Source organism: Sturnus vulgaris, chromosome 1, assembly GCF_052056855.1.
Source record: "Sturnus vulgaris isolate bStuVul1 chromosome 1, bStuVul1.hap1, whole genome shotgun sequence".
Classification (NCBI taxonomy): domain Eukaryota; kingdom Metazoa; phylum Chordata; class Aves; order Passeriformes; family Sturnidae; genus Sturnus; species Sturnus vulgaris.
The window spans coordinates 108010659-108136487 of record NC_142243.1 but is presented as its reverse complement, the minus strand read 5'-3'; the positions used below and the strand labels follow the sequence as shown (position 1 = coordinate 108136487).

Below are 125829 nucleotides of genomic sequence, written 5' to 3'. Positions count from 1 at the left end.
TTCACTGCAGCATCAAGGATGCAGAAAGATGGGCAAGGATGTGTGAAAGATGGACAGTGAGCAAACTGTGGTGTGAGGAACAAGTGCAGTGTGTCAGCAGAGTCATGGGGGAAACCTGGCAGGAACACAGGAGGTGATAAAATGCCAGCAGTAACACCAGTGACACCACAGAAGGACCAAACGGCACAGCATCACTGACCTTTTCTTGCAGATCCATCATAATGTGATTGAACAGTCAGGTTTTCTATGTAGGCTGCTAGGTGGTTACATTTACCAAGAGCAGGAGACCAGGAAAACCAATTTCTCCTGAAATCTTGAGGCCCCTTTTCCAAGCTGGCCTCACAATATTTGTTTCAAATCATGTAACAACTGCTGTGGAAGATGATACTCTTTGCCTTTAAAGGAAGTTAATTTTGATGGAAATAGGATAAAACTCCAAATTAGGGCAGATTTACAAGAGCTCAAACAGCAGTTACACCATTTTCTTCAAGGCAGCTTGTACATTTCCAAGTCATGCCTCTGTTACCTGATATTTTATATTACCAAGTCCATGTTTGCTTTTCATTATAAGTTGTAACCCAGTATTGGTACTGGCACAGAAGTTAAGCTTGATGACAGCAATTTTTTATCAGCTGTGTAAATACTTTGAAAAAAAGTAAATCAAGCATGAAAGAAAGCAAATGTAATATAGTCCTGAAAAGACCAACAAGAATTCTATGTTAAACATAAATACAATTTTAATAGCCCCTGGTTTACTCATTCAGCAGTACAATAAAGGAATTACCAAACACAAAGCAAAGAGAGATTTCACTTTAAGTCTGTTTTTATTGTGATAACATTGTTCTGAACACCAATAAACATTGCACTGAAGTGTGGGTTGCTGTACCCAAGACAGTCTTAACAAAAACCACTGTATTGGTATGATCACAGATTTGACATTTTAAACACTACCTTATTAGTGATTGTGTTGCTTAACAATCAAGTATTCCACATCTTCAAGAAAAAAATGAAACAAATTACTGAAGAGAGTTTTCCCACCCTCAAATTAAACCAACATTTTAACTTTCATCTGGAAGTAATTAACACTGTAAAAAAGTCCCAAACAATTCCTTTTCATTTAGCAAATTTTAACTCTGGAAACTACAGTTTCTTCAGGCAAAAGTGACACTCTAAAGGCATCTCAAATTCTCTATCTATCTGTGATGTTTCATTAGGAATTTGCATTACAGTCATTTAAACAACTCATTCATATGACAACATTTTCTAGAAGACTTGCATGAAATATTAACATGAAATCTCATCTCTTTTGTGTTTACCATAAACGGATTCAGAGTTTGCTTCAGAAGTTCCATAATGGAGTTGACACAAGTGTTAAAATTTTCCAGTTGAAAAGAAAAAAAAAGGGTTTTGGGAGGTGTATACTGATGACAGAAAGTTAAGAAGACATGAGCCAGGATTGCACATGCACTTGTATAGTGTTGGGAACGAAAGCCCAATACTTTGAAGTACAAACATGCTTGGTAAATAAAAAAATTAAATCCAGAAATGCACACCCTTTAAACTGCTGATCTTTAAATCATTATAGAAATGGGTAATGTCCAAGTCACTAACAAGTTTTGAATTGCAATGTTCCTTATTTACTCCAGACAGGTGTCATTGACTCAGCCTTTGAGGGGTTCCAACACTAAGAGTATCTGCATCTTCAACAACACAGTCTTAACAGGGGTGTGCGTGTGCCCAGAGCCAGGCACACTTAAAAGTTCCTCTTTCACAGAAAGAATGATGTAGCTTGCGCTAATTTGACATCAGTATAGCACAACTTGCTCTCAAACATCAGTTTCAGGCCACTTCTCTCCACTAAGGTAATAAAGGACAGGCTAATGCATAATTCTCATTTACCCCCCCTCCATATTAATATTGCAGCACAAGCCCACAGTTTGATAGCAACGAGATGTCTGCTCTAGAGTCAGTAAAGTGCCCAGCAGCCCCAAGAACACAGGTATGCAACGACAGGCCCCATATTCTGTCCCTAAACAGGGTTAACAAACAATCTGAAAAGCTTCAAATACAAGCCAGAGTTAGAAAAACCAAACCCCTGCCCTACTCATATCAGAAAGACTCAACAACACTTACATTTTATCAAAAAAACAAATATCAAATTGTAGCTGTCACAGAGGGGAAAAAAAAACCTTAGATTATTTAAATTAAGCAACCTTTTGGACACTCCTACAATGCAAAGTGACATGTTAACAGAATGAGGAGCTCTCAAAACGACTCACACAACCCCCATTTTCATACCAGCTGAAAGTACATGTATTTGGAGATATACCTGATACTATTTTTCCACGCTTCTCATTTACTCAAGTTCCCACCTTGAAATCCACAGCTTATCTTTATGACAGTCTGAAAAGTTGAAGGGACTTGAAGGAAGAAAACCAACCAAACAAGTGAAAAAAGAATACTAACTAAAAAAGACACAGCCAAACCATGGCAACAATCTGTCCCATTTGGGAACTCATCATGGTTTCATGAAGTGCTTTTATTTTTAGGAAAGCTGTGTAATACCAGGGCTACCGAGAGTAGACTTAAGCATGGTAAAGCAAATTTTGACATCCACAAAAAGACTGTTTCAGGAAAGGCTGCTTCACTCCCTTTATGCAAAATAGAATCTTTAGATAGAATATTTAATCTTGTAATTAAAATACTTTATTATGTTGGATTCTTATTTATTAAAGTATTTAAGTGACTTAAAAGCTCAAATCACATTGATATTCAAAGCACTTGGTGATCATGAAAATTTTAGTTTCTAATGAAATCTATGGGCTAAAAGGTAAGAAAAGGGAAAAAAATACATGGAATGATGTTTGCAAGCTTTTAACGCTGAAAAAAAATACAAGAAAAAAGCGGTAAAATATCCTTTGAGTTGAATTCTGTGAAATCCACTTAAACACTGAGTAGATTGGTGACCAAAAATCACAGAAATTATTCTTCTCACAGTACAAAAAATGAGAATGCCTTTCAATTCACTGACATGCACAACCGTGACAGGTAAGTATCTTTTTTTATCCCACTCTCCTTCTGCTCTGAAAGAGATTCCAGGTTGATTTTGCTTGCCTCAACTCTTTATCCAGTGTTTTATAAATACAGGAATATGCTAGAATTTTATAATGGGGGAAAAAAGTAATTTTAAATTACTTTAAAATTTAAAAATGCTCCCCTTCAAGCAGTTCACCAATTGTCCAGAGTTAGCTGGTGTTACATCAGAACTGTGGGTAAAGACAGCCTGACAATGGAGAAAAAAATACTCCTGGAGGGGTGTAAAATCCTCTAAATGTATGGTTTTGCAGGTAGTAAAACCGAGTGATCTGGTGTTTAAATGATGTTTAAATGACTGTAGTCCTTAAGTGTTTGGGCTGGTAGAATGATACAGTCTCACCACAGTTTTGTCCAAAAGAAGTTAAATGCACTAATTCAACTTAAAAAGCAGCCACCTTTGCCGTCAAGTACTTTTGGAGAAAGAGCAATTAGCTGCTTTTATAGCTGATAAACACCAGAACTGGAATGTAATTTGTTCAGGCTCTGACTGGAACCTGAGGAATGACCAGCATGATGTTTGTGAATAACCCAAAACTTTAAAAGGATAAAAGGAAAAAAAAAAAAAGGAAAAAGAAAATAAGGTTTTATTCTGCTCTGCAGCATTTAACCATTCTCACAGCTGGAACCTCACTACTGAGTTGCATTTTCTTCCAGCTACTGAAAACCTGCAATACAGAACTCCAGAAAGACCTGCAGTAGACAATTAAAAAATTAAATACATAATTTGTTTTAGTATTACAATTCCCTGAATATAATCTATACATATATTTTACTGGCCTACACAGCATACACACACATACACATTATCTCTGTGCTGAAAAAGGAAATAGAAATGCCAGTTCCTCAACTCTTACAGAAATGTCCCAAAATTTTTCTTGATGAAAATTTACCATGACACAGCACAGCCTGAAAACAACAAAAGCCATACAAGTGTCTGAAGACAACTTTCATTTTAACAAGCTCATGAAATCGTTTAAACATTGTGTGTAAAAAAAAAAAAAAGTAATAAGCAAAATTAGTTTGAGCGTGATTTGTACAAGCCCAGTCTTGTATATGTAACAAAAGGCATATTTACATTTAAAGAACAACTTTATGTCTTCAGAATCCGTCAGGCTAGTAAGGTCTGTACATTTGCTGTATTCTAGCTTAGAAAGAGCACAGTGGTCTTACACTCTGGCTCCTTTCAAAAATGGCCTAAATGCCCTTCTGAACATTAAACCACGTTCTTCATTGATAGGTCTGACATTCTATTTGGCAGTTTCCATACACTTTTTGGCTTCATTTTAGAAAATATCCTTAAGACAACTTAAGAAGAATAATCGATGTTTACAATAAGGTCTGTATTGATGAAAATGCAAAGTCATATTTTACCTCAGCATTTAGTTGCCCTGAAGCACTTGGGTACCATGACCATCAATGATAGGCCAATCTCAAGTGCCTTAGAACGGGTATATAATAACAAGCAATAAACAAACAAACACAAAAATCCACACACCCTCCCACAAAAAAACAGACAGTAGCTTTGCATTTTCTTTGTTTTGAACCAATGAAATTAAAGTGATTTCCTTTAGTAAGACTTACGGTACCAATATATAAATTAGCATCCTCATTAAGAAAGTTCTTCACATTTAAACTGAAGTTGAGTAGCTCAATATGAAATTCCATCTCCTGGTGAGAAGTACTTTTCAGGCCAGGTCATCCATGTTAAGGTCAGGAAGAGGCTCTCTCCAGTAGCAAAAAGAACTGAATTCTGGGCACGGAAATGCAGAATTCTGTTCTTTATTAATCAATGGGAACACATATTCCACAAGCTCACTTAGTCTGTAATACCTGTATTAGAGAAGAAAAACGAATTATTTAACAGTCTAGTTACTGTTCAGCTGTAGCCAAAAGCAGCTATAGAAGTCTAGACCAGAAAGTTCTAGTCAAACAAAAAAGGCCCCACCACTGCAGAAGCAATTTTCAACTTTATTTTGCCAATTTTCATTTTGAAAAGTTTCAATCAAGTATCGAAAGCTGTAAGTATCCAGCAAATAAGATTTTGCACAAGTCTTATATAAAAGGAGATCACAGTCATAAATACAATTATTTTATAATTCCATTTCTAAACATCTTCTTTAGCTGAAATAACAAAAATGGTCTTACGAAGATTTGTTTCCTTTAGTCTGTTCTTGGATCAGTTCACCCTTAGGATTCACAGTAAATATTCTGCAGTCTGGAACTCCCACTTGCATGTAGGCATATACATCCTGCAAAAGCACCAACACAAGTACATGCTTCAGTACTTCCTTATTGAATGTGATAACAAGCAATTTATCAAAGTAATGAGAAAAGCTGATCCAAAAGGCCACAGTAAAAATGTTCCTTAAGAAAAAAAGTCCTCAAACAACAGTAAAATGTCCCCACCCCCAAAACATACACATGCACACTATAATAAAATATTCCCCCTGCCCCCAAATGCCTGTGCCCAAGCCTAGGAACACAAACATGCACAAAGTCTACACCACACAGCACCACCCCCTGTGACAATATTCTTCTTACAATACTTTCTCTTACTCAATTACAGAAGCACTGAGCTGTAGAGAAAATACAGGAACCACACACCCAGAAAAGGGATTCAAGACTGTAAAGCACTCAATTAATGCCCTTAAGTCACAAAGCACTCAAAAATACTTTAAAAGAATTTGGAAAGATGGCTTATATTTAATAAAATTCTGAGAATAATAATGCATCTTTGCAACCTTTCTCATATAAGCAGCTATAGCAACTTTTATTTAAGGTATCTGTATGTGTCTTTTCCTGATCAAACCCATAACAACAGCATGTCCCATTTCCATATTCAAATTTTCATAAACACAAAAAGAAAAGTCTGTCTTGCTTCTCAAGTACATGCATTTTAACCCTTCAATTAGAAAGGGACACTTACATTGGGCCTGTTTCCAAAAGCAGCATAGAAAGGCTGTTTACTGGGAGCAAACAAATTCTTGATATCATTCAAACATTCGATTTTGAACTTCTCAGGCTTCTTTTCTATGACTTCCCTAAAATAAAATTTGAACAGTCAAATTCTAAATCATGATTTGATAGAAGGTATTCTCCTTTCTTCATGTATCTGGTATTTATAGTCTCATTGCTTCCTGTTGCTAGCACTGGTAATTATACAGACAGTGCTAAGTAGCTCTCCAAGAAAAATACAAGAAACAATCAAACATTCCCTCTTTTCCAACATCTACAGTAAAAAAAAAAAAAACAAAAAAACAAAAAACCAAGTGAATACTGTGCATAGGCTAAGTATAAATGGGAATGGAATTCTCAGCTGTGAATGCAGCAGTGAGCTGCTTTTTTGTAGCTATCTGAATCAGAAAATCTAATCAAGTACACTTAAGTGAACTTGTTACAATTCCTGTCTCTGACGAAAGTGCCTGAGGCCCATGACATGAATGGAAGTTGCTGTCATTGCTATCTGTGACAAAATTAAGAAAAAAATAAAAAAAACCCAACAAAAATAAAAAAAACCCCACCACTCCACAACCTCAAACACTTTTTCAATATTAGCTCCTCCCATCAAGAACAGGTAGACTATGGCTGATCCAAAAGATCAACTGAGTTGAACCATACCTTAAATCCATCCTATTTTTAAGTAGATATGGAGCAATCCCAACACCACAAGATCATTTCACATGACAGTCTATACTCCCCAGAATTTTTTTCTCTCTACCTTGTGCAGTATTACTGCACTGCAAACCTTGAAGATATGCTTAAAAAAGACAAAAATGTACTGATATAAACAGAAAATAAGAGTCATCTGTCATGGACTAGATGAATAAAGAGAATGAAAAGTGAGTTCCACTTGGACTGATATGTTTTGTAGTCACTTCTAAGATGCCCACAGGAACAGAAGTATACAAGTGAAATTCAGACAAAACAGAGTTTTTAAATGCTCACTAAAGGGACATCAAGTCTCCCTATCGAATATAGTCCAGAGCTGTAATGCCAAGTATTTTTAACCTACTTTTTCTCTGAAATGGGGAGGGAACTGATACAAGAAATCCCACATGCTTACCTATGAAAGGCAGAAAACAAACTGCTAGGGGACAACATGAGAGGGCCCCTGGGGAGAATTGTTCCTTTGTCATTCACCCAGTGCAGATATCCTCTGGTGATATCTGCCATTCCAATGGCACGGGCAGAACAGTACAGGAACTTGTAGCCATTTCTAGAAAATAAATTACCAATTTAATTCATATTCCTGCCGAAGTTTCTTTGCAAAGATAAGTACACAGTTACAGCAATGTCCAGAGGCACCAGTTTAGTACTGAATTGTGGCAGAACTCTGCACACACACAAGGAAAAGACTTTTCTATTGCTAAAAGAAACTGCAAGACACATAGTTTAAATACATGACAATCAAAACTGAGAAACAGGAAGTGCAAACAGAATAGGGATGGTAAAATTCAGAGGACACAATTAGATGGACTAGACTGTGTTTAAATAAGTGCTACAGTGGTTTTATTCAGCTTCTTTCAGCCCAGCTGTAGGATGACAGCAATTATTTAAATTATCTGCATCACAAAATAATGGGTGCCAGATCTCCTGTGTTTTTCAGGTTGTTGGCAGAATTTGCAGTGCAGAGTGAAGATGGATAACAACAAGCATTCATTAAGCCCCTAAATTCTTCCTTCAGACTTTGTATGCTCATCTGTTACACAGATTTGTATACAGTTACTGCATGCACAAAAGGCTTGAGTGTTTATGTGCATTTTCAAAGACTTGATTCAATTTGGCAAATAACTCCAAAACTGCTCTTCTGTTATGCACTGAATAAACAAAAAAACCCACCCGAGCCACCCAAACAAAACCAGTAACATTATCGCCTATGAATCACAAGGGGCCACATGAAGGCCAACAACAGATTCTAAGACACCAAGTATTTTTGTGGAAAGAAAGACTACTAAAACACAAAAATAAAAGTTGATTATTTTAATTTAATTCTGAAGTTTCTAACAGTTGATCGTCCTCCATTAGCAAGTATTATTTCTGGCATCATTTTATTTTTGGAAAAAGTTGCTCCAGAACTTAAAATCTAACCTATGGAGCATTCACCTGGCTTTGGAAGCAAACCCATTAAACCAGAAAACACTTGTGCATTGGAAGGGCACTATTTAGTTTTAAATTTATGCCACATGATATTTCTGAAAGGCTTAGTGACCAACCTGAGTCAGTGGAAAACAGACATGCATGTTTGAGAAATGATTTCTATTATGGTTCTCTTTTTTATTAATGAAAATACAACACACAGTTTTTGAAAGCGAAAATGCAGAACAAAATGTTTGGGACGGGAGCTAGTAAAAGTGGTGTCTTGAATTCCTCTAAAAGTATACATCTGTGGAAAGCACCTAGTTTCATTTGTGTATGACAAAAGTTGCTAACTTCCCAGCATTTTGATCAGTACATTTTAATAAACTGCACAATTTTTAACAACTATCCAATTATCTACACATTAATTCCCTTATTCCAGAAAATCCTAATTGTTTCATAGATTGCCTACTCACTCGTTTATGGAATGATAGAGTTTTGCAATGCCCTGATGAGTCCAGTCCTTGCCAAACTGAGGGAGGATATGTCCCAAAGCATCAGACCTAAAAGGAGAATCAAAGGTATGTGACACGTGGTATATGAGTTTTGTTAAATACAACCACTAATTAACATACAATTTAGAAAGAATATTTACACAAACATTTCTGCAGAAGGTCCTAACTATTTAAAAGGAGAATTAATAAGTAGTCCAGACAGAGCAATTAGTGAGGTCATACAGTACGAGTCAATTTCCAAGTTAACTTGTGGCTGCTAAATCTGCAGAAATCAAATAGAGGCAACAATCACATGGTGAATGTTATAATTTTGGCATTTTTCTGTTAAAATAAATTTTCTACTTCGCTTTAAAGTGAATTAAATTTAATTAAAACCAAAGCAACATTATTAATAAACACTCTGTAATAGTTGTCTTAAATAAAGTTTCTTTACCTTGTTTTGAAAAGCAGGATAGGATCAATAAAACAAGATGAAAAAAAAAAAAATAGAAAGAAAAACCCCAAGATACTTACTTGGTTATTGTTCCATCAATGTCTGATATTATGATCTTATCATTCCAGTTCCAGAGGTATATTGTTCCTGCACAACGGCAAGTCCCTTGATACTGGGTTGTAATACTAAACACAACATCATTAGGGCCATCTCTGAGCTTCAACTTTGCCTATAGAATACAAATAATTGAAAATATAAGTTGCCTTCCCTCTAAAATTTTCATGATTTTAGAATCATAAATGACCTGCACAAAACGGCTCATACACTCTTCCTTGTCTATTTTGATTAACCCATCAAAACCATGGTTTAACACAGGCACAATGGTTTTGCTGTGCAAGTCTGTTGCAGCTTCAGTACATGTGTATGTCCACAGTTCTTGTACTGCCTACAGCAGCAGGTATTTCACTTTTGCCACTTTAATTCTTGCTACCACAGCAGACTTGCAGCACTAGCAAAATGAACTCCCAGTTTGCCATAGGATAACACAGTATTTTCTACTTAGGGGAGGCTTTCCTCAAAATTCTTCCCTGATGAAAATCATACACTTAAAACTAACTTGTAAATTGGATCCAGTGAATAAACTGCACACCAATTTAAATGTATGCTATTACACAGATGTGAAGATCCCAGGATATCCAAACTGCAGAAGCAAACAATGCCACTTTTCTAGCAACATCTTAATACAGAAGTCTGATTAGGGAACTTCATAGAAAATTACTGTTCCTCAAGCCAAACAGATTTTTAAAAAAAACACAACAGAGAAAAAAATTATCAGAAATTCCCTGCAGCTGCCTACCCTTGCACAGGAATACACATTAAATTTCCTTTTAAAGATTTTGTTTTTAGGATTATGAAGCATCCTATGCACAAGAGAGCCACGTCACTTACTATTTGGTCTGATGACAGTCTAAGTGACTTCTTGTAAGATGTAACATTCCCATGAGGTGGATGCTCTGCTGGGGCAGAATCCATTTTCAGGGATTCCTTCACCTCCTGGGATGCTTCATCACTAGAAGAATCATCCTCTGGAGGCCTAACGTGACATTAACCAGAATAAATGTAAGCTACATAAAATCCTTCTTTAACAGAGTAAGATGCTTATGCCACAGTAATTTCTGCTTATGCTGAGGATTTGCTGCTACCTGATAGTACAGATTAAGGAATTCCACCATCTAGTGAGTGCCCAGATAAAGCCAGGACATGCCAGTAAGCAAGTAAGACTTGGAATGCCAGTACTGGTGGAGCTCTAAACATGACTACTCCCATCTGGCTCCACACACAATGGGTTTAGTAAAGACACAGTGTCAGGTGGTCACTAAGACTGTGTTGATGAATTAGGTAAACTGCAGATGAAAACGGACACTGAATGACACACAAAGCTGTGCTTTGTTCTTAAAAGAAGCTGCCTTAGTTACTATGGCATTTAAACTGTGGGTGTTAGTGGAGTAGCTCACCTTGTAAGGTTATTCACAGACTTATTTTCCTGCTCATTAGAGATTTCAAGATTAAAAGCAGCATTTAGTTTCTCTGAAGTATTAAATCAAAATATATTTAGTTCTTTAAATCTTGAGGACACCAACATTTACAAGTACCTTTGCAAAATCATGCAAGAATATGCATATGCATAATAAATACCCTACAATGGGGGAGTTTTGTGCTAAGCACTGATAGCTGTCTACCACAACTTGGGCAACATGTGATTGATACTATTTTATTATTTCAATTATTTAATGTTACAAAAAATTCCACATGGTTTAAATTATTAATACAATATTAGGCCTTCACAAAAGAAAAAAAGTATTACAAAGTATATCAGAAACAGTATCACTGTATTTACAGAGCATAGGCCTATTGATAAAGGTTACCATGTATGTGTTTGTTCTGTCAGTTCTGTTATGATTTAGGGAATAAACACAATAGCACTTAGGAAATAACTGTAGTGTATTTGTAGTTCCTACAATGTTTGCTGTCACATTATTTTGCTGAATTGTTTGCTATACACATCTGGATCCTCTTCAGTATTTTACAGGAAAATATTTCTTCCCACAGTACAGTACTACTGAATTCTTCATTCAAAAAAGAAAAAGGAAAAAAAAAAAGGAAAAAGGGCACTATTCAGTCCACAGATAAGTCTTCAGACAGGAACACACCTACTATTAACTTGCTCTTTTATAGTTGCTGGCAGTTCATTTGCTCTTTGCGTCTCAGTTTTCCCCTCTTTTGCCTCTGGTATCTAAAGCAACATAATAAAGAACATATTGATATTTTAAGCATTTTAAACAAATCCAAGTTAAAAACAGCTACCAATATATTACACAAACTATATAAAGACTCAGAATCACATTCTACATAATAATTTCTAAAAATTATTTAACAAAAAGGCACTTACGAAGAAATTCTCTATTAAAGCTTTTTCTTATTTCAGGAAACAAAACTCTGTGCCAGAAATTGGGAACTGCTAGTTTAACATGATGAATTTAGCATTAAAAGGAGCTATCAACCTTTAAGCTTATAAATGACTTTTTTTGTGGGGAAATAAGTTTAGGGTCCATACTCAAAAGTTTAGAAAATTTAGTCTAAAATGGGGTGTCTCAGCTTAACTACTACGCAGTGCAGCACCTACTTATTTATTTGTGTGTACATTCCTAAAACATACTGCAGTGACTGAAGAGTAGCTCTGCTACTGGCTCAGAAGAAAGAATTTTAAGGTGGATACAACAAATTTTGTTGATGTAACTAATAGCACCAGGCAATGATACAGTATTTGATGCTAAATAAACAGATGTTACTGCAACATCAGCTGGCCATCAGTGACACTGAGATAAATGAGCAGTGTTTTGAGGCACTTCTGACAAAAACCAATTTTTTAGTCTTTTAAACCTAGCAGGAAAAAAAAAAAATCACAAAAGTTCTCAGTCACCTGCTTAGTCATGCTTTCTTTCTTGCGCCAGAACCACCACCTTCCAGACTTCTTTGGCATCTTTTCTTTGACCCAAGACTCAACAGTAGCCTGAAAAATCAGACGTGTTTTTAATCAGTATAGAAAAACAGAGATAATCGGGTGTTACTAAATGCAACATTTTCAAAGAAAGTATGCATTTATCTATTTACCTTAGGCAAACTCTTCTGAAACACCTGCAAACTCAGAATCATAGGAGCAGCCAATGCCCAGTTATAATACCTGTTAAAACATGTTATTGGTAAGATATTATATAATTTGTGTACAGATCAATAAATATCAGAATAGAAAACTTGCCCTTGTGTTGATGAAAGTATGTATTTGCTGCCAACAACTAACACTAACATCTTCCGTCAGCAGAATCATTTTAATATATACAATTCAACATCAGTGAAAATTACAGAAAAAAAAACTCACTTAAGCTAAAGCTAAATTTAATGTAAATCTTTGTTTCAAACAGATTCACACACAAACTGCAATGGAAGCTGAGAAACATGCTCACTTTAGAGACAAGATCTGAAATGAGATTTTCTATTAGGTAATTACATAACACAAAGAATTTACCTGTTATAAATCCGTATTACCAAATTAGGATTGTCTATGAGTCCAGGGTTTTCAGCAAATTCATGATAAGTAATAATATGTTCCATGAATTTTTCTGCAATAGAAAGAGATTTTAATTAGAAAGTAATAGAATAAAATCCCAAGATACCTGATTATTTTACATCTAGGAAAACCCCTTCTGTCACTTCAGAGTCTCTGCTGATCTTGCAGCATCACTGAAGATGTGCTAATTGAGATCTACCTGTCAAGGGTCCTGTGACAGCCTCCTCTCTACAGAAAACGCCTTGGACCACTTCAACAGTCACACTAAAGAGCATTAAGAAATTAGAAGAGGAGGGATAGGGAGGAACTAATTCAGTTCAAAGGCTGGAAATAAGAAAGCCATGATTGTCTAGCCAAGTTTTCTTCAAAAATAATGATGGTGGGTTATTATACTACACTAGAAGAGGTGGGGAAGGGTGGTGTCAGCTTTTCAGGTTTGAAAAACTACTACTATCACTAACTAGCATTTTCACAACTAGTTTCTACATATGTTAGCAGAAATGCATAATTTAGTGTAAGACATCCTGCAATCAAGACATCCTTTTTTCCAATCAAATCCAGTACTACTACCATGTTACCACGAGAACAGTCCCAAGTCTTTATTAATAAACACCTAAATTTCATTTAATGTATTTGAGACTGGATGACCATTTAACAAAATATTAAAACACTGCAGTACATGTCCATGAAGATTTTATGCTCCTAAAAGCTCCCTCAAAAATACATACAACTTCAACAGTAAACAGACTAAAGCATTAAGAGGGAAAAATCAGCCAGTAAAAATCTACAAGTTAACAATCCTTTAGAATAGAAGTAGAAGTAGAAAACACAGTCCAACACAAAGGGTTTTTTTTATCACTTGTAAATAACTGATAAAGAAGAAAAATTATCAGGCAATTGGAAAGAAGACAACTTGTTAGTATTTACACAGGATTAAGCAAGGACTAGCAACAAAAAAATCGATGTAGTTGGTCAGATAAATAATATATAGTACAAAAAAGGAGACAAAAAGCTTCTCCAGATATCAAGCGTTCTTGATTAATATGAGGTTCAATTCTGCTATCTCTGCTTGGCCAATGCTTGAGAATTTTAGAAAAAATGAAAGACTTTCTATCCCCTTTTCTTAATGTAAGCATAGAAATATGCCAAAGTTTTGTAAGGAGGAAATCAGAGCATTCAAGCCACTTCATTTGTTTAGCTGCCTGAGCTCTATTCCTCTTTATGCCTTCGTCTTTCACATACCTTTAGAAATCTCTCCATTTTCATTGAGACCTCCACAAAGCGAAAGTGTAACATCAGGCAAGTCCATAGCAGAATCAGACATGCACTCTGTACCACTATCAGCAGCAGCACTTCCCACTGACTGGGGTGACTGGGAACCAGAAAGGGTATCTGACTCTGTCCACTGCCTGAATCCGGGATCAGAATCACTAAAGGAAAGTGAAAAGTATTTTACTTGGAAAAAAAAAAAAAAAGTACAGATCTTAGGTTACACTATATGACTAGTCCCCCCAAAAAATCTTGCTTTTGCATTTTTACATTATTTCACAACATAAATTTGAAACGAACCTAACAAAAACTCAGACATACACACCCACACCAATCCTTCATAATATTGGCAGACTGTTTTCAGTTCTCCTAACATTCCCCTAAATTGGGCAATAATTACATTTCTTGCCTAAACTGGATTTAAATGAAGAAAACATCCTCTACATTCTACTTCTGCAGAATAATACTGTGCTCCTCAATCTTTACCAGCAAGTTGCAAAGAAAAAGGAAAAAAGGGCACCGCTTTTAGTGCTTTTAGAACACAATCTGTTGCAAAAAGTACAAGAGAAAAGAAAAATGACATTGTCATTTGAGGTTGGAGTCACTAGTTTGATCCACTGAAAAGTTTACAATACGGCTGAACAAGAGTACTGGTACAAAAGCAGTTTAACGTATTCCCCTCTATGTCTGCAGAACATACAGGTTCCACAAAGAGGAAAACTCTCAATAGTCACTGCCCATGTGTTCTTTCAATGTGTTTCTAGTCAAATTAGAATTTTCACAATGAGATAAGTGTCAAATACTTCATAAAAGCCTAAAAACCTGAAGTCCAATTCTTTTTATCAGAACTGGCCCACAAATAATACATTTAATGACTCAAGTAATGTAACTGCAGAATTACCCCAGATTTACAGCATTTTACTTCAAAATTACCTTTTGGGAAAGTAAAGTGCTGCAACTTCAGGTTCCAAAGCCTTTAGGTCATCCAAGTAAATATCATCAGGGCCTTGATGATGACTTCGTTTGTGCACACCTGTTAATTTTAACAATTAAGATTACTAAGATGAAGTTACCCAGACATGTTAAATACAAACATAATCATGGAAGATTCAGACTTATTTGTATGATTTTTAAGTTCCAGAGTTTCATTATAATTTTAAGCCAGATAAAATTTTAAATAGGAAGAACTGAAAAGGCACATTTATATTTTTTCCAATATGACCTCAAATTTGGTAGACCACTCTGAGGGCAAGAATCAAGAGCTTTATTCCACACCTTTCTTTTTTGAAGGAGAGTCAGCTTTTGCTGTTGGTTTTGTTTCTGGTAAAGGATCCATCAATATTCTGGAATGATGATCACCATCCAATGGCAACGGAACTTGAGGTTCTACGACTGCAGAAGCAACAGAGTCTTTAGCATCCATCTGCTTAAGGAGAGGATGAGTTCTTGGCTCAGGTTTCAGTACTGTACAGACAGAATCTTTCACATCATCTTCGTCTTCAACTTCATCAGAGCTGAGGATGACCCTAAAATGAGTCTTCTCTGATGGAGTAATGGTAGCTGTTCTGCAATGTTCCAGTTTTTCTTTCTTACTTATCTGAAAAACAGAAGTCTAGTCAATCCTTTCACTTCACCTGTTCGTTTTATTCTGTTCTAAATATTAAATTTGTACTCATGGTACAAGTTCTCATCACACAAGGAAAACAGAAAATAAAAAAGAATTGTAGCAATATAGAACAGTCTCACCATATTAGCTTAATTCCCTGCAAAAGTATATTCATAGGAGTTTATTTACAAGTTCAGTAAAGAAACTTGCATAGAGGAACCGCTGACTTGACCAAACCACAGCAAGGAAAAAACATATATGGATTTATCAGCTTCTCCGTTAGATACCAAATTTATCAAGGCTACACTTCCTCTGGAATGAAATAGAACTTACTCTACAACACAGAAAATTAGTTTCTTAAGTTGTTTCCTTCAGGTTCTAACTAAAAGTTCAAAAATTTCAGACTTTCACTGCTAGGTTTTCTGGGATTACTTTGCTGAGCAGCTTTTGGACTCAACAAAGCTGACTCTCTCTGCCTGCCACAAGGGGCTGCTACTTCTCCATTTCAGCTGTATCTGAACAACAGCAGCAGATTTCCAATCCTCTCCTAGGACAGTCTTAAATATGCCAAAACTCAGACATGAAGTTAGAGACAATAAAGACATTTACCTTGGTTGACTCTGGGAATCCTCCCCATGTCCATTCCATGTGAGATTCAGATCTGAGCAAGCTCTCAGCAGGCTTAACTTCTAGTTCTGAATCACTTTTAGGGCAGACTTGCTCAGAGAAAGGGCTACCAAATCAATATGAAAAGAAAAAAAGAAAAAAAAAAAAAAGCCAGTGTTTAAAATGCATTAATGCATTTGTTGTGCAGCAACTGTTGGTAGAGTTTTCAACAGCTTAACAGAGCTTCAATTATTTGGCAACATGGCAAGAAGCCCAGCAGGGTTTTCAAACGGTGAGAAATTAGGTTAAAACCAAAATCACATTAAAGGACTTACATAGTGATCACACTGAACAGATTCCTTCACTGCATCTGCAGCACAGGAATAGCTCTCCCCTCAGCCCATGTTCCATTTTCCAAACAAAACAAGAACAAACTAAAAAGTTTATTGAAAAGTAAGACAGAAAATAGTTCTAACACCCTTACCTCTGTAAAAATGTAGCATTTCATTGCATTGCTATGCAGAGACTTGAGAAATAAAAGTCTTTCAAATATAACTCACAAGTGCAAAAAACAACCCCAATTCCCAATGCAGGAGAGAAAAAAAACATTCAGGAGATAACTTAGGAAAAGGAGATTACTTGAAAACTTCCTTCAGATGTGTTTGGACTACATGACCTTTAAAATCCATCCTATTTTTCCTACGGTGGTTATTATCCATAAATCAGAAACTGACTTCTGAAATTCACTTCAGTCAAGATTACTTTTAAGCCAGAAGAACACCCTACAAAATGCTAGAAAGAAGTGATTTCAAAATCATTTCGCATTTAGGATCTTAGAGATTAAAGGAAACACAAGGTTTTGTCTACCCTTCCTTGAATAGGGCAATTATATTACATACAATAGAAATGCTACTCTTTTTACACTTTGACATTCATAACATCTTATGGTTTCAGTTTATATAAACAAACCTCGTATTTGAATTTAAACTACAGGGACCAGAAAAGGACACAGCCCTCCATGTGTGGCCTCACCAGCACTAAGAGGAGAGGGATAATCAAATCTCTGTCTCTGCCACTAATGCCCCGTGGATGCAGCCCAGGATCCAGTCTGCCTTTGTTGCTGCAGCCGTGCTCTGCTGACTCATGCTCAGCTTGCTGTTCCCCCAGGTCACCGAGGCTGCTCCCAGCCACACAGATCCCAGTTTGTGCTGAGCTTTTTGGTTGTGTCTTCCCAGTACAGGATTGCACACTTGTTGCTGCACTTGTTGCACTTGCAATTTGTGACTGGTCCAGGTGCTAGATAAACTCTTTGAGGCTCCCTCTCCCATCAAAGGTTGAGCCAGATGAACTTTTGAGGTGGCTTCCAATTTGGACTGTTCAATGATTGAATACTGAAAATTTTAACTAACTCCCGACAGGTATTTAATTTATGGATTTTTTTTTCCATACAAAATTCCTGCAAAGATTAGTTACCTAATTCAGTACCATATATAAAACTTTCTGAATTTGGAGGATCTCAAGTTATGTAGTATCATATAGGACTAAACAATTCAGACCACAAAAACAGATATTACACAGATCAAAATCCAGTTGGTAAGAATCCCTCATACTGCTGTGAGAGGACACCTCAAAAATCTAAGATATGAGTACATTTAAACATCTCTACAATGGTGAGTTGGGTGAGTTATCATCTCAGCTGGCTTCCAGCCTTCATCATCCATGGACAAAAAAAGAAAACTGATATTTTCCCCCTCAGTTCTCCATTAACAATGTCATACAGAAATCACATTTTCTGTACTGTTAGAAGGGCTTGTTTAAAGTGACACACTAATGAAAATAAATGTACACCTTTGTTTTCAGGAAGAATATGAACTAACTTTCCCTACATGTCTAATAATTTATTCCACCTAGACCACAAGCCAACTGGAAGCCATGCACAATATTAACCTATTTCTAAGTCTAATTGTTAATTCAGCAGTTCCTGCAAAAGATTGAATATTTCAGGGCTTTGGGAGCCTAAGTCTATTCTACTTCCCTCAACATATGTTTTTCACTGTCACTCTCAGGCAGAAGTGTTTAGCCAAAAGGCCCATGCTTGTAATAGTGATCTAATTGTGCCAACATTGCCTGTTAAAACAGGAAGAATACTGATGGCATCAAGTATCAAATAGTTAATGGTTAGGCTTTCCATCTTAGTATACTGAGTAGGACAAACAGAAGTGACCTCATGGAAAGGACTTGTGCTATTTTCTTCCTTGAGCTCCCTGCAAGGGTTCTGAAGAGCAAGACAACCAACTGAACTACAAGTTAGTTAGCTTGTTCAGATCTCCAAAAAGGAGGTTATTAAAACCTCCCATTTCTCTTCCTCAGTACGATAGCTACATGATAAAATCTTTCTTTGATAGCTTAGGAGAAGTAATTTAAAGCAAAATTTCTCTTCTACATGTCAGAGAATCTCTGACCCAATGTCCTCCCCAAAGACAAAAAGGAAAATTGCCAATTTCTCTGTTGAAATGCAATCTGGACTGGGTAGCTTTTTGTTAAAAAAAAAAACCCCAGAACTGTGAAAAGCCTAGGTACCTCACATGAGGCATGAACAAGTTATTACAGCAGACTGGCCCCATAATATATAAATGAGAAGAGATGCATGAATTATCCCTCCCAGATATAACCTGCTAGTCTATGTTAGCTCAGGGTTTTATAAACTGAAAATGAGTATCAGCCTCCATGCTACAGTCACCTAGGTGATACAATCCATACAGCAGCATGTCAGTCCTTAGGGTCACAAACCACAAACCTTTGGGGAACATTTGAAGACTACACTTCATTAAGTGTAATTGAGGATGTGGTTGTGAGCCCAAAACATAAAAAGGAATGATAATGGGATTTCCTGTCCAGCTGCTTCTGTTCATTAACAAGCTATGCACTGAGGGAATTAGCAGGCACCAAGCACGATGTGGTATGTTCTGACTGCAGTGGGGCCTCAGCCCTGCAAACACCTGAAGCAGAGAGATCACACACACTTCAAAAAATATTGGCTGAAGGTTGAACTCTTCTATTCTGCACCACCTATTGAAGCAGAAGAACAAGTATCTGTGCACTGAGCAGGTAACAAGCAACAATGGCCATTATGGAAGGCTGACCCATAATCCTCACTGACCTTGTGAATGTACCTGCTATGAAGCAGATTCCTCCATCAAACTGAAAAGCAGTAGACACTTCAAAGTTCATATGAATCAAGATACTACTTAGTATGCTATGTGAGACATATGCTGTCTCCTGTATGTCCAACGTTCAAGGAAAGTACAAAATTTATCTCAAATACTACCACATATGCGCAAAATGCTTTCTTATGCATACAGAAATTGATGCTGAAGTGGTGAAATCCCAAGTGTGAGCCTTGAAAAATCTACCAAGTGAATGCAAGAGGAATAGCATGAACATCAGAAACTGAAGAATGTACTTGAATGTACATACAGAAATCCCCTGGTCACTGAAAACTGACTGGCAAGTTGTATCATGCCGTTTTGAAGAATCCAGAGTCAACTGATGATTATTTCATTATCTCTGGACAAAGAAAGATACCAGAACTCCAGCAAATCCCCTGTTCTGAAGTGGAATAGGATTCAACTTGAGGATCTAGCTTTACCTTGAGCAATTAGGATTACTTCACACGGTAAAATGTACCTTAACATACTCATCACTTTTGCGTTCTGGCAGATCAAGTATTGCTTATGGTAGGGTGAATCATAGGGAACATACTAGTTTTCCACACCCTTCTCAGCTTGAGGGAATCTTATTAACTGTATTTCCTCTTTTTAACAGTGAAATAATACGTTTTGTAAAACCCCCAAAGTTTCAAATTAATATCAAGTGTTGCATTTGATATCATTTGATATTAGCTAAGTTTCACAGTTTTACAGATCGGGGAAAAACGAATAAAAAGGTATAATTTTTTTTATTATTATTACTCATCATTACACAAATGATGACATTATAAAGTGACTTACTTCTCCAGAGGGGACCAGTCTCCATCAGATAAGGGGTAATGGTCCTTCGAATGATAAATCAAAGATTCTTTTTGTTCTTCACCCTTTGGTGATGAATTTGAGGATCCTCTGTGGAGACACATAAGACATTAAGTAAGCTATAAGATACCTGTATTACTAATTCAGTAAAAGAAATTACATAGATGCTATTAAAAAAATCTAAGAGCAAAAGTAAGGAGTGTACAGCTTAAAGGATTTGTTGTTTGCAAAACACCTTCATGTAACTTTAGAAGTATTTAAAAGCTATTATTAATACTTGAAAATAATGCAAATTTGAAAGTCTACTACTCCTGGAAGTTAACACTGAATATATCACAACAGCACAAATGATATTACTGTACATGAATAACAGTGATTTTACTCTACACAGGCAAATAATATCAACAAAACACAAAGATGAACATGAATTTTTACACGGTAAACTTTACGTGGATTTTACCATCACTGGAAAAGGTGAACTAGAAAGGTTAGTTTTGACAATGTACATTTGACAAATTAAAATAGTAAGAAACCAGGGGTAGGTACTAGCATCACATTTTACCCAAGAGCTTACAGATTAACATCAACTACAACAAGGAGATAAAATAATGCACTTTACTGGACAGTGGGGTTTGTTTTGCACTGGGAGTTCCACTCAATATCTTGATCAGCCAACAGTAAGATCCACTGAACAGGCGGCATACACTCTATTTTACACAGAAGTCCCCGTGAAATATCATAAAGTACTTCAGATCTTTTCACAGCTTTCTGAATTTAACTGAATAAACACCTATTCTCAGGACACAAGTAACTTGTTTGAGGTTAGATCAATGGCATCATGCCTATATAGTAGAAAAGAATACACAGAAGACATGCCTGGAATAATTTCAGTGCAAAATGCAATAGAAATTATTTTAAGCAATTAGGAAAGAAAAAACTATTTTTATTCCAGTGCACAGTTGCACTGGATTTGTTTTGGAATGCTAATGCTCATTTCTCTTATGAAGGAAAGAAAATATTTTGCTATTATCAAATGTGTAAATATTTAGAATTTGCATGCCTACTCAATTAGACACTAAGCAGTTACAGTCATCAACTTCATTTGCACAAACCTTTCATTCAGAAGACAGTCTAGGTTATGGTAAATACTGAACTCTAAAAATGTCTTTTTAGCTCCGCTTCTTATTCCACGGCAGTATTCTTATGAAACCTGATGATGCTGCCTGACTTAGATGAGAACTGCAGAGACTGTACATCCTTTTTATTCAAACTAGGCTAAGTGTGACTGAAATATGTTTCATACTATCATTGTTGGCAGTACTAAAAAAAAAATAAAAAAAATCAATTTTAACTGATAAGTGGATGAACACAAGTTAAAAATCCAAACACAGTCAAAGATTATTGAAAATACAAGGGGAAAATCAGTATGCATCAACTTGTATGCATTATCAACTCTAAGCTATTTATTTTGCTACGTTTATAAACAGCACTGTCACTTCTTGTCATTGCTGCCCACTTTACATATAGTCTAAATATTAAATATATAAGATTTCAGAGACAGATAGCCACTTTAACCCTTTAACACCCTTAGAACTGGAGAAATAATGCTCTCTATTTCTAAGTTGTACATACTGTAATCTCAGTCTTCCTGGGTATTATTTTATGTAAGTCTAGCACTACTAACATATCTAAATCATAGCTGGAAAAGACAAAGGACATATTTTGAAAAAAGCTGATAAACACTTGGTAATAGATTTTCCCAAGAAACAGGAAACATCTTGTTTTCTGCTTTATAAAAAACCAAAGAGATAAGACATTATACACTGGCACCTATGACTGAATTTTTGACCTTCCCGTTAAAACATCAGCCTCCCTTTTCCTTTCCTAGTTTCACTTTGAAACTATGCCTAAGAACAGTTAAGTTTCTAATTTCTTATCTTTCTTCGTTTTCAGAGCCACACATTTATAACTAAATAAAAAAACAACCCAGAAAGCAACAAACCAGAACACCACAATCTCAAACAAATCTACTGCTTCCACCTTATATCCCCACAGGTTTTGAAAAGAAAACTTATGAATGCTTTTTCACAACTCTTAACTTTAGCTGGTAAGAAAACAATGCCTACTGCATGCCTATTGCAAGGCATTTTATTTCCTACCCTGGTAGCCCACTGAAATGAGTGTATATAAACTGACACAGAGCCACAAACTTGATGTATTTGGGCCTTCACCATTACAATGTTTTTTTGTTTCAGTCCTGCATTTACTTGCTCTTCACAAGAAAACACCATCCTTTTACAAAATCATCTTTTTCACTTTATAACACCATGTCTGATAATGTATTTCTACTGCTGTTTCTGATTACACACGTTTAAAAAAAAAGTTTAAAATAAAAAGCCTTGCCAAAATTTCATTCTAAAGGGGAGAAAAAATAAAACCAGAATAAACTTGATGAAAACACCATGGTCTGTTCAGCTATGACTAAACATTCAACATTCAGATAAAACACACCAACTTTTATTCACCTCTAGTCAAAGTAAGATAATTGCTAGAATATAAATTTGAATCCTAAACACTGGATGAAAGCAGCAATTAACATGACATTCCTAAATACTTCATATACTTGTAATGACATGTTAAATAAAGAATAAACAATTACTGGGTTATATTTCCTCTCTTCCTTTACTTGACAGTTTATTTTTGATGGTTTTACTATGACAAATTTAACGTCTTAATAGCTACATGTTAAAGACCGAGGAAAGGTCTTTTGTCAAATTGAAAAAAAGGATAAAAATTTCAACCCAAACAAAATGCCAAGACCTAAACAGAGCAGTGAAACGACGATTCAGTGACATAAATATGACACTAATAAAATAAGGCAAATTAGCTAAAAAAGCCATAGACACTCTTAAAAAACACTTTAAAATTCAGATTTTGTTTGTTGTGTTTTACTGGTGACAGGTGCGATAACGGATTCCTGTTTTTCTGTTGCACTAACCTTTTTGTCTGGTATTTGCTGTATTAAAGACTCCTTTGAAAATGCATACTGAAGGAGTTTTTTCAGTTATATTTTATTCTCTTACACCAAAACATTCTTGCAATTCCCAGACCTGACCTTGAATTTATTCAGCCATTATTACATTTAACAACAACACTGTCCAGTGAAAAACACCTAGCTTTCTTTAAAAGCCAAGTCCTGATGAGTAGGCTTTTCCTGGATTTGAAGCATTTATATGCTTGATAGCTTTCACCTATAACCTTAATCTTTCCTGTTACCCTATAGATCTCTTCAGCTTATAAGTTTGTGCTACCACTTTAGCACAAGCTCCACTTTACTAAGAGTTTATCCAATTCAAAACACAGGATTGATTTTTTTCCCTCCTTTTTTCTCACCCTTCTCTTCACACATATATAAAGAATTCTCTTTTCTAACATGAAGGGACATTCATTTATATACTTTTCAGTTGCCAAAGTAAACTACAGGTACAGAGAAGCCAAATTCAGATGCGGTGTGCTACAGGCATTCCATACTGCAGTCTATCTAGAGGTTACCAAACATACCAGAAGATCCCTTTGCCTCATCAGAGAAATTACACTGACACTCTCATCAGTCACACAATAGAACATAACACTTCTTCACCAGAATGGGCTTAACTGCATTTCATGTTCATTAAAAAATGGCCCAATTTTAAGGTGAATCAGTGAAGATTTGGAAGACAACTGCTTGGAGTTTTGTTTGTTTGCTTGAGGAAAGGCCTAGGCAGAGCCTACCAAAACTTGTGCAATACTTGCATGGAGGAAATGAACAAGCCACCTTTTAAATGTTCAGTAACAACAATGGAAACAGCAACTATCTAAGAGCTTACCTTAGGGGCTGTACACTTTTCTCATCATCTGAGCTTATTTCCATTTCAAAAATGTCTTCAGTCCCAGCAGAAGAGATCTGATCTTCTTTCCTGCTATCTTGTTTGTATTTCTTCCTTCTTCTTTTTTTCTTTTTCACAGAACCGGGAGTGAATACAGTCTCTGTTTCTCCAGAGTGTGGAATTTCTGAGTTTGCACATGTCCTCTCATTTTCACCTGATTTCAAATGATTGTCAGTGTCTTTAAAAAACTGATCTTCAGTGGGTATTGGAGATGTTGCCAAATAAGCAGGAACTTTTTCCTAGGGAAAAAAAAAAAAAAAAAAAAAGCTATTTTTTTTCCACTTTCTTTTGTCCAGACAGGGTAGTTGTTAGCTACGGATTAATCCTTGTACCTATATTTAGACACAAAGCCATACAGATGCCCAATGGTATGAAGCTGATATCTAGAAAGGAACAAAGTTCACTAAGAGTGATTACAAGAAGTTCAGAAAAATGCATGTTAGTATTCTTACAGTTTTCAGACACAAACTGATTTTGCCAGCAAAGCAAATACCCAGTCAGCGGAATGTTTTTGAAGTTGTCTTCCCTGAGCAGGCCAGTTCCATGCTTATTAAATGTGTTAATAAAAGAAGGCTAATTAAATCCACTCTTGTTTATTCTGAAACAGATTCATGGGAAGGTATAGGTTGAAAGGGACATCTGGACACCATCTGGTCCAATCTTCTGTCACAAGCAGGGCCTCGGGTTAGGTCATCCAGGGCCTTGTCAAGCCAAAGGTTGACTATTTCCAGTGATAGAGGGAGTCTATCACTTTTCTAAGCAACCTATTCCTGTGCTATATTGCTTTTGTACAGAAGGATTTTCCTTTTATCTAGCCAGTATTTTCCCTGTGCCCTTGGCCCCACCTTACAACTAGGCAGCCTTGTGAAGAGAGTGTCTCTGTCTGTTCTGTAACTATCTCGTAGGTACTGCAAGACTGTGATTAGATTTCTCTGAATCCTCTCTAGGCTCAGTAGATCAAGTTCCAGCAACTTTGTTTTTCTATTTCAATTTCTCCAGCTCTCTACCGGTCTCTCTCCAATTTTCCATGCCTGTCCTGAACTGGGAATGCCAGAACTGTGTTCCAGATTTGATCTAACATACACCAAGCTGAGCAGGACAACCCCACATCCCTTCACCTGCTGCTGTGCTATTGCTGATGGAAACTGGGACATATTTGCCTTCACTGCAGCCAGGGCACGCTGCTGGCCAGGTGATGCAGAGCTGCACTTCACCCAGTCAGATCCCAGCCTGCACTGCTGTGCATGCCAGCCCATACTTCCAGCCCTTGTGTGAGACTGCACACATATCTTGGTTAAACCTTGGTGTGAATCTTGTTGGTCCAGTCTCCCAGCCTGCCAAACTGGCTCTCTGTGGTGGCTCTTTTCCTGACCTGTCTACCTCTTCTCTCAGTTCAGTGTTACCCACAAAATTGGGGAAGGTGCCTTCAGTCATGTCATACATGTCAGACTTTATTTAAGTAAAGTATCTTTCAAAAAGAAAAAGTCAACTATAATTTACTCACCTTAACACCAACATACAAACAACCAACCCTCCAGTAATGACAATCCACTGCTCTTTGAAAGAAAAGCTTTAGCTACAGACTGCCTGAGGTTTATTTACATTGTAACAAGAAACTGAAAAGACATTGACACCTAGTCTGAAAGAAACACACTGTGAAGGGACAAAGACAAGGTGGAAGAAAAGCAGAAGAGAGAAAGTTACCGAACTCAATTTCATGGTAGCAAATAGAACTAATTACAAGATTTCTGTTATTTTACTGGACTCTTGCAGAAGGTTAGTCAGGAACACTGACGAGGTACAGGCAGAGCACTGATACAACTTTTGTTGTGCTCTAAGTCTTATCTGCTATTTAATACTAAATTCAAATTTTCATTGAATTAAGAATTACAGAACAAACTTTGTTCCACTGGCTGTAAAGTAGAGTGAAGTAGAGAAAGGAGAACAAAATATAGCCTTGAACAACACTGATAACACACAGATTTTGCATTGTGAAAAGCCTTGAAATAAAATGCTAGCACCTAAACTAAATATTCTACACAGTGATTAATCAATCAAGAATAACAAAATAAGTAAATAAAGTGCTCCGGAAAATCTAAAAGAAAACTGGCTGGAAAATTGTCCTGATTTATGTGGATTGAGGTGAATGGTATTACTTCTGAATGTCAAAATGTGGAGAATGCAAAGACTGAGTCCCTAAAGTACCTTTCCGAATCCTGTCCAAAGGGGAAAAAAAAATAATAAAAAAAATCAAGAGAGGTTTATGATTTACCCCTTAAGCATAGCTTTAAGAGGCCAACTAAGATGCTGACCAGTTGGAGGGAAAAAAATGCCTAAAAGCAGTAAAAATAACTCAGTTTTGCTTTGTAGCAAACTTGATCAATATACTCATTATGAACTACCAGCTTTCATGAGCACATTATATACAGATAAGGCACTCCTGTTATAAATCAAAATGTACTATGCAAGTGCAATAGCTCCTTTAAAACACTGTACTGGGGACAAAGACAGTGGTTATCACCCTTGGTTTCCGAAAGTCATAAGACTGATCAGTTCCCATCAACGTCTGACACAGCCTAGATCTGTAAACAACTGCTTTCAGTTTTTATTTTAATCATGGTGTATCAAAACACAGAACCCAACTTTCCTTTTGCTGAGGTGTTACAAAATCCCAAGCTGTCCTTTGGGGTCTTAATGCTTATTTTTTCCTTCCACTTTAAACTGTATTTAACTCCTTTCCACATGACAGCTTCCTCTGATCCCTCACAGTAAACAAGCAGCACCCTAAACTAAAAACTGGATCAGTCTCATTTCCTTGAAAGACTGATTTGTAATAACAAGAGGAAATTAACACTTTGTATTTTACTTCTCTGACACAAATATTTTTTCTTTCTTCTGACTATTTTTCATTAAATCTTTTGGACCCTTGTATTTAGAACTTTCCTTCAGACTTGCTGAAAAATGCCAACAGACTCAAAAGCAATCAAAAGCAATGCTCAGGACTGACCAATACCGTGATCACTTAGCTCCCATACCCTTAGAAAATCAGAGTAAAAATGAACCATTATTCCTGTTCTTCAGAGGCTCATTAGCTTCCAGTTGCAAAAGATTCTTGGGAAATAAATTCTCAAGTCAAAGCAGTTACTGTTACCTGGTAAAAATTTCATAAATAAAATTGTGAAAAACTAAAATCTGTAAGGCAAATTAAAAATATGCCCAAAAAATAGATTACCTTTATTAGTAGAAGCACTAGCTGTAATAACTTGAAGCAAAAACTATTTTAAGACACTGCAATCAGTATAACTGCAGTCAACAAAAATGAATTAACTAAAGCAAACAAAAAGTACTTCAGCACATCTTCCAAATAATGATCTAATTAATGAAAATAATTAGTTGGTTTATTATTACTGGCAGCAAAATTGCACAAAGCACAAAGCATCTTGGCAGCATATGAAAGAGATGTTAAGATTCAGTTACAGAAAATCTAGCTTTCACAGAAGTGAGGATATTGACAACACTGCATGAAGGACTTTTAACCCACTACTATGTTATTACTACATTGTAGTCATCAAGAAGCACAAAGTCCTTACATTTTCCTCCTCTGTTTCTTGCACAAAGAAAGCTTCTCCATTGTCACCCAATTTCATATGAAGATCAACAGCATCGCCATTAATTTCTATATCAATCTGTGGAAAGAGACAATTGATTGTAAATAATTCATCATGGGGAAAGTGCTGACCTCATGGCCCACTTAGCTCTGAGAGTAAACTTTGTTTCAATGTATAATGGTGTCCCTTTCTCCTCTGTATGACACAAGTCTGTCAAAATGGTCTTTAGTGTGTTCACCTGCAAAATACATCACACTCTTGGCAAAGAGCCTAACATCCACAAGAAAAATAAGAAAAAAAATAAACTTTATATAAAGACTGGATCTTGTTCAAACAATTATTGATATAGTCTTTATTTCATGGAAGAATGACTGAGACTGTTCAGATGTTTAAATCTCAATCTGAATTGAGGCCTGGTATGAATCTGAATCCTGAACACCAGAAATTCCACCTGGAATCCTCCTGGAGGCAGGCTTTGTCTGAAAGTGATAAGAGACCTGCTACAATTATTTCTACAACTCCAGTTAGTGTTTCAGATTTTCTGGCTCATGAGTTCATGGGGGTATGACAAAGGACCACAACCCTTCTGCAACTACAGTGTTTTTGTCAGAGAATAATGTTTTTATTCTGCTAAAAAGATACTTTTTAGCCAAGAAAATCCAGCCATAGGAGATGATAAATTAGGTAAATAACCAAACATGCATGGGGACTATACCCAAATCCTTAAGAGAACTACTTTTCTTCTTCATTCACCACAATAACAGACTGATTTTGATATGAAAATCATATATATTTCACTACTGTTCATTTTTAAAATATTTTCAGCAACATGAGTTTAAAAAAAACCTCACCTTTTCTTTATTGCTGGTTTAGACATACAAACGTCTCTAATTTTAGTACCTACACCTCACACTGGTATCTGGAGACCACCTTATATACCTGAGCTGAAGCACAGATAAGCATACTTTGTGTTCCCACACATCTTGGGACTACAAATTGATCTTGGCCTCATAACATGCCAGAGAAAAATGCATTCACAATGCAGTAACAAACACCCAACTGACTATTGAGAGAACTATGTGAATAGTAATTCCCAGGATGGAGGAAACAAGGAGCAACAGTCATCTACACAAGCAAAAGCTGAGAATTACACCGACAGTCTAGTACAACAGGTACCAAGAGTACATGCTTCTACTATTCAACAGCCTTTTAGAGATACCCAGAAGCTGAAAACCTCTCAAATTTGGTTCAGCTACTCAGAAGTGTACAAAGACATTTAACAAATTCGAATTTCAGACCACTCCCGTTGTAAGCATATCTCGCTTGCCTAGACGTCAGAAAAAGTACTGCTATATCTCCTCTTTTGCACCCTGTTGGAAACTGTAATGTAATCTGTTACAAAATTGTTAAGGTAAATAAATTCTTTGTCATCAGCAAGCTTGTTGAAATAAACACTAACAAGTGAGAAATCAAGAAATAAAAAAAACCTGCTACTCATCTGTGTTACTATGACAAACATACAACTTTAATGCATGTAACTCTAGCAATTGACAAGTAAGAAAAAATGCCCTAACTACTCTTTCAGTTTCACTTTATTCTCTTTTTACAACCAAAATATAAAGATAGGGGTAGCTTCCTGCAATAACCATTTACTCCTTAAAAAAGCAGAATATAATCCTGAGCGTTTATGTCCTGTTTAATCAATTTGTCTTTTGGTAGCAGACTCCCATGTCATACACACATTCTTTACTGACAGTAAAGTACCCCTACAAGAGCTCCATTTTCCAGCCAACCCAATCCAACTCACTCTCTTGGCATGATTAACAAAGCCTATGAAAGAGGCTGGAAGGACAATCTGCTTGGGGAGCACCACCTTCTCAGAATGGCTGGACTGGAAATTGTACCAAGCTCTCTTTCAAACACGCCCACACAGGAATGAAGCTTCAGTCTCAGTTTTCACTTGCTTGTGGATGTTAATAACTGCATTTTCTACTGCAAATCAGCCTTGAACACAGCTAACAAGAAGCAATATTTATAATAGGTCACCAACACTTAACATATGCTCTGTTTGTCCTTCAGACATTCCAAAAAGAGTTGCTTACATCAGGGATCAGTTAAATAGCATTAAGCATTTCTTTTCCAGCATACTTGGATAAGTAAATAAATAGCTCCACGTCAACATTTTTAAACTGTGAAGTCTATATATTAATATTTGTCTTTTTGCATAGGCCCAGAGCTGTCACTGTTTTTCTTTCACAGCATTTTTGCAGAGTTCTTAGATTACCACAAGAAGTTGTGTTTTGCATTCCACAACTACCACCTTGTACAGCATTTATGAGCAACTGTTCTGGATTAAACCAGTCTGCTAATTGGGAATGTGGGGAGCTGAGGAAGGGAAGGAAAAAGGAAAAAAGGAATGCACTGGTACTCAAATCTTTGTTTTGACCCACTTTCTGAACTTACCACTTTCTCTTTAGAGCGCAGTACACCAAGCTTCCCAAATCGGACATGGAAAGGAGAACACTGGTACGTCCCATCCTGCTGCCGGACCACGATGACATCGATGCACCCCGAAAGGGTTGCCTGATTAATGCCTTTGTACAGCTCCTTCACAGTAACCAAGACTTGTCCTGCAAGTTGCCCCACGTAGTTCATTGTCTGAAACTAAGGGAGAGAAAGAAAGACCAAAAAAAAGTAAGTAAATTTAAAACACAATAGGTTTTTGAAATGAATTTTTAAAAAACATTTAAATAGATGTGATACGCCATTTATCAATTACTTTATTGTAACAAGCTTTACACAAAGGTTTTCAAGAATCTACAGAACTTTGAGGCAATTCTTGTATTACTAAAAGTACCCAGAGTTATAAAACCTATTTCTAATGCTTTATCATCTTGAATCTATGACTAATTAAATACTTCAAAGAAAATCTTGAAGCATGTCATTTTTAGACCTCAAAGCCTAAATTTAAGTGATGCATAATAACTCAGATAAGCTAAAAAGAAAAATTCATTCTCCTGAGGACTGCCTATTTAATACAACCGATCCTATATTGTAAAAGGAGATAATTGTACATAAGGATGCAAAGACATAATTTCAAGTTGGGAAAAAGTATGTAGAACATATTGCATGTAACTCTTCCTTTACAGCTCTGTACTTCAAAAATGGCTGAGTCATTTTAGAGAAATTATAAAAGTATGTAACGGGAGAAAAGAGACACATATTAAGATTATGCTATAGTCAAACAGGATAAAGAGCACAGAATCACTTTTTGAAAATTCTGCCTAATCCATTAAAAATACTTAGGTAAGTGAATGAGTTCTGAATGACTGCAGGTCTTTCAGACTAAGAACTATTTGAACTATGACTCCCAATAAGAAATGAAAGTCCAAGGATTTCTCAGAACATCTGAGCCTTAACAGAAAGAGGAGGGAAAACTGTGAAAATGTTCTGATAGAAGCCTAAGTGCAATTCTTCCTCATTTCTACCATCTCCTGCCTCCCACCCCGAAGTCTGCTACAAGCTCATTTCAAAAACATTCAAGCAACTGCAGCCACTGAAGTTAAGGACATTTAGAAGAACAAAGAACCACTGCCAACAAGCAAAACCCACAACACTGAAAACACAAAAGAGGCTAAATTATTTTTTTAAAAATCCATTTGGGGATATTATTTCTAGATAAAATCTGCGATTATTTTTTTCTATTTGCATTTCTATTTTTATTAGTCATTGAACAAAGTTTAAGATTTTTCTTAATATCTCTAAACAAAACTACGGTGTTACAACAGATTTTCCTACTGATACTGCTTTATTGTCTATATAACCAATGAGTTATTTCTCTTTTGAGCCTCCAAAGTCTTTCTTACACTAACACAGGGTATCTTACACCCACCCAGAAGTGACCACTTTTGTGGCATCTATATACTGATATAATTGTAAACAGGCAAGAAATCTAAAACTACTTTCACACTTACAGCAGCTATGGAAACATTTTTCTCATCTCAGGCTTCTTATACTTTACCAAATCATACTAACATTTAAAAAAAAAAAATTCTTTCTCTTCACAAGACTTACAACGGAAGGTGTAGGGTTTCCTGTATAGATTTAAAACTGTCTTGAAATTATCCACAGAATTACTATGCTAGGTAACATGCTAAAGAATTTTTTTTCCTGTAGACTGTCGATGAAGACAAAAAGAACAGACTGTCATTGAGTGAGTAATGAGATTAAGAGGATGGACTCTATCAACATTAGTCATTAATTCAATTTCATCTATAAGTAGTTCCACATACAACTATAAAACTGATTGCTTAATAGTGAATAGCTCATCCCTGCTAAAGAGGGAAGGTCTCACTTCAACCTTTCCTCGTCTGACCCTCTTAATGAGCTAATTTAGCTCTGACACAGCTGGCAAAAGTCTACATTTTTTTGTTGTTGTTTGTTTCAGTGGGTTGTTAGTAAGTTAGATTAACTCATTAAGCAGAACATGACAAACACCTGAGTCAAGAGGTGCTGAACAGCACCAGAGAGCTAGGGGAAAAAAACCAGAAAAAGAGGCAGGGAACTGAACATCTCTGCGATAAGTGAGGTACTTGCTTCATCTCAGGAACTGTAACTCAAGACAGAGGATACAGTATCTCTGCTTTCCTGTTGAATAAATTAGTCTTCACCTAATATGACAGCCATGTTTAAACTCAATCCCATGGAAGAAAAAAAAATCTTTAACGCATAATCATTATCATTCATGGCTCTACCTTGGCCACTTCCAAGAGCTGTCCACAGTATCAGCTTAGAAAGAAAAGTTGATTTTGTGTCACCAAGGAGACCCCGTTTGTTAAAAGAAATATCTGACACAATCAGGAGATTAAAAACTTTTATTAATAGGGTCTCCATTCCGTATACTTCATTTCAGTGACCAGGACCTGAGAAGCGGGCATTAGCAATCTACGATTTAAAGCACTGACTTCTTAAAAGATAAAAATTTCACACCTTCTGCTAAGTACTGAGTTCAGATGATAAATAATTTAGTTTTTCTCACAGATATGCTAACTTGACCATAGACATTCACCACACAACCCACACAAGACCAAGCTTTTCTGTAGCAAGAAGATCCTGTAGCAATGTTATCTCTTCTCCAGGTATCGGTTTCATTTTTCTGGCTCACAGCACAGCCACTTTTATGAACATACACTGAACAACCTCTTGAACATTTTAAAGTTCATAGCTGGTTCATTCTTACACATGAAAAAGCTATGAACTTTTGTACCTACTGAGTATTAAAAACATTGCTTATAAGGAAAGTAGCTTTTTATGACCCATGTCTGAACGTAAATGTTGTTTTTTACATTGCAAGTAAACCAAACTAGATAAAGGTAATAAACTAATGCACATTATTGCTTACCAGACTGCAGTTCAGCTTTTAACATAATGGTGCACTTTGCAAGATAAACACGTTATATAAGAAGGTTCAAACTGAAGCAAGAAAATGATCAAATAGAAATGCAGTGTCACTGCACACCTGAGAAACAGGTCATTTTATCTCAAATGTCAGTAGAAGCCTAGCTGAGAGATTTTAAAATTTGGGGGTTAGGATTTGGTTTGAGCTTTGTTTAGGTTTGTTTGTTTTCCTTAAATTGGGGGAAAACTTGTGAACAGTACAGAGTCAGACTACAGTGAGAAAGGAACAGTATAAAATGTTACTGTGTTAATTTTTGCAAATGCAATAGAAATATCCTGATCATGGCATAACCAGTAAGACAAAGTACTTCCTCGATAATACTCTTTACTTCATGCTTAGTAAACATTTCTTAAATGTCACTGCCTTGAAATTAGAGAGCAATATGCCTTCCTAACCTCCTATAAGAACCTAAAGAGCATGCTGATTGCCAGTTTGGAAATTCAGGAAAAAAGCCTGATGGAAAAGACCAACTAAGAAAGGCAAGGCAGTAATACTTCACAGTACTGTTTAGCTTTTAAGTTGTATTTCTTTTGATATCCAGAATCTATACATTGCCTGATGCAGTGGATTCCAGAACTCTGCCTAAAAACTGAGGTTAGTGCAGCTCACTACTACTTACTCTTCTCAGACAGCAAATTAAGAGGCCATGAATACCTGAGGTTTCAAAGCAGAAACATTCTTTGCGACTTCTGAGGCTCCAGAGAGACTGATTTTTTAATATTTATGCAATACTACCTAGTTTGCAAAAATTCTTACAGCTGAATAATATTAATACCACTAAGCTAAGTGCAACCAAAACTGGAATGGGGGAAATAATCTCTATGTCATATCACGAAAATAATTTTTTTTTTCTGGCAAGAAGCCATTACACTGCCAAAAGCAGAAACTGAAAATGCTTTGGTTTTTTAACTTTCTTTTTCTGAGAGAGCACAAAAGTAAATACAAAATAAGAAAAAATATCTACTTCAGAAGTTCAATAACTAAAATGCTGCGCCTCCACTTATAAAATACTCAAATCAGTGCAACTAAAGTTAACACTGAATATGTTGTTTGACTTCCTCATGTTACAGCAATGGCTTTCAGAAATAAATACCGCAGAGTATCTGATATGCTTGATACGACAGACAAGACAAATTTTCAAAACTCATTACCAAGAAACGCTTACATTAGCATAACCTGAGAAAGAGATTTTGTGGGTAGGAATTGTATCTCTGTACCATTAACAAAGATGTTATTTTAGCTGCCACTAGACCGATATGTTTTCTTTAGCTTTTTTTTTTTGTGTGTGTTATGCAGTAATATCCATATAGAGGTGCAAGATGTAATCAAAAGTCTGTCCACAATAGGTGTTTTCTGTGCATATGGAGAACGGCTTTACTAATGGTAAACTGCACTTTTTTGGTTCTTAAAGCCATCACCTTTTATACAAGTACACCCATATGAACAAGTGCCTAGTTCAACAAGAGAAAAAGAAGAGCGCAAGTTGCTCAAAGGCAAGATATCAGCTTGCTCTAGAGAGCTACAACTTTAGATGGCATGAATATTAAGTTTCACTGAAAAAAAAAAGTTACTTAGAAGCAGATCTTAGCTTCCAGGAGAGCAGATATTCATACATTCCACTTATTTTGAGATACATTTAGAGGGTTAAAATACATCTAATGCCACATGATGTAAACAGCAAAGATGTTGTATTTGTTTCAAGAGATTAGGTAGAACAAAATAAACATGCAGAGCAGTGGTTTACCTCAGTTTATCTCATTTTGTCTATATTTGCATACATATAAATTTATGAAGCAGAAGCTTTCCTTAAGCAGAGAAAATCTTTAGCAAGTATTTTACTAGTTTCTATTTTGTACCCTAGAAAAACTGGGGGGGAAATGACCCTGTCAAACAGGACCACTGCAGCAACATATCTACTCAACAAAAACATCTTTGTTCCCAAATAAAGATTTCAGTTGGGGGTTTAGGATTGCTCCTAGTAGTGTACAGAGTAGTTATGGAACAAAAACGGGAAACAAAGTAAGTCTGTTGAATGCCTAATTAAAGTCCTCAACATACTAATAAATATAGGCAAATAAAATAAAAAATAAATATTTTAACTGTGTTATAGGAAATTATATACCCATATTTAGCAATAAATCTGTCAAACTCACCAAGATTCCAGAAGGAACCTTTTCATGAGCAGCAACATCACTTCTATTTGAGTCATCTTCAAGAACATCCTTTTCTGAGTTATGCATCTCAGAAAACAGAAAACTAACTTTCCACAATACAGGTAAATGAAAAAACTACAGCCATAAGAAGATGTTGTAGCAGCATTTCTTCTCTTCTCATAGAAGCAGAAGAACTATGTAAACCTTCTGGTCTCTTAGAGGAAACTGCTTGGTATACATTCCCACGCAGAATTACGAGTAAAAAGGAAGTGCTTCTTTAAGAAAGCTCACACAGAAACTCCCTCACCAATAGGCTTTGCTCGACACGTCCCAGCCCCCTCGCACTCTCCCAGATAAGTAACAACATGGGCTGACTTTGCCATATGTTTGCACTGATAGGTGATGATCTTGGTTTGCATCACGTCACATGACCACAGCTGAAGCTCCCACGAAAACAGGGATTTAGTTAATGATTCTTAAGCAAAGTCTACATTAGCTCACTTGGAGACTTTTCACCCACTGTTGCAACTCCAGCAGTGGCAGCAGCACTCAAAGTCCTGGCTCGGCCCAAGTCAAGACTGCCTGCTGACACTCCATGTGCTGCTCCCTCTGCTGATGGCGTCACTGGGGCAGCCAGGCATGTTTGATACAGCAAATTTCACAACATTTCAGGGTCTGCTATTTGCAAACTTTTCTCCCTCTTTCTTGAAATTTAAATTACATAATAATAGTAAAGAGACAACTGACCTGGTGTCAAGTTTACACCAAACCATACAAAATCAATGCACAACAAGATGAACATTTGTTTTCCTGTGGAAATTTTCTTGCTTTCGTCAAACAGAATTGTAAAGCAGTATAATGTGAGTGCATGGACAAAACATACAAGCTTTTCAAATAACTAGCTCCATGACTCAGATTAAGAATTAGTTTTTCATCTGAGGAATTCTGAAATGTCATTACTTATGTAAATAAAATAATGGATAGGTGAAATAACTTGAAGAAGAGAAGCAGTATAAGGAACCAAAATTCTGTCCCAAAATGCGAGAAACATTGTCTGAGGACCCTCCACACAGACAAGTTCTCGCCACCCTAAACCCACGCACCTCCTTCCCACCCTCACGGGGTTACTGTGTGTCTGCTCAGAAGACTCTGGAGGATTGCTTCTTGAACTACAACCTTAAAAAAAAAATTATCCAGGACCCTACTACTATTCCTCCTCTACGTTTTGTAAATTCATGTAAAAGACTTCAACTCAAGGACAGTGAACCACATTATACAATGCAGCCAAATAGCTTGTAGGTTTCCAAAACAATTAATGAACTCAAGTCCAAAACCATATCAATGTCCATGACAAAATCCTAAATTGAATGTTGAGATTGCTATGTCTGCAGTAAGGTTGCAATAAACTGCTACTATCTCTGAGCCCTTTTCTATACATTGAATAAATTCATATTTCATCTGGCTCTTACGGGAAAAACTAATGGGTTTTTTAGCAAACACGACAAGTATTTTCACAGAATATTAAGAATTACTAGACACACTTCTTCCCTCTCATCATTCCTTTATCCTGCATCTTCCATTAAAATACAGAATAAAACATATCATTATGAGCAAAATGGAAGCAAAATTCATAAGCCAGTGCTTCTTTTCAGACACTATTGACTGCATTTTATGGTGGGTTTTTTTTTTCTGTGATATCTGTACTATTTCAGTATCTTTCAGTATTTCATAGGGACATTATTTTCTTCAAAGCTTATAGAAGTGTTTTAGACACCAGTGTTTCTAGAATACAGATAAAATTGTGTCACTGCAGTAAGGTAACATTTAGGCAGGTAATAAGTTTTGTACATTTTGTTATTCCTCTTGTCTTTAATTTCTCAATATTAATAAGTTAAGTAAAACATAATTCCTGCTCAGTAAGTTGAAGCACTATGTTATGTGCTTACAAGTTGCACAGGAAAATTAGCTTTTGTTTAGAAAAGCAAATACCTCGAATTTGGAAGTCTTAGAAGTTATGTTTTCCATACAACCTTAATGAAGCTCTTTGGTGTAGGTAGGTTTTCCTGTAGTGTAGTCTCAGAAAACACTTATGAGGTTTTTCACTAGACTCACACAAGGTAATAATGCTGACAAAGATCATTCATCATCCTATGTTCTTTCTCTGACCTGCTCTTTGTCGGTCTACACATTTTATACTGTTGCCCGTGAGCCAAAATCCCTGATGGGAAGTGTGATTCTATTTTTAAATCACAGTTTTCTGCAGCAATCATCATAATATATTTGATTGCATTTCATTTAGTTTTACAGCATCTCAGAGATGCACTATTTTTTTCACCTATGCAATGAAAAATTCAGGATAGATTAGAAATTTAACATGCAGGGGATTTCATCACATTTAGAACTTGATTTTTCAGGCATTCCCTCTTTTTTTTACCTCTTTGCACATTGCCTCAATAAGCTACATTTGCAGTTGCAAATCAGATTTCTTTTTAATGACCATCTGGGATATGTAAAAGTCTGACTGCCTGTGAAAATGACATTTAAGTGATTACTGGATTGTATTGTATAGGAACTGTAGAACAACCACCACCAGAAAACAGCTACAGGACATTTCCCCAACTTTCATCAGTGCATACCATTCTGAGTTCTGGAAGGAAGGAGGCACAAATCCTACAGTTTCTATCAGCTCAGAATCCCAATTCACTCAGAAATCAGAATAAATATGCCAAGACAAATGAATGGACCAAATCCTTCTCCAATGAACATACCCTAATAGATAGGGCAAGAGCAGGACAACCTTTGTTCATGTTCCAATTGTCTCCTTCACCCCGCCTTGTCACACGTAATTTTACTTACTATCAACCAAAAATGAAACACCAAAGTTCTCAACGTCAAGATGGGGTGTGACAATTCTTAGTCTCACACCCCATCCTGACACTGGAAAAGGTCCTTTCTCCACAAGGTTCAACTCCAGTTCCAAAATTCCAACACATCTCGATTTTCACACACTTTTACACTTTGCTTATTAGGCGTAACAAAAAAAGTAGAGGAGTTGCCATTCTCCTACACAGATCACAGAAATCAGCCTGGGGATGAAAGCACTCTTTTGTGCCCAAGTTTTAGTCCCAGGCCTGGTCTGAAACATCTGCTTACTGAGACTGGAAATAAAGCTCTGTTCATTCCAGATTGTGCTGAAACACATCCAGCACATCTCTGACACTTTTAAGTACAAAATTCTATCCATTCTCTATATGGATGCTTAAACCTAATTCAAAGATTATTAACTTTGCTAAAATAAAATAAACTTTGACATGACTAACAGAAAACACACTGAATAAAGATTATCTGCCTCAGATGCATCCTGAAAGGGACATATGAATTTTCTAAAAGAAATTAGCTAGAGTTTTTCCTCTAGCAGAGTGGAAAAATACCATCAAGTGCCTCTTCTTATTAAAAAAAAATATATACTTGCTAGGATTTTTCATACAAAAGCTGAAGGCACCTAAAATATAGCATGGAATTAAAATTTTCCATTTTAGCTAATTACATGCAACTAGAAAAGAAATTCTGTTCAACAATGTTGAAAAACACTACTAGGAAATACTACCTGTTTTTACCTACAATTCTCAGCTGTCCAGAAACAAAAAGAAAAAAAAAGTTCTATTAGAAGTAATAACAGCAAGTACAAGAATTCAAGCAGTTAACAGAAGTTAGAGAAACACTAGTGATACAAAAGTAATGTATTGCCCACAAAACTGGTGGTTAAAAAATAAAATCAAATTAGTTTTGTACCTATGATGCAACATGGTAAATTCCATGCCTTCAAGATCTCCTGTCAGGTGGAATCAAGAGCCATTCAAATCAAAACATTTTGCAGTGCAACTTAACTACTTTTTACCACTGGGGAAAAAATAGTAAGAAAGGAAATCCACAGTTTATTTGGAATCAGTGCTTTCGTAATTGTGTCAACAGTTTTATCTGTATGATCTGCTATGAATCACCTGATTTCAGTGTTACAGTAGCTGTCCTTGTATTAATTTGAGCATTTTCTCTTTTTTTAAAATTATCCTTTTTTTCTGTTTACAAAGGAACACCAGTGAGGACAAAGAATACTTTAAGAATTCATAAATTGAGTTTTAGTGGCAAAATGATCAGTTCAATCAAAAACTTAAGTTACACATACACAAAATGTTCTTATGCACAGAGACTTTAACTTCTTTCAAGGTACTGGAAAAAGTAACTGGCTAATCCAAGAGTGCAGCCCTTTGGAATCTGCATGGGCATATCCCACACCACGCTCTGCCACACTCAACATATTTCCAGCAACATCGACTCCTGTGAGGCCACATCATCCTTGGCTGGACTTATTTCCAGACATCTAACACAGAAACCAATGTTTCTGAATAGAAATTCTATCCATCACATTTTTGGATGATATGAGAGAAAGCAAATGAAGCTTTTCCTGTATGTTTCTAGAAAGCACTAAGCATTTCCTTAATAAGCAATCCAGCAATCCCTTATCTTTGTTTCCTCCTTTTAACAACGTTTCTTCCCAGGTGCTTATCTGCCCCAGGGGTTTTTAAATTTTCTTGCAACCTCCCAAGAAGTCAAAGCAAAAAAACACAGTCATGTGTGCACCCATGAAATCTATCTTCATCTAATCTATCTGTGGTAAATAATTTGGATACATTTAGAATGGATACACAAACATAAGATTTGAGACAAGAACAGATATAATACTTATTCCGAGAAATACATATATGGAATACTCAAAGAGCCTTAAATACTGCATATATAAACACGACATCTTTTTTCCCACTTGATAAGATTCTCCATATTGTTGAAATGAACATATACCAAATAAAGCAATATCCCTAAATATAATCTGCATATAAGACTTGGCTGTATTACTAACAAGTGGCATAAAAGTGCTAGTCTTACAGAATTCCCACACAGAGGTATTTACATGAGATGTTGGGAAGAGAAAAATTAGATACAGCTGAGCAAAGTGGCATATGCTTACTCTTTCAGCAAAGCCAATCCACTGCATTATTGAGTTGTAATGACCCACAGGGATCACATCTGGCTGAGGGATCTGCTCACCCCTAGCACACAGCAGCGTGTCTGCACTGTCTATACAGGACACACAACACACCTGTGAAGTGGCCTCACAGATTTCTTGTTTCTGTTAACAGGCATACTTTTCCCTTCAGGGAATGAATGGCTTTAAGTCACCCCCAAGTACTTTTCTTCTTTAAATCACTGTATTTCAGTTCACAACATAAACTAAATTCTAGTTATCCAAGAAAGAGTCAATTACTTCCATTTCTAATGGAATTGCAGCTACAATTCATTATCCGAAGCACTTATTTGAAAGAATTTTGAAAAGAATCCTGAAAAGAATCCTTTACACATTTCCTTTAAAAGGCTTTTCATACCCATCAATTCAGAAGAAGTGTATTTCCTGAGGAGACAGTTATGCAGTCTAAAAATAAGACAGGTAAACCTAGAGACACAGCCTAAGACCAGCTTAGCTGGCTTCAGCCACATACACTAACAAAAATATGTCACCTAGTACACTGCAGACTGTTCTATTATTACTTTGCATATTTGCATTTCTGGTATTCAACTTCAGCACTTTGGATAAAGAAATGGGCCGATTCATCAGCTAAGAATCTCATCTGTTCACTCAGTGCATACAGAAGCAATGAGGAAGTGTCCCTTTGTCTGGGGAAAATGACTCAGGGCAGCTTCTGACAACTAATGTCAAATTACGTTAGTGCAAACCTGAAATAAACTGATTTAGCTAGGAAGGGGAAGCTAGCATCCTTTCTTTGAGAATTCCCTTGAAATATAAATACAAGGAAAAAAAAACCTCCAAAAAGTGTGCTTAAGCTTTGTCCTCAAGCAGAAAGACAATCTGACTTGACTGAGCACGACAGTTTCATATTAAATCTGTCTGCCTGCCCAAACTGAAATGCAAGCACTAATGTAACAATCAAGATGAGAGAATAGCTAGGCAGATTAAATTAATTTTAAGCATCACATTCTTTGCAAAAGCAGCAACATTTTTTATTATGCTTGACGAGGATAATTATATTTATAATTTAAAAAAAACCCTCTGCTTACCTATGTAACAGTGAGATATGTCCAGAGACGGTATCTTTGTATTACTGTAGATCCTTAAACTGTAACTTCAACAAGATCATAAAGAACATTCTCCAGATACAAAAATCACTGGGATATGGTTTGCTACTATGCGATTTTCTCAGATGTGCCCAGCAGGGGATGAAGACATCTAATATACACACTTTAGACTTGTATTTGATTACAAACGCATCACACCCTGTTGTGTATAAGCCTGAAAACTTCTTCACTCCGGCTATCTGTAACATACAGCACTTAATCTCAAACCAGAAAGTGTCCTTTCATCCCTTTTCAGAAGTTATGTGGAACGTATTGCTAAATCATTATATAATCAATGATTCAAAGTTATTTAATATATAATCCAAAGTTATTTTTTAAAAAATCCAGTTTGTTAGAAATTCTAACTTAAGCACAGATTCTGTGTTCACACAAAGACTATGAGAAACTGTTTTCCTGTATGCTGTGATCCTGCTCTAAATATGCATAGAGAAAATAAGAAAATTGTGATCTAGACTAGTAACCGTGTGACCATTTCCCAGGAAGAGAAGCAACAACTGCAACTAATTTAACCTCTGGCTTTGACAAAGGTTCCCAAAGTGGCTTTGAACAAAATCCTTTCACCTCTATCTGATCTAGGTTGCAAATTCTCTGAGGCAGAGACCAAGTCATAAAGCATGCAATGCAAAAAAGGGCTGCTCGGGGCCTCAAGGTACATAAGGAGGTGTCAAGTGCCCTAAGTGCAGTCTGGATCTCCCCTTAACTGATCAAGATTTTACACCAATGGTAGGAAACGCTAGACACAGAGAGAAAGGGTATAAAATTCACTGCACTGAAGCATTTTATGTAGAGGTCTTCCAAGTAAACAATAGCAAAGAATTACACTTACTTTTGCAACAACCCAAAATATTAAGTTCCAAGAAGAAGTATTAAGTACCAAGAATAAGTTCAAACACCATCTCTGTTACAGACCACTAAAAAAAAAAAAAAAAAAAATCAAACTTTCTGATATGCTTAACTGAAAAATTATGATACAAGCTTAAAAATCAGTATTGCTGACGAGAGCCATTCAGCACTGTCCTAGTTATTCCTACTGCAACTAAGAATAACACCAGATAATAACTGCATTTCAGTCAAAGTTCCTGGCATCCTGGGATCATTTAGAAACCTTTTAACTTTACCATATCAGTTTAATAGTCCATTATATAACAGTAATATATTTTTAGAGAGCACCTCACTTTACAACACTCAAGTAAAGAGATCTTCCTTGATTTTTGTAAGGGATGGCAAAACTCTTCACATTCCTGTATGTTCTTGGGATGCAAAGGAACTAGAGAAGGGGCTAGGAGAGAAGGCACAACTTTTGGCCCCGGCTGGAACTAGTTGCCTAGTATGTATACAAAAAAAAACTGGTTATGTATCCACAAAGTGATAGATCTTCCCACACTTAAAAAAAAAAAAAAAAAAAAAAAAAAAGAGAGAGAGAGAGAGAGAAGGCATTTCGTGACTTATGGCTTTTTATTACAACTAATGAATATCTGTACATTCTTAAAATGTACGTAATGCTATGGTCTTTTCTATTTTGCAATCATTAAGTGCTCAATATGCAAAATCGTCCCAAGAAATGCTTGTGAAGTACAAAAAATCCCAACTGAAACCAAAGAAAACCAGAATAGACCCCAAAGAGTTTACTTCAGTGATGTTTGTGGATTCCTTACAACCTAGGTTATCCTATGACTCTAAGGTCTAAATTTTTGAAGACTGTCATCTTCTCTGACAGTGTACTGAATAATACCACATACCAATATGGTATACGGCTAACAAATACTTTCTTGTAACAACAGTGGAATTTCGTTTGGGGAGGGGAAAAAAGGTAACCAGACGGTAGGCACGTACAAGGTGCAGCCACAACACAGGTATATTTATGACATCATTTTTCTGAACGGAACTGCACACGTTTACACAGCATGGTGCCCTGTTCTATCAAAAACCATTGATGCCTCCTACACGTACTCAGTAACCACTTCAGGAGAAGAAGAACGCAGTTCACACAAATTAAACCAGACGCACACTCGCCAAGACCCCAAAGAGAAGCACACAAAAAACCGCGGGCAGTGTAGCTCCACCTCAGACTCCCCACACACCTCAGAGGGACAAACGCGGCAGGCAGAGGCGGAGCGCCCCGCCGGAGCCACAGTTCAGTGCCGAGTTGGAGGGCAAGGCGCTGGGCAGCAGTGCGAGCCGAGCCGAACCGAGCCGAGCCGCGCCGCGTACCCCGGAGTGCCAGAGCGGCACCGCCGAGCGCGCCGGCAGCACCGCCGCTCTCGCCACCCCCGTGTCGCGGCGGGGCGGCAGCGCCGGCCGCCACCCCCACCCCCGGTCTGCCCAGCCGCACACCGAGAAGCCGGGGCACGGCAGGGCACGCTTCCCCTTCGCTCCGCCGGCCTGGGCTGCGGGGAATCGCGGGCAGCGTCCGGAGCGCCGGCAGCGCCGGCCGGGCGGCCCCGCTCCGCAGCGACGGTTCCGGGGAGGCTCTCATGGCTCTCCGCGGGGAGCGAGCCCGGGCTGGCAGCCGGGGCACGGCCTGCGCCGCCCTCCCTTCCTCCCGCTCGCCCTCCTTCCCTCCCTGCCCGGTGGCCGCCCGGGCTCGTCCCCCGCACGCAGACAGGGACACCTCGCGCCGAGCCGAGCCGAGCCGGCGACAGCGGCCCCTTCTCGCTTACCTCGAGCGAGGCCCGGCGGGAGCCGGCGCCAGCCGAGGCGGGACGGACGGTGTCTGTGGGGAGGGATGGAGGGACGGGAGCGGGGAGCCGGGGGAGCCGCGCCCGGGCGGGTGCGAACTGCGCCAAGCGGCGGCCGTTGCTGCAGCGCGTGCACGCCCGCGCGCGCTCCCGCTGGCGGCGGGCGGCGGGGGCGCGCCTGGCCCGGGGCGCCACGTGACCCTGGAGCGGCGCCGGGTAGGAGGGGGAAGGAGGGGAGGGTGCGCGCGTGCGCGCGGCCGCGGCGGCGCGGGAGCGGCGGGCGCGGCCCCGGCAGCACGTACGGCACCGCAGCCCGGAGCCCCCAGCCCTCCCGGGAGCAGCTGTTCCGAGCCGTGGTCTGAGCCGGGGCTCGGGATTAGCACCTCGGGACAGCTGCCTTCGCCGTGTTTGCCACTTGGTACGTGTGGCACTGCATCCTGCTGAAAGTTACCGGCCCACCCACAGGCGGAGGGGAAATACCTTTTATTGATACACGTCTGTATACACACATAGATCTATATGTTATATAAGTATTGTGCACTAGTCTTTCTGTATCTATATACCACAGTCCCAAACTGCGCCAGGGGAGGTGTCAGATGGACATTAGAGGGATTTTTTCACAAAAAGGGTGATTAGACATTGGAATGGGACGCCCGGGGAGGTGGCGGAGTCACCATCCCTGGAGGTGTTTAAGGAAAGACTGGATGGTGGCACTCGGTGCCATCCATGGTCTGGTTGACACGACGATGTTTGGCCATAGGCTGTACTCAATGATCTTGGAGGTCTTTTCCAACATAATTAATTAAATGATTCTGTTATTTATTTATTTATTTATTGTCATGAAAGTGTAGAATTGCAAAATCAGTACATGTCCGGCAGGCTATGTGTGCATTTCAGGACAGCAGCCTCATTTGCCCATTTATGGTTCACACCACTGCTTGCTGAAGGTGGTTTGGTGATGTGTTATTATTTACCTGAATCATGCAATTGCCCAGAGGCCCCAGATGATACTGTGACATAATATGTACTAAACCACGGTAATATTCTCCCTTCAAACAATTTCCACCATAAAAAAGGGAAAAGAAAAGGAGAAGCAGCATAATTGGAAATACAATTTCGATTTCATAAATATGAATTAAGTGTTTTATCACTACCCATGTTGCTTCTTTATTTTATTGTACTTCCGTTTGTCTACCAACTACTTTTTCATCCACCTGCTGTTGACAAAAGTTGTGTTAAAAGCTGGCTTTGCTCCACTTGGTATTAGAGCCATTTCAGGTTTTCACATAGTTTTCATATAGTTCTCACATAATGGGAAATCAGGCTGGTCAGCAGAGTATTCAGGGCAACTGACAAAAAGACATGTTAGCATGCAAAGTAATATATAGTAAAATTTATTGTGATAGTCCATGTATCTCTTAAAAGACACTTGACAGTCTTTTCTTACCAGTCCTACAAAGAGATATGATCTGTTTATTCATCTATACCTCCTGGGACAAGCTGCCTAAAAGATTATTGCCAGTGAGTTTGCTTATTTGCAGATAATATCTTTAAATCCCTTTGAGCATGGAACTAAAACAAATCTATCCCTGCATAACATGCCGACTGGATTTTTGAGGAAAGTGGCTCATGGAAGAAGGCACAAACACAGATTTACATGGATAGGGTGACTATATTATGGATTTGTAAAAAGGAAGGTCAGATTTCACGCCTGCCCATTTTGATGATGTTATTGTCATGTCAGGAATTCTAAGTCAATCTTGGAACACTTTCCAGGAATCAGGATACATGGAAGCAACAAAGAGTAATGGAGCAATTTGCCACCCTTCAGTGCAACCATTTTTCAGCTGCAGCAGTTTTCTGAAGAGGCCTCCTGGTTGAGTATAATGTTGCAATAATAATTACCTAGCCACATTAGCATAACATCTGTCACAAACACCCAGTCTGCAGATCATTTCCCTCCTTTGCCGAGTTCCTTATTTGGCATCTTAGTCTCACAGTTTGTGAGGGTAACCTATTCAGCAATTGCTTTAACAGAGTATTTTCATTTGTGTTTCTGTGATCTTATCCTTGTTGGTCAAAACAAGAAGTTATTTTTTTAGTGGAGGCGATTCTCGTTTTCAACACCAGCCAGCCCTGTTCATAGGGAGATAAGAGGTAGGGGCTAAATCTGTCATGTGTCCTCAAATATTGACATTAAGCTAAATCTTATTATAAAAATAAGCCAGAAAAATCCTTACTTGAAAAGGGGTAACAAATGGGTAGATCATACTTTTTTGTTTTGAACCTGGAATAGGTGCTTCTGAGTAAAGAGCATTTATTTGAAAACACAGTGTCTTCCCTTTAGGTAACATTTACCATTCCAAGATTACCACCTCTACACAATCAGGACTACTGGAGTAGACATCCCTCAGTATTCTCCTTTTATATTCTTTTCTCTTTTGCACTTACTCATAGAAGATTACAATCAAGCTGTAAAATGGCTTGCATTTTCCACAGCTGTATCTATCCAGTGGGATTGGTTTCTGTTGTGTGTGGAGTGGTGTAGACAAGAGATCTCTATATCATTTGTGGTCCTTGTTGAACCTTGTTGGTTAATCCAGGGCCTCCAGGGCACAGGTAACCTGCTACCTTAGTTATGTTCATTTTGCCTTTTCACCACAAATGTCACTATTGTTTCCCCCATGAGGGTGAGAGGAGGGTGTGATGAGAGCAGCTGCTTACTAGTGTGGTTATTTTGGTGGAGAGGAAGCAATTTGAAAGTATGTTACCCAGTGCCATATGTAAATCAGTGGCTCTTCAATTGAGGATGATGTCTGGCAGCAGCAGTGTATGAGAGGGATAGCGTGCTTAGGGCTACCTGCACATAAGGCAGAAAAAGAGCTGACATCAGTGATGAGATATTGTTGTGTCATTTTGCCTGTTTGTATGCATACAACACTCAGAAAGAAACCACTCTCTGGAGCAGTCATTGATTCCATACCCACCATCACCCCTGCTCATACTCCAGCAGACAGGATTGTATCTTACCCTGCAAACCTATGACACTCCTCTCTGCCTCTTAGTCTGGACCAACAATGCTTGTCCCTCAGAAGCATTTTCCATGGCATTTCGCAGATCAAAATTACATTAAGACAGGATGTTATGATTTGGTTAAGTTTTGTTTATCTTTTTATTTCCATTTAAGAGTAAAAAAAAAAAAAAAAAGAAGGAAGAGGGAAGTTAATAGCAAGGATTCACAGCTGTAAGGAACTGTACTCTGATCCACCAAAATTTTTAAACACACCAATAGTCCCAAAAGTTGATGGGCTTGTGTGTAGAGTTAACATATTTGGCTAAGCCAGCACACTCACATCAAGTCTCATATGAGCAATATTTCTACATTCTTTGTCAATCATTAGCAGGTGTTTCACAAACCATTTTCTGATAATAGATATGACCGGATTTCAGGCCTCTTGTTAGGAAGTTCCTTATCCTTGCCAAAATCACAGCCTAATTAAGTAGGAAGTTTTATTCCTGTTAGGACAAGTGATGAAATGGCAAATGGAAATAACTGTGACAAATCTGATGGTAGAAGATGCAAGATTGGGAAAGAAGGAAGGAAAGGGGTTTCATTTGAAAATTTGCAGAAGGATATTGCAGGAAACAGTTCTCACATAATGAAATGAGAAGTGAGTCAAGGGCAAAAGTCAGCAGAACATTGCACCCAAATCTAAGTCCTTCCTTCCTCTCCATCAGCCCCTTATTGTCTCTCTCACAGTACTTTTATCTCTAGAAGCCCTTGTGAAATGGAGCTTTTTCTAACGTTTTTCTCTTTTCAGCTTTTGTGGCTCTTTTCCCTGGACAATATTTTGCTTTAATTCTTAAAATTTAATGTCCTTTTAGCAAGACAAAAACACACAAACAAACAAAAAATTGTGGGGAAAGACTTGTTGCAGGTGCCTGAACTGTGTAAGTGCAGATTAAATGGGATGTCATTTATGCATTTACCTTATAGTTGTTGTTCAAGGGCAAAGAACAGAAGTGTGCTCTATGCTAGTTTAAGGATGATCTCAATTTGCAACTAGCTGCTTCAAAGATTATGGCTTAATGTATTACCAAATAATGTCTGTCAGTCTCAGAGCACAGACAGATCGCCCTCAATCATTGGCTAACAAATCCAGAAGAATTCAAGGACAGCTGGAATCAAAGTGCCTTTACTGCAGTGGAAGTCAAAGCCTATTTTTCTCATCCTTTTTAATCTTCAAAAATCATCCTTCGTGGTTTTAGAAGGTGACTGGATAATATAGCTTATTGCAACACTTTCCCTTTTTGTTAATACAGTTATTATAACATGAGAACATGAATTTCTAGAAGAGTTATAAATTTGAATATAAAGAGTAGTATGTGCTGAAAGGAAACATGTAGGTGAGAAATTAGAAAATAAAGTGCACTTCAGATAAACATTGCATCCAGTGCCTGAGTTTAAATGTAGTCAGATGATTGTGTGTTTGATAGGAGATCCTGTTGCTACAGAAATAATTTGCATTCTGTCGTTATGTAATGCACAGAGACTGAAACAATTTTTCATGCTTATAATGGAGAATAGAATGTAATTAATATATTGAAAATGCAAGAAATAAATTGTTCAACCACGGAAATATATAACCTTTAGTATACTCAACAATTCTGTTAATATTAATTTTGAATGTTTTGTTAAATATCTGTGAAACATTACAGCTTAAATAATCAAAATAAAAAAGAAAGGGTAATCTTTGATATGTTTATCTCATTACTGTGCATAACTACAGTATTCTTCTGGATAGCAAATGTATTTATGAGCTTTATGAGGAACCATCCAAATTTAACAAAAAATCCCCAAACTCTAGTGCATTTTAGTTTAAAATTGTAAAGCTATTTTCAGTAGGTTTTAATTGAAATATCAGGAAAATAGTGATTTTTCTTGCAGCAAAAAGCTAAGACCTGATTCTGCCACAATGACACAAAAGAGAGATCTGCTATTGGCTTCGGGGTGAGAAAAATGGGCTTTGCAATCTGAGATTTGAGACATTTTTAGAACATTCTTCTGAGATCCAGCTTGATTTCTATTAAAGCTAATGAAAAGACCCCCGCGGCATTTTGCAGGAATTGGATCAGGCTCTCAGTGGTACAGTCTGTTCTATATATAACTTACTCACTGCTGTTGGTGTTTGTGGCAGACAGGCTCCCAGCCCGAAGGAGCTGTGAGAGGTGATGCATCTTTACAGATGTAAGGCAGCTTGAAATAATTGCCATGGCAAGGGAGAGTTGTGTGAAACAACCTGCAGCTTTGTACTGCTTTTGAGGAGTCACTCTCTGTAACTCTGACAGAGTGATAGAATTGCACATCTCTAGATATTTGTCATTTTCTGTAAGAATTACATGAGAAATTACATGCATTGGGGTGTCTTGCCATGGAAATGCTCCTTACTGCATTTTTCTGTGGGACCTGTGCTTATGTCCTTTGTTGCTGGGCTGTAATACATAGATTTAGAAAAAGATGTGATGGAGAACTGAGTCCAGCTCGATGTGAAACAGTACCTAAGTGCAGTTGGATGATTTTAGTTATGGTTCAGTCTGCATTTAAGTTTCTCCCTACACCATTTTGTGCAGAAGTCAGTATTTTGATTTCTACAATTTTTTCTCTGTTGCATCCTATGTCCTTCTGTCACTCACTATGGACCATCCAAGTTATTTAAACCCTTACATTGTTTACAGAAATATTATTACACTACTTGCCTATATATAAGTGTTCTATCCAGTATTTCATCCAGTCAGAAAATTTGTTGGTTTTAAAAAGAGTTGAATAGAATCTTATTGGAAGTCTACTAGAATGAAATTAATTTCTTCTCATCCAGGATATCACCATCTTGACTTCTATGCATTTACATGCTATTGAGACTCTTTGCTTTCTTATGCTAACAGCTCTATAAGGATAGATTAGAAACTGGTATTTTTTATGTTTTCAGTATTTCTACATTAGTCATAGATCTAGCACCTAGAAACAAAAGTGGAATTCAATGACATTTTATCAATAATCCACCAGGAAAAAGACAATACAATATGATTGAGCCTTCTTAGAGTTGAAAATAATATGAATATTTTCCTAGTAATTAAAATATCTTATTTTAATTTCTTAGGTTTTATAATTTCTGGTCACTTTAAAGTTGAACTCAGCTCACATAGCAACAAAATAAATTCTGACCTTTATTTTTATTGGTTTGTTTTTCAGCTTGAACTCTGCTTCTTCCATGGTATCTAAGCATTTGCAAATGAGTCATATTTTCCTATATCCTCAGTACATAAACATGTGAATGAACGTAGTAATGAACGTGAATGAGCACAGCAACGATTTAATGCAGAGATGCTTGCCTTGCATTTATTCCTTACTTACATGGCCATAAAGCTACACTCTGTTATAAGAAACCAGGGAATATGATGATATTGAGTGGAAGAAGGGATAGTCTTGGGCTGAGCCTCTGAAGAAGAGCACTGGCTTTATCAGAAATCTGAGTGCTGTGGCAAAAATTGTGGAGGAAAACGAGCATGTGGAGCAGCTGATACTTCACGAGTTAATGCTATATCTGCAGAAACTCATGAAGGCTTTAAGGGAATTCATGAAGTGGAGAGGACTGGAAAGCAGTCATGTGAGGCTTGATGATAACAAATGGACAGATGTGGTCCTGATCCACCTGCTGAAGCAGGTTTGCATGAAAGAAACTTGGATCAAAAGAAAACTACTTCTGTGCCCCCACTCCTGCATCCATAGGAGAGGGTTCTGTTTCTGGAGATCTTCTGGAGTTTGTGGCCAAACTGGTCATGGGGAAAAGTAGAGCCCACATGGCATGAAGAGTACTGTACATATAATCTCCTTGAAAAAGCAAGCAGCATCTGCCTCAAGCTGTGATGGCCTATAAATATTGATTAACACATCCGTGTAACTGATACCAACATTCCTTTACACTGTAGTAAATGTCAGTTCTGGACAGGATTTGCTCCAATGAACTCTGCTTACAATGGACATTTTTTAGTAATTAAATTCACATTGATAGTACATGTATCATTATTAAGATACTTAGAAATTCTTGCAGTGCAGTTATCTGATACTGAGACATAAGTGCCCATCTACTATGCATTTAAATTTAAAGTTAGGAAATATTACAAATGTTACAAAAAAAAAAAAAACCCTATTAATACAATTCTGTGTTAAAATATTATGGTTAATATACCACTCATGAAATTGCAAGTTGCACTTATTACCCTGTTCATTACAGGATCACATTATTCATTGAAGTTCAGTGGGGTTTACCCAAGGCTGCTTTTTCTGGTGGTTTCTTTGCCTGCCTTTCCAAGCTTTCTGCAGGTTGGGGAACCTTTTCTGCTACTCCTGCCTTTCCAGCAGTCTTCTTTGATGCTTGCTGGTTGCTTTTTGTATCCTTTTCTATTTCCACAGGAGGTATTTCATTTGGATCAGGTGTCTCTTCTGTAGCAGTAATTTCTTCTATGTGTGGCTTAATAAAATCTGATTTAGGAGAAGTAATAAAATTTCTGAGTAATCCTCAGTAACAATATTTACGTGCTCAGCAACATGTTTTTCACATTGGTTATGACCTTATCATGTTCTTTTCCTCTTTCCCTAACCATATAAAGAGATTCACACATAACATTGCTACTTCTTATGGAACCACAACCAAGCCCAAGTCTTTATGGTCTCTAATTAAAATGATTAAGAGGTAGATACTGGAAAACATTTACAGGTACAGAAATAATTGTTTCCTGCTTAAGTCACCTAATATACAGGATTGCTCAGAAAAGTCTACCATACCAGTAAGGCAAGAGAAGAAAAAAATGCTATAAATGCTATATTTGCCTTAGGAGCAAAAAGTGGGGGGAGGGGACGGGATGGGACTAAAAGTATAAAATGTTCTGTCAGAAATTATATAACATGTCTACGCCCTGTATACAAAGAAAAATTACTTAGGCAAAAATATGTGAAACAGGTGTTCTGATATCAGAATTTAAGATTGATTTGGAGCTAAAATGCTCTCTATGAGAGAGATGTAATTGTGAAGAATAAATCATTGTCCAAATAGCAATTCTATAGTAGGAGTCTAAAAGAATATACAAGTCATACATGAGAATGCTGAAACACCAGAGAGCTTTTAATTTTCTACATTTCCTCTAAATGAGACAAAAATTGGTCACTTATAACTCCAGCTTTACGATTCGATATGGACATAAAACTAGGAGGAATAATTGGTTAATCTCAAGTAGCTAAACAGTCAGGATTTCCTAAAGGACTTAAGCATTTAGAGTCCCTGAGTCATCAAGGCCTTATTTTTGGTGAAATATCAAACATCTAGCTGCTGAAATGAGTCTCACTTTGGAAAATAACACCATCTATGTATGTATACATGCTTACAAAGTCTTTCTCTGCATTCAGAAATTTAGAAGTATTTATTACGACTTTAAAAACTTCTATCAGCCAGATTACTCAAGGTGACAACTTGCAGTGGAAGTAGAAAAGGTGGTTTAAAAATATTGATTTATGTCTCTTTCACTTAGGCCTAACCTGGTAATTCATGCTTTGTTGTTGATTAAGAGCATATGTATGGTAAACGTGATTTCTTTGGACCTATGAAATATTGATTGGCACAATTAACATCATAACAATTTAACAATTTTTTTTATTGGAACAGAAGACTCTAACAGTGAAAACGCTCTTACCTTTCTTTCCCCCTTCCTTCTGTTTGCTTGTTGTCATTGCTTTTTTCTTTTTAGATACAGTTTTATTATTTTGATTGTGTCCTTGGACTGTGTCAGTCTGCCCTGACACAGGCATCACAAGCACCTGAAGCAAAGCAAGAACAAAATGTGCACAAGCGAGACATGTGGATACATCGCAAATTCAGCCTGAAATCACCATACCTGAATCCCTGGAAGCAATACCTTTCGAAGCAACTTATTACTCTAACTTTCGGGGACTCATACACCTGCCAAAGCAAAGCAAAGTAGAATCCAGCCTGTTACCTGGGAGGTGACCCACGTGTATTCCCTGGCTGTTCTGCCAAAAGGAGGGAGGCAGGAGGACAGATTTTGAAAACAAAGTAATAGAAATAAATTGTTGCCAAAATGCAACCGTTATTAAAAACAATACTGAGTAATAAACATCAGGTATTGCAAAGAGCAGCTCATATTCTTGTTTGTGCTCTGGAGGATGGAAGAACTGTGACTCTGTTATTTGTATCTTGTATGTCATGGGACAAAGATGGAGCAACCTGAACATCATCCTTGAATTGGCTTCATGTCCTACTAAGCAAAATTATAAAATAATTTAGCATTAATCCTTTAAACTCGGGAAACTTGCTCTATCTCAAATTACAGATCTTCTCATGATTATATTTTCAAATCTAAACATTAAGCCTTGCTACTTTGTCTGTTTGACTCAACTGCTGTGACTAGATAACCTAAACTTTTTTGGTGACAGATGCTGATTCATTAAAGGACAATTACACACACCTTAAAAATGAAATAATGTCATCAATTTTGATGCTTGAGTGTTAAATATTTTAGGAGATAGGGCTATGTGAACACATACTATTTATGTGAAACACCAAAACCACATTGGTTTTGCATAATTTCATTTTAAAATTCCCTGTGATGCGAAATCTATTTGGGAAGAAAAAGAGATTTATACCAGATAAACTTAACATGTTCCTTGAAACTAATAATACTATTACTGCAGGCACATGCACTAAAGTTAGGGACGTGCTAACATGTTTTGGTAGTTCATAGAACTGATCTAAATATGGATTATTTTTATAAGATTATGATAATAATCATTAGCCCTTTATAAGAACTGATTTTTTTAAAAAAGAAATTGCTAAAATCGGCATTTTTACCATTAGTAATTGTATTGAGTCTATTTTTACCTGAACCATTAAGAATTCCTTCATGCTTCTCCTTTAGCATTAGCTGACAGTAAACCTCACATGGGAAGGGTGTGTTTAAGTGAGTGTTAACTGTACAACACTTAGTGGTGGCATCCTCACAGAAATGCCAGTACTGCACCAAAGTGAGTGCCTGGGACTGCAGCACTATTTCTGCAGTCACAGGAGCTAGAAAACACAGGAGAGAGTACGTGAAAGGTGCACACAGATCATAATTAGACTGAAAATATATATGTTAGTTCTTTAGATTTTGATGTGAAGAATTGTGCTGTTGTGAGACTAGTCATGAAAACATTTATTGATGTGGGACATTGCTCTCCTAAGTAGCAATTGGGCTGACTACTGCTTCTAATCCTATCCTATACATATAGTATCACAGGTACATATCATACATATGTCCAGCAGGTTCTGTTGCTTTTCCTCAGCTGGTATAATCAGTGGCATTGTAAAATAGCAAATAGGGAGTTTTTAATCTATGTTAAGTGCATTCAAAGATTTGGTCAAATGTTTTTTCTTCTGAAACATTTTTTTCCTGTGAAACAATTTTTTTTTTGTGTCACAGTGAAGATTCTTTTTATGGCTTTAAAAGATCTTTATAAAATATGTTATTTCTGAATCTCCAGTGTTAAGTTTGGATGAAATTAACTGACTTTTCTATCTAACAAAATACTTATATATCACCCTTAAATCACGATTCATGCCCAGGTGAATTGAAAAGCATAGGACTATTCCTGTGACAGAATTTACAAAAATACCTTGTTGACTTAAGATGTCAAGCAGTGAAGGTCTGGACAGACAGGTGTGAAGAGATGCCATTGTGGTTTCGTTGCAAACAGCAAAGTGAAGATTAACAGGGATCTAAAGGGAAGCTGGAGGTAATTACAGTGGTGAAAGCATTAAGACACTAAGATACTGTGCACAACTACACGAGCTGTGACTAATAAAACAAGACACAGTGAAACAAGCTTGTGATGGAAGGAAAGAAGTGAATTCAGTTTATTTGTGAACATAGAGCAGAGTTCATACACTTTTACAGACACACACACATATATTATTATCATGGCCTGGTAAGCCTTATTTTCATTTATGTTACAGTACTGTTACCCTGTTTGGGCAGATTAAACAATATTTAGGGCTGCAAATGACACCCATATTAAGGCCTCACTAAATAAACACAGCAATACAAAGTGGCCTTAACACAGACAAAAACCAGCAATCATTTCTCCGTGATCTAACACATTCCATTTATGCTGCTTTACCAAAGCTGGAACAAATCCTAACTGCTGCTCAAAAGGCTCCGATCATTTTTGATCTTTCCATCTACCTCATTAGTTGCTTCCACTGAAACAATTCTTGACCCTTTCCTTCCAGATGCTCCAGGAAGAGTGTCAAATGGTGGGCATGTGTTTACAGACAGCATGCACTTGGCCTTGCTTAAAATATTACAATTAGTTTCTGTGAAGTTAGCAGTAAGAAAACATTTAGGAAATGCCCTGTTTTCCGTGGCATAAATAAATGTATTAGAAGCAAATGTGAAGTGAATGGAAAAATCTAAGGCTGTCTGCTAAAGCAGAAAGCCATTTACACACATGGATTATATCAACCTAACATCCAAAATCTCTGTGTTTCTGTCTTCTAGACTTAAATTCATGCTTTCATTTTATCTTACTGCTTTTTCTCTTGCTCAGACTCTCTCTCTTCCTCAGGTATGTACACACTTACAGTGACATCGCTGGTCTCTGTACCGTACTTGTTCTTCACCACAATGCTGTATTTCCCAGAGTCTTGTGTGGACACAGTAGAAATGGAAAAGCTGACATTTTTTCCAGATTCAAACTTCAGGATGCAATTGGCATCTGATACAAATGATTTTTCATTCTTCAGCCATGAGACCTCTGGGGTGGGATCTCCCCAGACAGTGCAAGAAAGATTAAGTGCCTATAGAAAAAGTACAAAGGAATTATGAGTCAGTAAATATTTGCTGTGTTTTTTGATGCCTGACTCTCCAAATATTCCAACTTCCCATTTAGCTTCCTGCTTTTAGTAAAGGGATGCATACCATCATCAGTAATCAATAATTTATGTCACTCTTCTCTATCAAAAAGGAGAAGGAACTCAATTCAAAAATGCCATTAAAACCTTTCAATATTTTATGGACCTTCTTCTCTACTCTAATAATCATTAGTAGAGGTTTCTCCGTGCATATTTTTTAATATAAAATTAGATATTACCTGCATTTATGTGCTAGGCCTGAAATGACATTTTAATGAACTGTCAGATGGTTTTGTTCACATTAAGCTCACTATATATATATATATATATCTATATATAGATATATATATATCTCCCATAAGGAAAGAAAGTGTGCTTGTTTTTTTTGATAACTAAGAACAAAGTGGCCCTGGAATGTTTAATGTTGTTTAATGTTGTTTAATTTGGGATCCTTTTAAACTGTGCCCTGACAGCTCTTCTAACAGACTTGAAGTGTTTTATGCACTTCTGTAAAACTATTTTTAACTGAAATCAATACAGGCTTTACTCATTCTTTGGTGTTCATGTAAGTATTTCCCTTTGATGTTAGTACTGCTCCTAAGGACTGAATTAAATCTCATCAGCCTGTAGGAAGTATCTTCACTGTTAGAGAATCATATTGTTAGAGAGGTCACTGGCAGCTTCTTCTACCTTCAGTGGGCTGGTATGTCTCTTGGGCACACTTTGTATAGGCCCTTTTTTCTTGTCAACTAAGAAATTAATTTTTGGGAGGTAATGATACGTGTAAATGATCCCCTCCTCCAGTCACAGTGCTATGGCAGTCTTCTCAAAAATATTTGCAAAAGTGAGTATCATGTAGAGAGTCAAATATGAAAAAAGTTCACATGACTATTCAGTGATACATAGGCCTTCCTCTGGAGCTTTATTTAAGAAGGAATTTATTTATTTGTAAGTATTGGATAGTACACGGGTCTAAATTTAAAATGCCGTTTAAAGGGGAATCACACGTAATTCTTGGTACTGAAGGAGGGCAGATTCCAAGTGAGAGGTGGTTATGGCATGGTGGAAATGGCTCTATCTGATTTCCTACAGCTGGTGACCCCGTGGGGCTCTTGACTCCCTTCTCTTATAGCCCACTGGTGTGAGTGTGGTTTCAATTGCCAAATCAGTCCTTCTTTTTGAAAAACAAGTGGGAAAACAGAGGTTTTACATTCCCCCCTCTTCCTTATCACTCTGGATACAAATATGCCCTCAGCCTTAGCCAGGCAATGCATATGGACTCCTTCAGGTGCTCAATATTTAATTATTTTCCTCTGATTCTCAAGCAAGCAAGAGCTCAGCACCAAGTGGTTCCAGCTGCCACTCCACCACAGTGCTAGTGAGCTGATGTCCATGTTCACATAGCTCCATAAGTAGGGTGTGTCATTTAAAGATAGGGTGTTTGAAGTGGTGTCATGCTCCATAATTCAAAGAGATTCAAGCAGCAGCGATGATTCTTTTCTTCTTTTAAATTGTTCCTTAAAAGAGCTACATTTTCCTCACCCTTGCATCACTAGCTCCTGTTTGATATGAGTGATTCTCTTGATGTTTGCAACTCTATTTATTTTCCAGCTACTAATCTGCAGAGATGTGTCTTACAATTCACTATGTAGATGGTGAGATCTTTGGTTTTCTGGAAGGTAATTCCATAGCAAAGGAGAAATGATTGTTCACTGCACCTATCTGTTTTGGATTTCTATTCTTTGGGCAAGAGATTGTCTTTGCTGGTGTATATATTTATTACTCACTGTAACCCTTGATTATAATACTGTGTTCAACCTGGTATCATTATTGTAAAAAAAGTCTCCCCTATTCTGCTGGGCCCAGGGCATTGAGGCATGTCCACTTGAGGCAACCAGCAGCTGCAAGTCCAGACCCTTTGTGCCCCTCACTACCTCTTCTGCCTTTTTACAGTAGATTACCATGAGTAGGGTAGTACGGGTGGCAGAGAGAAATGTGTCATTGTATTTCAAGTATTGCCATTCTTTCCTATTAGCACAGAGTCACAGTCGTGGATGGTTTGGTGAGTGGATTGAAGCAGCTCATCAAGGAAATCTGTTCCCTTCTTCCAGCCTATCTGATCTACACCCCTGGCAGAAGGGTAGAATAGTGAGTTGGTGGGAAGAAAGATGTTACATGTTTCTTCTGAAAGTGCCTGTCAGAATCCTAACCTCTTCACTCATTTACAGGCTTTCATTAAAACAGCCACTGAGGTTAAGTTGGCTGGCTGGACACAAAACTTATGCTAGCATTCTCTGTCAGGTCAGATTCCTCCCAAATGTGAACTGACATTTAGCCTTTTCCAATTATACCACACTGCTGAGGAGCATTTATGTTTATCAGTGGAAGCCTATTAGGCCATCTGGAATGCTATTTGATTAACACTTGGTAAATACAGGTTCATTCATTCTCACCCATACCCTTCAGCTCACATGTAAAGAGCTAATAAATAGCATCATAGTCACAATGTTAGTAAGTTTAAATCTGAGATATGTGCATGCTTGGAAGTTCAGTCTCGGGATACCAATCTGTTCATATAAGTCTGTGGTTATGGTTGCACTAGAATTCACAATCAAAGCTTGCCAGACCTCTACTACCTCATTTGCTGTTTTACAAAATCCTCAGTAATTGTGCAATTTGTTACACAACAGACAGTTGCATTCTCCTCTCTCCAGCATATGTGCAAACAACAGACAGGTGAGCCAGCACCACCCAAACCAGCTTTGTTTTCCCTGATCACTCTCTGTCCTCCTCAAAACAATCCTCTACTGAATCAAGAAAAGTAAGGTCAAGGATATTTGTCTCAAGTTCTGGGAGTATTTCAGCCATGTATTCCAATGTTACAAATGTCCTTGCTGTCAAGGACAACGTGTCTGGGTAAGATTTTGCAACTCATTTTTTACAAACTTGTTTTATAAACACTACGCATTTTGCTTCAGTGAACTCATACACAAGTTCATATCAACTCTCTTTGGCTGAAAACTTTAAACTGGTAATCGTTTACACCCAAGTTTACACCCTGCCAAAGCATTATGAGAATCACACCTCCAAGCACGGCTTAGCTGAGAATCTGCTAATTCATTCTGTTCCTTTGTGTCTTCTATCTGCACTTACAATGCTCACAACACAAGTGCTTCTTACTTTACAGCATTTCTCAAACTGCTAAATCTGTTAAAGAATTTTATTTTGTAATGTCAACTGATTTCCCCAGAACTGCTGCACTCTACTATCTCGTTGGCTATATCTCACCTTGTTAAGCATTTCGGAATAAGATTTTAGATTCTTAACACTTCTGCTGAGCTGATAATCAAATTCGTTTAACCCAGTTGACCTACTGACAGATAAAGCCAGAAATACCAGGAAGCTGGCTTACTGTAGTTGTCACATCACAGGTTTTCAGTGACATTCACGTGCCCTATTTCACTGTTTGCACCACTGTGAAGGGGAACTGGCTTGTGGCAGAGCAGCAGGAGGTGAAGAGCAGGCCCTTCTTGGTCTCAGTACTATTAAACAGCAAGGTGTAGAAGTAGTGTGCTGGGAAAATGTTGTGAGATTGAGAACTCACTTTCTGGGTCATCTGTTCTGTGCTCAAGCATCAATGTTCCTCTGGGAGTGCCTTACTATAATCTTTCAGCTAAGCTCTCCTAATATAATCCAGTACAACACCACTGACTTATTTTGACTTCCTTCTCCTTTACCGTGATGAAATACAGAATTTTTCCTTCTATTGGCTGGATGAAAGTTGAGTTATTGTGGTTTACTCCTTTTACACCATTTAAAAGCCAGTCTCCAGAGGTGTGATTTCCATGACACATTGCAAAGAAGTTAACTGCAGAAGGCATAGAATGACTGGCTCCCATGTGAAAAAAAGAGTTAAACTTTCCTGATGCCCTGTTACAAGAAAAAAAAAATCTAACTGTGAAACCTGTGCATGAATTTTTAAAGAGCTGGTTATATAAGGAGTTTTAGTCCCAACTCCCATTGTCATATCACTTTTATCTAATTCTTAAGAAAAGACACTGCCCTGAATACATAAACCCATCTGTGCAAGTCCATTGAATTATGTACAGAAGGCAGGGGATGAATAAATAATGTAGCAGATTTTAAATACGGCATCTTAAAAATAATAATAATAAAAAAAAAGGTGAATGTTTTCCCCATCATTAAAAGGCATTCAAGCTGTTGGGGTGTTGTGTAAAGCTTCAGTTAATTTACTGTACCTTGCCCTCCTGGATGGTGACAACATCGGGCAAACCTCCAAGTACCCGTGCACGATCTGGAAATAAAGAAAAGTAATTTTCTTTAGCATCTCAAAATCAACTGTGTGCCGGATTCAGTTTCTCTTCTAGTTCTTTCCTTTTGTCTTATTTATGTACAACTTGTCTTTGATATCTGTGCTAGCAGGGAACTATCCAGCATTTTTAGCACACCATTTGGACTTAAAAAAATGTTGAATTCACAGCAAAAGATGTGTTAATAGTTAGTGTCAATCACTTACAGAGAGGAACTAAAGTACACCTGCTGTGTCCTGCAGACTTTGACATCAATTCAGTTTTAATTCTGAGTGCACAAAAAAAGATTTACATTTTTGAGATCTGGTGCTCAAAACTTTTACTGTAGTAAACTAAAAACGTTGGATGTCCAAAGGGAAATTAATAACATCTGGTGAAATGCTGGAGATTGGCTTTTAATGTAGATCCAAAGACAGACTTCAGTCTCAGTGGCAATAGTGACATTCCACCACTTGTGTGTATCTGTGTGTAAATGAGATTGATCTAGTTTTAAACTGAAGAGTCCCATAGAAATCTTAGACAAATACAAATAAGCCAATCACATGCAGGCTTTAGTGCACTTATCCTGGAGAATGGATTTTGTTCGTTACATGTCTGGGTGGAGCCTGGCAGAGGAAGGAAATGACTGTACAGAATGTTCCCCTCTAGTGCGTTCTGTGAGAGATGTGCTCTGGAGCACAGAGATAACAGCCTTAGGAGAGCAGGAAAGGGACTGTGCTGTGACAGTTAACGTGCCAGCGCCTTACAGATAGTCCAGGGTCAGAAATTAAAGGTCAGGGCAATCACTGACCCCCTGACGCTGTCTCAGCCAGGACTTGTGGGGGTTACTGTTCAGATCCAAGCCCTGCTCTATCTCTCTATGCATTTTTTCACACATAACTTTTCAAATGTCTGTTCTGCTCTCATTTTTATGCAGGTCTGAAAGTCATTTGCAGTGGAACAATTAATTTTTCCATGGCTTCTTCTGTAAGTAGGGAGGATAATGAGTTTAATAATCCAAGTTGAAGTCTTATAAGTTACTCCTTAAGTAGTTAATACATCTGTTTTAGTTGCTCTGTTGGAATTGACATACAGGCAAGAGTGTGAGGAGATTCTAAGCAATTCAAAAGCTACTGTTATTTTCTTACCCATTTGTGTAAGTAATGCAGAGCCATTTGACATTTTAGAGCATTCAAAACAAGCAAAATTATTTTCTCCATCTTTGAAAACCAAGAGCATGCAAACATGCATGCATGAAAACATGCATGAAAGATCCCAGCAATAAAGTTAAATTTTAGAGAAGGCTAACTGATACTGAGAACAGGAGCTGAGATGAGAAAAATCAACCTAACCCATAAGAATAATATGATAGCTGCAAAGTGCACCAATGTTAAATCAACAAAGGGTCACTTCTCCTTGGTGTAAGGACAAATTCATTTTAGGATGAGCACATGCATATACACATGCCCTCTCTTTCCTAACACACAACCTTCCAGGAGAAGAAGAAAAGCTTCATAAACAGTTTATTACAACCATTTTCAAAGAAGGCCTACTTACTTTTCTCTGCAATCGCAGCTTGCCTGGAGTTGAAAGAAACAAAGGAAAAGTCCAATTTCAGTTAACGTTTACTTAGAGTGATTGAAAAACAGATTATCTTTTTAACTGCCTTTAATCTATTAAGGAAAATCTCTCTCATTGCTTGGCAATACAGCCTTTTCTTTGCTACCTGTTATATAAGAGTTCCACCAAAGAAGTCACATGCAAAACTCCTACAGGCTTCTGTATGACTAGGACTTGTTTCATAAGATAAAGTTATCTCCAGCACAAAACAAACAAATACTGTTATTATTTTATGGTTGCTATTACAGTATTTAGATGGCATAATACTTACTTCAGTCTCTGGAACTCAGCAAAGGCTTCATCAAATGCTTTGTAAAGAGGAAAAAAGTAGGTTTAGAGAGAAATCATCACACAAGTTTAAATTTTAAATGAATAAATAAATTTAAAATATAGATGTAATAAAATTTAAACTGTAAAATTTAAAATGCATTCATATGCATTGTACAAACTCTAAAATGCTGAATGGTTCAATTGATAAAGGCCATCTGGTACATGACTGCTATTATATATACATATGAATGCATAAACACACTTTTTTCTTCTAGAAGTCAGGCTTTAGGACAGAGGGCAAGAAAGTAGTAGGCTGAAGCAATTTCATAAAAGAGAGGAAGAAATGTACAGTACATCACCTAAATGAGAGATTATGGCAGTGACCTTACAAACTTTTTATATTATACATCCCTATCTAAAATTACTCTGAGCATGAGCTCCCCATGTGTATATTTATTTATAGCTTATGGAGATGTATACAAGTGAAGTTCTGGTATATTCTTCCTGCTGTCCTAGTGAATCACACTGGGTCATCTTGCACACACCCATTTCAGAGACCACTGGTTTGTGGAATACTAGAGATATGGTTTTCCAAGGATTTTTCACATCTGCTTGAATCATCTCACTGATGGCTATGAGCAAAGAGAACAACAAATTGTTGTCTCCTTTGTAACTTCAGGCTAAGCTGCTATCACGGGGGAGGTCAACCTCTCCTGCTTTGGAAGGGAAGAAGAAAGGTCTTTTCCAGAAAGTGGAGATAGAGCACAGAAGAAGCAATGTGGACATGATTAAAATGTTATCACCCTTCCACAGAGCTTGCAAACAAAAAGTGAAATTTTAGGGATGGGAACAGCTGGGAATGGAAAGAACAGTTTGGAAGGAGGTAATCTGTTCTCTAGGACCTGAGAGGTCTTTCAGAGTAAAAGTTTCCAACAGTCAATCCAAATTGTTCCCCTACAATCCTTCCTCATGCTGATGAGAGGTCTTGGCATCTCTGAAGAATAAAGAGTTTTATTATACTAATCAAAGAAATATGGTAGGAAAGTATCAGAACAAACTCGTCCCTCACTTCCTCCTTCAAATATTCCTTGGAAGAGAGACACACAGAAGGCATTCAGTGCTGCAACTCATATTTAAAACTGGCAATCAATGCCAGCAACACAAGGGGGTTTGTAAAATAGCTCAGAAACTGGGCTGGCATCTCAGTAGGCAAATTGTAAGTGGGTATTTGGAATAGGAAAAAGTGGTTTGTATTTTATTACTTAAGAGCACAGGTTGAGGAAAACAAATGGCATGAGTTGGGGAGAACAAATCACAGAGTAAGCTGAGTTGGAAGGAACCCACAAGGATCATCAAGTCCAACTCCCGATCCTGTTCACCATTCCCAAGAGTTACATTGTGTGCCTGAGAGTATTGTCCAAAAATGCTTCTTAACTCTGTTCAGGCTTGGTTGACACAAAACAAAATGCCAGACTGGTGGGTGCACAGACAGACCCCAAAGGGTGACAGGTCTGTAGCAAGATCCTGCTGTAGATGCCCCCACAGTGATGATATTAGCAGAGGGAATGCCTACCTTGCCCAGAAAGATCCACTGCCTTTTTGTGCGTTGTGCTGCCATCAAAGAGCTCCATTACGTATCTGCCTTTGTCCTGTGGAGTTGGCTCATTGATCTGCAACCAGATCTGCTCCCCAGTGACACCAGTCCTCATTCGGTCTGTGAACTTAATCTGGGTATCACTGGAAAGTACAAAACAATGTTACCTTTTTGTTTTAGTGAAGTATAAAAGGGATTTGCTCATGTTGAGTCACTGAGAACATCTGGAGTTACTGAATGATTTCCAAGATGCTATGGTATGCCACCATATTCTGAAACCTTTGAAGTCAAATCCTTGCTAGAGTTGTGAGCCAGCTGGGCACAGTTGGTGTGACAGACTCTCCCCCTGTTGAAGGCCCAGCTATCCTCAGAGCTTGCAGATAAATTATGTCTCAGTCTATGACCTGAGCATTAGAAAAGCTGTACAAGTCTAAAAGCCAGATCTCTAAAGGATGGCCCAGCCACAAATGTTGCTGTTCTCTTTTTAGCATAGGTTTATTTCTCCTTGGGTAAAACAAAAGTATACAGGGCTGTATCTACAAAAAACCTCCCACTTTGGTCAGAAATGGTGTTTGCCCAGTTGGAATGATTTCTGGTCTCTTCTATGTTTGGAATTTAAACACATTTTGACAAAAGCATATCTTCTTCCATTAGAAAACCAAAAAACAAAACAAAAAACCCCAAAACCCAACACCTCCCTCCCCTACCCCCCAAAATCAATTTCTTAGCTTCCTAGCTAAGCAGTTAATTTCCCTGGATGAGGTAAAAGGTATTTTTCTCAATAAATAAGCTATTCATTTCCCTGTTATCTTTAAACTGATAACTTCAAATGCACAGGAGGGAAAAAATAATTTGTTTCTAGATTAATTTGACATGCTTCAAGATGAAACAAGTTTCTAAAAATTAAATGGAGAAAAGAGGGAAAGGTGGGGGGGAACCCAGAATACTTCATATTCTCTTGTACTTATTTGAAATATTTTTGATGATATGGGATCAAAACGGGTGCCAAGAAACAAGAAGGCCTCAAATCCCTTTCATTTCTCTGACAGGGTGCTGGTTAACATCAGTGTCAATAATTACAGCAAGCCTGGTACAGCACATCCTGAGTATTCTGTGCTTCATTTACATGAGGCTTATTGAGAGATCAGTAATTCAGATTCCATCATACAGACTTACCACCATGTCCACAGGAAGTGAAACAGCAAGAATAGTAATAAAATGGATTTGAATTGATCTAAGTTGTTTACTTCTCTTGTTTACTTCTCTGGGTTTTCCAAAGCAAGCTGTTTGTACTGGCTGAGATTTCAAAGCTGTCTCGTAGATTTAGATGTGCAACTCCCATTAATTTGACCGGGAGCTGGGCATTCAAATTCTTTTTTTAAATCTCAGTTCTTCTGTCTGTCTTGGTTAGGTCTCTACTGCTTGCAGCAGGGGCTGTCTGGATTTTACTGCCCTGAGCACATGTTGGAATTTGCTTTGCCTCCTAAAAATGAAGCCATGCATTAAGAGGATGTGCCTGCTTGTCCCAGTTCCACTGAATTGTGGCTTCTAGACAAGCAGACCTCCAGGCAGGTATCTCTGAACCCATGGTGCTGGACTCTTTTGAAGCCTGACGGTCTCTCTGGTTATATTTGCATCATTCCTTAAAACTGAGTGAGGGACAGATGCAGCTCTCACTGGGGAGGTGGGAAGTGCTCTGAAGCAGCACAATCCTGCTGGCATCCCGTGGCATGTTTTTCATGAGAGAAACAGCAGGAGGGCCTGGAACCACCACACCTGACTCTCATACTGATTTCCTGTGAATGTAATTGACTGAAACAAACTCAAGTGAGACAAGGACTCATGAGAGAGGAGAGGAAACCTGGGCCTCATCTCTCTCGCATATAGAGGTTCTTTCTGAATCTATGAAACCAAAATTGCACTGGGTTTTGCAAAGCTCTTGTGTACTTACTTGTGCACCCAGCCTACTCTCAAATCTTCCACATAATAAGTAACATAGGAGTACAGCCTGATACCCTCAGCTGTGCTCTGGATTTTCAGGTCTGTTGCAGATAAAGCTGAAAGAAGAGCACATGGTTTTATGCAGCCATACAGCTATTCATTGAGTGCTACAATGAGTCATTCATTCGAAAAAAGAATTAAGTGCTTACCAATCCTTCTGCATACTTCATTCATCAGATCTGCAAAAGCTGTGGAAATAAAATCCGGAGACTAAGACTCTGTGTCTGCAGTTCAAGCACAGTTAACAGTAGGACAAGTACTGGCTCTGAAATATTCTCCCCAGAAAATTTGAACAAGCAGTCTTTGAAAAAGCTACCTTTTCAAGCATATTAGAAATCTGAGTAATGCAAAAATGTAGCCTGTTATTTTACAGTTTCCAGACTTTACTTAAGTGAAACCTTGATGAATACTGCTGCAGCTGAGCAAGACAATGTTATATTACACTATTTTTGTAAATGACACTATTTAGCTGGAATGCTAACCCATCTATATACATTCTAATGGATAGGACTGAAATGTTAAGAATATGGTAATCACAGTAAGTGAAAAGGCCTCTAAGTAATTGGCAAAATATAATAAAAATATTTTAAAATTATCTAGTTCTGTATTTTTTTCTGTACTTGTAGGATTATTGATGGCCCCCTGAAGAAATCTGTTATCATTTTGCATGACATTAATCACTTTATGCTCCCAAAAGTATACAGAATCCACATGCAATAAGCTGTATACAAATGTTATTTGAACTGTAAAATCTCAGTTTTTCTAATTAGATGATCTTGTATGCATGAGGAACAAAGCCACAGGAAGGCAACATGTGCAGATGCCTGTATTACCCTGAACCCACTGCAGTCAGGGCATCTGCTGGTGTGGCTGACCACAGCCAGACTCTGACCTGTGTCCTTGAGCTGTAGCTCACTGGTGTCCTTTCCTCTGTCGTCCTTCAGTATGACTTCATAAGTGCCAGCATCTTTCTTAGAAAACTGCAATATTGTAACCATAAAACCAGTTTTCAGAGCAGGAACTGTAGGAAAATCTAGTTTTTACCTGTGAACCCAGCTAATATCCCACCCCTGTCCCCAGGCAGGTACCCCATGCCTGGGCTGCCCCTGTGTCCCCCAGCTGCCCTGCTCCTGGCTGGGATGGTGGGATGGGCTTTGGCAGGAGGTCCTGATATGCAGGTCCTTGTCCTACCCCAAATCTGCTGCAAGGCTGGACATGAACCAGACCCCTCTGGTGACTCTGAAAGCCTGAGTGACAAGCACTTTCCAAATGCTATTCAGAATGGAAATGTGGTCTCAATCTGTTTCTAAATTGACATGCAAAGGAAGTGACAATCTTATTATCTCTTCTGTCATCATTTCCTGAAAATCTGAACAAGCAGTTAGAGACAGACATTTGCTTTAGTGAAAACACAGACGCCTTGTGAGCTTTTCCATTTTTAAAACCCACTTCCTTTTTCAATTGTTCTGCTGGAGTACCAGATTAGATCACATAATTCATCTGAACACTAATTTCAGCTGAGGGCTAATGAAGACAGTCACTCACCTCTGATATCAGCAGAGTACACACGCCATCCTTAAAGTCATGTTCTTCATCTACCATAATCTCCCTGTCATCTTTGTACCACACAATGTGTGTTTCCTTCTTAATATTAGCCACCTAAAATGGATGGAAACCACATTGCAATTATTCACTTCATCTAAGCAGGGGAGCTTGGTGCTGTAGCTTGGGTTAGCTTTGTTCCATGGGTTAGCATGTTCAGGTCTCTCACAGAAGAGCAGCAAGCTTTACAACCTGATGGCAGTGAGTTACTGCAGGCCTCCATCTTAAAATGAGGGAGGCAAGAGGGAAAACAACGGGGATGCAAAGAGAGAGAAAAGGAGACCAGAGAATGAGCTGTTCCCGCCCAGGGAATTTCTACATGTCATAAATCAGTAAACCTCTGGATTTACAATGACTTGTCATTCCTTTCCAGGTGGCTTTCTCTGAGTGGGTGGCTGACAAACCAGAAGAAATAAATTCAAGCTATCTTCCAACATATTTTGTTACATGCAATGAGCTGTTGCCTCAGCAGAATTAACCTTCACAGGCTCTGTCACTGTCCAACATGCAGCTGGGAGTACAAAAACAAAGGGCATGTCTTTAGTCCCTTCCCAACCATCTAGGTAGTGGTAGGCCAGTGTGGTGCTCTCTGAATATTGTACTCAGGGTTTTCGTTGCCCCTTACCTTACATTTCAACAGCACATTACACTCATCGGTAACTTCCCATCCCAGTTTATCCACAAAATGAGGACCTGTTTGAAATTACAGGTATATTTTTAAAGGTCACATCGATAGTATTCATAATGCAAAATGAAAGACGTGTTTTACTTGACAAGAATACTGTTATATTTTAATGTGTCATTTTTTTCCTATTTCTGCTTCAGAAGTTACTACGTAACACAACAAACCCCATGTATTTCAAATAAATATATAAAAATATAAACAAACTTTTAACAGACTAATACATATGTGATTCTTATAAGTATTCATATTATCACCTTGTTTCCTGTGCCACTCTTTTCTCTGGAAATCTGCTTCATCCCGTAGCTTCTTGAATACTAGGAATTAAAACCAGTGAGAAATACAAGGTCAGACTTCATGTACCATTTGTACAATGCTGAATGTCACTGTAACAGTTTGGTCTAACTCTGTCCCTTGGATGCCAGTGAGAATCTGGCCATAGGAAGGCAAGTGAGAGGCAGCAGAGTCAGCAGCTGCTTGAGCTCTAACAGGTGCAGCTACTTGTTCCCAGCTGAATGGGCTTTTTATATGGGAAATTTTCATTACACTCATAGGAAAGCAAACCACTACATGTTGCAGTACTTTATATTTCTGTAACAATTCCCCTTCCTCCCATCACTTTAAAAATTTTAGTTCACACACATGCCCTGTCCTGTAGGAGGTAGGCACAACTGTGACATAAAAAAATTGGAATGTCTATTGGTGTTGAAAACAGTGAAAAATGAAGGTGACAACTGAGGTAATCTTGGTATAATTTTTCCAGCCCACTGCATAGTACAGATTAGCCTACCATCTCCAATGAGGACAAGACTAGATTGATTGGTTGCTTTTCCATCCTGCAGCTGGAACGTGTAAGTGCCTTCATCCTTTTCCTCAAGTTTATCCATAATCATTTCAACAAGGCCAGTATTCTTGTCCACCTTCATTTTATATTTCTACAGGAGTGGAAAGTAAAGCAACAATTAGTACATGTCAGAGACAGAAAATATTTGTGAAGTGTTATAATAGCCTCTTTAGGAGAATTTTGTTTTCTTTATTTCGATTCCCTCTTCTTCAGGTTCCCATTTGTTCAGATCCCTATCCTATTCTAGACTCACTAGCTCCAGCTCCAAATGTTCAACCAAATAAATAAATCTGTTTATTTACTGATGCTGTATAAACACATGACATGCCTGTTGCACAGTGAGTACTATGTTCTTTTTCATTAGAAAGGTTTTTAGATTTGCATCTCTTCAGAATAAAACTTTCTTTGAGGGTGATTATAATTTACAAGGTTGTGTCTAGAATGCTCCATCTCTGCCTTCTCTCTGATATCAGTGTTGCAACAAAATCATGCCATGTCCCGTCGTTGGAGGTAACAAGTTCTGCAGCTGGAAACAACCACTTGGGAATTTTTCTGTGATGTAATAAATTCCTTCAAACCACAAAGAGAGGTGAGAACAAGGCTATTCTAGGGCTATAGATGAAGGAAGTAGGAGCAGTGATTCCTTGAAGACCACAGTTAATAGAACACAGGGTATTCACAAAAATGGCAGGAACGCATATAACTTCCCTTTATAGAATGCATCCACTAGAATTCATCTGGAGCTCAGAACTATGGATAAAATCTTCCTAATCATGCTTTCCATGACATATGCTATTTCTCATGAAAATGCATCAGAGTGGAACACTAGTTGGAAGTATACTGAAGATAGAGGCAGTAATCCTCATTGATACTCATGAAAATGCAAACACATGTAAGCATGAAAAGCCTTACCTCTCCATTGAAAATCTCCTTGTCATTAAACACAAAGTTGGCCTTTGCATTGCCGGACAGTTTTTCAGCTTGCAGCCAGAATCTCACTTCTCCTTTTTCTAAGATTTCCACTGCCAACTCAGAGGTAAGTGGGATAGCTACAAAGAAGAAAGAAAGGAATGATGCATATCTTTTGCCTTTGCCCCAACAACTATTGTCTACTACAACTGGAAAGCCACTTTATCCTTCCATACTTGAATACTGTATGCAAGGTAACTAGCTCATAAGTGCTCTTATATAGACAGAACTTATTCTCCACCCACATATACACAGAATGACAGATCAGATTTATTCTTTTGATCCTTCAATCACAGGGTCTGTCCAAACTAAAAGAGTTCAAGATTTGAGTTATGCTCTGTTCTAAAACAAGGCTATTTCAAATGCAAACTGCAAGTATCTGTGCAGCATTACATGAGTCTGTATGCTGCAGACCCATGTTTAATGAGTTGTCTAATAATATTACTGTAAGACAGTGAACTGACTTAGAGGGGAAATAAACAAAACACAGAAAAACCCCAACAAAGCCAGATCAGAAAGTCAGCTGCTGAGCTGTTGGTTGGGAGATTTTTGAAAACACTCTGATCCTCTGCTGAGTGGAATCTCCATCTCCAGAATTCACCAAACATCCCAATACATCCTCAGTCTCCCCAGTACATTTGTTTTCCTGTAAATAACCGAAACCCCCACATCTAAAACAGTTCATTGTGTCAACAGAGAAGAAAAAAAAGTAAAAATCGTGTACTATACCATAGGTAACTCTTTTTTTAGTTAGTTAGTTCCTGTTAGTAACAGTCCTAAGTTTGCTTTCACTTCAACTTTTTTTGAGACACCATAATCAGCAACATTAAACATGAGTAGTTAGATTCTGATATTGGGGTGTATTGCTCATCTCATTGACTTCTGACATGTTATCTCTTAGTGGATGCACAGATCCTCAATAAAAATCATGCTCTCAGGATTACGTGTGCTGCTGTGTGTGAACTCTCCCCCAGGCTCTACTTTCTCAGTAGTGTAAAGTCTGCACTGCTAGGGTGCAGCATAGAATGGCTCAGGACAGTGCACAGACACGTTGCAAAACACATGATGATATAGTCTGGTGGTAAAGACACACCTCCTAGGGCAGGCTGTTTTTTTTTAGCTCACGGTATGCAAAGGCTCAGCTGCAGCAGAAGAGGACTGGGACCAAAGTAATGTCTGATTTCTCTCATTTTTCTATTTGCACCCTTCTAAATGACTGGAGTGCCTTCTGGAGCACAGCTGCCATCCCACCCCACCCCACTGCCAAACAGATTTGGGGGGTGAGTACCCCCCAGCTTTTCCTTTGCCACACTCACTCCTTCTCCCTCCCACACACCCCACACCCACACGTGTGCTTTCAGTGCCTGAGTGGCACAGGGCCTGCCTCTGATAAAAGCTCCTGGGAGGTGAGGCAACAGTCACAGGGAAACAAAGAGAATTATGAAAAGTCACATGTTTAACCGGAGAGGGAAAAGCCTGGAGCCTGGAAGGGCAGCACTGCCATGAGGAAGTGGGTCAAAGACAACCCCATGGAAATGTGTCCCTGCTGTGCCAATGGTTCATGTGAGCCTTCCTCACTCAGCACATCACTCGGTGTGTAAGAAACAGAAGGAATCTCAGGGCTTGCATGATTTCTTAAAACAAAGCAACTGAAATGCTACAGGAAGCAAGTGGGAGTGTGAATAGACATCAGGCTGCACTGCTTTTGTCTCACTGTCATCTCTACAGCAATTTTAAACCCCCACTTGTCTTGCGTGTTATTAACTAAGAATATCTTAGACTAACATGGAAGAGAGGAAAGTATCTCTGCAGCTGTTAAATAAATGGCTGAAAGGATGCAAAAGGATTCTTTTTTGGACAAAAAGATTACTTCTCAGCCTAAAGGAACTGGACAAATTTGCCTTACAGTCAGCCATGAGCAAAAGTCTTATTTAAAATATTTCCATAAGCACCGATTGCTATTTTAGGCCCTTTCCAGTGGTTTTACATCCTATTTGTATAGCATCACAAATTACTGGCAGCACTTGACAGGCAGTCCTCAGGCAGTGGCTAAATTGAGCAGTTGGAAGAGTTTATTTTTAACCCATACCAACACACTGTCGTACATGCATAGGTAGTTGTGTTCTGTAAGGCTGTTACTCAAGCAATCCCTTTGCCCATGGAGTTACTGGCTGCATGTGTTTCTAAGCAGAAGTTCCATTAATTGCTGCTCAGAAGTACAAACAGCTGAATCTCAACCCCTAGTTGTAATATATATTTTTCTTGAAGCATACACAAGGGCCCAGAGTGGCCAAAGCATGTGAGACAGTTTCCTCCTTAATGATATTTTCTGCAGTGATCTCTCTTTTTTGCCTGTGCCTTCTGGAAGCTCATGCACAACTATGTGTGTGCTTTTACCTAATACAGTACAAAAAAGATGGTATGATCTGTGTTCTGAGGAGCTTATTTTGTGATGTTGGTAGTGAACACAAAGCATGGAAGAGTCCTCAGAAGAGAAGGGTCAGGGCAAGTAAAGTCATGCGACAGCAGCAAGGTTTTGTGATGACTGACTTCTAGTGTGAAAATATAATTAGGAGAAGATAATTGGGAGGAGAAGGAGTAAACAAGGGTTTGTTTGGGCTGTCATTAAGCTATCAAAAGTGATACAGTATGTTGAGAAGAGTAGAGTGTATGAGAAAAAGACAAAAAAGGAAATGAGAGAGATGATGTAGGCAAAAAGGCCATTTCTGTAGGAAAGGATTGGCTGGGCTGAGACGTGTGATGTGGGCTGAGTTGGAAGAGGCACCAGCAGCGCATGCACTAAGCTGAAGATTTTAAAATGCAGGCAAGAGTTTTAGTGTCTGGAATGGAAAAGAAGAGAATATAGTGGAAGAAGATGAGGCCAGGTCTCATGTGCATTAAGATTCATTATGTAATCTAATATTATTTTTCCCCCATTTATTCAAGCAATATTCCAATAAAAATAACCAAATCATGCTACAAAATCATGACATTATAAATGTCTGTGGAATTGACAAAAATACCATCCCAAGAGTCGAAACCATGTTCAAATTCTGTCAAGTGTTCCAAGAAATAGGGAGAGAATAAATTTCAGCAGGAAAATTCTGTACATATAGATCATTACAGTTGAACTTACTAACCTTGCCAAATTTGTTAACCTTAAATTTAACTTATGTTAACTTCTGTTGGAGAAAAATTAGAGAATCTTTCAAATTCTGGTTTTCAAATCAGGTCAGGCATGCTGAGTAAGTATTAAAGCCAATATGATACTTATTTTCCAGTTGTTATACAGACTTATTGCAGTAGCATACAATAGTTCGGAAAGAACATCAGTAATATACAAATGTACTGAAAGAGGGAGACAAAAAAAACCCTAAAATCTTTATTTTTCATTCCAAACCCACTTTCACTTGAAATTACTAGAGTGTCCTCCTTACCTGATGGTGGTAGGAGCTTTGTGATCATAGATACATAGAATGGTTTGGGTTGGAAGGGACCTTCCAAGGCCATCTAGTCCAAGCCCCCTGCTACATGCAGGGAAATCTTCAGCTAGATCAGGCTTGTGCTACCCCACTGCATGCAAAGCTCTCCCCTACAGACACGATTGATTCACTTACTTGGGAATTGGCGTTCGTGGCTCAGAGCAAGCAGGCGTTTCATTTCTGCAAAAGACATAAAAGAAGTAATATGAGGTGTGTGCATGCCTTTTGGATCTGAGAGACACAGCAGCAGGGAAAAACAGATATGAAAACAAACTAGGCATGCTTAGTAGGCATTATGTCTACCTTCCTCATCAATTGTGTAGCTTGATGAAACTCCATCAGTGTCTGTAACAATACAAGAGTAAATTCCCAAATCATCTTCTCCAAGATCCTTAAAGGCAAGTTTTGACCTATAAGAGGAAAAAAAAGCATTGTGATGAAAAGGTGAAATCCATCTGAACCAAACCCTTCCTTTCTTTCTATAATACCAGATATGAATAGCCTTGTGTTAGCTTTTGCTCTGACTGAACAGACAAATATTTGGCTCTGTCACCTATAATTCAGAGTTAGTCCTACCATGTGTGGCACAAATGGTGATGGCATCAACAGGCATGTTGTCAAGTCTTTGATGACCCTGGAAGGATACCATAGATACAGGTCGACTCAGACTCCATATGACAGCATCATGAGTGTGGTGGGCCACTTTTTCTTTTGATATGGCTTCTGTCACTAAGAGAGCACATAGGCCCTTCATGGGCTGAACCTGTGCATTCACCCTGTCTTCCTCTGGGAAAAGCCTGAAGAAATACAGTAGGCTTGGAGACGTTATATAAGTTACTAAATCAGGCCATGGTGATGCCGTCATAAGAAAGCCTTGCTTACTGCAGCACTTCCAAAGATTACAGCTGTGTTACAGGGCAAAAGCATTTTGCAAGAAGCCAGATAATTTTATTATTTGGAGATTTAAAATAATAGGAATAGGACTAATAGTAATAGTAATAGCAATTGTAATAATTTGCCTTGACTGACAGGTTGTAAGGTAACAGGACACAGATTTTCTCTCCCCATGCCTAAACACCACTAAAGTGCCTACAGAGAAGGTCTGACTCATTTGTGCAAGCTACAATTTCCAAATGGTCTGGGTATGGGTTTACTGGAGAACAGCATTCTCAGAAGTAGCCATCAAGTAACAGAGGCAGTTTTAACTCTTCCTGAGATCATACATTAAAAGGATGGATTTCTGTGACAGTCTAGATCTCTCAAACACAAGACTATTGCTACCCCTGAGGGTCTTACTTTCCGCCTTTGGTATCGATGTTCAGTCGTGGGTCATCCTGAATTGGTTCGTAATTCTTGGACCAAATGAACTTAGAGTCTGGAGACATCTGATCACATTCAAAGTTCAAGGAAATTACTCCATTGTCATCTACATCAACCACCACTTCCTTGGTTCCTTAAAGAGCAAGAACAAGGCAATTTCAGTTTATCAGAGAAGTCAGCAAACAATTTTCTATGGATATCATTCAGAAAGTGGATTAAGCAGATCCTTGCCATTTTCTCAGCTGGAACATAAATTGCTGCACTCATCGATATCCCTGGTCTTTGATTCACAAGAACAGTTCTTTTTCTAATCCACAGGTCAAAGCACATAATAAATCAGCTGATTTATTTATGTGAATCCAAGCATCAAAGCATACATGAGAGTTGCAATATTTGCTATGAAAAAGCCTGAAGGGGGGAACAAAAGCAAGACTCTAAATCCACTAAATGTCTGAGCTATTGAATAGCAATATTTTCCATGGTAAGGAGTAGTTAGAGCTTTCATTATACAGCATGGATTTTCTATTCTCTAATACGGTAAGTGCTATACAGGGAATAATATGCAAATATGAGCATTTGAAGAGGTGAAGAAGAGGAAGCAGTTGAGTTGCCTCAGCAGCCCACATTTGTGACTGAGGCACATTTTTGGTGACACTGGCTTCACTCAGGGAGGTTGGTTTAATTGCTGTGCTTGGCATCCAGCCCTGCTGCTGTCGGCACCATTAATCCTAGGCCCACAAAGGGAGTGAATATTTGCAATTAGCTGCTTAAGTCACCCACCCAGTCTTGCCAGTACCTTCAGTCGTTGAGCTGGATAGGGTGACCTAGTTTGTCCTTTAAAAGGCCTTGGGGGTGAATCCTGGGTCAGCAACCTGAAGGCACCTCCATTCTGCTCCCTCACACCCCAGTGGAGCTGAAGGAATTTCATCTGGGATTTGGGCAACCCAGTGAGCTTGTCATCTGTGGCACTAATGTTCATTTCAACAACTTGTCTGAGAATGTCAGGGAGAGCATGTGCACTGAGAGGTGCTGGAGAACATCCAGCCTTCCTTTCTGAACTGCTCTGAGCTGGATCTTGCATCTGAATAGGGCACTCATGACCTATTACTTGGACTAAGACAATTCTGAGCTGCCCAGAATACTAATGACACACTTTCTCCACAAAGTATTGTATTTAAAGGCAAGAGCCTTATTCCTGACACTGAGATCAAATGCTTTATTTTCAGCATATTTCTTAGTGACCCTCAGGCATAGTAGGAGATTTCTGAGTTTCATCATCCTAATACAATATATGTCTTTTCCAGCACTGCGAGCAGCTCCTGTCATGACAATCTGTGTACCCACAGCTTTCTCAGTCTTCACACTTGGCCATAAGCATTTAATGAAAGATGAGATTAATATTCCCATTTTGGTACTGTTATGTACCAGCCCTTGCAGCAGAGAAGCATATTAAGTGCCAATATGTGATAAATGAAGTCTGAGACCTATAAAGATTTTACTAAGCAACAGGGTATTTGCAATTTTTTGTTATAATTTAATTTATTATATGCAAAATTCATCACTTGAAATTTCATTAGTGTTTAGTTCCCTCTAGGTCATTAGCCCATGAATCTTTTGATGGTACTTTATGTGACATGGAAAGAATTACAGCTGTAAAGGTGATTTGAACAATCTTTTACATTTGTTTTAAAGTATTCTCATTATGGTAATAATGTATAGCATTTTTTTCCTGAAGTGATGATGGAATTTACCTCTAATATTTATATGAGTAAAAAAAAAAGTTTCAGTTAATGACCACATTTGAAGACCTCACTCCACCTATCCATCAAAGTAGAACCAAAGAAGCTGCCATAGTACTAGCAGTCTTAATCTCCCTCCTCTAGATAGCTTGGTAGTTTCAACATATCATCCAGAGCTTCTCTTAGAGTCACAGCAAGAAATAAAATACTTAGATGTCATATCACATCTCCATTTATCTGAGCATTTTATTGCATTGAAAGGAAAGAAATAACAGAACATAAACCAGACACCTACACACTAGAGGCAATGGCATCATTTTGACTACAGCCAGTCAGAAAAGTTGAATGGGACAGTTTCCTCAATTTCTGAGGTTCAGGCCCTTCTCAAGTGGCTGGTGGAAGCTCATAATCTAATTTTGCTTTGCATCAGGACAAACAAGGACTAAGAGCAGCAATGTTGAAGAGTTGCAGTCTGCTCTTAGATTTCTCTTGTTTCCTGTGAGATCCACATATGCTGAAGTGCTTTTGTCAAAAAATAGCCAAAGATACTGATCAAAAGTAGCCTGGATTAGTATTTGTTTACATGGTTGGGATTTTTCATTTAATTTTAGAAGATAACTGTACAAATTAAACATGGTTTTCAAAGAAAAGAAAGTGGATGCAAATTACTGAATCATTATACTTACACATTTATTTGGATAAATACAACTGGCACCCTTTGTATGAAAGCAGGTATTTTCATCCAGGATATTATTTGCTTACATTCTTTGATTAGAAATCTCAGTTGTCTTGAGATTTTACACATTCACCAAAACCAGCATTCCAGCAGGAACTATCTAGAGAGTCCTGACAATATTTTGTCTCTATCTCTATCCAAGATGGTAATAGAGGCATGATTCATTGGGCAAAACCAAAATAGTTGTGGTAATTTCTTTAAAATTGTGTGATTGTTCTCGACATTTTCGTGGTTAGAGTGAGAAAGGTGGAAGCCTGTTCAAGTGGCTCTTTTATGAAATAATTGTTTTTAATAAGCTTTTGTCTTTTCTTAATACTTTTAAGAAGCTTAGTTTGGTGGATTCTGTATCAGCAGATCTCAGTTCAAAATATGGGTCAAGTAGATTTGTACATATAAGTAATTTTCAGTTTCTCTGAGTGTTCACTGGGCTAAATGCTCACTTTCTGGTGATCCCTCAGACGTCATAGCTATGAACCCTCCTTCTCTAATGGTGAGGTATGTAAAACAAATGTTCTTCTCAAGTTCACCTCCTTTGAGTGAGCACTGAAAATAGTGTACAATTTTTTTTTTTTGTCATGTTGGTCATCTTCACAAGAGTTTGTTTGTATTTTTTTTTCAATTGTAGTAACATGGCCAATCCTTTATTTAGGATAGTTGAAGAGTGTTATCAGCACAACATTTTATCAGAATTATGACACACAGATATTAACCCTCAATGAAAACAGGCTAACAAAGCCAAAAGTTTAGTATTAATAGTGCTTAATTCCCTTTTTAGAAGTGCTGCTGTATATAGCTGTTTTCAGGAACAAATTTTTCAGGTTTGCCTTATCCACTTGCAGTTGATAGAAATAGCCCTCTAAGATAGATGATAGAAATAAGGTGCATCTGCATCTTATAGATCTGAAATTACATCTCCTCTATTTTTCAAACCCTTCTTATTCACACAATTGCTTACCTTTTTGTTCTTGCATCCCACTGTTACATGCTTTCAAGTGACCATCTACTCCTTCCAGTGCCTTTTTCCCATCCCAGCTCAACAGCAGTCACCCCAGTCTCCCTCCTCTGAGTTTTCCAGTTCTTTTACACCTTTAGCTTCAGACCTCCTTTTTGAGGCTTTCTTGACTTACATCCTCACTTGAGGACTAACTCAATACTTGTTAGAATTTTTGCTGCCCTGGTCATAAGGATTGAGTATCTATGACAGCTGAGCAGAAGGATGCAGAAATGAACCTAGGGGTTAGAAACTGGGGAAGGATCCCAGGGAAATGAAGTCTGGAGGTGTAGTCAGAGGAGAAGAGAGTGTATGATGGATCAAGGTTGAGTTGTACCCCTATACCTTATTACATCATACTAACCTTATACTAAATTTGTTTAAAATATCTGGGATTTCATTTTTGCACCTTGTAGGATCCTGCACTTCCAAAATACTCTATAGATGAGGAAGCCACAAGTCCATGCTTGTGTTTTTTGTCGGGGGCTTGGTGACAAAAAGTGTTGTCTCTGAGCAGTCACCTATTTTACTTGTATAGCTAAATAAGCCCCAGGGGTTTTGTGAAGTTCCAAAGTTCCAGGTATGGAGATGGTGCCTCTGCACTGGTTCCTGTGTTTCTTGCTAGTCTTAGAGATGCACTAAGAGCCAGCCTTAGAGACACACTGGAGCCAGCCTTCAAGGATGAGTCCAACAAAGAATTGCACTTGAATTCCTACTGAAAGTGGTCTCCAAAATGACTTCACTGTGCTTTTAAAAACTTTCTTTTAAAGACCAAGACAAAAATGTGGTTTCTTTTATCCTTTCCTGAGGCACGTTACATAAGAAAACAAGAATGATAAAGCATAAATAACTGGTTTAATGCAGGAAGGACAAAACTTATATCTGTAACATTGTTTCATTAAGCTGATCTTACTCAGTCCTCTACTTACGCACCTACCTGTAGAGACATGCACAATTTACAATTTTATTGCTTCTTTATATTCCTGAACCTGTAGTTATGATAAGAAAATCTCTTCTGACCTTAAAACATACCAGACAATGAACTTAAGATATAGACCTCGACTCATATCTTGCTTCATAAAAAAGCTTGACTTGAGAAGGATCAGATTCTTGGCACATAGCCTGCAGGTAAGCACATTGCACAAACAGGGACCAGTGTAAATAAATATGATGACAAAGAGGAAGTCTTTCTAACGAACCTGGTCGTGTTTCAGCTATGACAGCATCTGTGACATCCGATGGTTTCCCAACGCCCGCCTGGTTTGTTGCCCGCACACGAAACACGTAGCTCACACCTTGTGTCAGGCCACCAATCTGGAGGAACCAAACATATATATTTATAGTGGTGTGTTGCAAAACACTGATTTTAATTTCACACTTATTAACATCAGTCTGGGTATTTGACAATTCTATTTCCTTTCTTGTTTTGTTTATTTTCCAATTTTTTATTTTTTTTATTCAATTCCAGAGTGACATGACATGACCTGTGTGACTTGCTCCTTCCTCATGTGCATAGTTAATGTTCAGGCAGTGTCATTGCTGTAATTGATTTCTTAGCAAAAGGAGCACTGGTTTTTGGAACAGGATGTTTTTAACCCATGTACATTGACCTCTGAAACATCATAGTTTCATACTCTTATGAAACTATAATAGTCTTTTTACTGCAGATAAATGCTGGCTTGAAAAAATTGAATTATCAGGGTAATAAGTGCCAGCCACACCTATTTAGAAACAAGAGGGAATTTAATAGTACAGATTTAATTGCAGTGATTTGAGGAATTATACTGACATTACATCACCCGGGGATACTCCTTTAAAGGATATATGAAAGAATCACACTTTAAAATGAGTTGTCTTTCAAATATTCTGAAAAGCATAAAAATAGCCAACCTACTTCAGACTTATCTCTAGAACTGTGATACTGCTGATCACTTATTTAGAAGCCATTCCACAAAATTGTGAATCATATGGCCTACTGAGTATTCCTTTAAGTAGAGCCATGATCAGCACAGGCAGGTGCTATCAAAGTCTGACTTCTCCAAGGTTATGCTGCTATGCCAGTATTTGAATTTTCAGCTATTTACCTTTAAGTATTTCTTTTGAAGGGGCTTCTCATTGACACTTCTCCAGTGTTCCTCCTTTGCTTCAGCTTCCTTCATATCAACATAATAACCAACTATGGGACTACGACCAGAATAAACTGGTTCCTTCCACAGTAACACCAGAGAGTCCTTCCTAACTTCTGTGCATTTGACATCATGGGGTGGCCCTGAAATGTAAAAGTTGGGGTTGTGGTGTCAAAATAAATCCCAAAGGGACCAATGCATAACGCTCCAGAACCAAAACCAGACAAAACCCAGAACTGTACACAGAACGTATACAACATTTAGCTCCTCTGTATCATACCTAGACCCACTGTAAATACAACCCATGCCAATTAAAAAGACTAACCCGAAACACAATCTAATTGGTTGAGATTGGTATCTTGATCAAATATTCATGAGCTTACAAAATGGAAAAATAAAAAAATAATCCCTAAATTCGAGGAAATAAGTTAATTATTAAGCTATGTGCTGCTTCAAGGACTGGTCTAAAGTTCACTGAAGTCAGTGGAGGTTGTTTTCTTTCATTTCAATGAACTTTAAAAGGTCAAGGATCTGGCCTTGTAGTGATAGATTTAGACAAGGGATAAAAGACCCCATTCTTCTCTGCCTTGTACCTTAGACAGGTATTTATGTCTAGCACTTAAACTAGAAAGCAAAGTGCCAGACTCAGTAGAGGAACAAAGAAGGAAAGATAAAGAAAACTGAAAAACTTGCTTGTAAAATGCTACAATTAAATAGGGATTATGTAAGACATCACTGTAATGGTACTAAATCAAAGTGCTGATGATTCAAGCCTAGCCATGAACTTCGGTGTTCTGTTGACTCCCCTGCAAAATGCCTGCATTAGATAATCATTCCCAGAGCATTCCCGGGCTGTGTCCCACTCAGGATCCTACCAGGCACAGCAATGGTCCACTCTTCACATTTGAAGGGCTTGCTGGGTTTGGAGGGTGCCCCAACCCCTGCCAGGTTAGCAGCAGCCACCTGGAACTGGTACACCATGTTTTCCTTCAGGTTTTGGATCTGCAGGATCAATAAGATGGTACCTGTTAACTTTGGATTAGGACTTCAGAAGAAAGTCACAATGACAATTGTTAAAAACATGAGCATGCTTTTAAGTTTGCCTGAAGATGGAAGCATTATTGACATCTTAACATGATAATTATCATGGCTTTTCCTCAGATTAGTGATGGAGCACACATGAGTGATCTTTGCACACTCAAATTGCAACTCCCTTTTCCTATTGATAGACACTTTTGTAGCCAGGGAGGAAACAGGGGATTGTTCAACAATCATCTTAGTCTGTCTCATGGTACAAAGCAAGTTCACTTAAGGCAAGAGTTGTCCTCACAGTGGGGTGAAACTCAGTCCTGGCATTGCTTTTCATTTCTAAAGCAGCTCAACGAGGTTGTAGCTAGCACTGTCTCTAAATTGGGTCAAGAACTGATCACAAAAACAGTTGTCACAGAGCTAGTTTCAGCACCAGCAAGCACTGGGTTATAACCACCAAGGCAGTAGGAATTCCATTTATTGTGAGGGCCTGACTTACAAAATATCAGACTATGTCAATGAATTTACAGATGACAGTTGGTGCCAGACTAACAAACGAGTGTACGAACAATTTTGCAGAGAAATTTAATAGGGCTAAAAAAATTTACCATCATGGAATTAAAGCCCTCTGAACAGTTATCTGTATACTTAATCATAATTCATCCCAACTCATCTTTGAGATTTGATTTGAAAATATTGCCTGCTCCCCCAGCAATAACTGGAATAACCTCTTACCCTGTATGCCCTCTCAGTAACAGCCTTAATGTTGGCCTCCTTCCATTTCCCAGGAACTCCATCAATCACTTCCCTGTAGTTCACATAGTAGCCAGTAATTTCAGTTCCACCAATGGCTTCGGGCTGTTTCCATCCCAGTACCATCGAGTCACGGACGCTCTCGAGTACCACGATGTCGTAGGGTGGAGATGGAGCAGCTGTTTCAGTGTGAATGACACGTAAGTAGGAGGCAATATTTCAGCCTTGCTTTCACTTACCGTATTCAGGCAGCTCCTACCCTGTGTTTCCTAGTTAGGACAATATTTATGTGCTCAAGGCAAGTTTCTGGAACTGGAATAAGAAATGCAGGATAAAAGCTTCCACAAACCAAATGCAAAGTCCAGACTACATAGGAATTAGTTTTCAGGATCCCATGTTTTTGAAAAGCAGGCTTAGCAAAATAATGTGTTGCAATTGCAGCTCTGATGCAAGTGATCAGGACTCACTTTACTCTGTGAAAAATGAGGAACTACAACTAACATTGCAGGAAAAGCAAAAAAATTGGAGATGCAATGATTTGTATTCTTTTGCAGAAAACAAAGCCCTTTTCTCAATACAATATTCATTGCAGTTTCTTTTTTTTTTTAAATAGTCTCACATTCTTTCTTCCCAAGAATTGCCTTTATCTGTTTTTTTTTTTTTCTTTAATTTATACACTGTGCAAATTTTATCATTGCACCCATCATGTGATCTTACCTTAATGGAAGGCAGAGTGATCATAGGCACTGCAGTATGACCAGAAATGGAACATGTGTGTTACTGGAAAACTTACATTAAAAATATATGGCATAATCCTCCTTCTTAGATTTTTTAAAACAATACATAAATCATGCACTTTATCCCAACCCACTTTCTTATATTTCTTTTGTATCTAGTAGGAAAATGCTTGTCCACATCCAATATGTAACAAATCAGTGAAAAGCCTTTCTTGTGCCCCTGATGGAAATCCCACATCATATACGTTTCCTTGTACCTGTAATGTTTTATATTGGTGTCAGCTAGGCCCAGGTGCCCTGAATTTTTTTTCTGTTCAACATTTTGTGTCTCACTTCAGAGGCCTAGGGAGGAGTTTAGTTCTCTTGCCAGGTACCAGGACTTAAATGAAATTCAAGCCCACATAACTTGGGCAAAATGCGTGTTTAGGCCCTGAAATTTAAAGCATAATTTTGTGCATATGCCTATAACTTGATAGGTTTTCCTCCTTACGTATCATTGTTAGTCAGAGACAGAACATAACATTCATTAGAACAGTGTGCCAGCAGATAAGAAGTAGCTTAGTCTAAAATCCACAAGGGATCTTCATATTTCCTAACAGAACACAGGTTTTCATGCTTACCATCATAATCAGATTTTGTTTCCTTCCCATATATATAACCCAGATAACTAGGTAACCAGATTTTTAACAAGTTACTGAAGTGATTTAGAAATTATATATCACCTTGGATACATTAATATGCAGTCAAACGAGCAATTAAATTATATTAATAACTAACCATATTAATATGTTTCACTTTCATTAACCACTAAGTTTGTAAGTGGTCTCCGATACTATTACATGCACAATGATCTTAATGGAGAGTTGGGCACATAATTAATGGGTCTGATAGAAGATACATCACTGTAGAGCACATCCACTTGTGGCACAGTTGAACAGAAGTTACAGGAGTCTGAAGTGGACCTACCAAAGCAGCAAAATCTATTTATTTCATTAATTCTCACCTGTATCTTTATTCTTTGTTACTTTTTCCACTGTCAAAAGATCCTTGGGTCGAGACTTACTTGCCTGCTTAGCAGCAGCTTTTTGTGATGCAGTTGTGACAGCATCCTTAACCATTTCTCTCGTGTTACTGTCTCCTGTACTCCCCAGTTTGCCACAGCCACTGGGCAGTGTCTCTCTATTAAATTTAGCATTGCATTTTAGCAAAGCATGAGTGTCAAAGATAGGCTGGGAGGACTCATGCATGCCTTCCCAGCTGGTAGTGCGGTCTGTTAGTCCAGCAGCTTTACCACTCAGTTCAGGACACACACCAGGAAGCAATCCTCCCCCTATAATTGCCAGAAAACAGCAAAGACATTTGGATTTAGAACACATTCTTTTTTCTTCATTTAGGCAACAGAGTTATGAAATGCATGCAGTGAACAATACAGCTGAAGCATGACAAGTCACTGTGTTTATGCAAAAAATGTTAAGCTTGAATTCAAGAAAATTTGAAATGCATAAAATACCTCTCAACCTGCTCACAAATAATGTTTTTTTTTTAAATAATGTCTAGTATTCAGAGCAGAAAAAAAGACATAAAGTTAGTAGTATTCTTACTTTGCTACAATTATTTTGGTATTAGATCTTCCAGGTCACATTTCTGATCCTATCAAGATGATCTCACAAAATTGCCCTTGGCCACAGGTCTCTGCTCTAAGGTTGAGAGGTATGCAGCTTCAATACAAATGAGAGTGAGGGTGTTGCAGATCTACAATTTATTTTAGTCCAATGATCTCATTAATCTTTATAGATTAGTTCAGGCAGTGGCAAACAGAAACAATCCATCAGCAAAGGGAGAACACACAGGGTTATAGAAGGTTTACAAATGACACATTGCACTATTAGGTTTAGTCATGGAAACAAATTTCTTAGGAACTGACTGTATATAGGATGGTGTGCATTAGAGGTGATATACCAGGTTACAGAATCAGAATGACATTCCCATTTTCCAGGATACCTATTAAGTGAACTTGGCAGTGCTCTCACACAGTGGTTCACAAGAAACACCTGAAGAAAACTGGATGGTGAAGGTGAACAGTCTAGAAGATTGCAATGAGTGTGAAACTATGTCTTTGAGACTATAGGATCTATGCAGAAATTATTATTTGTGGACAATATTGTGAAACAAAGCAATTAATTAGTTACTAATAATTGCTAAGAACATATTTACATAATTAATTACCATTGAAAGGAGCAATGGAAAATAGCTTACCAATGGCTGCTTTCACCTCTATAGGCTCTGACTCCTGTGAAAATTCACTGAGCCCCGCTGCATTAACAGCTCTGACTCTGAAAATGTACTTCTCACCATTGGTGAGCCCATGGCAAATGAATCTAAAACAAACCGAGGAATACAACAAGTCAAGGAATACTTAGAAAGTATTATGGAGAAAAGAAGAAAAGCTTTAAGGGGGAAAAGAAAGCATTTCTTCCATTATATTTATTCTGATTTCTAAAAATCAAGGACAAACCATGACCCCAGTCATTTATATGAAGGTCAGAGAATGCAGAATCTGGGCCCCTCATTCACACAACACAATTTTAGACACAATCTTTTAAGACACACTATTTCAACACTCTTTCCTTTAGGCTACACAAGTTTCTGTGTTATCACAGGGTCTACCTTACTTCTGCCAGTAGATATATTACTTTCTAATAGAAAAATGTGAAAATCTGCACAGGTAAGGTCTAAATTTGCTTCTTGTGGGATATTTTCACGACACAAGTAAAAGACACATGTAACACAGGTTCCCATAAATCCCTTCCAATCATAAATGAAAAATTGCATATTCAGAAAATTTACAGGGTAATGTACAGGAACTAAATTATTTTTGTATTTCACTTTCTTACTTCAATACATGATAGTTAGACAAATTGTTTTATTTGAAGATATTTACTTGATAATCTAATTGTCACGTAAGAAAAACTCTCCTAAATTTTCTCTGGCGTCCACCCTGAAAAATTTCCAAAGACAGAAATAATTTATTTAGGAATAGATTTTGGTATGGAAATTTAATTTTTTTTTATTAAAACCCCACTTATTTTTCAATGGGTATTTTAAGTATATTTTATTCCATGTCACTTTGATTTTATTCTACTTCATAACATAGTAATAATTCCACTACCAGTGATGTCATGCGATGGCATATGAAGCAACTACAATGCAGAAAACAAAATCAAAGTTGTATTTTGAGGTAAGGGAAAAAAACCACCCGAATCAAAATTTCCAAAGCAGAATCTTCCCTACACACTCTATCAGACTTTTCCAAGTCATTTGCTTTCACCAGGATGTGTGCAGAATTTCAAAAGACCAAAATATACTGAGTAAGGCAAACTATGAATCACAGCTAATGCTTTAAGATTGACTCAACCAGAAAAACCAAGAGTTAACAGACAGCCTGTGCTGAGTGCATCATACATTACATCACACTGACTAAAAATGCAGGGAAAGGAACCTATTCAGTGCACTTGTATCACAACATATAGTAACTCCGAACTATATTTTTATTTCTATGGTGATTAAAGGTCACATTTCATATTTTAAAACAAGCAAAGACCATGAAACTTCACCCACTTTTGATGCAACTACAATATAACTCATAGAAATAGATATGAAAGGATGTAATAATGGCACACATAAATATAAATGCACTAGAGAATACATAAAGGAAATTGTTGTGTCTATGTTCAACCAAATGAGGTTTTAGGTACTTCGGATATACTAAGCATTTACAAAGCCCTTCTAAACAGCAAAGCTGGTCCAGGAGTATTTAGCAGAGTCTAATTTATTGTAATAAGGGTTGTCATTGATAGCAAGTATAAATAAGCAGAATCAGTCATAACAAACAGTATTGACATCAGTCCACTTGAGGAAAACGTTCTGCACTTACTCCTTCAGACTCTGAATATTACACACTTATTCAAATGAAACCAAATCTGATTATTCATCTCAGGAAGTTTAAAATCTTTATTATTTTTTCTGACTGGAGACCAAGCTTCATATCGGTAAGAAATGTGGGTTTGTACACAATATTTAAGAGTGTTCACTAATTTCTTGATGATGACAAGTGAAAGGGCAGTCATAAAGTAATATTTTTAGTGGGATATAGTCCACATGCCCTCCTGACAGTACAGATACACAGTCCAGAAATGTTTAGAGCAGTCTTCCAAAACAAAGCACTTTGCTTCCAAGCATTATGCAGTTTAGTTTTCCACATTTATAATTTCAGTCATTCCTCAATGTCCTGTTTTTCATCAAACTGATAGGCTGTACAATAGATAGAAGTAGCAAGCTGCTTCTCTTTTCTTCATTAGCAATGTCCCTGTTTCTTCCTCTTTGACTAATTGTTTCTAATATAAGGTTGATTATAATTTCTCTTTGGACAAAACTCACAGTTTGAAATATGTTTTTACAACTTCTTATGAGCTTCACATGCAAGAGGGATTCCAGCCTGCTGGCTACCACAGAGAGATTAGCTCTGCTACTACTACTGGCTGGAAAGCACATATATCCAAGTATATCAGACATTGGTGACCATAGCTGCCATGGTTTAATAAGATTAATTACCTTGTGCCTTTCACTGGATTGTTGTTGCATGGTTCCCAACGACCTGATCCTTCCACACTTGACTCAATGTAGTACCCAACCAGCTCCTTGGCATCTGGGGGCTCTGTCCAAGTGACAACAACTGAAGTATCTGTATTCCTAGTTGGCATAATACGGCCAGGAGCTTTGGGAATATCTATGGGAGAGAAGCAGAAGTAAATTAGTGGCCTGCCAATTAAAACTTACAAATAAATTAAGCATGAGATTCTATTCTTGATTATACTAGCATGATTAGTACAGATTTAACCTTCAAAAAACTACTCTGATTTCAACTAAGTAATCTGTCAGGACAGGACAGGATCAGTAGGCTCAAGCCTTTGGTGGTGAGGTTCTTCACTTCTGTATTGCCTAGGTTTCAGTGTTTCCTTAAAATCATGTTTAGTTTATCCCCTCATGCTGAATATCTGCACCAGAGATGTGATTTGGAGCTTTCTAAAAGAAAAAATGTACTAGGTGCACATTGAAGTTCTTGTGCAGCCCACAGGATAAGCCAGAAACCAAGGCTCTTGTTAAATACCATGTTTTTTATTAAGAGATGTTTTACTCTTCTTTAAAAATGTATTTCATGCACATCCAAATGCTCTGAGAAGTCAATATGAAGTGAATAGAGATCATTTGGGAATTGGATTGAAATTTGCTGTTTGGAAACAAATTGGTAATGTAGGTGTAGCTACTGATGACTTACTGTATTGAACATCTTGGCTTCTCTTCCAGTGAAAATAGTCTCTGCTTCCATGTAAGTATTAAATTCTTCACTTTTGTTTAATTTGGCAACAAGGAAGGTTAGACTCTGCTGATGTCTGGGCTTATTTTCAATAAAGACTCTAAGTTAAACAAAACATTTTTGTACTTCCTTGAGTTTTCATTTTCTTTTGCTATTTGCAGTCTTTGCAGTTCTTGGCATCGTTATTTGCAGCTTAATTTCCTTGGTTTGCATCTGTCACTTAACTACATTAAAGGTTGAGCAACCCAAACAAAACTTATTTTAGCTAAAGGGAATAAATCGCTGACTGCTTTTCATACTTGAATTATTTCTGGGCAGCTACCTGCATGCAGACACATCAATTTCCTCACAAAATGAGAAGTTACCATGGAGGTAATTTAATGCACATGACCACATGCTTACCAAGTTTGTCATCCACTACGGTGGCCTCAGTTGCTTCTGAGGGTTCACCGATTCCAGCTGAATTGCAGCAGCGCACTCGGAAGCAGTAGGATTTGCCTTCAGACAAATCAAAAACTGCAAAGCGAGGGGACTTCACAGGGATCTCGGTGTTCACCCTTTGCCAGTCCTCTGTACCAGCAACACACTGCAGTCAAACCCAGAAACCACGTTTAGAACAGAAATATGTGAAAGCTGAGCGTCTCACACAACAAAGGCTTTCGCCCTGGACCACAGAATTCGTGTCTGCTGTGCAGAATAGAGAGACACATCCTTTCTTTTGGCCCTTCCACAGAATGAGCATATTTCAAAGCTTATGAATCTGTCAGATGTTCACTTACTCCAGAAAACATACATAAAAGTTTACTGGTTTTAATATACCAGAGCTAAACCTTCTCTACTGCAAGGAAGTGATATTATTAATTGCACCAGTCTGGACCACTTTCAAAATGAGTTTTGCAGATATTCAGCATTATGCTAAGAGCAAAACCCTAACATTACCACTTTGCTTCGAGATGCTCTTATGGCACTCTTAGTATTTTGGGGGTGGATTTCAGAATTAATCAAGATTTGACCCTCATTTTCCAGAAAAAATATAACATTTGCAATTAAGTTGTGAATTGTTTTTACTTCTGTGGCTAGAAATTCTACATACCATGATCACTTATACTACTAATACTAGTAATTAATTTTTTGCTTTGATTTACATTAAGTATAATTTCAAGTAAAGGTTCTGGTTTCTGAGAAACTCAAATTCTCATCTGACTATGTGACATTAGTGCTGAGTACTCAGTATGCAATCAGTTATTAAAAAGCTTTCTTATATGGAAAATCAAAATTCATATATTCATCCTCTCTAAGGCTGTTGCTAAGTGAAATTCGTTTATTTAGATGAGATTTTGTATGAGAGATGGAAAACACATAATAGGAAGATATTTATGTCTCCCTTGATGACACCTCTAGACTGATAGGAAAAAACATTGATAAGAAAGTTTATGACCCAAGAGATGCAAGTATAAAGGGTGATGGAGTGAAGAATTTTCTAGGCTAGCAGCCATGCAAAAACACCTCAGGAAAGCAGAACACTGAAGTGAAAACTGATTCTGTTCTAGGAGATCAGAAAAGAAATTTTGTGATCTTTGTTGACTTGGTGGAGCAAATGGAAAGCTAATGCAGAGGATAAACATGAAAAGACAGCTGGAATAAAAAGTGCTGATGACAAGAAACCCTTACAAAATGCTTCCATCCAAAATGTTAACAATCCGTCCTGACAGACAAGCTTCATTTATACAAATTTTATATATATATATATATATATATATATATGAGATACATATACATAAAAATAAACATGTATTATCTCTCTCTCTCTCTCTATATATATATAAGCATGTGACTTTGCTCTGTGCTTTCACATTATAGAAGGAGTTTTGTTCTCTCTACTCCAGGTAGGTCAGTGACACAATTCAAGAATAATATTACTGGGTGTGACACATTCTTCATCTCCTTTCCTACTTCCCATCTTTCTATTATTCCTAGTTTATCTTAGTCTACAGTTTGACAATTATCTTCATGCACTTCTAATCCTTGCCCTAATTTGCAAGTCTCAGACAGAAATGAAAGCTACCCAGAGATCCAGAAGAGATGACAAAACAAAGATAAAATATTGCCACAGCATGATTCTGATGTTGTCCAATTTTACCTTTTCCACAAAGTACATGATACCCTCATGGCCCCGCTGTCCAGGAGGTTTCCAGCTAAGCACAACATAGTTCTTCGTGGCCTCAATAACCTGGAGGTCTGTAGGGGGACCAGGAACAACACCCTCTGAAGGACAGGGAAGAATAAGAAAGGCAATTTGGATTTAATTCTTCCTTTTTGCATCAGAATTAGCATCACAATCAAAAATAGGAGTGTCGATATACCTCAGCACTTAATCTTTTTTTTTAAATGTAGAGTTAAAAGTCTTCTAAATATTGGGTTTAAATTTCCTTCTTTTAATTCTAAACAAGATTTCATTAGGTCCTGAATAATGAAACTTCACCTCAAAAACTAAGTTGTTGAGTTATTCACGGTCAAGTGACTCTCAGAACAACAAACTTTGGGTGTGTGCCAAAGTCCACTGAACTCACTCAGAGTTTTCCTAATTACTCAGCCAGCTTCACATTAGACATTTGTAGGCAAAAGGGCTGTGTTTACCTGCAGGTTCTTCCTCAGTCACAATAATCTGTCCAGTCCAAGGAGCAGAAGGGTGACCTGAAACAAATGTCAGAGATAACACAGTGAAAGCAATGAGAAAACTGACTCTTTCATGGTTCAAAACTAACATTTGCAAGATCCTCATGAGCTCCACTTTTGGTTAATGTTGTGGCTGCTGCTTATGTAGCAAGCTAGTTACCCAAGCTAGTTTTAGCCTTACCAGCTTGAATACTTAGAGCAGCTCAGCATTTAACATAGCTAGAAAACTTAATCCACTGAATCATCTATTCCTTCCTGAAATGTCACTGAAGTCTCCTAGGTGACAAGCAGAGGTATTTGGTTCACTCAGCTCATAATTTTCAGAGAATTCGTTTCAGCTTTATTTTCCATCCTCTATTCCTTTGGTTTAACAGCTCACCTATTAAAGGAACAGCCAAATTCCTGCAGGCTGCATCTTGTCTCTTTTTAACCACTTTCTCTCACATTACCAGCTTCTAAATCATGGGTCACAGTCACAAACAATAACAACTGAGCCTGACTCATCATGTCCACTTGATAAATTTGAGTGCCTCTCTGAGCAACCAATATGTTACCACACTATTGCAGTTATGCAGCTTTCAACCAGGTCAGTGCACTTTCAGAGATAATTTTTGCAAGTGCTGTTCTCCACCTCCACATTGTCCACCTTACATTGGCTGACCAATTTTGGACACGAAAGAAGAGAGGGAGCACGTGTGGAGAAAAGATTATGAGGGATAAGAGAAGGAGATATAACAGGAATAGGCCATCAAACCCAGACTTCACTTCCTATGACAGCTTCCATGCTGCCCATTGAGAAGACCCCTCCCTCCTCCCCAGGCTTCGGGTTTCACATGTCTGACTGAGTGCAGTGTTTCTTGGCAGTGCCAAATCTCCTTCCTCTGGCCTTTTGTTTTATCTTGAATGGAAACCTAGATCATCTGGCTGCAGCACTATACTCATACGAGCTGGGGCCATGGGAGCACTGTAGCTTTGCGTACAATGCCCCTTCACATTGGACCATTTTAAACTGTAAAACTTCAGAAACATGTAGAAATAGATTTTGAATAGAAGTAGAAATTTATTTTAGGCATGTGTAGAGAGGTGGGTTTGGAAGCAAAATGTCTGAGACGTTATGAGGCCACAGCAGAAAAACCCTTGACTTGTAAAATGCTAACCTTAAAGCAGAGAGCTTGGGATCTGTTGGGCTGTCCTGGTGCTGTTCTAATGTTATTGCAAGACTTGGATTGTCACATGAGCACAGAGTCAGCCCCCTTGTCTGTGGCTCAGAGAGAGACTATTCACAGGATCTGTTCAGCTATTCTGTTGCCAGAACAAAAGCAAGTCTCTCTGGGCAATTAAACTCTCCTGTGCGTTTTTTCCCCTTCCTGCAAGTTTGGAGCATAACACTGCAGTCAGCCAAAGCCATTTCAGCAGATAGAACACTTAGTGCAAAGAACACTGAGATGATTTCTTCTTGGCAAAGCTGTCTCCAAAGAATATTTTAGCTTTGCGTTGCTCCCTCTAGTGGGATTTTGAAGGCTTATGAGTTCATAGTCATACTTTTTTTTTTTTTTTTTTTTAATGAGTTGTGACTTCTTAAACCTCTCATGCAACCTGTAAAAAGCGCATCTTACTTCTAAGTCTGGCTCTGTCTGCAGGATCCAGAGCAGCCACAGGCTCTGACACCCGGGATGGCAGGCTGACACCAGCCTTGTTCACAGCTCGGACTCGGAAAATATAGGAACGGCCTTCAATCAGACCAGTGACAGGAAAACGAGCAAACTTCACGGGATTCTCATTGCACTGGGTCCAGTGGGAGGTGCCAACCTCACACCTGAAAAATACAAACAGCAAGAACAGTGCTGGGAAGGGGAAAACATGAACTCAGGGCACCCACACGCCTTTGCAGCTTCACCATCTGTTCGTGTTCATTGGCTGGTCTGCACCAGTTTCCCCAGCAGAATTACACACTGGTGACATCAAAGCAGCTGCACCAAGGCTTCAGGCTGAAGTACCAGCTGGGCATGCACTAAATCCCTCACAGCTGCACCTCTTCTTTCCTGAACTGAAATAGGGATAAGAGCAGACTCACTTCACTGTTTAAACCCTCCAAAGTATGCTTAGGGAGTGTCAGATTTAGCTCACTTGAAAGGACAGGAAATATGCATCCCTTGCAGTTGCCAGAAGGACACTGCTTCATCATTCCTGCACAATGCTGCACTGGACATCCCACAAGATGCTGGGCTTCTCGGGGTGCAGAGACCCCACAGTGAGTTCTGGGACCAGCCCAGCGTAGAGATAGCTGTGAATGGGGTCAAAGTGGGGCACTCAGCCAGGCCCTGCTTCAGAGACCAGACCACTGGGGCTGCCAAGGGAGCCTGTGGTGTGCTGGCTGCCCTCCCTACGATGACAGGACCCGGCATGGTCCCACAGCTGTGAAGCCCCACACATCAGGAGGCTGTTTATGGCAGAGGGAAGATATGACCAGCAGCCACAGCTCAGGGAGGCAGGAGAAGCTTGTGGTGATGGCATCCTTGTATCCAGCAACGTGGTCAACAGAAACATGACCTTTCAGCTTGGAAGAGACTATCTGGTGAGATATCTACCAAAGAGAAGCTTACAGTTCCTACCCAGATTTCTTGGTGCATTCAAGAACTTCTCCTGAGAAATGCTACCATCCCACTAAGGGTGGTTTTCTGCTTGGGGTAAGGGATGCCCAAGCTTTGCTTCTACCATTAGCACAGACCAGTCCTGCTGGCTCAAGTCACCCCCTCAACTCCACAAGGCAGTTAGGGGATACCCTGGCTGAATATCTGGGTCCCTAAATACCTTCGGTGGGATCCAACACTGGAGAGCAATAGCACAGGTTTGAATTTGGGAGCAGATGCAGAATAAACAAGGTGAACACAACAGAAAAAGCAAAATGCCATTTCTCTTGCAGTTACTCTCAGTGCTAACATCCCTCAATAGCCTAGTTTTAAAATGAGATATTATTGTTCAGAGTCTAGTCCTGTCTTTTGTATAGGATTTTTCAATTAATCTTAAAAAGCCATAGCTTAGATCTAGCAGAGCAGTGACTGGCCCTCAAAAGCTGTCAAAATAGTAAAGTTATATTTGAGTGTTAGATTTAACTCACAAAGCAATAACCTTTTTTTACAGGTGTATACTTCATGTATATTCAAAGGCATAATATAATGGCATACTTCATATATATATATATATATATATATAAATGTTTGGTTGTTTTTTACATGCATTTGAATAAGCCCAGAGGAACCTCATATGATGGACTCTATTACTGAAATTCAAACAAATATTACCAGCACTGAAAATCACTGCAAGTCTCAAAATACTGACTTAATTTCTTAAATCAGGCTTCTTAAATTCAGGCTTCTAGGATCCTGCCACTGTGTGTAACACATAAAGGTTTCATGTTTTTAAAAAATCATTTCCTTGAAGCCTGAGAATCTAAGAGCTGGAATAACAGTATTTAGGAAAGAAATCCAAGTCCCTTTGAGATACTATTTTCCTTTCTGGTACATAGTAACTATTAGGAGAGAGACAAGAGAGCCTTGGTAGTGTAGGAGCCACAGCTGCAAGAACTACGAAGCACTACAAAATCCTGAGGGCTCCCAATCTCGGAGGAAGCAGCGAGGCTGGGCTGTGCAGATCTTGCAGAATCCTTTCTATGCAATTAAATGAAGCAAGATGTGATTATTTCCATGAAAGTTAGATCAGGCCAAGCAAATACAAAACAAAAAACAAACAAAAAAAAGTCTATTTTCTTTTTGCCAGCAACAATAATGAAAATAATATCTCATGTTAAAATAGAATTTTATCTTATGTTTTTCAATGTGCCTTAAGTTTTTTTGAGTTGGAATGAACAGCAAAACGAATTCTATAGTCCAGCACAGTCACTGACCTGTCAATGAAATATCCAAGGATAGGGTTTCCTCCATCGACAGCAGGTTGCTTCCAGGAGACAATGACATAATCTTTGTTGGCATCTAAGCACTGTACATCCAGTGGTGCACCAGGGGCTCCAGGGATTTCAGCATCAGCATCTATGAGGATGGAGAAATATGTTTGCAAATGTGAACCACAGTTCTTTCACAGTTATTAATCTTTAAGGACCAAATTGTGTTCCTAGCGACTTCAAAAAATATTTTCTTTTATATTGCTTGTATTTTTCTAGGTTTTGGCTTTTCTTTGCAACATTTACAAATGTTTTATATGTTACAGCATACTGTAAATGTAATTCACCTAGACATATTAAATAGAATTAGTACCATGTATTCTGGTTAGGGAGCTGTGAGAGACACTATTGAACTAAAAACTTGGCAGCCCAGGCAATAGTCGAATCAAAAGTATTCACCCACTGGATATAACAATACTGAATTAAATATCTTATCTCCACTCATAGTCCTTCATTGTTTGATTTTGGTTGGCTGTGAACTGCAAAGGTACCAAAACCTTTTGAAGTTTAATTATATCACACATACACGTCACTCTGGAATAGAACCTTCATAAGGATAAGTGTATTGCTCCTTTCAAGTGTTTGCCATAAATCTGGGACTGCTGGTGTCAAAGGGCCTTGACTCCTGCATCAGCTTCTGGACATGTCTTATCTAAAGCTTTGAAAAATAGAGCACAGTGCTGGGCACTGGGGAATTTTTAATGTTTACAAAGAGTCTGATTTGTGAGATGGTGCAGTTTTCATGTAGAGAAAAATAACCTTTGCAGGAAGATTCTGTGAAAGACTTTCAAATAAGAGACGTTGTTTCTCTTCAGAATAAGATCAAGTACAATTGTGAGCTACTTCAAAAGAAGACCTAGGTGTATATACTTGAATTTAAAAAATTTGCTAATAAAAAATTTGCTATTCATACATTCCATATAAACCTGAATTCTCAAAATGGTTTAATGTTTCAAGGCATTACAGGTTTTTGTTTTACAACATACAGTAATCCAAATTTTTCATTATTTTGACTTTCATGAAAAAATGCCTAATTAGAGTATTTAATATGTTTTATTAAGTAAAACAGTAGTCTTCCAAAAAAAAGAAAATTCTAGCCACGTTTTACAGAGTCTTCTCTTATAGGCAGAGTAGCATCACACAGAGCTTTTGAAGCTGCGCTGAAGTTATTGAGTCCAGGGTCTAATTACAGGTAACTTAATGCATTTTTAAAAATGGTAACATATAGACTGAACCATCCAGTTAACATCACAGAATACTAAGAAGATTAAGAAGATTATTAGTAATGACAATATGTCTTCGGTGATCTCTTTATGAAGGGCTTTGATTGCCCATTTTTGACAGAACCTGAGACAACAGTTCGTTTCCAAGACAGACTGGGAAACAGCTGGGAGAACCAGCATGGCTGATCAGCCTCTAGGAGGCTAGGATTTCATCCCTGATGGCTTGCTGACAAATGATGACCTGTAGCCATGGCAGAGGAGTCACACATGCTCTCGAAGCCCATGTGAACATGTAACATTATGATCCTTCCTTCCATTGATACACTGATTTCTGTGTGTGACACAAAAAGACAACTGCCCCAGCTTAAATACCAGAGCTGTCATTTAAAGCAAATTTGGCTACAGTTTAGGAGGAGCAATGGGGAATACAGTAGCCAAACAAGATTGTGGAGACCATTTAAATAGGAATGTAGAATATCATTAATGTAGATAGAATTTGGTATACACACACATTGATTAGGAAGATATGGCATTGAAAGGGGTGGTGGGTTCAGTCAGGTCACACCTGTGTTGCCAGAAGATGTAATAGGATGGAGGGTGATGATTTACTTATATGGCAGCGTAAAGTAAAAAAAAATAAACACAGACAAATCCTATTTCTTGTCACAGAAGCTCATTTCAATAGACTCTTCAGGTGATGAAAACATCTGCTTCAGTTGTGTTTTCTGGGCAGGTTGTTATCTCACACAGTTCTGCTGGACTTGGCAACAAGGAGTCATTCTGGGCATGGTCTCAAAGCCAAGAATTTCCAGAGCCTTTTGAATTAGGAATACACACTTCAGCTGCTTTTAGCAGCTGGGACAGATATAGAATCAGCACACAATATGATAGCCATGACTCCTTTGAAAAAAATAGTTCTCAATGGATATTCAATGAAGTTTTTGACGGTACAAGCAAACAACATTTACAAAAAGACATTTTAATTCTATTCTTTGCTGCATTACTTCAGAGAATCACACAGTGGTTGAGTTTGCCAGACAGCTCCAAATATTGCCTAGTTTAGCTCCTGGCTCAAAGTAGAGTCAGCCAGAGCTGGTTGCCCAGGGCCATGTCAAATCAGGTTTTGAGTGTCTTCAAGGATTAGGACTCCTCAGCCTGTCTGGGTACGTATTCCAGTGGCTTCTTTCCTTCCCTCCATCAGGTACACATGGATAAACTCCTCCCATGATCTCTCTTTTCCAGGCTGAACAGTCCCAGCTTTCTCAGCCTTTCCTCATATGCTCCAAGCTATGAATCACCTTCACAAGCCTTCAGTGGCCTCTCTTTAGTGAGCCCATGTCTCTTTTGTATGGGGGATCCCAGAACTGGATCTAGCATGAGCCCCACCAGTGCTGAGTAGATGGCAAGGATCACCTCCTCAGCCTGCTGGCAATGCTTTTCCTAATGCAGCCCGGGATGCCACTGGCTTTGTGACAAGGGCACATGTTCACCTTGGTCCACCAGGATCCTTATGAAAAGCAGCTCTCCAGACAGACACCAGCCTATTCTGTTGCATGAGATTATGGTTCTCCAGGTGCAGATCTTTGTGTTTCTGTCACTGTATTTTTTCCTGCAGTGGTTGAGAGAACCCCTCAAACTGCACAGAAAGTCTTGATAAAAATAGTGCAGTTTAGCTAGCAGCGGGATGGTTACAAAAAACCATTTGTAACTCATTTTGTGCATTTTTCCTCCTTATGACTGATCAGCACTCTGAACAAAATACCCTAAATTTCCTCCTCAGAATGTCAATGGAGTTTAGAAGTCTTCAGGCTCATGACACCAAAGCCTGACACGTGCATGGATTTTTTCCAGAGATAACACCTGGAATATACATTGCTAGAATCTATCAGTAGAAAATTATTATTCTATTGTTATGGGGGGCGGGGTGGGGGGGGAAGCACCTCAAATACCTGAGGCTGATTTTGCCACCATGTTTTCCTCAGCTCTATAGCGAGTTTTGTGCACAAGGCAGTATCCTACCTCGAACAAAGACATAACCACTGTACTCTTCATAGTACTCTCCCATCGCCACTCGGAGAGTGTAAAGACCTTCATCTTCCTTGTTTGCATGAGTCAGGGTTAGAGAAGCTCGCTCCCCACTCCACTGCATCTGGACCCATTTGGATGGTGTAATAAGAACACCTAGGAATTAGAGAATGTCATGATGAGAACCAGCAGGATCTACTGAGGAATAGGTTCTGAATACGGAGAATGTTTTGGGATAGATTGGAAATACAAAAGAGACCACTCTTATTAACATTCTGTCTTTGAAAACAGTCATAAATAACATCTAATTCTGCTTTTATGACAACTTTGATTTAAAAGCATTACTTCAGAAAGCAATAGTTTTTTGTCAGCTGTTACAGAACACTGTGCAACTAATAAAATACCTTGGAGTATAAATAAATAAATAGTAAAAGCTATATGAGCTCTATAAATGGACGACATAGGTGTTGGCTCTGATAAAAATTCTTCTAATTTAAATTTTTTAAGAAATAAAAAATCCCTAGAAGACATTTGCACAGTGCTTTGTCAGTTTTCTGTGGTTTCACGTCAAAATGCTAAATTATGAAACAATTCTAGTTGAAAAAGAGAAAATTATCATATTATCATTGGAAAACCTGAGAAAGTGATGACCAAATCATAATGTTAACATAAGCTGAAGTAAGTAAAAATTTACATGGAAGAAGTTTCTATTTCTTCTTGTCAAACATTCTCACCATTTCTGTACCACTCAATGTCTGGTTTGAAGCGCTTGATATCAGGATTGATAACGACTGTGCAGCCCAGACTCATTGTCTCGCCTTCTCTCCCAAATGCTACATCAAATTTGTCGACAAAGCTGATTTCAAACCTGGAAGCATAGCCATGAGGAGTAACAGCAACTGCATAAGAGAAAAAAATATCTGTTTTTCTTTCCTTCTGTGACAAGAGTAAGAAGAAAAAGTACTCAATGATTATGAATACAGTCCCAGGTAAAGTTCAAAGTATAAATAGGAACAAGATGTATATTAAGTCATCATCTTCAGAGGTAATTGCAGTGTTGGATAATCCAAGTCCTTTCGCTTGAGAATCAACTATTTCTTCATTCATACAATTCTAGTTTTACAGCTAGTTCATTATAGCAGGGAGAAGGTTCTGCAGAATTTCAGAATTTTCAAAATTTCTAATCCAGCGTTTTAGCATAAGGTTTGTTTAATAGCTTAAAAAGACTTCTATTTGTGATTAATTATTTGTTCAAGTCAAGTTGATCTTTAGCTAATATGGTTCTTCTTTCCCCATTTTGACTCCCTGCTTTATCTCAGAGCAGTCATGTGTCCACTCAGCCTTTGTTTTTGTAAGCTAATAAGCCTTTGTGGGGGCTACTATTAATATAAAAGGGGCTCTCCAATAGCCCCCCTCTCTCTGTTTCTATTCTGGTTCCTGAATTTATCTTTTCCAATGCTGTGTGTCCCAGTTGGTGCAGCTTACCAGACAGAATATCCTAAGTGCCTTTCACTTGTACTGTACATATACAGCAGAAGGGCTTCCATGTTTGTTTTGAAAACAGCTCAGCTGATAAAAACTAAGGTCACACTTTATTTTTAGTCAGCTAGCCTACACTGATAACTTTCCCTCTTCCTGTGATCAATGACTATATGCAAATTGTGATCTTTCTTTCCCATAAAGAAGTGATAGATCCCAAATTTCATTGGAAATATATAGAAGTCTCATCTGTGAAACATTTCATGGGGTTCCTAGGGCACCTTCACCCACATGGCATATGTGGGTGGATTGTCTTATCATCATAAAAGCATGGATGCCATATTGATAAAACATGAGTTTCTCAGATAAAACAAACTACAATTTTTACCTTGATATATCCCAAAACAGTCTAATTGTGTTCTGGATATTTAATCTTTTCTGTACATTTTCACAGCTTATGAAACCACATAAGCAGCAGACAACAATTAAGTCACCTACTCTATGTTGGCGCATGCTTCCCCATGCCATGTTTTACATATTGCAAAAGAGGAAATGGTTCTCTCTTTGACAAATTCTATTTCATAGTGAAGTGCAATATTAACAGGATGTTTCTTATATAAGCCAACAGACCTAGAAGGCAATGCCATTTCCCCCTACTAGTGAGGCTAACACCATCCAAAACTGTAGAGCTCCACACCCTCGTAAATCAGACCTGCTTCTTTTTAAAATAATGTTACTAAATATTCTGCTTAGTCATGTGTCGTGATGTCACAACTATAAATGGAAGTGTCAAAGAAACCTATTGCAACTTACATGGAGAGAGGGACAGATTTCTAGCATGCAAAAGACTTGCGTCAATTTCTCCTTTGTACCCTACACAGAAAAAGAGAAAGTTGGTCAATATCTCCAAAAGGCAAAGGCTCTGTGAGCCACAAAACCAAAGCTGGTGATGTGCATCTTAACCAAAAAAAAAAAACCAAAAAACCTTGAAGAAAATATTTTGCAACCTACTCTTTACCACGAGGGAAGCATAAACTGAAACTTCTCCTTTAACATTCAAAGCAGAGGCATGATACTGGGCAGTGTCATCGAATTCACATCTGAAATTATAGAAATGATTATAGAAATGATATATATATAGGCAGAGCACCCATTTACTCCTTAGCATAGCCTCTTTTTTGATTAAGATTGTTTTAGATTAAGGAGACCCTCAGAAATCTGGGTAAAATCTATAAAGTAAAAGCTTGGGTGACAGACACACTGGACACTGGACTGATTGTAGCCATTAAGTCTTTCTCAGTGTTAAACCCCAAAGTTTGATATAAATGTTTTCAAATATCACTTACAGATTTGAAATTGGGAATACAGCATAGGTAGGAAAAACAATCTGATAATATTCATCACTAATTTACTGTCTTCTATGAAGAGCTGCCTAACATAGAAACTTGTAGGAATGGTAGGTTTCACAAAATATTTTCAAAGGGCACCTGCCACTAAAAAATTGTCAAACCCAGCTGGTTGTTGATTAGGTCTCATGTTTTCAAAGTTTTTAATGCAAAGTGAGTGCAAAAATCTCCCACTTGGAAGATGTGTACTGTTAAAGATTGTTCTTGTGCATAAGTGAGGACATGTCAGTTCTGATCCTCGTTTCAGTAAGAATTGTGAACTTTACTATATTTGAAATACAGCTCACATATTTTTACATTTTTAACTGTACTCATCAAGCAGACAGATGGAAAAGTAGTCATAGATGTCCCACATTTCTGACTTAGCCATAGATAGAATATTCAGATAAATAATCCAGATAAATAACTCAGGTAAATTGCATGTCCTCTACTGAGGTAAACCAGAACTGCTTCAACATTTAGTAAACAGCATTCACCACAGCTGATATCCCTGATATCACCTGACTTGATATCTCTTCCATCCCCAAGAGATATGTTCACATTTTGCAGGTCTCATTCTGTAGCAACATTTCAGCTTAAGCTGTTTGTTAAATTATTTAACACTTCCTTACTCAGTAATCTCCAGGGAGTGCAGCCCATATCGACTTTGAATGATATACTTGCCAGGGTGAGCCTGTACATCAATGGGCACATTATTCTTGTACCTATGGAAAAGCAAAGAAGCAGTATGTCACAGAGAGGTCATTCCATACTTTTAAAGGTCAAGCACTTGATATTTGAAATAGAACATCAGTTTCTGCATGTTTCTTCTAGATAAACTGTAGTCTAACTCCCTGGCAAGACATAACATATCTTTGGAAGTGTAACCTTTCTCTCTTCCTCTTCGACCTGCCCCAGGTAGATTTTATTGTCAAATTAAAAGAAAGAAATAGTCTTGAGTGGGATGAAAATCAGTTGATATTACCACAAACTTCATGCTGCTGTTTGTAAAAGAAAGGAGGAGTCACGAGAGCAACATCTAAGAGTTTTGTAAATGTCAAATAAAAATTTTGTAGCCTCTTTACTTACTAGCTATCATAAGCATTTTATTTGGTTTGCATATTTGACCTACTTTTAAAACCTTTATATACACAAAAATGCCATGTAGAAGGTTAACTTTTCTGTTAACTTGCAACTTAACAGGGTTAGACTGGAATACACTTTGAGGGTTTTCTGGCACAGGTGTATCCTCAGGTAGGAAAGCTTTACTGTTCAAAATTCCCATTGTCCTGGTTTGAAGGAATGAATGAATCAGTGCTGATCAGTGGTGAGCTGGTACTGCTAATTTCAGAATTTATACAAACAGCTTGAGACTCTCATAGGGGAAGAACTGTGGTGCATAAATTCTTCCTCTTCAGTTGTTGCATAAAATGTTCCTTTCTGGACAATACATGGTGTAACCAAGTAAATGTTTGACTGAATCCTGTCTTAAGCAGGCATTGGAAATATGGAAAAGACTGGCAGTAGAAGACTAATAAATAAATTGCACTCTGAATTGCATTCAGTACATTTGGAATTGATTTGAGGTCCATAAAGAAAAAATGTTTCCTAAGAGAGTGTCCTACTTTACATAGCTTTTCCTTTTCTTCATAAGGTGTATACATAAATAAAGTGAAATGATAAAGTATGATACATAAAAGTATCTTCATCTTTTACGCTGATATAACTGAAATAAATCTTTCTTCTCACAACAGATAACCAGACAAAGAAGTTTGCTTCTTCATTTAAGATTTTTTTTTTGGGGTCTGGTGTGAATGGTTTGCCTCACTTCCCCAGATAAACTAGTAATTAACAATTTTATTTTCACCAAGAATATTATCAGTTATATAATCAGAATATATCTCAAGGTGAAGCTAGATCCACAATAAATATGAAAACTTTCTTTCAGCACCATCAGCATTGTACAATAAAGAATATTTTCCTGACTACAAATATTTGGGCTTAGTAATACACTGAGAGTTTTCCAAGCACTTAAGTGAGTAAGGACCATAAACGCGAATGCTTTTTATCCTCATCTTCCTCTCAGCAACATGTCTATGAGAAGGGACTCAGTGCAGGGCAGTACTCTCTATTCTGTACATCAATCATTTGCAGAGATGCCTGACCTCATTACTCTATTATCCTGGCTTAGGCAAAGAATAATGCATGAGTCCAGCAAGAGTAATGCATTCACCACCACTCTTCACCTCATCTGTGAGCTGGTGCCCCCCAGACTAAACTGCCTGGGGACATCAGGGCATCTTTATATTACATCTAGTGTGTCAAATATTTTAGAAAATAGAATAATGCCATCAGTTCTTAATATTTTCCAGGGAACATGAAATCCTGTAAACAGGACTTAACTCCATAGCATCTTTAAATGTTCTCCAAAGGACTGGGCAATTCTTGGATCCTATGGCAGCAAAGTTCTTTGGTAGCATGAGGTGCTGTGCAGAAACAAGCTTTTATTGGGTCATGCCAGCAGAAAGAAGACTTCCACTTCTTTTATCTTCATTATCAGGTTAGTAAAAAGTAATTGATTCAATTTTTTCTTATTTATATTCATCTACAGAAAGAATAGGACACATGTTAGAAGGACCACTTGTTATTTCTGGAAATGCAAATTCCAGAGCAGCTAAGTCATTAGCTAATGTGGGACTGCAACCTCCCACTGTCATTAGCCACTGATAGTTTATGCTTTCTGCTACTGGTTTCAAATGTCCTGGGTTTTCCATATGCTTTTTTTTTCCAGGGGAGTCAGAACAGCTGCTTCAGGCAGGTTTTCTTTAGAGAAAGTTCATAAAGCTTTATAGTTTTTCAGGCACAGCATGAAAAGGTCTTCATTGCTTATACAAAGAATGACTGCAATACACTTCTGACATTTTGTTAGAAAGGCTGAATGAAAGCTGACAGATCCAGGTCAGCACTGTTCTATATCTTAGAGCAAAGACACCTGCTGAAAAGGATGTGATCTCTTTTTTTTTTTTTTTTCCATTAGTAGCCTGTGGCAAACTGAAATCCCTTTGGAACTCACATGTATAGTAAAATGATGTATTAATTTCCACCATCCACATTTAGCACTTAAATGAAAGGCTGGTTCACAGCAAGAGCAAAGACAGACAGCTGAAAGCTCAGTTTAATCATGTCAGGTTTTGGGGATAAGGTGAATCTCAACCAAAGTGAAAATGACCCAGCTCTTGAATTCTTGGGTAGGATTCAGGTTACAGAGCTGGATTACAACCATGAGCATAGCTGACCATTGCTTATATCAAAGTGAGAGCAGATCTTTAGGGTTCGGCTGGAATTCTCTCCAGGTGGAATGTGAACACAGGGCACTTGTAACCCTTGCAGGGTGGGAAAACTGTGTCCATGCAAAGCCTTGCTGTCAGAGTCCCAGCAGAGAGATCAGCGACTTTGTGGACTCAGCTCTGGCCTATTAATATACCTCTTAGTAGCAACTTTTGACAAGCCCTGAGATTAAGATTTTTAAGACCTAAATAAATGCAGAGTGGCTTAAGCAATTCAAGTAGCAAATTGCAATATATGATAATTACATAACATTATGATACAGTAGATGTTTCCCTTCTAACTCAGCATATTCTGTGATTCTGTAAAACTCTCCAATAATTCCAAAGCTTTCATCTTATTTGGATGGTTCCAGATGTACCTGAAGTCACTGACTTCAAACACTGACAATGTGTCTGCTATGAGCACATCATCAATTACTGAGATTGCACAGCATCATCAAGGGATTTCTATTTCATGGAGATTCAGCACTATAACTGCTCAGCTGCCAAGATGTTTGCTCTTGACCAAAGCCTGTTTTAATGCTTCAGGGACATTAGTGTAATTTGTAGAACTAAACTCAACTATTTAGAAAACACTATCAAAGATAGTATGATAAATTAAACTGCTATTTTTCCTTAATCATCAACAGAAGGAATATTTTTGAGGTCTCTACAAAATAAAAAAAAGTCTATGTATTCCTAGTGCTGTTACACAAGTATTTTAAATATTATTGCATTATTTAGTTTACTATAATAATTGCATAATTATTTGTATCATTATGATTATTATTACTTCATTTTAGTATTTTGCTCTTTTTCTGCACAATGTGACTTGAAAGGTGTTTGACAGGCCTGCTATCAGCACCTGTTTTTTGGGTTTTTTTTAATTTAACTTTCATCTTTCTAGAAAAAATGACTACATTTACTGAGATGACTTCAGATTCTGGTTGAGTGGTGACTTTCAGTGCCAGGGATACAAACTTACCATGTAACACGGGGTTCTGGCCAGCCAGCCACAGAACAATTAAATCTAACATTTTCCTTTTCCCAGATAGTGTGGGAACGAGGCTCAATGATAAACTCAGGAGGATGTAACAGTTTATCTTGATTCAACTTTTTATGGAATGCCTGAGTCTCTTCTAGCTGGAAAAGAAACATTTTATTATACACTTGAGTATAGCAGCTGTTAGAAGTGCAAATTAATACCAAAATAAAGAAGACAATACCCCCTGCAATTTTTATTTAAACATCAAGACAGACACACTTAAAGTATTTATCTCATTTGGACACAGAAAACAAAGTTTTCATTTTCCATAAGTTCTGCTTCCAAAATAATGAGATTTGATTTTACAGGGCTTTTCCCCTCAAAATTATTCTAATGAGTAATTTTCCACATTTAATTACTTATTATCTTAAATACAGAGTGGAAGGTGAAATAGGCCTGAAACTCAGATGTCTACCGTACTTGTGCTGTCATACAAGGCTCTCTATGCTTAGATCATCTCTGACAGAACTACTTTCAAACCTTTCCTCCTGATGGGATCCTTCATCCTCCCAAGGTAACACGTTCAACTGCTTGACTACCCACAGAGCTGGAAAAAACTCTTAATATGGTATAAATCTGACTTTCTGCAAACTAAACTATTTATTTTCTGCCCTAACTTTCACATATTTGGAGAATTACAGGTCCTTGTATTCAGATTATTAAAAAAGGACTTTTATAAACTGGGAAATAACAGTTTTCCTTACAATGGCTTCTCAGTCTTGGACAGGTTCTATTTGTCCTCAACATTCATCAAACAGCAACTGCTCATTATCACAGACCTAACAGACTCCAATACAATTAAATAACTGCCCCTTACTATTACTGGTAATACTCTAAATTGGTATTTGTTATTACACAACTGTCATTAAATTGACTGACATTAAATTTGTGACCTTTTATAACTCTCAGATCCTGAGGTACTTCTACATAGCCAGGCATTACTCATTTACTTGTTCTTTTCCTTCTGTGTGTAGCAATTTCCATTGTCATCAAATTTCACCCTCATTGTTTCTCAATTTTTGAGATGATTTTGACTTTTTTACCTTGTCTTTGAAGGTGTTTACACCTTTTCCAACCTTATGTCATAAGGATATTTTTTAAGCATATTGCTAAGTCTTCTGCTCAAAAAATAAATAACAAAATACAGTAATAGTTTAGTATAGCATAGCATAGCATAGCATAGCATAGTATAGTATAGTATAGTATAGTATAGTATAATAATATAAGTAGTATAGTAATAGAAATAAAGTAATATATTTGCTAAATGAAACATACTTGCACTTACCTGCCCTGCCAGTCTGGTCACAACATATTTGTAACTGTGTTCTGAGTATTATTTTTTAAGAAGCTGGACAATAATGCACGCAATTAGAGATTCAGTTCCAGAAGTTCTTCCCTAATTTACACCTAATTCTGTCCCCATTTACATCCAGTGATTAAAACTCAGGGGTGAACACTTTGGACAAGTTTGGCCATCGAAGTCCAAAAATTACCCATTCACCTACTTATGAGCAAGATACAAATAGATAGATAGATACATAGATAGATAGATAGATAGATAGATAGATAGATAGATAGATAGATAGATAGACAGACAGATCTCCACCTTTATTCTCTGCCCAGCATCTGCCTCATCCTCCAGGAGAAGGATGCTGTACCATTTAGATAGGTGTGGGCATGACCAAAGAGCCTTCCCTGTCCTACTCTGTCCTTTTCTCTCAGCACAACAGAAGCATTCCTGGTGCCTGCCTTGGGCACAGCGTCTCTCTCCTTATCCATTTGATACCTGGATAACAAGACCTTTAAGTAAGTCAAGAGATTTCCATTGAAAATACTTATGTTTATTACAATCATTATTGTGATTGTCCATGGAGTAAATCAGGGCCCCAGTGTGCTAGGCACTTTACAGACACCGAACAAAAAAGTATTAATTTTCTTTTCCAGCTTAAGTATTAATTTCTAATTTTTTACCGTTTTCTTCATGGCTACACGTTCAGCAGACTCCCGGATTGCCACTTTCCTTGATTTTTTTTCATGATGTTCCTCTTCAGAAGTTGTCTTGGCCACCTTTTTGACACTAACTCCTTCCCCTGTGGCAAAAAGGTTCCTCTTGGCAACATAAGCAGCACTTTCTTTAATTCTCTCTTCTTCAGTGTCTGTGATACCACTGATATTCACTTCTCTGAAAGAATTTTTAAAGAGCAGAATCCCATTGGAAAATGCTGAGAACATGCTCCATTTCTACTTGCTACCAAATTAGCCACTACAGTGGCCAACACTCTTCTGCTACTGCACTCTCACATGTATTCAAAGCAGAAACATGATTCTGCAGAAAGACTGAGTATTTCACTGTTGAAAGCCATGGCCATTTTCAGGGCCTCTCCCTCTAAATATGTCATACACATTTTCAGTTTAAACACTATCCTTCTGTGGCTTTTTACCTCCATCACTCTAAAGATGAGTGTAAGGCATAACCACAGATCTTCAGGTATTAACATAGAGCTGCAATGTTTGTAACAACACTGCCAAAGGGGCAAGAGATAATTGTAGCTGTATAACAGTGTCCTCATTCATGATTTATAAATCCACCCCCCCCCCCCCCCCATATACATGTAGATAACAAAAAGTTATCTTCGTTCATAGAAAATTCCATCCTATATTGCTTTCAGGAAGATAACTATGGATTCTCTTGAAGCCTCCTGTTCAGGCTTTATACAGAGGTGAGGCACAAAGAGTTCTCAATGGGTGCAATCCTGTTTCCACACTCACATGGGGATGCACCATTAAAACCATACTGTTTTGGCACTGTCAGGACATTACAGCTGCTGTAGTGGTGCATACATGATGAGAGTTCCTTGACTTAAGAAGAAGCATTAATATCCTCCTGCTGAATTTAGTTACTTTAATGGAACGCTAGATACCATACTGAAAACAAATTCAGTTTAAGTTCTCATTTAGTGCATCTTGCAAGCACTATAGAAACATCACCTCTATTTCTAGAGTGCACTCAAACAAAGCCTCTCTTTTATCATAAAAAACTTCTACTACTTCTACAAAGCAAAAAAAAAATAGAAGGAATATTTTTTTTCTGTTTTCTTTAAGATTGCCAATACTAGGCATTTGATAGCACATCTCAATACTCAAAATTTTTGAATTTAAGCTCAGAATTAAGTGTCCAGCCCCTTATCTATGAAGTCAATTCGGTGAGATGCAAGGCAGTCAAGCAGTGGAATGTAATGTAAACTTAATTACATTTAAAAATTGCCAAGACCAAAAATCTTACTTAACAGCATAGAGCTTTGATCACCCTCAAACTCAACTTCCTATGTTTCAGTCTGCTTTAAGAAGATGATCCTTAAGAAATCAGTGGAATGATAGATTCCCTCCACTTAGGCACATCAGCTGTCCCCACAAATATCACCTGAAGCTGCAGATAAATGGAAGAGATTTTTAAAAATAATTTTGAAAAATCAGTATAATTAATATGAATACAGCTATCTAAATTCACTTTAAATGAATCTATGGTATTTTTCTTCAAAGGGAAACTGATACTATTTCCCCCTTAATTACAGTAGTTAAGATTTCAGCAACTTCACAGTATGGACTGGATTCTCAAGGCATTAAGCATCTTTTGGGAACTGATGAATATCCTCTGACTGAAAATAGAGTCCTAGTCATTTGCAGTTGTAATCCCCAGATGCTTTTGATCAACAGTATTAAATATTTAGATTTGCTAATAATTTCTCCCTGTTATAATCTTCCCAGATCAAAGAGAAACATGCTCCCTGAAATGACAAATGCATTAAACCAGCAAACCATACCATTTAAGAGTTGGTTTTACAGTCAAGTCTCAAGAGTTTCAGTAGAAAATCGTTTTCAAACAGATACAACTAGATCCAACCCCAAATGGCACAGACAAAATATAATTTTAAGGGTATCTGCCATCTACAGCCCTTTGGCATAGGCTTATTAGTGATTGCAAATACTTCCATGAGGCACATTCAGCAATTTCAGCACTTATGGCATTACATCAGCCTCTGGGTGTTTTACTGTCTAAAATACTGTCTGGCTGTCCATAATTTTCTCTTGCAAGGATTAACCCAGATGTTTAAAAGAATCAGTTGCAAAGTGAATAATCTGAGCAAAGTATTTTTTCTAGAGTAGAACCTGAGGGTTCTGAAGTAGAACTAAATAATGGAAAGGGTGACACATCGCTGAAGGTCACCCAGCTCCAACAAACCCACGGAGAGATGACTTTTATAAATAACTATTCCTTTTAACAGCTCTCTGCCCATGGGAATCAACACATCAATTTCACTGGGGAATTTGGGAATGACATATAGCATGCACATGGCTCAATAGGCTTCAGCTGTTATCTTTCAAACAAAAATAAATATCTGAGAGGAATGTGGCCTGCAACTTCCACAGTTTTGGCATGTGGTCATGAGCATGATGCCAACAGTGAAAAGCCTAAACTAGATACCATTTCATGCCATGTTGAGTTGAGCACTCAACAGTCATCATGTGCTCTTTTAAACTAATTTTAAAAATTAAAAAAAAAAAAAGGTCCCAAAACAAAATTAAAGCTTTTTGGGTAATTCCAGTGGCAGAAAAGCACACACAGCTTTCTGAATAGCCATAAGCAAAACGTAAGATTGACACACAACCCCCCCTCCAAAAAAAAAACCAAACAAAAACCCCACAATGATGTAAGAATCTGACAGTACCTTTTAACGTAGGATCCCAAATAGGATTCAAAAATATTTTACAGAACACAAATAAATGAAGCTACTCATCATCACATTGAGTTAGATATTACTGTATGCATTAAAAAAAATATTTCTTAATATTTGTTAACACTATGTGCTAAGATCACAGAGGCCTGTAAAAAAGCTAAGTACTAATCAACAGTCATGTTTTTCAGCTATTGCCCAATCCTATAAAATTTACTTGTGTAGACTCAAGACGCAAAAAAAAGGGAGAATATTTGTGCTTGAGGGCATGGGAGGCAGATGATGGTGAGCTGCAAATCTGCTACATAAGTAAAAACACTGGCTGAGATGCAAAAGTAGTGAGAAGCCTTGAGAATACATTATCTCAATTTTTGCATAAGACTGTCACATTTTAATGTGTTTCTCTCACATAAGATACAGATGAAACTCCAAAGCAATTTTGTTAAAAAGGCAGGAGTGTGTTTCTTAATGTTAGTTGGATCAAAGAGCAGCGAAACCAACACAGGAATGTACAAGGGGTGAGACAAAAATACTCTGAGATAGTGGGAGGGAGTTAATAAAAAACAAAACTACTGTTCTTATCACAAAAGCATCATAAATGCTCGAAAGACCAGAGCAATAACATCCTCCACTAACAAGCTGGAACTCAGTTCACGTGAAGCCACAAGTTTGGATATAAAGCAGAAGTGCCATTGAGTGTTGATTAAGCCATAGACAGAAAAGCACTGGCTCCCAGAAACAACTTGGATGTGTCCCTTGAAAAATGCTGTGCTGCAGAGGAAAGCCAAGTTGAAGGGAGGTTTCTGTTCAGCGGGAGGTGGGCAAGAAAATTTTTTCCTGGCCTCTAACCAGGAGCCAGCTTTCCACACTACACCCCAGTATGTATTAATCTGAGCAAGTGACTATGCTGGAACAGCTGGAGACTCCTACTAAAATCACTATGCCATACCCCAGAAAGGGCAGGGGAGCCTCTTTGCTGATGTTGGTTCTGGCTTTCACATAAAGTTCACATTCAGCTTTACTGAGAACACTGCTGCAGTAAGATGTATTACATCAGTAGTAACCATGCAATAAATACCACCAACAAGTGAGATCAGTCTGGATCATTACAATGGATTTGAGAAAGCATTTGGTTTTATTCCAGGTTTTCTCTGTGCCAGGACAAGACATTAGCACGTTGTTTCATTGTTTCTATGTTTAATGCTTGGTAAGAGATATTTGATTACAGAACAAGTCTTCAAACCAAAAGAATAAGCTAAATAATGTGGACAACATGCTTGTCAGGTTCCCAATAGGCAGGGTTCTAATTATATTTTCATTTCATAGAAAGTGGCCCTGACGATGTGTTCAAAACAAAGTCCAGACACGTAGGTTCATTTGTCTTGGCTCTGGATGAACAATGTCCAATTTCCTGCCAGTCAGTTGACTTCTCTTTGTCTTTCTATCACTCATGTGAAGTGCAAACTATCACCATAATATCCACAAGTGTAAAGACAGATTAATGGATTTGTTATTTTATAATTTATTAATAAAATATCAGAAATAAGATACCAAACAAAATGAAAATGAACATACCGTCCTGTGAATATGGGCACTGAGTAGTCTAAGGCTTCATTCTCTTTGTCCTCTGATATCAAACTCTGTTTTGCTCTCTTTGCTTTGGGACTCATCTTATAGGATTGATCTTCTATCATTAAGTTGGAATTTTTCAGTCTGAAATGAAAATTACATTGTTAAAATCAGGAGAAAAGCTGTTAAGAAGCACTCAAAAACACAATTAAAGTACTAAAATTGTTTTGCTATCTTGTTTTGTAATCAAGAATTTATAATTTTTAATAGCCATAGTATCAGAGTTATTAAACACATAACTAAGTGTACTTTTGACAATCTCATCATTACAAACATACCACTTATGCCCCTTGATATTAAATCTAAATAGATAAACAATACACCTGGTAGCAATGTACTTTTAATAGCCTTTGGTTTAGGACTTGGGAAGATCATTTAAGTGTCTCTATAGAAATTGTAGGGCACTGCATTGCTCAGAAACCAGTGTTGCCATTCCCACTGCTCTCCCATACCACTCGAATCCATTGGAAGAGTTGAGTAAAGTAGCACCATTTAACACAGCACAGATAAATGGAAGATAACTGAAAAGGAGGAAGAGCTTCCCCCCATCCTCACCAGCCTGGGAGGGATTCTGAAGAGCATGAAGCATATTTGAGGTAATCACTTTAGGTTAATTTTTAAAATAGTTACAAATTGGGTAAGCAAAGCTCAAAACACCTGGTCCTCCTTTGCCAAAGCAACACATCTCTTATTCCCATATCTATGGAATATGCTAATTATTTGTCAGCCTTTTATAAATCCCCAAAGTGCTTATTCACCTGTCTTGCAACATCACCACAGAAAATCACATGTGACTCTGCTTCTGGTCTGGGGATTTGTCTACATAGTATGAGCTCCCTGCTTAAATGTGCAGATACAGGAGCAGAATGATGGTTTCTCAGCAAGGCTGATTAGCCCTGACATGTGCCTCTGTTGGGGATAACCTGCTTCCCACACCCTGGATAGCTTACACTGGTGTCTCTGCACAGCACGCTGCACACATATATCAAAACCCATGCAAACACTGGGCCCCTGGGAATGTTACACATGCATAATGTAATATAATATTATATCCTTGGGCTAATGTTTTCCTTAGGCTGTATCCCTGCAAAAGTACCACCACCAACACACGAAGAGTGCTTAGTTTCCAAAATATATACTAGTAATCTATCCACCGAGACTGTGTGTGAGATGACACAGGTCCACTTTCATTCTCCCATCTTTCCTTCCTTCATTTCTTCGTGTCCATCCCTTTGCCCAGGCTGCATTCTCTCCCAACCTAGTTCCTGTTAAATCAGTGTCCCATTCGCTGTCTCTCTTGCTGTCTTTCTTAATGTAATTCCTCTTTCTCTCCAGGTGCCACCATCACCAAGCCTACAGCACTGCTGCCAAGAGATGCTCAGTACAGGGGGTAACAGCAGCTGTGCACTGCTTCTCCTTCCTTCCTCCTCTCCCTCTAACCTGGTTTCCACACAGCAGAAGGCACAGCCAGTGAGGGACTGTGGCACACACTGCAGGGCTGGGGCCGAGCATTTTCTATGCCAGGCACCACAGGGTCAGCCAAGGCACACAGCACATCTACAGGAGAGAGATGCTGTGGGCTCTGGGTTTTGACACCAGGCATTGCTCAGCACAGCCAGGGACAAGAGATGCAGATCCAGCTTTAGAGATAGAAATCCAAGCAGAAAACACTTGGGAACAGTCCAGGCAGGGTAAAATAAAAAAGAAGGGACATTGAAATGTAGTGTGCAATGGCCTTCCTCCTGGGTTGGACAATGATGTGGAGCAATCACTACAGCAAGCCACAAATGCACTGGGAGAACTCATCAAATAAGTGATAAGAAACATCAAAGGCAAACTATTTTCATTATTCTTCTTAATTGAACTGGAGTCTGTAAGGAGCTGCAGATCTTTACTTAGCAGATGACTTTTATTCCTGTCCTATTTAAAAATGGGTCAAACCTGGAATTTCGGCTCTGACAGCCATTAGATTTCCTCAGAGCTTTAGGCTGCACCTATTAGGAGGCCATTGGATTCCTGGTTGTTTCTAGATCAAGAAGGATCCCAGTACGAATTGAGCTTAAGTTAAAATGTATAGAAGTTTCTATTTTCATAAATGTAGTTGAAATGTGGTAAAAATTTCAGCTCCAGCTTTTACAGCACTGTTAAATCCAGACCAACACATTATTCCTAAAGGAGAGTTTGGCCTTATGGTCAGTTTAGTTTTCATTTAAGGTCCAGATTACACACTCATCCAGGGAATTTATGGGAAGCATATATAGCATTTCCCATCACTCCCTGCTAGGCATTTTGCTGATATCTTTCCTATATGGTAGTGGGGGTTTCCTATCTTTCACTTATATCTCTCTAAAATTATTTGAAAAGGCAAGAATAAACTGCTATAGGTTCTGTTTGTTTGGAGGCTGTTTTTTACTTAAACACTCCAAGTGTTTGAAGTTGAATATTTCACCTTTATGACCACACCAGAGCACCCAGCTAATGTTTTCAGAAGGATACCTAGAGTCACTCCAAAGTGTTCTGTAGAATTGCACTGCATAAACCAAGAGATCAGATGAATAAATTTGAAGCAGCAGAAAATGTTTCTCCTTTCTAAATTCTAACACTTGCTTCTGTTCTGGCAGAGCTAGATGGAGGCTAGTAGAAACACATATTCAAATGCAGCTCTTTGCTTGAGAAAATAGGTTAAACACCATTCTATCACAAGGTTTATTTCCCTATTTTGCTGTGTTCCTACAATTTCTTCCTGTGCAACACAAAAAAAAATGCTGTCTGAAACCATTATTTAGGTGGCCCAAAGGAGGACTCTGTTTCTTGAACCAGATTCTAAAATCTTGCCCTTTATTTTAAAACGTTCCAACCTTCTACCTGATATGTGGAACAGAATCTCCCCAGAGGAGCAAGAGCAGGGTATCAGTGCTCTCTAGTTTCATAGGGAGGAACAGTACCATGACCTTTTAACATCTTTCAGCCTCATTTGATATGCCCAGCTAGCATATGTATATTTTTTTCCAGGTCAGATATTATCTCTACTGGCTTATCAAGGTTGGTGACCTAAGCCTACTGTCCTTACTTCAGAGTGTTTTTCAGCATGTTAAAATATCAATGCCAGCATTTTTGTAGTTTTTCATTAGAGCCACTGAGTTGTCAAAGGCACAGGCATTGTTCTGTGGAGATGTAAAAAAACCAGATGCTATTAACTTTTCCCTCTAGCATAACAGAGGAACTAAAGAAAACACGATGCAGTATGTCTGCAACTCCCAAACAGATGCTTTGTTCTGTTTTGATGTCTTATTCTCAGACAGAGAATATGTTGGCACTGCCCTTGTTTCTGTGCCTGAGGGAACAGATTTCCCACACTGCTCAAAGAGACTCTGCGCCCAGTGGATGTAGAAATGTGTTCTGGAAGCAGGTCACAACATCCTAGTCTTTAGGTGTTTCACACCTGCATGAAAAGGCTCTTTTACTCCTCTACAAAATCATGTATTTTGTCCTAAGTGGAAAGAGATGATGGTATACACCATACAGCTGGAGAAACTCTGTTAACCATGAGGCCTTGTCCAGGCTCTCTTTTTAGCACCTGTTTCTTTCCTAATTTGCAGAATTTTAAACTTACTGTAAATAGAAGATCGTGGATTAGCAAACCCAGTTACAAGAAAGTAAAAAAAAAAGGTATTTTCAGCAGAGGACTCTTTAAATTCAACCTCTAAAAATGAGACACGCTCTCTGGTGACTATATTAATTTTAAGTTGCTGACAGGTTTGTCACAAGCCCAGGCAATATTGCTGGCAATAATCCCTAACACAGCTTCCATAACAATTTTATTTGAAGGGGAATTGTTTCCACAGAGCAGGTCTCATTAAAACAATTTCCACGCTTGGGTATGACATCTGGAAGCCAGCTTCTTAACCCTCACCTATAATAAACCAAAGGATGAGCAGTGCCAAGATCATGGTCTTCTCATGTTTCTGGAAGTGCATTATTTACTCAGCCTTGTCCTGATCCTGGTTACAAGTGTTGCTCAGAAGAGCATTGGCTCTCACTGGCAGCCTAATAAATTGCAAGCTAGAAAGCCATCTCTCCTCTTTTTGCTTGGTACACCTGAATTACACCACTGTCTTCTTTGCTGTTTCGCCTGACCTGCAAAATACATGTCTGAGCCACAAAATGTACAAATGTACAAAAAAGTCTGAGCCACACCAATAACTTCTGTTTTCCCTCTAAGCAGGTGTCTGTCCCTTTTGGTAGCAGATAATCTGTCTGTGACACAATGGGATTATCTGATACTTCTACACAGGAGAATAACATGGAAAAGCAGTGAAAGTTTGAGCAAAGGCAAATCACTGAGCTTCCACAAAAAAAGAGTTAAATGAGTTTAATCCAGCAGTCCTGTTTGACAGCCCTGTAGTGCTGTAAGCAGCTTTGGCAGATCTGACTCAGAGCTGCTCAGAAGCACATGGAGGATGGAGCACTGCTGTGGAAGAAGGGTTTCCAGGAGCCAAATTGCCCATGCTGGCAGCCCCCAAGGATTGGATGGGGAAGAGGACGGGTGGCTTGTGAGAGACACACATCCCTCACCTGTACCTCAAGGGAAGCAGCACATGTCACTTTTCCTGCCTCTGCTGAAGCCAAAGAAGAAGTGCTTGGCTAGAGACAGCCCCACGAGCTGGTGGGGAGGGCTGGGTGTGAAGAGCCACCTCGACAGGGTGAGACACCTTTTGTTTTGGGAGCCCAGAGCTTTGCACCTTTGGCCAACTGCAACCAGCAGAGCTGCAAGATTCCATACTTGCTCTTGATTTTGCCAGTTTTCATTTCTCTCCTTGTACTTTCTCAAGCTGTTGCTGCTTGAAGACTTGAAATGTGAAGGACAGGCCACTTTCACATGGAAAATTTTTTGTCCTCCTGAAAAATCAAGCTATGGCTCTTTCAAACTGCCTGTATTCACACTCTGGGAACGTTTTCTGCTCAAGTGAGGCTTCAATGTCACAGAACTGGTTCCAGGTCAAGGTCTTGCAGGTTACCTAGTTCCTAGTCCTTCTCCACTGCTTTCCTCGTGATAAATTCCTCCCATAGCACTAACTGCATGCCAACACCAATGCTTCATGAACATTTTCCTATACTGTGACTACAGAAAAGGATGAGACTTAAATTTTGCAAGAACAATAAATTAAACAAAAGCTACTTTAGATTAAAAAAAAGAAGCGACCTGAATAAGAACTTAGTATTTGAGTTTTCCTGTTGGGCTTAATGATGTTTATCTGCAAAACTATATCCATTATGCATAAATCTATATTTGATGGTAATATTCACTGATATGCAATCATCAATTGTTAGATGAAAAATTTTGTCTGGATTTGGATTTGTGTGTCCATTCTGGTTTCAAGCAAACACTACTGTTGAGATCATTTCAATTCAAAGCCTTTTCTACTAGAAAATTGGAAGAATTTGAAGTCTCTTGGGTTTTTTCCCCTATGCCATTCTTTTCATATGGATGAAAACAGAAAGTCTTTGTTTTTCCTATGTTTTTTTTGAGTAATGCTTTTTGTCTCCACATTACCCCTTAAGGTGTTTTGGGTTATCTGGGAAAGACAGTACAAATTTGGCAAGAATTCCTTCAAATCTGAACTACATTTAACTGTAGAATTGCGTTATTTTTTCCACTTTTCCTCTTGAAAATTGCAGAAATACGGGTTGCAAAAAATAAATAAAGACCAACACAGAGGCTATATTAAGCATAAATCCAAGTTAAATACTGAGATTTTCATTCAGAAATATTGTCTCCTGTGTTAATTAAGTTTTGTGTAAGACAGATTGGAATCACATGTATCTAATCTCCAGAGGCCTTGTCTTAGGTAGCAGCACTGAATTTCTCAAAATTCCAAGACAATGACAGGATCACAGAAATGAAGAAGTTGCAGCTGAGACATTCTTATCTCTGAACAATCTATTGGCAAGTCTTGTACTATATGTACATATTTATATATGCAAATATGCTATTTTAAACCCAAAGCTTTTATCTTAAGGAAAACCTCAGGAAACATGGAAATGTTTTAAGTTCTCTCTCAACTAACCAATTTCAGTTCCTTCAATATTGCACTGCTGACATTAGAGTTCTTAATGAGAACATACAGATTTCAGAAGAAACTCATGACAGCTGAAGTGCTTGTAACTGGGACTCGGAAACTGTTTTTTTAACAATAATCTTTTACAACTTGAAGTTGTACTTTTTTCTTCAAGAAAAAGCAAGCTTTGGGTTAGGGTTAGCATCAGAGTGCAGGCACAGCTGCATTGGTGCAGAAATCTGGGATATCTTCCCTTACCCAGCTCCCTTTGGAAGCATAACCCTCAGTCCCAGCACCTGTAGTTTTCTTCCCTTCACCAGCAGATTATAAATAAGATTGTCACTGCTTTCTCAGTGGTAAACTATCTGCACAAGTAAGATTGTTTCAACAGCAAAGCCTGGATACGACCCAGCCTAGACAATCAGCTATAGAATCATAAAATCATTACAACCTCTAAGGTCATCAGGTTCAGCCAGTAACCCAGCAGTGCCAAGCCCACCCTTAAACCATGTCCTTAAGTGCCACACATTTTTTGAACAATTCCAAGAATGATGATTTCCCTGGTCAGCCTATTCCAATACTTGCTCACGCTTTCAGTGAAGAAATGTTTCCTAATATCCAGTCTAAAACTCCTTTAGTACAGCTTGAGGCCATTTCCTCTCATCCTGTCTCATTACCTGGGAGATAAGACCAATGCCTGCCTGGTTACACTCTCAGACACTCAACTCTCAGCTGTAGAGAGTGATAAGTCTTCCCCTGAGTCCCTTCCTCCAGGCTAAATAACTGCATTTCCCTCAGCTGCTCCTCATAAGACTTGTGCTCCAGAACCTTCATCAGCTTTGTTGCCCCTCTTTGGACACTTTCCAGCAACTCAATGTCTTCCTTGTAGTAAGGAGTTAAGTAAAGCCATTCACTTGTCCTGTAACAGCCTCAGGTTCAAATTCCTGAACAAACTCTTGGCAAATAGAGGTTGGACCCTGAGCTTCCTGAAAGCCAAGTGAAGGCTGAAATCACAAGGTATTGTTTACTGTGGTACATGTTTTGGCCAATATTTCACCATTATTCACAATCCTGGGATGATATTCAGTTTTCAAAATTTTAATTTTCTGGTGGACAAGTTTTGATCAGTTCTGCTAATGATACTCTTAATTTTACATAAATATAACAGCAAGCAGATGTCTTGAGCTATAATTTGTTTCCTGTATTCCTCACAGCTGCTCTAATCTGACCTTAATACTTCCCTAATTTCTGTAAATCTCTGAGATATATACATACAAATAATATGAGGCTATTATATAAAAAATATTGCACAGTATCACACACGGTATAACTAGGTCGGAAGAGACCTCCAAGATTATCAAGTCCAATCCCCACCCTAACACCTCAACTAAACTACATTCTGCTAATACAATTGCTTGAGCAATATTTATTATCTTAAATTTAAAAGAAACTCGTGAGAGCTAAGCATACTCTTCTCATGTAAGATGGACACTTTAGGTTATCTCTACTTTGGAAATAGTATGCCTCAACCAATACACAGTGTGAAAATTTCAGTTTCTTGAATCACTCAGCACAAAAGTGAAACTATTAGCCCAAAGAAGAATGAATAGTATATGGACACATCAACTCAAACTTGCATGAAGAGCTTTGAGCTCTTTTACTGCTTCAACCTGGCCAGATAAGAGATAGCCTCAATCCAAAAGCTATCTCAACTCTTCATATTAAATTTAGCTGTATTTTTATGGCTAAACAACTTGGAAGTGTAGGAGTGTGTGCTGGGCTTTGCACCACTAATTAGTGGTTTGTCATCAGTCTCGTCTGTTTCTGTCCAGAGCCAGGATTATTAGAAAGGCAATCGAGACGGTTTCTCGTGTTCGGACTTGGATGTTTATATCTTGTCAGAGAATTACAGAAAGTAAAACAGCAGTTCTAGCTCCTTGTTAGAAGTAGGAAAAATGGCTCCAGCTGAGCTTGCTCAAAGGCCTTTTAAAGCTAAACAGACCAATAAAAGTTTTACACCTATATTATTTATACTTTCGACCCAATAATAGATTCCCATGACCCTTAGATGACTTTAGACTGACCAATCCAAAGGTTACTACCTAAGTTCCGTGAAGAAGAAGGAAGAGAAGAGGATGAACAAGAAGAAAAGATACCACCCAAAATTCTCCACCTTGTCCCCTAACTACCACTATATTATAAATGCCTCAGATTTAAAACCCATCACCCAGTGAAAACACACACATCCAACCCTCTACCCATTTGTGATTTCTAACTCATTATTCATATTTACAAATCTTCTCCAAGGTTTCAGGTCCAGAGCAGTGTTTTCAAGGGGGTCTGTGCCAGGAAGCACAGAAAGCTCAAAAACTCCAGTTTCCTGAGATCCAACAGGAAGGAGGGGTAGCTCATGCCGAACCAGTTTGAAGTGTGAATAATGTCACCATTCAGCCACATCAGCATCGCCAGTGCTATTCTCATGACAGTCCAACTTTCACACATGAATTAGGCCAACAAACTAAGCTGACCAAAGTCTTTCCCATTGCCAAAGCCAAGGGAGAACACCAGACCAGGAAAATACGTTAATGCCAGGTTATAGAGAAAGTTTATGTGGATGAGGAGGAGAGTTTTGCCATTGTTTTCAATGGAAAGAGGTTGGACATGTTTCCAACCTGAATGCTGTTTTGAAGAGGGATTCACTTACCCCAAACTGTAGGCTTCAGATCCCAGCCTGTAGGCTGCAGCCAGCTTGTTGACGGATTCAGATGCATGGCTGTAGGCAGCGGAGCTGGTGCTGAGGGCCTCGGAGTCGAGGCTGTAGGCTGCAGATCTCTTACTCTGCGCGGCAGAGCGGTCGTAGGCTGCGGAGCCGTAGCTGTAGGCTGCCGACTCGAGGTCGTAGGCTGAAGAGCCGTGGCTGTAAGCTGCTGAGGAGTCTAGGCTGAAGCCTGCTGCAGATGAGTGGCGATAGGCTGCGGAGCCCCTGGCGTAAGCCGCGGATCCTTGGGCATAGACGGCAGACTTGCTCTTTGTCTCCTTTTGGTACTGGCTCACGGTGGAGGACAGCGCTTTGTGGCGGTACGCACGGTCATAGTGCTCGTGGTGCCTTTGGTAGAACGGTAAGGACATCATGGGTGCCTTCGAATTTTGGGCTTCACTGCACTTTTCTGAGTGGAAGTAAACAGGATAATGTCTGAAAAAAAACCAGGCCAAACATAAGGACTACTGTCAAGGAAATTCCTGAGTTAGCATACAAATACTGCCCAACTTCACACAAACTAATACTGAAAAATCAACTTAAAACTTGAAAACTTTTCAACTTGAACTTGAAAAATCAATTGCAATGAATTTAGAGTTATCTTTTCATGATGTGATTTAGACTTTCAGACAGGTTCATATTCAGTTTTCAAGATGCTCACGTCACCCATTATGACCAGAAACCTTTGCACTATTCTGTCTGTTCATTTGTAGTTGGCTCCCTGCTACTGCAAACTATTCAAGTTTTATGTGCTCACTTATTACTGCAAATTAATGAAACTCTGTATGCCTGGCTTCATCAGAGATAGTATAAATAATTTTGTTCAGTTACAATAGAGATAATAAAGTAATAAATTCTTTTTAAAGACATGAGCAAATCCAACAAGGCTATAAAAGCTGAAACAAAAATATATGAACATTTCATTTCTTTTTGTAATCCAATTTTCAGATTGAATTTAATGTTCCATTTATTATTACAACAGTGAATTAAAGCACTATGATTGAGAAGGATGTCCGCTTTTCTCTAAATGTGCATTACAGCAATTGTTTTGTATGTGATACTTTTAAATTTTCAATTTAAAAGGCTTATTGTGCATTATACTTTCACAGTTTAATCAGGGATCCAGTCTGTATACAATGGATAAAAAAATATCATGCTCCTCAATCCAAATATTTTTATTTTAACCTAAAATATCGTGCTCAAGATTGCCAAGACCCTCCCTCCAGACAATAGGCCCATTTAAGTTTTAGTTTGCACACCATCAGTTGATTGTCTTGTAGTCACTTGTAGTGCAAATTTTGATCAGATCAGATCAGAGGTAGTTCCCCTCTCAAAATGGGATGAAGGTTGAGTGCAGAAAGAATTTCCCTTTTTTGTTTGTTTGTTTTAAAACCAGCTGTGCAGTTATTATTTTGCTTTTTTATTTTGCTGTTGTTATAACTGACTTTTTCTACTTTGACATGCAAGCTTGCCTCAAGTAATCCATATGATAGCTTTTCTTTCTCTTTCTTCTTGGCTCACATGGCTACTAGGATTGTCCCTGAAAACGTCTCTGATTAGTAATAGAAATGAGCTACAATAAGGAAATGTTAACAAGGATTTAAAGAAGATCCAAAAACAAGGGTGAGAGGTGGTTTTTATTGTTTTGGGATTTTTTTAGTATCAATTACAACAGTAGGAAAATTGTTCTGCTCCATGTTTTCTCCATATTCATGAGAAATTATTTAATGTTTGGACATAAAAAATACTTGCAGAACTGGAAGGCAATCATGACTTCATGAAAGTCTAGATATCTGAATTGGGTTGTCCTGTGCAGGGTCAGGAGTTGGTCTTTGATGATCCTTGTGGTTCCTTCCATCTCAGAATATTCTATGCTTCTGTGGTTCTTCCCTGGTGTTTATGCTCCCTAGTTTTCAGTTCTTGGCTTTTCCTTTAGTATTTGGTTCTGGTAGTGTCCTGGGGTACAATGCAAAAATGTGTATTCTATCACCATCTGTTAAAATGTGGGAGGGGTGGTGATCCTTATCTCTGTGGGAGATATCCTCTGCTGATGTGCCATCTGATAAGATGGGGGGATGATCATCGTTATCTATTCACAACCCATCCTTCCTCCAGAAGATATATTCTGTTAATGGGCCATTAAGTCCTATTGTGTGACTGATAAGATTACATCACCCCATTGGGAGATGCCCCAACCAGGGGCAGGAGCCAAGCCTTTCCTACCTAGATAAAAAACTGGGGTTTGGGACCCGAGGGCAGACCTTTCTACTGGATCCCAGAGGAAAGTCGGACCTTTTTCCACATCATTGCTGGATCTTCGGAGGAAAACTGCACCTTCTACAGGAGCACTGCTTCAACAGAACCACATCTGTCATCCAGGAGGACTGCAGCCACCATTTATACGGACTGCTACCAACACCCTGACTGACAGGGTGTCAGGTTGTATTTCTGACTGTGTTGGTGGTTGTTTCTTTTATATTATTGCATGTATTTTATTTTTTTCTCTTTTCTCCTATTAAATTGTATTACTGACTTGGAGTCTTGCACTGGTTTTACTTTCAAACCAACACAGGTAGCAAGTAAAAAAATTTCAAACTATTCTTGATAACCACTGAGGTATTCGCCCTAACCAAGGCAAATTAAAAAAACCTCCCCCAAAAAAACAAAAACAAAGGGTAAAACTTCCTTATATTTTAGGGATCACAAGGGGATGCTCTTTGCAGGATAACTGAATTGATCATTTAGTTGCAGAAAGTCAACAAGGAAGAAACTTACTCAGGAACATTTTATGTGAAAGAAATGGTTAATATCCTGACCACAATGAAACTGTGACTTCAAGTAGATGAGATAATGCATTTACTTTATTTTATCTGAGGAAGAAGGAGAAATGGGAAAGAGTGCTAGCCCACTGGTCTCCATGGCAAAAACTGATGCTCCTTTTTAACTCCCTTATTCCTAATGCTGGTTATTTTTTCATGTGATTCTAAAAAAGTGCAATTATTCTGTCTAGAATCCTTGTTTCTGACACCTGTCAGTATTTTGTGTTGTTACTTATTTCACTTTGTTAGCTACTGGTAGTATGTAGTTCCTCTTAATTTTTCTAGTTTCAGAAGATTTTATTTTCTTCATTTTTCTTCCTTGCCTTTCTCTTCCAGCTCTGTGGAGCTGGGTTTAGGACTTGTAAGTCATTGTGATCACAGCCTAGGAAGGTTAAGGCATACAGAAGAATATTGTCTTGCACACTGAAAGGGAAGGAACATGAGAATATCCTGTTTTCCTTCTGCAGACTACTATGGTTTGTCTTCACCATCTTTATTTGAAGTGTTGGCTGGCTTCATCATTCATACAGCAGCCACAATGCTAACAGGCATTCGGCTCAGGCATTCCCACAGCCTTCCAGGCTTCCAAGTACAGAAGGTGATCCACAAGTATGAAGCACTGCATGTGTTGCCCATCAAGAAGTTAAATGAGGCATTTCATTTACCTTTTATGAGACCAAAATAACAAGTTAAAATGTACAAAGGAAGCATTTTTCTTCCAAACATGAAAGGTCTGGATCTCCCTGTCCTCAGGAGTAGAAGTCTGTGATAGGAGTAAGGACTATGATAGCAAGGCAGGCACTGAGCACAGAGTCAGCTCTCATGGTTCAAAGACCAACACTGACTCACATCACGTAAAAGGAAACTCCTTTCATAGGTATTTTATCACTCTATGAGTTATGTTTTATATTTCCTCTGAAACATCACAGGTTACTCACAGGCTAGGATAAGTTGGTTACATTAGTCTGATCACATACAGTAGTGTGATGCTATCACAGATGACAAGTAGCTCAGAAACTTCCAAAGACTTTGCTCCTATCGGGAGCACTGCCTGATTATCACATTAACTCCCATCTCTAAAGTTTTATCTATGCTACCTGCACCCACTTAGTTTGTGTGCACTAACCAGCCCCCTTCAAGTGTGAGGGCAACACTCCCTCTCAAGATCAGTGTAGCACTTCAGAGCTTGGCCTAAAAATATTAGTGGCTATACTTAGATTAATTCAGAGTTTTTAGAGCTATATTTTAGCAGCTGTTGAACTGAGTATTTAAAATTACTACTGAGCAGACAAACAGTTCTGTACTTGTCCATAGTTCATTAAAGAAAGTGATTCTGCTGGCATTGCCTCTTGTGTTGTTTATCAATCTGTGTAATTCTTTAAAGATCTACTCCATCAATCAATGAAAATAGTGAAATAGATTTAAAAAATGAAACTCTTGTAAGCAGAGAAAAGATAACATCATATGCAACAAGAAAATATTTGTTATTTAAACATTCTCTAAGCCCACAGGAGATTACATGACAAACTCCTTCTGTATCTCAGTAATCCATGCTTTATTTGAGAGTAGTGTGGCAATATGCAAAGATAGCTGAATGAAAATAAAAGACCCTCTACACTACTTTCTTTTTGTCACAGCTGAACCTTCATATGTCTTCAATTCATGTCCACAAATCCCTCAACTGTTGAGCTAAAAAGAATAAAAGGAGCTACTATCAACTTGGCATTACAGATTCAGATTAAAAATAACTGAATACATAAAACTTTCCGGCATAAAAAAACCCACTTACCAGGATCCAAATGAATGGCAGCAAATGGAAGAGCTCCCAAGTGGATGAATAGCACAAAAATACAGCAGCAATGAAGCCAGCAAAGAAAGAGGTAGTTAGGACGGGGGGTAAGGACTGGACTTCAAGGTCCAGAACAAAAATAATGCCTGCAGTCAGTGGAATGTCAGAGCCCCAGTCCAGACCTTTTATGGCCAGGGGGATGCTATAAATATAGCATGGAAGAGGGAGAGAGACAGAGACAGATACCGATACCCTGTACTATCTCTGTGCAAGACATGATGACGGCAGCTTCAAACTAAAGGAGATACAGAGTTCTCCCTTTAAAATATCCTCACTAAATTTTGCATAAAATCAGCATGCCACTTCAAAATTATTTCTAGGATTTTTTTTCTTTGTTAAATTAGATTTAGGAGGAGTGAAAAAAAAATTGTGTCATGAACCAGAAACTAGGAAAGACCAATCCCTGTATTGACCTTTGCTATGGTACAAGAACATGAACATT

The 125829-nt window shown here is 38.1% G+C and overlaps 2 protein-coding genes across 3 annotated transcripts; both read right to left on the bottom strand.

Annotated features, from left to right (window-relative positions):
- Positions 1-805: 805 nt before the first annotated feature.
- On the bottom strand, positions 806-44401 carry LPIN2 (lipin 2). 2 transcript variants are annotated; one of them, XM_014871264.2, is made up of 20 exons: positions 44267-44401; positions 30252-30452; positions 27771-27866; positions 24121-24419; positions 20237-20344; positions 16230-16353; positions 15290-15611; positions 14948-15047; positions 13988-14175; positions 12704-12797; positions 12292-12361; positions 12101-12190; positions 11331-11413; positions 10069-10213; positions 9201-9349; positions 8649-8735; positions 7160-7312; positions 6023-6137; positions 5242-5345; positions 806-4926 (listed from the first exon to the last, which is right to left on the bottom strand). In XM_014871264.2, the coding sequence occupies exons 2-20, from the start codon at positions 30441-30443 to the stop codon at positions 4782-4784; spliced, it is 2664 nt and encodes an 887-aa protein (XP_014726750.1). In that variant the 5' UTR covers positions 30444-30452; positions 44267-44401; the 3' UTR covers positions 806-4781. The 2 variants fall into 2 exon arrangements, with proteins under 2 accessions (XP_014726750.1, XP_014726749.1); XM_014871263.2 differs by lacking the exon at positions 44267-44401 and adding an exon at positions 35400-35661.
- Positions 44402-47426: 3025 nt separating this feature from the next.
- On the bottom strand, positions 47427-121130 carry MYOM1 (myomesin 1). The gene is made up of 39 exons (XM_088173654.1): positions 120666-121130; positions 111849-111986; positions 107512-107722; positions 105481-105638; positions 101802-101894; positions 100796-100884; positions 100598-100657; positions 99040-99204; positions 98300-98461; positions 95004-95145; positions 92716-92915; positions 91061-91117; positions 90564-90688; positions 88826-89009; positions 87661-87835; positions 85306-85427; positions 84053-84379; positions 82295-82491; positions 81406-81532; positions 80489-80673; positions 79604-79718; positions 74915-75071; positions 73922-74028; positions 73754-73798; positions 70080-70216; positions 69114-69258; positions 68581-68640; positions 68267-68334; positions 67585-67698; positions 66932-67019; positions 66189-66227; positions 65990-66095; positions 64018-64181; positions 62446-62482; positions 62112-62134; positions 60504-60559; positions 55975-56190; positions 53030-53153; positions 47427-51824 (listed from the first exon to the last, which is right to left on the bottom strand). The coding sequence occupies exons 1-39, from the start codon at positions 121091-121093 to the stop codon at positions 51598-51600; spliced, it is 5373 nt and encodes a 1790-aa protein (XP_088029780.1). The 5' UTR covers positions 121094-121130; the 3' UTR covers positions 47427-51597.
- Positions 121131-125829: the final 4699 nt, after the last annotated feature.

Excerpts from the sequence above, each read along its gene's own strand:
- LPIN2 (XM_014871263.2), bottom strand. The coding sequence starts at position 35,486 with ATGCATAACTCAGAAAAGGATGTTCTTGAAGATGACTCAAATAGAAGT. Across the intron at positions 24,420-27,770 it reads AAGAAACAGAGGAGGAAAAT|GAAAAAGTTCCTGCTTATTT; the intron begins GTAAGGACTTTG and ends TTTTTTCCCTAG. Across the intron at positions 16,354-20,236 it reads GACTGGTCCCCTCTGGAGAA|CCCTTTCTCTGAGCAAGTCT; the intron begins GTAAGTCACTTT and ends TTGATTTGGTAG.
- MYOM1 (XM_088173654.1), bottom strand. The coding sequence starts at position 121,093 with ATGATGTCCTTACCGTTCTACCAAAGGCACCACGAGCACTATGACCGT. Across the intron at positions 105,639-107,511 it reads GTGTAGCCATGAAGAAAACG|CTAGAAGAGACTCAGGCATT; the intron begins GTAAAAAATTAG and ends TTTCTTTTCCAG. Across the intron at positions 56,191-60,503 it reads TCACCATCCAGGAGGGCAAG|GCACTTAATCTTTCTTGCAC; the intron begins GTACAGTAAATT and ends CTTTTTCTATAG.